The sequence below is a fragment of the Vicugna pacos genome, chromosome 13 (genome assembly GCF_048564905.1).
Source record: "Vicugna pacos chromosome 13, VicPac4, whole genome shotgun sequence".
In the NCBI taxonomy this organism is placed as follows: domain Eukaryota; kingdom Metazoa; phylum Chordata; class Mammalia; order Artiodactyla; family Camelidae; genus Vicugna; species Vicugna pacos.
The window spans coordinates 9,790,325-9,934,503 of NC_132999.1; the positions used below are offsets into that span (position 1 = coordinate 9,790,325).

At 36.2% G+C, this 144,179-nt stretch overlaps 1 protein-coding gene across 1 annotated transcript; it reads left to right on the forward strand.

The window, feature by feature from the left end:
• The first annotated feature begins 2,932 nt into the window (after nt 1-2,932).
• Nucleotides 2,933-119,290, forward strand: ADGRL4 (adhesion G protein-coupled receptor L4). Its single transcript, XM_072974189.1, has 16 exons — nt 2,933-3,091; nt 4,423-4,572; nt 67,336-67,488; nt 74,160-74,309; nt 74,797-74,867; nt 75,682-75,861; nt 75,966-76,149; nt 77,559-77,675; nt 81,270-81,475; nt 86,610-86,783; nt 87,995-88,198; nt 90,990-91,210; nt 91,341-91,407; nt 115,954-116,045; nt 117,387-117,555; nt 117,903-119,290. The coding sequence occupies exons 1-16, from the start codon at nt 3,070-3,072 to the stop codon at nt 117,963-117,965; spliced, it is 2,223 nt and encodes a 740-aa protein (XP_072830290.1). The 5' UTR covers nt 2,933-3,069; the 3' UTR covers nt 117,966-119,290.
• Nucleotides 119,291-144,179: the final 24,889 nt, after the last annotated feature.

Sequence of the window (144,179 nt, forward strand, 5' to 3'; positions counted from 1 at the left end):
ACCCAAGATAGAACTAATCATAGATTTGATAAGATCTCACATCGCAGGATGAATGTGTATACTAGTGTATTAAAACCACAATCAGGTAGGCAGCTTAAAATGATTTAACTTCCATGTGTTATACTCAGGCCAAAATCAAGCTGTAAGTGACTGCTCTATCTTTAAACAATTAGACATGTGTCAGTGGTACCCAAATGAAGATTGTTGATAAAAGTTTAAAGTTCTACCTGTCTTTGAGAATACTTCTTTAAAATATACTTTTCCCCCACAATTAAAATATTTGGGTTGAAAATTCTAAATGTTCCTTTTTCAGTAAAGACAAAAGATCTAAAATTATTCAGTTATTATATTTATTCCTTAAGGCAACAGACTTCAAGTACTAAATTTTTAAGTGATTTTAATTTTTACAAAGAACAATTTTAAAGCTATAAGCATCATAAAGCACTTCCTGCTTTCTTTTGGCTCTCCAGTAGTTTCTTGATAAAATATACACAAATAAATTCTTACTTTTTAGTAAGAACACACAAGCAAAAGGAAAGCTTGAAAAATATTTTAAAATTGTACTTTAGCTCATTTTTGTTAATTTTTAAGCAATGCATAGAGAAAAATAGTTTTTTAATTGGCTGTCTTCTATTATCTGTAGTACAAAAATATAAAGTAAGCATGAGTGGTTGATAGATGGAGTAAACTATTTCATGATAGTGGTTTTAAACATAGGTGCTGTGTTTCAGTTTATAACTTGTCTCAGAAAACAATATATTTCCATATTTATGTCTTTCAGATGATGATTGTACTCAGTGACTTCATAGGATGAGTGTATATGACGACTCTGGAGAAACTAGCTTCCTGTTAATGGAGTCAGGTCATTGGAACACCTTGAATTTTATAATATAAAACTGTGCTTTTAACTTTCTTTCCTTGAAAGCCACTTTTATAAATTGACACATAGTCAGTTACAATGTATCAATTTCTGATACACAGCATAATGTCCCGGTCATGCATATGCATACATATATTCATTTTCATGTTCTAAAAGCCACTCTTCATCGTGTCTTTCCTGTTTTTGTGAATGGTTCCAACCTTCTTCTGCTCACACAACTAGAAAATCTTCACATTCTCCTTGTCTTAAATGCATCCCTCAACCTTAGCAAGTCAACCAGATGTCAATTTTCTTTATCTAATCCTTTCCCCATGCCAATACTCCAATCCTTGTTCAGGCACCTGTGGTCCATTTCCTGGACTATTCTGGCATTCTTGTCTTTGATGTCTCCATAACATCCCTCATACAGACTGCTGCCAGAGTTTTATTCACTGAATCACTGTCTAGCTTTAAAAAAAAAAAAAGGAAAAGGACTCTCAAAAGAAAAGCAATTAGCAACAAAGACCAAAACTTATTTTTCTTGGCATTTAGGACATCTAAATTGCCTTTCCAGACTCCCTGAATAGCAGTCACTGATTACTCATTTTTGCAGCATCCTTCTGAGGGTGGTACCACTGTAGATGGAATAGAGCTGGGAGACTGATAGCACCAACCAACATGGAAGCAAAATACACTGGGTCTAACAGAACCAGTCACTTAGACTAGCTCTGTGACTCTGGGCAAGTCACATAACACCTCTGTTCCTCATTCCCCTCATGTATTGAAAGACCACACTCAGACGCTTTTTGTGGGAATTAAGTTAAGCTAGAAAGTGTCTAGGAAGATGCAGTGGAGAGGCAAGGAGCCATGTCTATACATGAGTACATATATCATTGTGACTTATGTCACTGTGACCAGTTTTAGTTATTGCGCCTGCTAGTTCACAATCATTTTGGCGTCCAAGGGCCACAGCTTGTCCATCTCTGTGAGGGTACTGTCTGTACAAAGTAGATTCTTAGCAGATGTTTACTAAACTAAACAGAATGCATATGAAATATAGCAAAGGCATGCCCAACTGTTTAAAGGTGACATGACTTGTGCCAGTGACAAAAACATCAGTCATTCCTTTCCTTTAAATCAACTTTACTGAGGTATAATTCACATGCAATGAAATGCACTATTTTAAGGGATGAGCTCTGACAAATGCATCATTTAGGGAACAACCACCCCCAACAAGATGGTGCCTATTCCCATGACCCCCCATTTCCCTTAGTGCCTCTCTGCAGTGGGCCCCCTCCGCAACCTCAGACAACCACTGATCCGCTTTCCGTCCTTATGGATCAGCCTTGCCTGCCAGTTATTTCAAAATTTTTACACCAGACTTATTTCTGTGTTTCACCCTGAATGAGCTGTGTCTCTGTAATCAACTCATATACAGTAACATGCAAAAGGAAACCTGCGTGCATTGCAACGGGTGTTCCGGGGAGGGGGTGGTGAGGGGAGCGTAAATTTTAGTTGAAAGTGGAAATCAGCATTTTGTGCTTCACAGTCACGTAGTTCTTGACACTTGGCTTTCTGGTTTGCTGGGTTGTCACTCAGCTGTTTTAGGCACAATCCTAACCTGTAGCAAGATAGTGCAGATCCTTATTCTACAGTCTGGAACCCTGGATCCCAGCAAGATGAGGACTGAACGCTGGAAACGAAGGCCCGTTTGGCGCCAAGCTCCAGTCTACTTCTGGGCCCACAGACCTTTAGGGAGACGTACCAGTGAGTAAGAGAAGGCTGTGTCCTGGAGCTGAGGCTGCAGGAAGGACCCCTAAGGCCTCGGCAGGTCTAGAACCCAGCGGGCACGCTCCGCGGGTCTCTGGCGCGCTGACTGCTGGGCACCGGCCCTGAGGGTCGTGCCCCGACGCCGCGCCTGGGGAGGGGGCGCCATCCCCGCGTCGGGCGCGCGGAGCGCTGGGGACCGCGGCCCGAGGCGGGGATGAGGTCAGCGGGGGCGCGGGGGCCGGGGCCGGACGCGGCCGGCGGACTCCGCGCTCCTCACACGCTCACACAAAAGAGGCCGGAAAGTGTCCGGAGGAAGCGGGTGCGTCACAGGGGACGGAGCCGGAGCCTGGCGCGCCCGCCCCGTCGCACCCCGGGTACCGGCCCGCTCGCCCCGCTGCTCCGCCGCCGCCAGCGCCACCGCCTGCACCGCCGCGCCGCCAATGAGACTCCTCCCGCTCCTAGGTGAGTCCGCGCGCCCCGGGCCCGGGTGCACTCGCAGGGAACGAGAGGTTTCCAAGGTGGCACTCACGTGCCAGGTGGATTTGGCCAAGACGCCAAGCGGCACAGCCCTTCTCAGGATGTTTTCTCCCTGGCCTTTCAACTCTGGAGTTCGCTCTTCAGGGCCCAGGGACTGAGGCCCCTCTTCACTCCTCCTGACAAAGTCCCCGAAGTCTCAGCCTTTGACAAATCTTCTGATCTTCCCCCGAGAAACTGGGGAAATCCAAACCATTAACACTTCTGGGAGGTTTTCTCGCCTTTGAAGGGGACCGCCGCTCAGCCAAGATTTGGGGTTCACTTGAAGTACTATTTCGATGATACTGTACGGAGAGAATAAATCACGGCTTTGAGGCTGAATTAATTCTGGCTTAGACAGTGTGTACAGCCCTATGTGAGGCTGGGATTTAGAATTGAATGTTTAAGAATCATTTGTTACCAGATGGCTGTTTGCAGAATAATAACTGGCATGATTTATAACTGTCCATCCCAAGTGAGCTTGTCTTGAGAAGTCCTAGGACAACAATAAAAAAAAAAATAGAGGAACGTCCTATGCTTTTCCTTATCTTTTCCTACCAGCCCACAAAATACCACTGCCAACTTTGATTTCGATAACTCTGAAATAAAGGCTTGTTCTCTTTTAACGCTGCATATGGCTGGTGGTGTTTGTCTGGTGTTCTGTTTCTGGAAGATCAGTCTTTGACCCATATGTTGAATTGATTGTTTTTCCCCCTAATGGGAGAACATGTGAAAGAAACTTTACTATGGAAAAGGCAGAATTTTAGAAGATCATTAGAACACAGGGAAAAAAAAACATAATTGCATTTATGTTCCTGGATAACATGATCTGTTGCTCTTCATCATGAAATAATAGAGATTTAACTTTGGAAAGACTCCGATACTCAGCTGACCTTGATTTCAGCACAGAATCGTGCCCCAGAGGAAAAATATTCCTTTATAATCATGCAGTGACTATTAAAAGTATTTCATCTCAGAGTGAAGAGGCTAGTTATCCAAGAATGCAGTTTTCTTTATAAAGCCCAGATTGTGTATTACTTTTAGCTCAGTTAAGATTTACTTGGTAAACGATGAGGCTGAAGAAAAGTTAATTTTTTTACTTACTTGCTCTTGTCCTGTTGTTCACCTAAATGCTCCCTGGGGGAAAATTCTCATGATGCGTTTATCAAAATGGAAAGAAAGAAGGATATTAATGTATATGTATATGTAGTCTACTACTCAACAATGGGGGAAGGTTTTTCTTTTTCTTTTTAAAGGGTGTGCTTCTCTATTTTCTTTAGTGGGTTTTTCCACTTTGCTGAATTGTTCCTACACTCAAAACTGTACCAAGACACCCTGTGTCCCAAATGCAAAATGTGAGATACGGAATGGAGCTGAAGGCTGTTACTGCAACATTGGATTTTCAGGAAACGGTGTCACAATCTGTGAAGGTAAACGATCTTTAGCACCTCTTTTGGATTATATTGTAAGACTAAATTCTGATGTGGTGGCTCTTTTTCTTGCCCAAGAAGTGAAGTTGTTTTCCTGTACACTGTTTGATTTCATGCCATTGATAAAAAAGCTTAATTACTAAACAATAAGTCTGAACTCCCCAGGTCAGAATTTATGCTTGACTATTGATTTCTGATGACTCTACATGTATCTTATTTTTGGTAAAGATTGCCTTTGAACCTAAGCTGAAAAACGAGGTTGTAGAGAGCAAGGTCAGTATCTTTAGAGACAAAAGAACAGAGGATTCATGAAGTCCAGGCTATACTGATAGGTGTTGCCCACAGATATCTTCTTTATGTATTGAGTGTCTAAATTTGAGACGATTATTAAGAGATTCAAAGTTTTCTCCTGCATACCCAGCATATATGCCCTGGAGCGAGAGAGAGAGAGAGAGAGAGAGACAGAAAGAAAAGTTTGAAATATATTCTTGTCTGAAAAAGAAGATCCCGTTTATGGAACTTTAGGCTAGAGCCCAGAGCAAAAATGCCCAGAAAATCCCTCCTCAGGTACAATTTAGCCCATCGGCTTGATGAACAGATCACCATCCAGTAATCAAATTTACGTCATTTCTTGTCTGTGGTTTTCATCACCACCACTCCTCTTCTTTCCTAAAGGCTCGCTCAATCTTTCTTTATTCTTGCTTTCATTTTTAGTAGAATCTAGTTTGAAGTAGGTCAACAGAGCAGCATTCTATGCAGGAGAAAGAGAGAAAGAAAAATTCCAAGTTACATAAATTAGTTTTAAAATATAATTAAATGGCAAGTTCACATTAGAACTGTGTGGTATTACACTCCTAAATGTATTTAAGATAACATGGACTTTTTCTAATTAAGCCAGGATATTGTACATTGTTAATATTGCATGTGTTTGCTTATAGCATAAACAAGTTGTGTCTGGTGATTCAATTTGATAGGCTCTTAAAAAAGATTAAATATGCAGTATATAGTAAGACCAGACCTCATCATAATTAGTTTAATGTTTAAAAAATGTGGAGCAAAGCTGCAGTTGCTTAATGGTGCATTAGATCAGGCGTTTCTGCTTGTACATACAGCCGGGATTTGTCATTTACTATTCTACAAGCACTAGAAAATTCCTTCCATAAATAATCTTAGGTCTTTATTGTGTACTTAATTGAACGGCATTACAGCAAGTTGATAGTTGAGTGACCTTCAAAATACTGCATCAGACATATTAGTGTGCTTTTCCACTAATCATTACAAATTGCACCCCAGCACTTCATAAGCAGCATTGCCTTTTTGTTATTTAGATACTTTTCAGCTGTCATGATTACCATCGTAAACATCAATAATTTTTGACAATTTGGACCTTTCGCAGCCAACCAGCTTCTAATCATGTTTTTAATGATTTCTTCTAAAAACACATCTTCCATTATCTGATGCAGTTGTTTTTCCTCCATGCTGTTAAGTCAATAGCCAGCTGAAGGGCAGAAAATATTTTCCGTGGAAAATAAAAATATTTCAAGACCTTTGGCCCTGCAGTTTCTTTTCGCACAGAACATAATTTGAATGGGAATTTTCTTCTGAACTTAAATTCCCTCCTTATTTAAAGAATGTTATATATTCACTTGTTTTAATATTCACTGTCTGAGGTTTCCAATGTCCTCTTAACAGTGTTCAAACCATGGTTTTTATCTTTTTCACCTTTTACTAATTCACTGACAGATTTTTGACACTTTTTTCCAGAAATATATTTAATATTGTTTTGGAATTAAAGCACTGTATTTTCAAATGCTGGATAGTTGAGGTTGTATTTTGGGTTTGAAGAGTCTTGTTGGCTTTTTTCATCTCTAAAGAGATCCTCCACCTTTCTTTATATTTCTCTAAGACTGTTGGTAGGCTATTAAGAAATCACTGGACAGAAGTTTTGTTACAGAGGATGCCTACTTCTTGAGGAAGGAAAGTTGATTTTTTTTTGGCATCATTAACATCATCTTTATCATCTTTATTATCTTCATAAAATCTGGCTCCCTCAAAGGCATGCCAAATAAATGTTATATAATAACCCAACATTGCTAAATGTATTCTGTTCCAAGAGCTAGTTTTGAACAAGTTATTCAGAATTGGGATTGCATGGTCCCCTAGAAACAAGTTTCAATAGCAGTGAATTTATTTCACTTAATTATCTTTTTATTGAACCATATTTATTGAGTACTTTCATCATCGTCATTGCCGTCAGCACTGAATCCAAGATACTAATTAGCATAATGCCTTCATCCATTATTACTCCCATTTTATCTACAAGGAAATAGAGTCTTAAGAAGGTTAGGTGAAATTCTCAGCTGACACAGCAAATGAGTGATGGAGCCAAGACTTGAGCCCAAGTCTGTCTAATTCCAGTGCCTGCATTATTACTCATTCTGTTTGACCCATAAGGCCTCTGCTTAACAAACTCTGCTATGTGCTTGGATTAACATCATAGATAAGAAATTGGCCTTAACATCATAGATAAGAAATTTCTAGTATGTCTGAGGACAGTTACAGAACTGTTTTAATGACTTGATACAGTGTTATAAAAAGTATAAAAAGAGGTAAATTTGAGATGTGCAATCAACTGCAGGGAAGCTTTCCAATTGGAGGTGACATTTAAGCTTAGAATTGAGAATAAATAGGTCTTATCAAGATTCCCACAGTGACAAAGAGAAGTCAGGCAAAAGGAATCAGCAGGGACAAAGACCTAGAAGTTGAACACATGTGTGTTTTTAAGGCACTCCTAAGTATTTCATGCTGGAAATGTATCACAGGGTCCACTAGCTGAGCGATCAGTGGGAATTCAGTCAAGGTGTCCAGGGCATGGACTTTATTCTGTTAACAATGAAAAAAAAAAAAGCTGTTGGCAGGTATTAAGCAGCTGAGTTACACGATACATAGTGTGTGTTACAAAGATGGCCCCGTTAGGTCGCGTAAGAAAGGATTAGCAGGGGTCAGCCCACAAAAGGCCACCTTCCCAACCTATGAAACAAATAGCACTTCCCATTTGTACAGTTCATTATAGTTTATGCTGCTTCTACCCAATATAGTTTTAATTTTCATAACAAGCTTTTGAAATAAAATCTACAGTTGCTGTCTTTTACTCAAAGCACCATCATGACTGGTTATAACCAGCTTTTGCTGGGCTCCATGCTGTCGCCTTTTGAACATAGAGAAGCAGGACTTTGGAAGCTTAAGTGATTTTCCCAGCGTCCCAAGGCTAACGTGGACTCAAGCGCTGGGACCTCAGCCTTCTGCAGATTACCAAAACTGTCAGCATACTACTAGTCACCTGATATATTTAGTGAAGTACATGTTTTTAAACCAGATGGGTAGAACAGTATCATGTGAATAGGAGTTTATTTTTTACCACTGTATTGAGGCATTAATGGAGTTTATTTACACACTCATCTCTATGCTGATAAGTGTATTTTAAGATAGAAAATGGAAAAGTTTGTGTAGAAATTTGGGGGTACAGTCAAAGGCTTTTGAAATTGTTGAAGATATTTAACCATAAAATTTAGGTTATTTTAATTCTTTAGACATACACTGCTATTGCTATTCCTTATGGTTCTCAGTATATTTTTGGTTACCTTCTGGTGCATAATAATTACAAATATAGGAAGTGAAAGATTCCTCCTCCTCCAGGTAATTAGGAAGGTGTTAAAAAAAAAAAGGGAAGGAAAGTTGAAAGGGCTGGAAGAATCTTTGTGCACACCTGGAACACAGTGCTGGCTGATTTGGAATCAGCTGAGCTGTGAGAAGGAGAAGCAGGGCTGGGGGAAGGAGGCTGCGCAGTGCGTGTTGGGTACGAGGATGGGTGGGTGTGAGGAAGTGGTCTCCCAGCTCTCATACAAACTCATTAAGTGGGGCTGTGTTCTTGGACGTGTCGTGGAATCTGAGCAGGTAGGAGGGAAACAATTGGCCCGGGTAAGGTCACGAAGGCTCAGGAAGGATGCAATGGGCTACCTGTACACATGTGCAAAAAGTCTTTCCATAGCACAGGACATGCCTGCTACGAACAGCATCACAAGCACTTCACGGGGAAGCATGTCTGCACTCAGGGAGACATACTGTAGGATTGAAAAGCAGTTTTTCATTATTATCTAATAACCGTACGTGTGCTTGTAAAACTCAACGGGAAGGATACCATCATAAACTAGAGAGCAGCGTGGCGGTGGTAAAGGCAGAGAGAACTGCGTCACGATGGCTTTCCAAGAGTCAGAAAGAAGAAGTCGTCGACGGGTTTATAATGTGGGAAAAATATTAATTAAAATAGTCCACTAGCATGAATCTGCCCAGGCTAAAACTGACGTGCTGAGGACACGTGATTGCTTCCACAATAGTTGTTCTTCAGCAATAAAGAGGATGCGCATGAAAATGGGTGAACCAAGAGTCATCAGAACAGATGCAAAGCATACAGAATGTGTGTGTGTGTCGTACATATACACAGACGTTAACGCAGTAAGATATACTATCTAAACTATGTCCTAATAATAGCTGCCGTTTTAAATATTTAATGAACTGATAATGTCTGTGATAGAAATGTGAACAGAAAAGTTGCTGTTAAGTATTCTTCTTTGTATCACATCTCCACGATATTTCATATTTAATAGTATAGTCACATTTATATGATACGCGTGTGTGTGTTTGTATACCTTTTGACTTTTATGAGGTCATGTTATGTATGTCAATGATTTTTAAAAACATGCATGCCAGAATAACATAAACTAGTGGATATCGCCCACTTCTCACTCAAATAAATATAATTATGAGATAATTCAATTATGACAATGATGCTGTCAGTACTCAAAATTTTATTAGAACTCTCACTTTATATATAATACAATAAATTAAATTATTTACCTGTATGTGTATATTTCCCTGTCCTCAATGGCAGTGAGATTTTGAGAGTGGATTTAATTTTCAGAAACAGCTAAGAGAAACTTTCAGCCAAATCTCATGGGTAAACTGGAAGATTACTTGCCAAAATGGTTTTAAGAAAATAGTGTATGGTTAAAAAGTAATATGAAGTGAAATATTTTGCATTCATAGCCTGGAACAAAGACAATTCAAAAAATTTTGAAATGCTTTGATATTATATATAATAGCGAGATCAGTGGAATAAATGTACTGACTTGTATATTGTTAATTCTCATTCGGATGCTTACGTTCTGTGATTTATTTAAAGATAGGTGTGTTATTTTCATGTGTTCATCTCAAACAGTATCTATTCTTCATGAATGCCATTCCAAAAATATTGTTAGTATCTCTAGCTCTAAAAGTAACAAAGAGACCTAATACATCGTTGAACTAGATTCTAAGTGTATGCCAGCTTATTCAGAAATATATTTATTTTGCAGTTATTAATGAAAATATTTTATAAAATAAACATTACAATGTAGGACAAATATGTCATAAAATGTATCAGTGCATTTTGGGGAACAGACCAAGCATTTTCTTGAATGATAAAACATCATAATTACCTTTAGAAATGATTGAGAAAGAGGCAAAATCATTTACTTATTTTAACAATGGGTGTATATATTTTGTCTCTGTCAGTTTCAAAATTTATTACAGCTTTGAGAATTTAGAAAATGGTACCCTTAATAACTTAGCATGCCAACATTGTGTTTCTGTTACCGATAAAAGATGGTCCATCAGTTTAGCTTTGCATATCCTGGCAAATTAAATAATCTCTTGATCCAAGTTAGTCTATTCATTAGGTGAGACAGTTTGGAACAAAAACAAGGAAAGTTAAAGTTTACAAATTATTTTTAAATTGTACCCGTGTATAACTTCTGTGCAGTTACAAACCCTGAAGGTGGAGTGGCTCAAAACTGCCTCTAAGGAAGCCGTTGTTCACAGAAGCTTCTAAATCTTGTCTTTTTGATTTAAATCTTCAAATGGTATCTTTTGAATATTTTTTTTCATTTCTTATCAGGCATCATCAGCTTTCCTGGTAGTTCATCTGCAACCTCTCTTGTCCTTTTACATTTATTAAATTTTATGTTACTGGAACTTAGGAGTAGAGAATTGAGCAGCAGTTGGGACAAACATTTTCTTTGATTTCTCTCTCTCTCTCTCCCTCCGTCTCTCTCTCTCTCTCCTTCTTTTTCTCTTTCTCTCTCTCTTCTCCTTATTCCAATCCTTGGAAAGAAATGCCTTTTGGTTTTTAAGTAATATTTAAAGAATATTGAAAGATTTGGAAATATATGTTTCAATAACACTGCACACACATCTTCCTTCATATGTAATTTGTTACTAAAATTCTTAAGGAAGCAAATGTTTTTGTAAAACAAACATATTTTTACATATTCCAGAGGAATTTCTTAGGTAAATGAATACTAATACCAAAAAAAATTGATACACAGCTATCTAGAAACACATCAGAGTGAACTCCAATTTTGTTTTTAAAGTGAGGTAATGTTTCCCTGGGACTTCTTGTACTGAATGGAAAATGTAACCAATTTAAGGAATGAGAGTCTAAATTAACTCAAGGCTTCCATTCCAGGATGCATGATTTCTGTGAACTTCATCCAAATAAATAAAATAACCTTTGCCAATTTCAGAAGTCCTTTTCCTTGTACTGGAAATACGACCTCTTTCGTCTGTTGACAAGAAAGGTGACAATACAGAGGACAAACTCAACCACAATAATTAGATGGAACTTCCTCAGAATATTCACTCCTTAAGATTATAGATTCCTGTAACATACAGAAAGAGAAAAATAAAAGAATAAACCATTATAAAAACTTTCTTTAAGCTCACGTTTTAGTTTAAAAAAAAAAGACACAGGGCTTGCTTGTGTCACCTGAGTTTCAGTGATCAGCTTCACAGTTTTAAAACTAAAAACTCCTTGATCTGACTTGACAATGCCATTTTTACAGACTGAGTTTGAGGGATCATTTTTCTAAATCATCCTTCATGTTTATCTCATAGGGCAACTATGAGAATTAATGAAATACAAACTAAGAAATACCTTGAGATTTTAAAGAAAGGTTTAAGATGAACATAGGATTACGGATTTTCCCAAATAGTCTATAATGAAACATGAAAGTATTTATTCATGTAGAAGTCTCATTTATTTTTAATTATTTTTAATCAGTATTTTCTAGATGGATTACTTGCATATTTAGGATCAGAAAAGTAGTATCGGATAACAAATTACACAAAGAATTAAACCAAAATAGTAAAAATAAGCATGGAACTTCTGAGTTCCAATTTCAGTCATCAAAAAGACTTATTCAAAATTCTGTGTTAAATCAGTCTAGATAAAACTTACCATCTGATTTGACATTATTAGAGTCTTGTTTTTTTTTTTTCCCCAAGTGAAGACTATCTTTTTTTGTTTTTACTTCAGGCTAAAACATTAATTCATCATACACATACACAGATATATGCTGCTGATAAAGCATCAATAACAATAAAAATTTGGTATCATTTTTTCTAGGATTAGTTTTCATTTTGCATGCAAAGTAAGCATGGAGTTTCCCCCAGCTTATATTTTCTGTCCAGTCACATCTTTAGGAGCTGCTAGGAAATTTAAATTAAATGAAGATTGCACTCTAGCTGTGGAATTTTCCTACATTTTAGCCCTCTATTGCTTTTTAAGAGAATAATGATATAAAGAAGAACAAAGGAATTGAGGAGTAGAACCTTTAACACAACGAAGTGACTGACTGAGTCTCAATTTTTCTGCTTCGTTTATTATAGCTCTACTGTTTTGTCAGTACGTTAAGATTGCTAACCTTATTTGGCAAAATTGATGGCCTTTCCTCTGTTCTGGGACTGTCAGTGCTCTATAGTCCCAGTTTTAATGGGCATCACATACTTCATAGCCAACTTCCAGTTATTTCGGAAGCAAATTAACCAGTCTTCTGATTATCCGTTTTTCCATTATTTCTCTTCTTTCTTATGTAATCTCTTTAATGCTTAAGTAAGTGACTTCAGATTTACAGCTTACTCACAAGAAAAGAGTAATGTTGATGTTAATTTTCATGCTTTCTGTGAGCTAGACTATTCTAAGCACTTTACATGAGTTTATAAATTTAATCCTCATAACAATTTTGAAGTAAGGGCTAATATTATCCTCAATTAATAGATTAAATAATTTTCCCAGAGAAAACACATTCAGACAATTGCCTCATATGGTCCTCAAACTACTATGTGAGGTTACATCTACAAATAATGAAATTGAATCTCATTAAAATAAAAACGAATTGTGGTTTAACTGCTCCTACCTCTATTTTGCTTTTTTGGCACTACATTATCAAAATAACTGATAAAAAGAAAAAAAATGTGTAGTGTCTATATTTATGATACCTTAGGAATAAGTGCATGAAAACTAAAACTATTTATAAACTTTAATATCTTGATGACATTCTTAGACCAGGAGCAATTGTTTATCTCCTGTTCATCTACCTCCTAAATCCGTGAAGTCAGAGAAGGGCCATGAGAAGTCTATAGATTAAGAATGAATTTCTCAAAGCAAAATCCAGTGCTACAAACAGGGCAGATCAGAATATACAAACAGGGCTTCAGTGAAGACAGTGTCTTTTCCCTGGGGTGGAGATATTCTTTCCCCTTCCTGGAAAGGGAGTGGAAATCTTGGTGACTGGTTGAGACATTATTTTCCTAAGGCTACATAAATTTCCCATTGGTGTTTGCTCCCAAATGAAGCCAAGAAAACACTCTCAAAGGAAACCTTGTCATTTGCCTGTCATCCCTGAAAATTAACGCCACCTTTCTGCCCGCTTGTCACCTATGCTACCTGGAATATTGCCTGAATATTGCTGTGCCCCACCCACACAGGAAACTTGAAGCTTTATTGCACTGAAGAGGTCGTAATTGTCTGGCAGGCAAAATCAGGGCCACACTACCTGTGGTAATCAACATTGTTCTCTAGTTATAAACATGAGGGTCATTTAAGGATAACCAGTCACTGGAGAAAAGCCAAAAATACAGACACAACGATGAATAAATAGAACAACTGGCCTGAAAAAAAAAAGACACTTTTTAGGGAGAGAAGAGAGCTTGAAGGAAAAACTCCAGTTTATACCCTCAAAATGATTCTCAAAAATTTTGTATCCAAACAAACAAAACAAATAGGCTTCTATGTACGAAAGAGCTATCATACCACAAAAAAATACTTTCTTCTTCGGTAGATCCCATAAACTTTGTGCTATTCAGCTCCTTGTACCGTCTTTCTCCTTGTCCTCATCTCCTTTAATAGCAGTAGGAATCAAGACAATAAGCTGGTGAAATTGTCAGTAATGCAAGCCAGGGCTTAAAAATCACCAGAAGATGGAGACTAAAGTCTCTGGTCCTGAGTTTCCTTTCCTACAAAAATGATCACACATACAACAGGGGAGCTACAAATTTCAAATTTATTTACACATCAGTGGACAATACACCTGGACTGAATAAGTCCAGACATACTTCAGTTCATCAGTTCAATATCACCCTCCATTTATAATAATCCAATTTCACCCCCCACCATGATCTTTCCCATTATCCATGCCCAGACCTCTCCCAAATTCCTCCCCTACTTTATCTCAAAGGTGATGTGTTTTCTAACCATAATTGTATAATTTTCCCGTGATTTTTCACATTATAATTTGAGGATAAAGCCCTTGCTTGGTACCCAGGAATAAGTGTGTTGTTTTAAGAACCTCTGTCCCATTTGATTCAACTCAGACTTTGCTTTTGACTCACTTACAACATCTGTGGTTATAATATTGTAATTACCTGCAGTTTCCAACCTATGTTGTTTGTTTCCCCCAAGTGATTTCCTTAATCCGCTAGTTAATAGTCTTTCTTGTTCCTGCAAAACAAATTTATTTTTCTCTTCCAGTAAAATCTATTTATCTTCTAATCTATATTATTCCCAAATTGAGGCAATAATGTGCAATGGAATGACAGAAAAATAATACACAAAGACTGCAGAACTAAAAGGCAAAGGTGGAAAATATGAGAAGAAAATCGAGAAACGGGGACTAAACATGGAGAACCGAATATCCATCTAATAGAAGAAGGATCTGACAAAATGTAGCAGAGAAGATAACAAAAGATATAAAGCCTCTGAGACTAATTCTGGCTTAAAGAAGCAGGGAGGTATATTTTAGAAATCCTGTGATATTACCTCATCATCTTAAAAAGAGAATTTCTACACCAAAATGTTATCTTCCAGGTTTCCATTATTGGATCCCTCTCTTATATCCTTTTATCCCAGTAAGACCCAGCCCCGTGACGTGGAGCCCTCTGGGTGTGCCAAGCCCTAGTAACTGGATTCTCAGGAATAAATTCTAATATTAGTGTGTCAAAGTCTCCAAGCTTGTTATATATATTCTAGTCCTGTTCAAGTGGGATTCTCGCGGCATTGGACTAGGAGCATTATTAATGTCTCTTACAGTTTTAAAATTCTTTGATTCTATTATTGTGAGACATTTATTTGAACTGTAGCCAATTTCCAGATCATCTACTTTTTGGATAGCTAACAGATTTTTGGCTCAGTTGGAAACATGAACGTGAAACTGATCTGGATTTTGGTCTCTTGCCTCTAAACTCAGTGCACTTTCCACTGTGCTATCCTGCTTGACTGATCTCTGGAGCTGGCGGGACCAGTGCGGGTGATGCTTTCATCTGCTTGCATGTGCTCCCTCCTCCCTCCTTCTAACCGTAACGCCGCCATGGTAGTCTTTTCTGCTGAACCAGATGTGACCCCAAAATTCCCCAGGTGGATGTTACAAATCACTAGAGGTTGGAACATAAATAAAACGTATTTTCCACTATTTCCAACAAGAAAACTTGTTTTCTCTGGTGTCTTCTTTGTTTGGAAGGAATTTCTGGACCAGAATTCAGTGAACCCCCCTGTATTACAGTCCTAAAAGTAAGGTATTAAATATAATACAATCAGCAAAGAAGTACAATATCAGAGTCACCTGAATCACTAAAAACCCACAAGAAAGCTATAAAACCTTGATTTTTATATTTGCTCCCCTGTGGGAGAGGTTTAGCACTGTCGTAGGTGACTGAGTGTACTCCCTTTGAATAAAATGGTATGCGTATTCATTTTGTAGGGAGGAGGGTTGTAAGTCATGTAATTTTATAAGCGCCATTTAACAAACAATCTGAATAAAACGCTTTGAAATGGTTCTTGCCCTTGTGTTGCAGTTTCGAAAGAACACTGATGACTGTGAGATGAGCCAGGGATGGTGTGAGTGGACTTGATTAGAGGGGCGGTCTTCTCTGCTGGAGACCTGTGCCCAAATTTCTCCATTCTGAGGATTTCATATTTTTCCAGGCATCAAAATACTTTGTGTCAAATTCAATAAATGGGACAGGATCATCAATTGTGTGTGTGCTCAGGGGAGAAACTGGACACTTTCAATGTTGGAAATACTATAATCTGAGACTCATTGTCTGAGACCCAGTACTCATGTCACTTTCTCAGCAAGACCTTTCGCATTTCTATATGTTAAGGACAATTGTTTGTTTTTTCATGTTGCCATAATTCCTTTTTATTTTTGTATTAATACGCAATATTGGAATAAGTTTTGATGGAGTCTGTCTGCTTTTAATAGCACCTGGGGACTCCCCCAGATGACTGCTGTTTGCGGACAATGACTAATTCTTCTTTTTGACTGTATCCTTGGACACTCCTGAAATTCCTTGGATTGAATCTGTAAAATACAATGGATTGTTTTTGAGTACTTACTCTGGTTGATTGGTACCCCATTCTTATCATTTCTTGCCTGTGCTGAATTTATTAAGACACTGTGGACAGTATTCCTGCTTGAATGGATCCAAGACTATCCATCATAGCCAGATGGAAAAATCTGTATGAATGATCAGTTAGCACCATAATCTTCACGTTGATTTTCTCCAAACTATCTTCATCTTCCTGCTTCATTTTGAGTAATCCACTGGTGCACGACTGAATTTGCATTAACTTATCTACTGCTCTTTTGAACATTTTCGTGGACTAGGAAGCGGTATGTCCTAAGGCAGGGTCATTTGCCATGTGGGCACTAATGTCTTATGATGATCTCCTATTTTTGAAGCACCCACACCCTCATTCATCTTCAGAGTCCCACAAGTCACAGTGACTATGGTGTTTTTCTTCTGCATTTCGTGTAAGAAATATGCCATTTTCACAGAAATCTTAGGAAGTGTGACATTATTGGCATGTAAGAAAATGGTATTCTTACTTCTAATCATATTTGTACTTTGTTCTTTCTTTAATTGCAAAAAAGAATTCGAGTCTATGTGTAATTGAAAATACCTGTCCCACATTTATCATTCTTTGCAGTGAGCTAATCGTTTTTAAATACACCATTACATAGAGCTATATTTATTCTTCAGTTACCTATTTAAGGTAAAGTTTTATTTTTTTTCATTAATGCGTGCAAAGTGAAGGACTGTTAATAAAACAGATTTCATTGTGTTTATTTAAATCAGGCTCTAAATTCATTTAAAGTAGAATAAGTGATCACATGAATGAATTGGGAAGAAATAAAATATTCTTACTCTCTGTGACTTTACTTCATTAGAATTTTAATGCTTCCAATACATTGATTATGAAGAAAATTATGAAGATTATGAAGAAAATACTCTCTCTATCCACAAACATGTTTTGTTTAATCCTTAAAAAATGTGTTTTAACCCTTCCCAGGAGTTAATCACGTCCTTGCTTTAGGAAAGATTCTTCCCATTCTGTTTAGCAGTGCTGAAATCAACCAAAAGAGTACATGTTTAGGAGGATGTGTGAAAAATGCTTTGAAAAACTCTAGTATATTACCTCAGATGATTTCTTCTTCCTGTTTTCTTGAAATGTGATTTTATATCCTATATTTTACCAGCTCTCAAGAAACTGGTCCCAAGAATCTGAATTTACAATAGATTTTGTAGAATCTGTTAGTCAGCTGTATGAGATAATACCACTGTGTAGTGTTTGGTATGCAACATTTGTATAAATGTTTCAAATATTTTGAACCATAAAAACCATAAAACAAATCATATTTGTCTGGCATGAAAATTGTGATTTTCTGAATATTAAAACCTTAAGGCTGTATTAATTGAAATATTTCAGTTCCTTTAACCCTTTCGGTTCACTGCCATTGAGAAAAAAAGGCACCAGGGCTTAAATTACTGTAGTCTCATGGGTAGTTGTGAGTAGGATGATAATAAGGATATTAGGGGAAAAAAATACTCTGTTTAAAGAAATTGGAATATAGAGAAAGAACTCCAGCACCTGAATGGAATAAGTAATGTATTTTATATTCAAGTCAAAGAGTTTCCATTAAAAACTTGGTTATCTTGAGTGTCTTTGGTCAGACAAGCTCAATTCCTACAAGGTCCCTTTACATGGAACTTACTGCAAAAGAATGCTATTTTCCATATTAGCATGATTTCTCCCACAATTTCTGTTCAGGTACTTAATTTATATTATCAAGAACTCCTCATTCGTAGACAGTTTCATGGGTTAGAATTGTTTAAAAGTTCCCAATTAAATTGCTGGAAGGTAGAATGCCAGAACTGTTCAAACCTTGTACGTATTTTAAGGAGGAAATTAACACTTTGGTCCTTTATTTGCCATGGAAAAAGATAATGACGTTCTCTAGAAGATTAGAATCTAACCAAACATTGTAGGCTATATATAGCATACAAAGCCTTGTGCCATTTGTGAAAACACTCTCAGGGAGAACACCCAATGGCTGAGTTTCTGTGCTGTATTTTTTAGGCACACAGATTTAATTTAGAGATTATGGTTTGAAAATAAAATTTACTGTATGAGTGTTTTTGGCTGATAAGAAATTGATTTCGTGACCTTGCTACACATTAATTGAAAGATCTGGCAATGTGTCTTGACGAAGTTTAAGGAACCGCACACACTTGGAAGCATGTCATTCCTTCCTGCTGAACTCGCTAGTTAATCACCTTGTCACCAGGGTAGGGAAGGAAACTACTTTTCACTGCTGTGGGGTCCGCATAATCTCCTTCCATGGCATAGCAAGTAGATTTTACGTGATTGACATTATGTTTAGTTGTTTCACATTAAAAGTGGAACCTTTAAGAGTATATCATTTATAGATTAATATGGTATTTTATATTTTATAATATTTTAAAGGTTCTATTTATCAAATTAAAAATTTAAAAGTGTGTGCACATGGGCCCACATAGACATAAATATTGTTATGTAAATTATTCAATAAATTTTAGAATGCATTTTTATAATAGAATGAAAGTAGCTAAGTTGTCAGCATTCCCTACGTCTTAAATGGTAGCTAATTTTATGGATGGTAACTCAGGTTGTATTTACAGAGGGAAAAAATGAGTTGCAGAGAAGAGTTAAAACAAATTGTGAAATCTGTAAAAATCTTCCCAGAAAACACCAAAATATATAAATGTTTTCCTTGAGATTCTTTGGGTTTACTAACCAGATCAGGTATCTATGCAGTAATTATTCAGAAAAGTGGACACCTCCATTTTACTTCTCTTTTGTGGAGGTAACCTCAGAAATAAAATCTGGGTCATATTTATTTAGAGACATCATGCTGTAGGCCCTCTGCTGATCAAGAACACATCCTGCGTCTTAACGAATTTATAATTAAAAATAGAATTGAAGTCATGTTTAACACTGAGAACTCAAAGTGGGAAGGGAAGGAATGTGCTGCATTTGTGCATTTTTGATAATTAAAGTTGAGATGTACAGACAACTAAATCAATGTTGACAAGATTGAACAGAAGTTAAGGTGGTTTAACACTTGCTTGGTAGTTCTGCATTTGTGGAAAAATGTCGATGTTTTGAAATAAGAGCGTTCTGTCTCCTTTGTGTCAGAAAGGTTCTTATGCCAGGTTTCCTGGTGCCATATGGTGGATAAGTTCTGAAGATAATTTCTGGACCTTTATAAACACAGAAACCGATTGAGAATACTAAAAAAAGTACAGCAAATCTCTGCTGTGTATGCAATGCAGGAAGGCAAGCAGATGCTCGATTACAGTGTTATGTTTGTTCAACGAGTGTGATGTTCACTGCAGCAGTTTCATAACTCAACACCATGTGGAGAAGAACGGTTTTTTAAATGTGTTTTGGACTCTGAATTTCAGTTGATTAGTAGATAAATATGTCCAAAAATTTTCAATAGAGGAATTAGCTGTTGTTTTACAGTCCATAATGTCTTTACAGTTATCTTTTAAGAAATCAGATGGCTGCTTTAAGAATAAAGAAGAATGAAGTTAATCTGAGGTTTTAGATTATAACCCATAATACACTTTCATTATTATGTTGAGGAAAGAAAACCTGTCTTATCAATTATTGGTGATACTTTTTTAAAATTTTTTAAATTGAAGTATAATAGATTTACAATGTTGTGTTAATTTCTGGTGTACAGCATAGTGATTCATTTGTACACACATACTTTTTCATATTCATTGGCAATACAGTTTTATAAAAAGATTCCAGCGATTCATAAATTGTGATCCAAGGACTTAGTACCAATCAATAATGCCTTAATATTTGAAGATCAATTCCTTTATTAATAGGAAAGAAATTATCCTTATAACAATAATTAAAACTGAACGATACACTTAGAAATATGGTACACTTAGGGAGGAGAATTTAAAATAAAATTTTGACCTATGATAAATATTCAAAACTAGAATATCAAGTACAAATAATGAATATAGGGGAGAAGAAGTGACTATTGTTTATTTCAAAGTAGATTTCAGCAAATGAAGCATTACAGTGGAGACCCACTTGGGAACTCTGTGCCTCAACTTTTTAGATTCAGCTACTGCTGACAATTTCAACCGAGACTGATCAAAAGTAGAATTACAGTTCATTGGAAGGGACATGGCTATGGCTGTAGCAGAGCCTCTGAGGAAGCCGGCCCTGGGATGGAATCCTGGTTCTGTCATTTATTAGCTGTCATAGTTGGACCAATTCCTATATGGTGTACACGTAATCAACTTCAAAATATTTTTTAAAGATTAAAAAAGAGAATACGAATATAGCACTTAGCCATGTTACTGGCCATATAGAAAGGCCTCAGTAAGTGAACTGTTATTAATATAAATGTTAATATTCGGTCACTTCCTGCCAAATTGTTTTTGGTAAGCTCATTTTTTTTTCTACTTTTCCAAACCATCCAGAAAGTCAGATTAAGATCATCTAGGCAGCCAGGCTCTGTCAATAAGGTTACACATATAATAACAAAGTACTCCTCTGCTTTTCCCAGACTCCGTGAACAGCCAGCACCTGTGAGCACTTAACCTCACACCTAACATAAGGGTCTATGATGTCTTACTTGTTAATGGTTTATTAATTCTCAACTTATATTTTAGGCTTGCTGTGTCTGAAGGAAAAAAAAATAATGACTTACTTATTAGTAAGCTTTCTTTAAAGAGTGATTTTTGTTAAATTTCCTTTGTACCAGTCACCTGGGTCAGCATGGTAGGAGACTGAATTTAACATAGAAGCCTGTTTAAAAAGAATATTTAGGAACTAATGTCTCCCAAATTGTATATATGTATGCACCAATAAGTAATTTTTTTTTAATGTTTAACATTGAAGACATGATACTTAATGGAGGATATAAAGTACAGTAGTAAACAGATTTTAAAAGTATAAATTATCAGAAAACAGCTTGTTCTAGTCACTATAAATATTTTTCATAACTGATTAACAAACATATAAATATTCATATTTTTTATTGCTTAGAAACATAGGGCTTACACGAAAACTTGAACAAATCTATATATTATGACACTCTAAATATTTTTGTTTGACATAACAAATCTCCTACTGAAATTAGCTATTTAAACATATATGAAGATTGATAAATAAATACACAGAAAAATAGGTAAGTAATGGATATTTCTATATATGAGGTTTTATTTTTTTCATAATTATTATGCAATTTAAAAAGAGATTTCCAGGATACTTTAGTATAAAGTTTATTAGAAGAAAAAGATATATATGTACATATGTTTGTGTGTATATAAATAATAAAGTTGTTATGTGTAATAAGATTACCACATTTATAATAAGATCCAGGTATATAATAATAGGATTAATTTGTCATTGAATAAGGAAAAAAAGTAGGCTAAATACAAATTCAAATGAAAAGTCATCCTTTTGAAACTAAATTTCAACTAAATATATTCTAAAAGTCAAAACCAAACTTCTTAGCACTTGGCGAGTGGTGAAAATTCCTATCAGTCTCTCCTAAGTTTAAATTTCCTCCTCCCTATTTTTTGTAATTATCATTTCAAAATTATTTTCAGGGAGTTAATGGTCAATTGAACTTTTTAAAAATTTCCGCAAATAAAATGTTTAAATCCTCAATATGATAACATTTGTTTGGTTTGTATTACTTTCATTTTGTAATTTGCCAAGAAATTATTAGGTTATATCTTAAATTTCTTTACTTTTTTAAAATTTCTAATGTATTTTTCAACTTTTAATTTGTCAATATTCCTAAATTACAGACACACAAAAATGCTGCAGCTATTAAAAAAATACTTTAAGTCATATGACAAATAATACCTTATCATAAGCTTCAAAGTCTAGTCTTAATTAGCATAGATTGCTTTTTTAACAACAGAGCAATAAGGTTGAATCAGATCTAATGCTTTTTTGTATAATTTACCATTCATTAGTTCATGCATTCACTCACTCAAAAAATACTTGTTGAGCACCTGTAATGTAACAGGTACTTTTTAGGGTTAAATATAACGCCATGAACAAGCATATGTGGCTCTTATGGATTCTAGAAGGACTGAAAACATCAAAAACACAATTACACAAATGATTACTTAATCATCTGAGTGGTCTGAGTGGTCATGAAGACTCATAAGGAGACAATGTTTGAGCTGAGGGCTGAGGTGGGAGGTAGCCTGATGAAGCACGTACCTGAGGATAGATATGGAAGGCAGGAACGATCAGTATATTCACAGTGGAAGCGCTAATGAATGATGAATAAATGCAAATTCTAAGAACAAAAATAAGTTGAAGTGTAGCTGGTCCAGCGCTGTAATTATAGAAGATGTATCTAACACGCTGTGGTCAGTGACCATATTTTGGTGAGATGTGAAGTACACCTCTTAGATTTACAGTCTGAACCATTGGGAGGATGTTGATGCGTTTGATAAGAGAAATCTACATAGAGGGAAGTGATGAGTTCTGTTTTGAACATAGTATGACTGTCATGCTATTCTTATATCTAGGTGGAGACAATTAAGTCTGGAACTTAGAAAAGTCTTGAATAGACAGGAAATTTTTGGAGTCATTAGCAGAATATTGATGTTAATTAATGGAAGCAAATATGATTGCCTAGAGAGACTACATAAGAGAGATCATAGAATGAAAACAAAGAGGAGTTAAGCTCAGGTTCTAAGAGACTAAAATCTTTAATCAGCAGAGAAAGGAAAATTGACATAGGAGGTTCAGAAATGTGGCCTCAAAGGTAGGGAGAACTTGTGTGTTATCATTAAAGATAAGGAAATGCGTATTTCAAGAAAGAGGAAGAGTTAAGTTTCAAATGCTATTGGAAGACCCAGTGAAAATTGAAAAAAGTTTAATAACTATTTTAACAAAGAGTTCGAATAATGACATTAGCAAGAATTACTTGGGTGAAATTTTGGTGACTGAATCCAATCTAGAATGGGTTGAGTCATGGCTGAGAAGCAAAGAAATCATTTTAAGTCGTATGGCTATGAAAGTAAAAGAAAAAGCTGATATGGAAATTGACCAAATGTGAAGGTTGTTGGAAAGAATTGAGTAGAAAAAGAGTAGAAGATGACAGGCAAGAAAGAGTAGCTTCAGTGAAGACAGAAATGGAGGGGATCTCAAGCACAGGAAAAGTCAAGCTAAGTGGGAGTGTAGAACAGAGGGAGATTCTGGCTTCTATTGTGGGCATAGATGCAGGTTTGGCATCCAGAGCATCCTCACGTGTTATTTTGAAGCCTTGAGGGATGGGGGACAAAAGAGGGAGGAAATGTGTCTCATCCAGGAAAATGACAGGAGTCTTGAGATATTGAAAAGGAAAGGATAGCAACAAAGAAATTATCCACATAAAATAACCAAGAAGTATTATGTGCCAGCGTCCAGAGCGGGATGCTAGAAGATCTTTCCAATGATGTCATAATTCCTGACTTCTCCCACAGATGAGCATCATGATTTCTGTCTTAGTTCTGGCTGCTATAAAAAAAAAAATACCGTAGACTGGGTGGCTTAAACAGTAAGCATTTATGTCAAAGTTCTGAAGGCTGGGAAGTTCAGGATCAATGTGTCAGCAGAGCGGATGTCTGGAGAGAACACCCTTCCAGGTTTGCAGATGGCCATTTTTCTTTTGTACCTTCACGTGGTGGAGAGGGAGCGCTCTGGGAACTTTATCCCCTTAGAGGGGCGCTAATCCCATCATGAGAGTTCTACCTTCATGACCTGATTACCTCCCAAAGGCCCCACATCCTAACACCGTCACATTGGCGGATTAGGGATTCAATATTTGAATTTTGAGGGGGCACAGATATTCAATCCATAGCAGTACCCTTTACCAACATTGACTGAACAGTGCCTTGGAATTTTCTCAAGAGTAGTCTATTGATCAATAACTACCAAATAATTAGAATTGACATGGAAATCAAGCCTATTCTAACTAATGATGGTGATTTTTTTTATCCTATGTTCGTGCTATAAATTAGTATTTTTAGACTACACATCTATGTCATTTATTTATAAATTATATTTACAGCACTCAACATTATGTAACACCCCAAAACTGAAATGGGAAAAGGAAAAGATATCAGTTAATGAAGAAATGCTAACATTTTCCTGTGTCTCAGTAGATTATTTTGCACATGCTTTGGGGTGAATTCCCCCCACTGTAATTTGGAGACAACTAGTAATGGCGAGGTCCTCTTTGACAAGTGTCCCATGGTGGCCTGTCTTAAACGATGCATGGAAATTGTAATTCATGTGTTTTCTGTTAGGTATTGATTTATATATTGAGATTTAAAGCTCTTTGTAACAAATGTTCTTGGTAGTGAAAAAAAATCGTCTGAGATTGAAAATTTACTATTAAAAATAGCACTGACAGCTCCTTCCAAAATATCCTTTTTAAATGATATTTTAAATCATGCCATGATTTATCTATTTTTGTTTCATGACACATGTATTAAGATTAAAGTGCCTTCAAAGCATCCTAATGCTACAGAACACCTCCCTTATGGTCAAATTCATTTTTTTAGACTTTCTATCCAATCTCTTTTGCAAAATACACTTTTTCCTGTTTTTGATAATCTTTTGAGGCATGAACATAAATTGTTTACAGTCATTTTGAATAGGACACCAGCTGCTTTTAGTTGTGATGAGTCAACAACTTGGAAAATATTTGAATTTGAGTAGAAATATAGTTTGTATTTGGATTTCAATTGTCTTTGATTAGTTGCAAAATATTATTCCATATCACATCTTTTGAAAGTCTGAATACAAGAAGAAAAAATAACCCACACTGCTTTTTAAAAAATTGACATCTTTGTTGCAGATTTCATTACCGAAAAAGACAATTAGTCATATTTCTGCTATATTGAAACAAATATGAATCATATTTTTTCACATATTGCTTAAGTTGTGCCACTTATGTCTTCCACCAACTAAGAGGATGGTCTTATATATAATTTTTGTTTTTCATCTTCTTTTGCATGGGAAATGAGAGAGAATATGCCTGTCGCCAATCTGGAATTGCCATTGGAGGAAGCATATTATGATAGTATGTTAGTTGTGCAAAACAACTAGAAGGTCAAAATTAAGATACTGTTGTTAGATTTATCAAATAAAGAACCAACTCTAATCTTTTGTTTATAAACATTATTCTTTGTTTTTATAAAAGTGAGATATATATATACTCGTTAAAAAAATTTCAAGCCATTTAAAAGTATAAAGGAGAAAGGAAAACATCACTAAAATCCCCAACCCACCCCCCAAGCCAGCTTTTATGTGTTTAATGAACACTATTCTGGAGACCTTTCTCTAGACACCTCTTAAAGGACATTATAGACAAAGGAAATGATTGATAAAAGATAGATAGGTAAACTATTATTTTACCGAAAGGTGCCGCTCTTATTTTACTAGATTTAACAAAAGAAAACGAATATACAATTACAACTGAAAGTATATAATACACTGTATACCGAAAAATGCTGACGCTTGTTTTACTAGAAATTAACAGAAGAAACTGAAATGAAACTGAAAGAATTGCTGATTGTAGATTTCTATTTTTGACCACCAGAGAAATAAATTTTTAAATAACTGTGGAAATAAAAGAAAAAGTGTAAATAGAATCAGAGTGCTGAGATAAATTTTTTAACCACTCATTTTAGTTTCAAACAGTACCAGGTTGCCTGTTGCTGTAAAAGATGAACTGATTATCATAGTAACACTTTTCCCTTCCCTTCCGTTTTTACCTGGTTTTTGTTGCTTCTCATATTTTTGCTTTATCAAAGCTTACACTACTGATTTTCTGTTCTCCCACAATTTCTACAGAAGTTTAATCTTGCTTTTATGTTTAAAAGCGTTTAGTGCTTCCCTTGAGTAATTGTCACTATTGAGGCTCCATTTCTGGGATTAAAAACACACCTCCTCTAATTAGCTGGATTTCATCACTGAGAATGTTTTTTTCAAGAAGAATTTCTGACCACTATATTCTCTGTTCCTCTGTATATGAAAATGTCTAACAGCTCCTTTTGTACTTGAAAATCTTGCCTAGACGTACTATTTTTAAGTCAGACTGTCTTTTCATTAGAACTTGGTACACCGTTTTTTGTACCTCCTGCAGCTCACTGCTGTCATGCCAAAGATGCCAGCTAGCCTAAATTTTACCTCTCATAGTCGATGTGTCTTTCCTGTTTACATAGCTACAATCAAAATTTAGTCAGACTGTGTGCTGAGAGACATTTTCCTTTTCTATTCGTTTTCCTTTAGTAGTACCCATCATTTTTAGCTTGCGTAATTAACTAAACAAGCCAAAGATAATCATTATCTCTACATAGATTTCAAAATATAATGCCTTAACTGTTTCAACACTTGTCGCTCATTTTTATCTGGCTTGTCATTATAGTCCAATATTTTAGTTTGGTATTTTTTGATCCCTTAAATTAGACATTATTATTTTGAAATAATAGTATAATAATAGAAATATTAAGAGCTATAAGTTGCTCACTTTGTGCCTGGAACTGTTCTAGGATCTTAGCTTCTATTAACTCGTATAAGCCTCAAATACCTGTCTTTCAGATGTGAAAACTAATATAGCGCCAACGATCACACAGCTGACTAATGACTGAATGAGATTTGAAACACAAGCAGCCAGCTCCAGAAAACATGTGCTGAACCGCTTCTCCACTGTCTCTTCGAGTGCACTGCTGATGGAGTGATGTTATTTTAGATCTACCTGGTTATTTATCCATTTCTTTCTCACTTTCCTGTCGTGTTTACCATTCCTTCTTTCTGGGCTCCACATTCTTTGCCCTGAAGTTCATCATTGGTAGCAAATATACAGAGTTTGTTTATTTAAAGGTGCTCGTAATTTTTTATTGAACTTTATTTGAATGTAACATTTTGAGTTAACAGATAAATTTCCCTAAGAACTTTGAAGGTATATGGTACATTACTTTCTAGTCGTCACTGTTCAAAAAAGTCAGTGGTCATTTATCTTTGCAGGTCGTCTATCTTTTCTCTGTAGTTGTACGTATTAATCATCTCAGACTGCTACGACACACCACCACAGACTGGGCGGCTCAAACAACAGAAATTTATTTTCTCACAGTTCTGGAGGCTGGAAGTCTGAGATCAGGGTGCCAGCAGGTCAGGTTTCTGTGAGAGCTCTGTTCCTGGCTAGCAGATTGTCAACCTCTTGCTTTGTCTTCAGACTCACATGGTAGAAAGAGACAGAGGGAGAGGGAGACAGAGAGACAGAAAGAAAGAGAGAGAAGGAGAGATCGCTGATGTCTCTTCTTGCAGGGGACTAATCCCATTGGACCAGGGTCCCACTGCCGTGGCCTCACCCAACCCTAATTACCTTCTAAAACCCTGTCTCCAAATATCATCACATTAGGGGTCAAGGCCTCAACATATGGATTTGGGGGGACACAAACATTGTTTATAACACTGTTTATAAGAGCATCTGTTTATAAGATCGTCTCTGGTGTTTCACAGTGATGTGTCCAGGTTTAGATTTCTTTTTATTTCTCTGGCTTGGAATTTTATTTCCTGTATTTAAACATTCTTATCTTCAATTCTATAACTTTTTCATTTACTAACTGTTAAAATAATGACTCTTCCTCATTTCATCTCATTGGAATTCCAGCCAAATGTTCTCTTTCATTCTTCATGTCTTAGGCCTTTGTTTCATTACCCATCTCTTTGTTGATATATGATACACATTTAACTAAATTTGTCAGATGTAACTGTACATCAACACTTTTTTACAGTTATAGCTAATCTGTTGTGTTGCAATATGCTAAATTATCAACTGCAACCATTTTTTAAATTCTAGAATTTCTACTTGATTCTTTTAAATTCTTTAGAGCCCTTAAAAGAAACATTTTTGTTCCTTTTACATATTTTAAATTTCATCACTTATCACTTTCATGTTTTAAACATAGTTATTTTATGTATTTCAATAATTCCATGTATAAAAGATCCTAAACTTCTTACTGATTGTTCCTGCTGATCCTCAGAAATGGTGAGGTTGTGAATGTGTGTGTGTTGTTTTAGTTGTAGAATTTACTATAGCCAGTCTTTCTGTTTCGGGTCCCTGTGATCCCTGTGTCAAGGATCTTTCTACGAAGGAAGAATATTCATTGGCTTCTTGAAGCTACCATGCCCTCATCACCACCATCTCAGAATCCCTTTCAACTAGTTTGTCAGCTTGGGGTTTCCGTAGTGACAGGCATGTTATTACAGATTCTGAAATGCATCTCTGTCCCCCACATACTGCCTAGGACAAGACAGATCATTGTTTGTGTTCCCTTTTTTCCCTGGTGAAGACCACTGTAAAGTCCATCCTTTTACTAAGTGCAAAGTCCTTTGATGTCTAAGCAGTGACTTTAAGCAGTGGTTTTAGTCTTGGCTTCATCTTGTGTAAGTTCAGCCCTTGTCTCTTCTCCCAGAGACTCCATTGAAAATCATCACCCCAAAAAGTCCTTTGAGGCTTAGCTTTACATCCTAGTTTTTAATCTTCCTCTTCATTTTTGTCTCTGAGGATTTCTCATACTTTCTAATATGCTCAGTTTTGCCTTTAAGAGTATGATTGTTTTACTTGTCGTAGTTTATCTGGTATTTCTAGTGTCTTGTTGGAGAAAGATATTATTTAGTCTTAATATAGTTAGACTAGAAATTCAAAACTTCATAAGTCATCTTATGACTATGAAGAAAGCTAGCCCGAGGCAAAAAGCGTCAGTACTGTGGGTGACAGAGCAGAAAGAGGAAATAACCTTGGTGGCACGGTTGTGCTGCTAAATTCATCAGCCCTGTGTCACTCTACGGCTACACTTTTCCTCTTGTGAGATAATCAATTGCCTTATGATTTAAACCACTTCGAAATGGGTTTTCTTTTATAGTCGGAAGCACCTTACATGACCTATAATCAATTTGTTTGCTTTGATTTCTCAACTCTCCTGACCTGTGTTTTGATTGTAAGGCCACGTTGGTATGAGCTGTTGGCTTACGTTTCTACACAAGAACGTTAAAGCGAGGGGCTGCCAGCTCTAACAAAAAATGACATGCATATTTTGGAATGGTGCTTGCAAATATGGGAACTATAAATGAGATTTTCAAGGTAAATAGCTCTCAAGCTTAGGTTTAGGATTGCAAAACGAATCAGAACATATTCAAAAATATTTAATTAAAATATATCAATGCAAAAAATACATAAAGTTGAAAGAAGGAAATTATGCCATCATTTTCTTAGAAGATCCTGAACTCAGAAGAAAGCAAAATAGACAGGTGAGGCAGATTGCAAAGACTGAAAACAGAGGTAAAAAGTGAAAATCAAAAATGAATTATAATACAAATGGAATATTAAGTGAAAATAGTAAAATTTGTAATTGTATTAAGGACATGAAGTGACAGAGCAGTCATGTAATAATTTAAAAATTCAACTCATTAATTTTTGTTTTATGTTAATTATTGTTTAAACAAAATTCATTAACACAAGAAAGAGATATTTTAATAATTTTTAGCAGCCACTTTTATAAAACCAAGGAAAACTAGGGTTTATTTGTTTCTCTGAGACAATGTTCCTACTCATTTCAGGGCTTTTTTGAGAGTTAAAATGATATTACACGGTTCATATGTTTAAAGATAGTAAAAGCTCACTAATACTACTACAAAAACTGCTGATAGTAACCACTAACATTTACGGAGCACCTGCTTAATTCAGCAACCTTAAATTCATTCATATTATCCTTATCAATCCTATGAGGTAGGTGTTATTATTTTAACCATTTTATGGGGAAAAAGAAATAGTTATAATTTAACTTTTAAACCTGAATCAGTAGAGGGATAAATTGACACAAATTAATTTGAAATATTACAAGGCAATGGGCATGACATAATCATGGCTTCCTTGTAACCAATCTTTGTCTATATTAGTCACTTCATATTAATCCGTTTTACTGTCAACAGGTATTTTTTTATTCTCTCCTCTTTGAAGTTCGCACCATAGTGTGACTGCTTTCAAAGGAAGGGCTTGGTGAGGAGCAGGAGTGAAAGTTAGAAGGCTGTTGTGGAGGGAGGATGATGCTCTCAGCAAAAATCCTGAGAGGTGTCACAAAGATTAGTACAGTTTTGGAAAATGACTATTCAGCCTGAGACAAAAGAAGCACTCGGGCTCCAGTAATAGGCTGCAGTGTACGAGCTGCTTATGTAGAGATTAACCTGCTCTTCTCAGACTTAAATACTGACGGTGCAAGAGGAAAGGGTTTAAATTCTAGCAATAGAAATTTAGGTTACATTTAGGGAGAGATTTTTAGAGTGAAAAGTGTTATGTACTGGAGTACAAAATTGCTGTATCTCCTTTTCTGGAGTTTTTTTTTTTACAGATAGTGTAGCTCTTCATCTTTCTGGATGATTTAAACGTGAGAGATGGACCAAGTGACCACCTCTGGTTCGTTTCTAGCCTTGTAATTCTGTGAGCAGTTCTTCAGAACCGCTCGTAAACTCCATTAGGCTGTAGCTAGTACTCTCAGTGGTAAGCAAGTTCCCGAAGATTTCCTCTAAATTTTCTGGCTTTACTGCATCAACAAAGCTTTAACTCTTCAGTGGCTATAAAATTTTCTGTTTTAAAAATATTAAATAAAATTCTTAATCTTAGAACTCACTCTTTGTCAGTGGAACACTTAAATGGACTTGATTTATAGGCGTCTCCTGGAAACAATGCTATATTGTAAGAAGCAGTGCTTTTTAAAATAAATATTTATTGTGTCTATTCTTATCTGGAAAAGGCGGGAACAAAATGTCCTTACTCTTCAAAAGAAAGGCCAAGTCAAAAAGTCATACAGTAAATAAAAAAATGGAAACTCAAGCACAGCAAGAAGAAAGAAGGGAATGCCTTCCATCTCAGGGGCACGTGCAGGGGCATCAAAGCACATGCAGATGAGAAATTAGCAAGGTTGCTGGAAAAAGATGAAATCTGAATTTTGTCCTAAAATATTAGTATTCTTTGTTAAAATAGTTAAGAAATAATAATTTATCAGAAGCAATGTTTAATGGTTCTGAAAATGAGAGACATGAGTTGTTTTGAACATCTTCAAGTACTTCATAGATCTGGAATGTTGGCGGCAGGGGTGGGATGAAAAGAGAGATACAGCCAAGGGCTGGATCCTCGAGGAACTTCAGTATCAGGCTGTGGGAATGGACTTAAATATCAAGCTACGGAATTTGAAATCAGTTTTGAAAACAAAATCTTTTTAAGTAGTGAGAGGACACGATGACATTTATGTTTTGGGCCCAAAGCTTTCACGACTGTGTGAACGATATTTATTTTTTCAGGTTAGGTTAACCGTTTATAAATTGTCATAAAAGTTTGTTTCTACTTCCTTAGGAAGGCCAGCCATATTTGGAAGATAATTGTGCAGACCCTAGAGAAGTTTGTGGTGTTTTCTTCATTACGTATTTGAAGATATTTTTCATTACATTTTTCCCATACCTGATTCTAAAAATTGCTGCTGTTGCTCATGGTAAATGAAAAGTATTGACAGTCCCAAAATATTAAAATGTAGAGCATTGACCTTAGATTATCAATCTAGTATATGGAATGGAATAGAAAAGTTAGGATAGAGAGGAAAAAATGAAGAATGTCTTTGGCAATTGATTGCATGTTTTCTTCCTGACTCCAAGCTTTCCAGCTTCATAAACCTTGAAAAGTCAACCTCTTTGATTCTAATTTTCTAACAGGTGAAATAGAATTACTAAAATCTAACCCACAGGAATTTGGGGGAGAATCTATTGAAACAACATATGTAAAGCACTTACAGATTTCAGCACCTGGAAAGTACTAGATAAATGTTCCTCTGCTCTTGTGCATATTTGTAAAATACACTAAGGAATTAATTGGCAAAGATTAACACAATCAAAAGGAAGTATATATCATATGTTGAAGAGTAAGGCTATAAAAAAAGCTGATAATAAAAGCAGAAATATCTGACAACAATGGTCTGAGGGTTTACCCAGGAGAGGGATTGAAGCATTGGTTATTGCAGGCAATTTTCTACTTGGAAATTGTAGCTTTTCATCTTCCATGTTCCTGTGGGCGAAGATAGTGCCTTTCACTTTTGCAGTGTCAGCTGTATGTTAGGCAATACATTTTTAATCCAAAAATAGTTGTTTAGGTAAAAGAACCTGTTATGCCAATGGGTAGTCTGTGCTGATCCGTTGTAGAAGGCAAGAAAATTCCCCAGGAGTACCCCAAGCTGCAGAAATCTAGGACCTGATAAGAGGCATAGAGATTCGAGTCAGGATTAGACATCAGAATGGGTACTTTTAAACTTGGAGAGAACTGGAATGCTGATCTGATATGTGATTTAGGGTCTAAGAGCCAAGCGAAAGTCTTACTATTTTGGATGCCAAAGAAGCTGATCCCAAACCTTTTTCACATGGCCAGTGTAACAGAGGATATAGAGCGTGGTGGGGAATGGTTATGGAAATTTATATGGTTGCCAAATTTGGTGGGGAGAATTAGATTAGAAGTGTTTCTTATTTGTTAATTTCTTATTTATTTAATGCATTGCTTTCCTGGTGTAGTAGCTTATATTTCTTTGCTAGTATTTTCTACCACAAATACATGACAGGGGTGACTGTCTACTATTTTGATTGTGTTAATCTCTGCTAATTAATTCCAAGTAGAGGTTATATGTATATTACAAATGTAATCACTATCATAAACAGTCTATAGTTAAATTCTGGGAGTGCCACATGAAGAATAACACTTATTCTCCAAACTATTCCCCAACTCACACGCATGGTACTACTACTATTACATTGCTACTCCTGCTACTACACACACACACACACACTAGCACATGGGTCTGTTTCTGGATTTTCTGTTCTGTTTCACTGGTCTCTCTGTCTGTCCTTACATCAGCACCACTGTAACTTTATATTGTCTCTACTGATAAAGTCATCCTACCTATTTTCTACTCTTCAAGAGTATCTTAGAAATATTGAGCCTTTTGCATTTTTAGAAATCAACTTTGTTGAGCTTTAATTTGCATACAATAATTCACCCTTTTAAATTTATATTTGATGATTTTAATAAATTTATAAAGCCACATACCCAATGCCACAATGAGTGTATAGAATATTTCCATCACTCCAACAAGTTCCCATATTATCCATCATAGTCAGTCTTGTCCCCACCCACAAACCAGGCCTGAGGCAACCACTGAGTGACTTTCTATAACAACAGATCTGATCTATCTCAAATACATGCAATCATAAATATGTTCTTTTTTTGAATATGCCTTCTTTTTCTCAGTATAATGATTTTGAGATTCACTCAAGTAACAGTAGGTTATTTCTTTTTCTTTCTGAGTACTATTTATAATTTATTAATCATTCACTTGATGGACAGTTGGGTTATTATAGTTTGGAACTATTATGAATAAAACTACTATAAAAATTCATATACTAGTCTTAGTGTGGACATTTGTTTACATTTCTCATGAGTAAATGCCTAGAAATTGAATTACTGGTTTATTTGGTAAGTATATGTTTATAAGAACCTGATAAAATGTTTTGCAAAATGACTGAACCATTTTCCTTTCCCATAGATAATGTATGATAGATCTAGTTTTTCCGTATTCTCATCAACATTTTCTATAGTCCATCACTTTAATTTTAGCTTTTCTATTAGATGTATAATGGTAGCCCATTGTGGTTTTAATTTACTTTTCCCAGGTTACCAATGATGTTGAGCATCCTTTTGCATGCTTTCTTGCAATCCCTAGCTTTTAAGTGTCTATTCAAATCTTTTGCCCAATGTTATTGATTTTTTTCCTCTTTGAATTTTGAGAGTTTTTGAAATATATTATGGATTGAGGTCTTTTCTGAGATATATTCTTTGCAGATATTTTCTTTCAATCTATAACTTTACATGATTTTAACAGCGTCTTTCAGAAAGCAGACATTTAGAGTTTTGGTGAACCTTAGTTTATCAATTTAATCGTTTCTTGATTTTACTTTTTGTGCTGTTATCCAAAAACTTTTTTTATAATCCGAGCTATAAAAATTCACCCTAAGTTTTACATTGTGGTCTATTTGGAGTTATATTTTTTATATATGGTATGAGGTAGGGATTAAAGTTTTGTGTGTTTTTACATATAAACTATTCTGTCCTCATTTTCTAAAAAGACTATCCTTTTCAAGAAGACTATTCAGCAAATAGTTTTACTTCTCTCTTTTACTTCCTTTTACTTCTTTTTTTTTTTTTTTTCCAACCTAAATGCCATTTTTTTTCTTTTTCCTGGCTTATTGCACTAGCTAAAACCTCTGGTTCAACGTTGAGTGAAAGTAATGAAAGCACGTAGTCTCATTTTGTTATTTACATTAAAGAAAAGCATCTAGTCTTTCAGCATTAAATCTAATTGTAGTTTTTTTTGTGATGGCCTTTATAAGACTGAAGACGTTTCCTTCAATTTCCAGTTTGCTGAAGCTTAGTTTATCAGGAATAGACTTTGACTTTTGTCAAATGCTTTATCTGCATTAATAGAGATAATCAGATTTCTTTTTCTTTTTTAGTTGATTAATACAGTGAATTATATCAATTGTCTTTCAAAAGTTAAACCATGTTTACACTGCTAGGAAAAACCCAGCTGGTCATGATGTATTATGTTTTCCTTGTACTATTGGATTAAATTTGCTACAATGGTGTTTAGAATTTTTATATCTGTTTTCATAAAGGGTATTAGCATACAGTTTTCTTGAAATGCCTTTATCTGATTTTGGTATCTGGGTGATGGTGGCCTCATAGAATTAATTGGAAAGGATTTTCTTTTCTTGGATTTTTTTGACAAAGTTTGTATAGAATTGGTGTTATCTCTTAAATGTTTGGAATAACTTGTCATTGAAGCCATTTGGGCCTGTAGTTTTCTTTCTGGGAAGACTTTTGATTACAAATTTTATTTCCCCAATATTCAGATTATCTATTTCTTCTTTAGTGAGCTTTGATAGTTTGTGTTCTTTAAGAAATTTTTCCATTTTATCTAAGTCAAGGATTGGCAGATTTTTCCATAAAGATCAGAAAGTAAATATTTTAAACTGCGAAAGACAAAATCAAAGCGTTTATATATGAATCATACTTAAATAATTATTTAACATAATATAAATATATATATAAGTGCTATTGAGTATCCACTTCAGATTATAAAAACCATCCTTAACTCATGGGCCATACAAACAAAACTAAACTAAATTAAAATGAAAACAGACATGAAGTATATTTTTCATCTCAGATATTGAAGATTTTATTTCAAGAATTTAAAAAATATTCTATATCTGTATGTAGTTTTTGAACATATGGGAGAAACTGCTGAAGCCCAACACTATTAAACATTCTGCCCAGTGTCCTGTTTTCCATCTGGCTTTTGGAAATGAAAGTGTTGCTGTGTGAGCAAGGGGTACTGTTCTCTCCTTTCACATGGCTCTGTCTTCACATGCAGCGCTATTCAGTATTTTGCTGAATCCTCAACAGAAACTTCGCAGTTCTTTAGGATTCTCTCTCTCAGCAGCTTTTTTTTTTTTTTTCTTTTTTTCTGTCCTGCAAACTGTAGTCACCTTGGTCTTCTGGCACTATTGGCTCCGTCTGTTTTGCTCAGGGAATTTATCAAGCTGCATCTGAATCATGATCAAGAAGCCCTCAAGGCAGTAATCTTACTTCATTTATTTTTTTTTACTCATCTCACAGCGATTACTGCCTGTTGATATCTGTTGTCCAGTGTTGAAAACCATTTTTTCATATATTTTTCTTGTTTTGCTGTTGTTAATGTTGGTTATTTCTGGCAGGACAGTAATCTCATCTCCGTTATTCATTTCTAGCCCTTTGTGTTTTCGTGTCAATTGAAAAAAAACAGCATAACTAGCTCCACAAAAGCTTGATATTTTTTGGCTGGGATTTTGTTTCAAGATGAATGAATTGAAATATATCCTTTGAAATGATTATTTTGGTAATATTTAGTTAACCAATCTATGAACATGATATATGCCTGCTTTGCAATAATTCTCAATAGTAATTAATGATATTTGTAGTGAGCTTGCAGAATTTTTTAGATTGCTTTCTAGACTTGTGTTACTTTTTTGTATTTTAAATGATATTTTAATTTTATTGCCTATTTCTGTAAAAAATAAATGCAAATTTTTTTATCTTGACTTTTTGTCTAACAAGTTTCCAACTTTTTTTATAATTCTGATAATTCATCAAGTCATCTACTATTTTATTTTTTTCTTCTAATAATTAAACCTTTTATTACTTTGTATTGCCTCACTGTATCTCTAGTAAAATGATTAATAGATGTGGTAAAAGCAGCCATCCTTATCTCATTTCTGTTCTCAAAGGAAAACTTTCTTTTCATCATTAAACTTTGTGTTTATTTTATCCCTTATATTCCTCACTTATGGAAATTTTCATCAGGAATAGGTGTTGAATTTGATAAAGTCCTTATCCTTTATCTATTAAGATGACTCTGCTGTATTTTCTTTATACTACTATTTTGGCAAATTACATTAATTTTCAAATGTTAAACCATCTCTGTATTCTTGGAATAAGTCAAAGTTAGCAGTCATGTATTATCCATTTTTGTATTTTACTGGAATAGATTTGCTGCTATTTTGTTTAGCGTTTTGGCATTATTGTTTATTAATGAGGTTGATCTGTAATTTTACTTTCTCATAATATCCTTATCAGTCTTTTTTAGATTTTTCTGGCTTCTTTGAATTAGTTGGATAGTATTCCATCTTTTTTTGTTCTCTGAAAGAATTTTAAATAGCATTATCTCGTCATATCATCCAGATGGTGCACCATACAGGCCTGGTGTTTTGTTTATCTTTAATTACAGATTTAATTTCTTTAATAGTTAATTTTATATTTCTTTTCCATGCTTATTTTGATTTACAATAACAGAGGTACTATAGACAAGGAGAAAGGACGATCTTTTCAGTAAATGGTGGTGAAACAATTAGATATCCATATGGAAAAATGAAAATCACACCCTCAATTTACATCATGTATAGCAGTTAATTTCAGCTGAATTGTAAACTTTTATGAAATGAAAATCAGAAAACAGCTTGTAGAAGATTAAAAGCAGGTTAAGAAATGAGTTCTTCAACAGGACAAAATAGTAGTAACCATAAAAGTAAATATAAAATGGAATTAGGTTAAAATTAAATATATATTTTTATTTAAATGACATCATTAATAAAAAGGCAACTCATATAGTTGGAGAAAATACATGCAACACATATAATTTATCAATGACGTTTACATTGGATATGTTAAGAACACCTGCAAAATAATAAGAATGAGCAACAGACCTGAATATACATCAGTGAAAGAAGACATCCAAGTGCCCTGTGAGAAAAAGAAAAGATGCCCCTGCATTAATAATCACAGAGATTAAAAGTAAACAAGTCAATACCACATACCCACCAGGATGGGTAAAACTTTAAAAGATTGTCAATATCAAATGTTAGTGAAATTTTTGGACAATGGAAATTCTCATCACTGCTAGTATGAATATAAATTCCTAAAACCACCTTGGAAAACAGTTTGGCATAATCTGTATATTTAAAGATAAGGATAGCTAATAGCCCAGTAATTCTGCTGCCCATGCACCAAAAGACACAAAATTGTTCATGGCTGCAAGATTTCTAATATTTAAACCTGCAAACAGTCCAATTGACCACCATCAGTAAAATGTATAACTCAACTGAGGAGTATCCGAACAATGGAATCATTTTCACCATCATCGTTTCCATATTGCAACTGTCATATTGTTAATTTATCACGGGATATTGATTCTAAGCAATCATTAATGTTTCCCCTATCATAGTTACAACTCAGAAACCATTTGGTCTTATTTATCAGGCAAATCCAGAAACATAGTAGGCAAGAGTTAGGATTGCTTTATAATCACAAAAAGAAAACCACCAGTTTTAATTTTGTGCTAGTGAGAAAAGTTAATTTATTTATTCTTTTTTCTCTCTGTGTAATTGTATTATGTATAATAGGATCTGAAAGACAAAGGCGCAGTGTAGCTCAGTGGTAGAGCCCATGCCTCGCATTAAATTAAGACAAAGGTTTTCACCTGCCCCCTGCAGTCTGTTTGGGAGTTTAATTAGTATTTCTTCACCATATTAAATAGGTTAACTGTGGTAGGCAGAATAATGGGCCACAAAGATATCCATACCCTTATCCTCAAAACTTGTAAATAAGTTATAGTGCATGGCAAGAAAAAATTAAGGTTGCAGATGAAATTAAGTTGCTAATCATGTGAACCTGAAGTTGGGTAATTCCTGGGCGATCTCAGTGGGCCCGATATTATCTCACAGGAGTCCTGAAATGCGAAAGAGGAAGGCAGAAGTGTTGGTGTCAGAATGAAGAGATAGAAGAAAGACTCAGCTGGCCATTTCTGGCTTTGACAGTGGAGGTGGGCCATGAGCCCAAGAAGGCTGGTGGCCTCGTGGAGTCAGAAAAGGCAAAAAGAGATTCTCCATTAGATCTTCCTGAAGGGAACTCAGCACCAGCCACACAGTTTAGCCCAGTGAGACCCATTTTAGACTCCAGTCTCTGAAACGATAAGGCAATAAATCTGTGTTGTTCATTGTCACCAAGTACGCGGTAATTTGTTACAGCAGCAATAGGATATTAATACAGCAAATGAGGGTGTTTCCTTGGGTATAATATTGTGTAAAAGTGAGAAGCGTAGCTGGATGAATTTTCACTCTTTTTAAAAAAGATTTTAGAGTCATATTTCTAAAAGAGACACTATACATTTTTTTAAACCAAATGACACAATTGAGTTGCCAAGAAATACCTGGAAAAGTCGAGGAAAACAGATCATGGTACTCAAATTCACCTGTATCCACAGGGAGACACAACACAGGGTTGTGATTTTTAGCCCCGACTTCGTAGGTAATTATTAAATAGTAATTTAAGATCAGGGTACTTACCCCAAGTGTGTGTGTGTGTGTGTGTGTGTGTGTGTTCAATATACTGTGTAAGCAAAGAAAAGAGTGTATTTGTCTCTAAAAATTATTATCACTATATTTCAATAATTAAATCAAGGTTAAAAGTTCATGAATAACTACTCAAAGATTTTGTCAGTTGCCCTAATCTTAATTTTTTTGTTCAATTAGTCAAAATTCTTCTTGGAGTTGTTGCAAAGGAGAATTATGAAATATGAATGCATATGAGAAAAACAACATAAAACAAAAACCCTTCAGCAGTCATAGGTATGTTAGCACATTTTGCAAGTTGGGAAGGATAACAAGCAGGTGAATTCATCATAAACATTTCAGATGGCAAAAATTTTTTAAAGTGTATCTTATGTTAACATTACATAAATATATTTCCTTCTTTACTTGTTTCCATTGACATGTAACTGTTTTTACTTATGACAGACCTCACATCACTTAGGAGAAATTGATACTTGTTACATTTATTCACATTGCATTTTCAGTATATTGTACTTGCTCATAAAATATCCCTTATTTTAAACTTCAAGTATAGTCACATAAATAGCTTTTAAATCCATCTATGTTTATCTGATACATTTTAAAATATTATTTTTAACAATAAGCAGAACAGTCACTCGGAATCCTTCGTTCTTTTAGAAATGAAGGCAGTCTCTCACTGTATACAGCTAATATATAATACTTACACATATATGAAAGAATTACTTGATATTTGCTTTGTTCCATGGAGCAAAAATAAACTCATTTTAAAAAAGGCATATAAATTAGGTGGTAAAAAAAAGTTCTTGGTTTCACTCTAAGATCTGAACCAAAATTAAAGAACCTGTTTTTAAAAATGCTTTGAAACCATCTCATAAGGAAAGACTAAATCTGGAAGGAAATCAAAGGAATAAAGTGGAGAGGAACAGACATCTAAAAATGCAAATGCTGACAATCTTAGGATGCGACCTGTCTGGCTTCCTTTAAAATCACAGAAATATGTGCTTTGCAAATGAATTCAGTCTGACATTCAAAGCTGAGAGGCTCCCACCTGGTGGGAGCAGGGTCCACTGGCAATCTTGCTCCCCACCCAGACTTCCCACACTGCTGGTGCAGAATGAGTGAGGCAGTAACAACAGATGGAGTGTCGTTGTGGAACAAAAAACATTCGGGGGGAAACATGTGCAGATGTATGTTGGCCGTGAAGCTATGTGAAAGGTCTTACAATCTAAGAAATTAATCAGAAAACAGAACCGTTGTGTAGAATTTGAGAAAAATTTGGCAATAAGAAGATTACATTTGTGAAACCGAATAGGCAATACCATCCCCTCCATCTTTCAAATCATAAATTTTATTTCCCAACATGTTCCTTTTCTAATTCAACAAACTCCTCTCAGTGTGCTAGTTGGAAATGCGTACAGTCCTTACATGATAAAGGTTTGCTATAGGAATGAAATGACTTTTTTTATGTAAGTTCCTCATGCTTTGGACTTTATTCTTTTTAACATATTTATAATTTCCATTTGTTCTACATATGCTCCATTAGGCAATTTATGAGTTAAGAAGATTTACAATGAAGCCTAACTTAATTTACTCTCAGAATTTCCACAGTAACATGTTTCTGTTTACTTTCTTAATGAAGATTTGACTGTAAATGTTAGACCTTAGCATTCCTCCTGATGTAAAATCCAGTCAGACTTTCCATCCTGATGGTATAGTGTGGTGATAAATACATGCTTTACATAACGGAGGTAGGATTCCATAGCCTCTGTAGTGGGCTAAAAATAATTCTTTACTTTCTTACCTATTTACTCAAAAGCTAGTATGCTTTATTATTCACAGTATTTGCACAGCACCTTCAATGTACCAAGTTCTCCCTGAGGACGTTTGATGTTTTGTTTTTGAAGTCTTGATTTTGAAAGCAGTTTTAGGCTCATAGCAAATTGAGAGGAAGATACAGAGATGGCCTGTACACCCCCTGCACCAGTAATGGCACAGCCTCCTCCATCGTCAACACCCCCACCAGAGGGAGACATTTGTTACATTTGAGAATCCTGCATTGACACATCATTATCACCAAAAGTCCATCGCTTGTATTAGAGTTCTATTAGGGTTGTGTGTTCTATGGATTTGAAAAAGTATGTAATGGAAGATATCCACCACTGTATGATCATATAGACCATTTCCATGGCCTTAAAAACCCTCCATGCTCTGCCTAGTCATCCCTCCCTCCCCTCTTTAATGGATTTTCCATCTTTACAACAACGCTACAGTGGACATCATTAATTCTATTTTGCTGATGGGGGAATTAAACTGTGAACAGGTCACATAAGATTCAAATGTTGTTCTGCATGCCTCTTCAGTCTATGTTTTTTTCTCAATCTCATGGTGGTTCTTTTCAAACAGGATTCCAAATAACAGGTTTTTTTTTTTTTTTTGATTGGGGGAGCAGGGAGTCTGTACCATCATCACTGTTAAACTGAAATAAACTTTCTCATAAGAAGAGTTCTTTTGGCACCATGTTCAGTGGAGATAATATAAATCTGGCTTAATATTTTAGAGCATCAGCTCAGCTGTTAGATTTAAAACCCAGCTCTGACACTCCAGTGCTGTGTCTTTCAGCCTGCCACCTGACATCTCTGGGCCTTCAGTAGTTTCTTCTACAGAATGGGGGCAATGTTTTTCAAAGGTTTGTTTAATATTTAAATGACAAGGTCAATTTAACTGCCTAGTACATCGGAAGTGCTCCAACATGATTATATCATTATCATTATATATTTCATTATATAATCGTTATTAGAAGAGAGAGGTGGAAAGGGGTACAGCAGTTTTAATGCTTACAATCTCTTGTTCTCTCTAGCTGTTGATTTTTAGAGTGGATTACTTAAAGGGGGATTCTGGTTATACCTGTTCTTGGTGAATCATTTTATCATTTGCTACAAAACTGTTGAGTTGTAAGATAAGGAAGTGCTCCACTTTTTTCTTCAATTAACACTTTATTGTTTGCGTGTCTGCAGGAATACTATAAAAATTGAAATATTAGCATGTGGCCCCACATTATTTATTTTTAGGTTGGCCTGCAAGTTTTGCCTGCTATAAACAAGAAAGTACAAGGAGTTAGTGCTCCAAATATCTACTTTGTTAGCACAATTAAAATTGAATTGTCAGTTAACATTTCACTTAAATTTTTTCTTATAACCAAGCATTATACAGATTACAGGCTTTTGTGTCATATTCAAGAGTGATTATTTTAAAATTTTTAAAATGTGCACTTTTAGCTTTTACATTAAAAAAAGAATCTCCAAAAATAGATATTTGCATGGTATCGAGGTTCTGTACCGAAACAGTTATAAGCATCAATTAGGCTTCTGTATTATGACTTAGGTAAATTTCTGTTTTTAAAGATTAAAATACTAGGATAAAAGTAGCTTCACAGCTTAGCTTATTCAAGTCCATGTATGGTCACTATCTCCTTTATCGCTGAAAGCAATTCTACAGAAATTTTCAAAGGAGCAATATTAACATCACCACTTTGTAGGTGAGAAAACAAAGAGACACAAAATAGAACTAAGCAGCTGGCCTGAAATACAGCGCCTCGTTGTAACTAAAGGTTTATCCTCCCGATTTAAAGTCGTCCTACTTTTTAACACACCAACAGGCAGACTTGTGTGCTAATTACATGGCTTTTCTCTTCCAAAATATCAGGTATGAGTCATTTAGCCAGAACCAAAGGTCCCATTTTCAGGAAGTCTGTACCACAGAGGCGTTAGGCTGAGCTAACTGCGGCCACGGCCCTCTTTCAGTGGCTTCGAAAGCCGCAACTTTGATACTGTAACAGAATACATCACAGAAGCAGAAAACAGTAATTTTTTGATGAGTTTAACAAAATCTCAACGAATAGATTGGCTTGTTGTCTTTGCCCTGCGTGGAGATAAGGGGGACGAGGACATGCAGATGCTTTCTTTGGCATGCCACATGCCACTTTGCAATTACCCCGTGACAGGGAGCAGTTTTACAGTGATTGATGAAACATGTGAAGGGGGGAGAAAAGGGCTTAATAGAAGAATTTTATTAGGCTTTGAAATGGCATTGCTAACAATAGTCCTGGGGGAAAAGTAAACATGAAAACATTTTAAGTAGACAGTAGGAATGCGACCGAATCCCAGCAGCCTAGACTGTCCTTGCTGTTTTCACTTCCTTTTACATCATATGTGGGGATGTAAACCACTTAATTCTCAGGTTATTGTTGCAACCTTTTCTGCTTTGTACTTTGATCAGAAATAGTGTCTGAAATAAAAATGAGATACCTCCAAGACTTAAGTGGTTTGTCATAAAAGGATGTTATTAAACATAAAAAAAAATGCAGTAGCTGCATAGTCTGAGCTAAAAAGGCACGAGAGTGATAAAGATTTAAATGTACATTATGCAGTGATATCTGGATCACTCTTCTTGAACATTCATTTTCATGTTGAACAAACTTTGGGAATCAGTCTCCTTTGCTCTTAGGTATTCGCATCTCAGGTTATATAATCAGTTTTACTATCCCATATTGGGTCAGATCACTGGTCCAGAAAATAAGGCATCATGTCTTTTCCCAGGGTCTGTACTGTTAGCTAAATCATCTTCCCACAGCTCAGTGTACCTCAGCAGTGGTGTATGGCTGCAGAACTGATGGTGGGAAGCAATTCCTAACTGACCCTTAAGGCAGTTATGTTAGGGCTGGAAGCATGATGTTTGATTACACCCAGTATCATTTTCAATTTAAATAGCTATAAATTGCTCACAACTTCTTTTTTGAATAGCCACAATTTTTTAAATCAATGAACGCTTCTAAGAATTGAAAAAACGTCCATATGTTTATTATATGCCCCATAAAAAAGTGTTTCTTTACATGCTTTAATTATTTCTTGAGGCCTTGATTTTATTACATGTCACTTTATTTTTATCCTTTTTACCAGGAAATCCTGTAAAACAGTCAAGTGACTGATGATCTGAGACCAGCCAGACATAAATGATAAAATAATAATTTTGTGGCATGCTTTAGGATAAAGGCAGATTTATCTTAAAATATAAACAAATGTCATATTTAACCCTGCTAGAATGAAAATTAGGAGTACAAGGTTTATTTTCCACAGTCCCCAAAGTGGGCCTCAAAGATGCAAATCCAATTAGAGCTTGCCGATTCACTAAAGAGACTTCAAAAGGCAGAGAAATACAATCAGAAATACAATCTGGTAGCACCCTGGGATTTTGAATACTCCTAACTGGGCGGGGTGCCTTTAGCTTTTTTTCTGGACTCAGAGGAGTTTGGGGTCAAGTAGGAAAGACAGAAAGGTACACAAAGGAACAAAGAGGGGTTGGAGCAAAGGAAACATGGAACATAAATTCCCTAATGAATTCCAGCCTCCGCATTGCAGTGTGCACACTAGTGTGATTTATACAAATCCCTACTAAGTTCTCAACAGTTTGTCCCTAAAAATTGTATGACATACTCAGATCTGGGTGCAAGCAGCAAGACTCAGGATTGTGGTCTCCTCACTGAACAAGCATTTATTGTGCATCTGCTATGTGCCAGATAGACAGACATGTCTGAGAATTCAAATGTCAATCACTTATGGTCTTTTTCCTTGAGAATCTCACAGTTTAAAATACAGAACGTATTTATCGATAGTTCATCAACATAATAATAAAATATGGAAACCATATTTTAACAATAATAAAATATAAAAACAAGCTTCTATGCACACCATAGTTTCACACATCATTTTTCTAAGAAAAGGTAATCTTCTGTGACCATTTTTCTTAAGTAGACTGGCACCATATTTTGGAATTACTTAAAATGTATTATTTGATTAATTTTATTAGCCACAGGTTTTAAATATGTCCTCATCATTGTTGTTCTTTATTTTGTACATGGTGAGGTATTGGTCAGATTTGAAAGGATACATTATCAGAAAGATGGAAAAAAATCATTGAAATTAAATTTCTGTATTCTTTTCTTTAAAAAAAAGCTATGTATATTATATATACATACATACATAAACATATATACATATATGTATATATATTAGTTATGCAAAATACACAAATGACATTTTTTGAAGAATGTTTGATATGACTTTGGGGAAATAGTTAAAGAAAAAGAGGTCATAGTGACATTTTCAGGATAAAGTTTATGCTTGGATGGAGAAGACAGGGGAGAGAAAGGAATCAAAGATGTCTTCAATATGGGTCTGCAGGAGGACTTATGAAATGATAGTGTGGATAAAAAGAACTTGAAGGGTTTTTTTCAGTTTTTAGTAAAAAGCTAAAAATAGACTTACCTTATGCTCCAGCAATCCCACTCCAAGGCATCTATCTAGAGAAAACTCTAACTGGAAAAGACACCTGCACCCCAATGTTCACAGCAGCACTATTTACAACAGCCAAGACATGGAAGCAACCTAAAGGTCCGTTAATAGATGATTGGATAAAGAAGTGTAGTATGTATACATACATATAATGGAATATTGCTCAACCATAAAAAGAATAAAATAATGCCATTTGCTGCAACATGCTAGACCTGGAGACCGTCATTCTAAGTGAAGCCAGAAAGAGAAAGGAAAAATAACAGATGATGTCACTTATATGTGGAATCTAAAAAAAAAGACACAAATGAATTTGTTTATAAAAGAGAAACAGACTCACAGAAATGAAAAACAAACTTATGGTCACCAGGTGGGGAAGGGGGAAGGAAGGGATAAATTGGGAGTATGAGATTTGCTGATACTAACTACTATATATAAATCAGATAAGCAATAAGTTTATACTGTATAGTGCATGGAACTTTATTCAATATCTTGTAGTAACCTAAGATGGAAAGAATATAAAAACAAATATGTGTATGTGTATGTATGACTGAAATTTTATGCTGGACACCAGAAATTGACACAACATTGTAAACTGACTATACTTCAATTTTTTTTTAAAAAGGGAAAAAATAAACTTGAAAGAGGCAAAATGGCTGTCCTCTTAGAAGAAGGTAATAAATGAAAATGTTCCGTATTTAGTAGGGAGAAATGCTGAGAGAGATTAAGTGGGACTATCTGGTAGCTATTGAATTAAAGTGTAGAGAGAGATCAAAGATAGAAAAAAAAGTGTAGCTATGTCCCCCCGGTAATAGTTGAACACAGAGAGTGAATGTGATCTCTAAGGAGAAGGACAAAGGCGCTAACTAAGGTACTTTACGGATGCGTTAAATGTCGATCGCAGCGTAACCTGAATTCTCGGCTTGCTCTGCCCTTCAAGCCCTGTTCCAGGATGCAGGACTGCTTTCCCACGGAGGAGGGGATGCTTTTTACAGATTGATGCAAAGGCTCCATATGTTCCCCTACTTTCCTGCCCACCAAGCTGTGTCCACCCAGAGGAGACACGTTTTTCTAATACATACAATGGTGTCATCTCAAAGACACACATACACTTACACTAAATGGAATCAAGTGACTTGAGCCATCTGTTCTTGTTCAAACTGTAGTTCATTAGTTAAAAGGCCAAAGTCAATGGAGTGGACCATGAACAGCTTTTTAAAACATACTGAGATAATATAGAATTGACAATATCAAAGCACAATAAATGACAGAAGGGTAAATCATTTTATGAAAAAGTTGTTTCAATGTATTTATGAATATACCCATACATGGGGATATATGCACTTCCTACCATAGGTGACTATATATATAAAAAAAAAAAGTTGGCAAATCTTAACCTAAGAAATACACAGTAAAGTAGAAGAGTTACGACAATATCTCAAATTTTCTAACTCTACATCCTGATCACAGCTGGCTGTGCAAACTATCTATGTGGTCCGGGAGCAAGGATGGTTATGTTAGGTCACTCAGTAAGGGTGTCAGAGCTATAATTATTGTTTCAAGAGCAAGAGATCATTGTCAGATGTATGGTCTGTTCTGAAGGCTTATGGTTGCCAGAAACCTGATTTAAATTAAACCTGATTATGGCATTTGTGTGATCATTTTAAATGCTAGATATTTTTTATAATATGTAATATGTAAAATCGTAAACTGCCATGGATACAGATATAGTTCAGAAAACACCTGGATAACTTTTGTAAAACTTAATTGTTTTAGGAAAGTCATGGTTCAGGCTGATGCTTTTTTAAAAAAAGCCACATTTTTATGTTAGTGAAGTAGTTCATAGGAAGATACGCCTCCAAACAAGCATGTCTCTTAACAGGTGCCAGAGAGATTTCAACTAGGTAGGAAGCAGTGCGGGGTGGGGCTCATCGTTGTGTTTTTCAAGATATTTCCCTTATTAAACTACAGATGCCATCTAATAAAGTTAGCCAATATTCTTCAAAATATTATTTTGAATGGCTGTAGATTAGCAGATAATCCAAAATATGTGTAATGGGAATTGAGTCTTTGGCTTATTCTTGCCATCATAGTACTTTGTGAAAATTCTTGAATTAACTTTTGCCCTATCTTTGACCCTCAGAATTATTACCTGGAAGGGAAATTTCTGGGGGAAAAATGTGGCCATTTTTAGGGCTCTTGATTTAACAGTGTATATAGACCACCTTTAGCAGGATATGTGAGGGCTCTGATTATACAAACTCTGGTTCCATATTCTCTTAAGTCACTATATTTTCTCCTTTATAGTTATGGGAAATTAAAATGTTGAAGTGTTAAAGTAATGAAAAAAGAGTTTAAAAGAATAAAATCAAATGAAATACAAGTTGAATACTATTACTTCTGCAAATTGCTATTAAAAATAAAAACAGTCCAAAACACAGTTCTGACACTTTCCCTCGGAGAAAGAAAAGAATTCAAAGGTCAGAGTGGAGGCAGGCCTGGAGAAAGACATTAGGGAAGAAGTTCATGTGTCTTTGCTCTTACTGCCATATGCCCCAGTCTGGTTTAAAAACTTGTGTAGTAGCAAATAGGAAATACAGTGTCTGATAGTGTCATACCAGCGACAATGGACTGGTAATCACGAAAGAAAAAATCTATAGCTTTAATAAAAATGATCATTTTTAAATATACCTTGCCAATTTTATAGATGATGATTGGCTTTGCCTTGCTATTTTAAGTAGAATGTCTTTATTTATTAGTACAGATAAATAGTTATTTGCAGGGCAGTTATATATTTTTAATTCTTTTGTGAATTATAGACACATTTCTAATGTCAGAAGGCTACAAAATTTCCATTATAATTTCTGATTTCTTCTGTTCTATGCATTATTTAGACGTTTTTGGTTTCTTGCTGTTGTTTTCTAAAACTTTGTGTAATTTTAATTTAAAAATTTGTTAACTCTTTATGCTGTTGATAACTAATTTAATTCACTGTTGTCAGCAATACTATTTTATATTATATATTATAAAAAGTGGAGAAACCTAATTCAGCATGAAAGAATCGAAAAATAGGGAGAAAGGAAATTAGAGTGAGGAATTTGAAAAATGAGTGTTAAAACTCTTGCTTTCCCCAAAATAGTAAGTTGCAAGTTTAGTGCCATTTCTTGCTCAAATACTAACACAATTGTATCTTTAGGAATGGATAATAAAATATGCACGGCTGAGGGAAGCTGGTGTAACCAATGTGGGCATCAGGAAGGGATATCACTCAGGCTTGGAACTCTGTTCTTTGGAGCTTAAAACTGAGTGTTCAGAAAGTTAAGTGAATTTTCAGTGTATGCGCAATGCAACAAAAGCAAGCGAAATCCTAGTTTAGCTAAAAAGAAAACACAAACAAAATTCTGATAGTTTTTGCATTTCAGTGGCATCTGCCATGCCTGAAAGTAGTAAATATAGAGATTATGATCACAAGTTAGGGAAGGCAGCAGATTATCATAACATACATACTGTTGGATACCAAAGGTAATTCCAAATTTACATTAGAATATAATGTGAAAAAGGATTAGAGTCAATTGTATGACACAGTAAAGAAGGTGCTATGTAGTTGTACGGATAAATGTTTAAACTTTCAGTAAGTGTAGGTCGGATATATTTTTTCCCCAAAATATTTTATTACATCAAGGAAGTGTCAAAATTTATGACATCCTAAAAATCAAGGAAACATGATTTCATTAATAATTAAATCAAGCAGGCAGTGATGTGGGTATTTACTTTGATAGTAAATGTACCATCTGTATTTCCTTTGTCCATTGATTTACTTTCAAGGTTGCTTCCATTTAAACGTTGTGTGTTTATTATTAACAAAACATAGCTGGATTTCATCTGTAATGTAACTTAATAAGCCGTGTCTTATAATGAGGAAGTATGAGTCTTTTACAGTTGATCTATTTAATTGATGTTTTCATTCCACTAAAATTATTTCATGTTAGTTATTCTATTGTTTTGAAAACTAAACTGTAAATTTTCAGTCTATTTCCCATTCTTGATACTCACAATCAAATTTGTATTTTTGTACTTTATCAAAATTAGGTCAGAGCACTTCCTTTTGCACTGTGCTTTACCTGCCTCTGTACTTTCTCCTCACCCTGGACAAAGTAAATGTGAGCCCTGTGGACCCTATTATGTCCAGACTGTTTATTAGTCCTTTATTTCAGTAAATATATTATTAAAATCCTAACTATCTTTTATATTGCACATTCATAATCATACAGTCATCTTCCATTTGAATTTACATATTGCAGGGTTCATTGTCTACTATTGTTACACCTACATCTCATCTTCCCATGTTGATATGGCTTCTAAATCCATTATTATTTGATTTGAAAACTGTCTTGAATGTGTCCTTCACACAGAGTGCATGGGTGACCTAGACTCTCGATCCATGTATTTCTACCAGTTTTTCTCCCAGATGAGTGAAAATGTTCTCTGGCTGATTAGAGAATTACGATGCCAATTTTATCTCAGTGACTTACACATGCTACCCAACCCCGTCTCTCAGTTATGTTAGCAAGAATTTATATTATTTGGATCATTTTTCCTATGAAAGTTGGCAAATTTTTTTGCAGCTGAGAGCTTGTTACCAAACCAAGCTTGGGTCTTCTTGCCCGATGTGTGGCAAAAGCCAGTCTCCTGACCAGGTGGTTGTGGTGAAGGGAGGTATAGCATTTACTGCAGGGCACCAAGCAAGGAGAATGGGTGGCTCATGCTCAAAAGACCTGAGCTCTCGAATGGCTTTTAGGCATTTTAAACACAAAGTTAAGGGAGAAGGTCATAGGATGCATGATCCACTTGTGGACCTTCTTCTGTTTGGTTGGTGACGAGGTGACAGGGTGACGTTTTGAGAATCTCAATCATCAGCCTTCTGGTTCTAACCAGTCTGGGGTCTACATGCTTGTGATCAGCCTGAAGCCACCATCTTCCACCAGGTGGGGGTCTTAGTTTCTGGAGACCCACTCAGTGATATGCTTCAGATCATCATCTATACCCCTTCTGGAGGAACTGGGAGTCCTGTGACTCCCTTGTTCTGATCATTAACGTTGGAGTCAGCTCTTCGGAAATTCAGAGAAGGCTTGGCGACTAAAGCCTTTTTTCTACAAACAAGAAATGGGGACATGGAGAGGCTTTTACGACTGGAAAGGCCCCACAGGGTCCTGATTGATTTCAGTCCCCCCTTTCTTTGATGCTCATCTATCCTGAGGAACGAGGGCAGGACAAGAAGGGGATAGAGAGGTTAACTGTAAACTCTGCAGGGGAACTCAGTTTTAAGGGAGCTCGGTTTCAACCTTGTAAGATTTTTCTATTATGGATGTGATTGAATATGTATTACTTTAATGACTAGAAACAAAAAGCATTAAAACTAGTTTCTCAAAAACGATTTCATAACCATCACTCAAGTACCAGAAAGCCTGTATATCAGTATTATTCATTTTTACTATTACAGTTTATAGATACAATGAAATGAAAAAAAAAGCTTCAGAATAATTGGTTTATAATTTGAAATAAATATATGAGGATTTTTATCCTACCATTTGTATCAAATGAACAGGAGAAGTGGCTTCCAGTGTCTAGAGAAATAAGATGGCATATTTTTCTATTCACCTTCTCACACTTGGTTTTCCTGTTTGCTCTAAAATGTGTGTTTTAATCATTCTGACAAAGAAAGGATGAAAAAAATGACAGTAGTATAAAATGAGAATATTTTCCTAAGTGCTACATTTCCCTGGGAAAATAAGTAAATGTCAAAACAGCAACAGAGACTGTTCACACGTTTTTTTTTTTTTCTTGGTTTGTATACCCTTTCCATAATCTGATCCATAGTCAAGGCACACTTTTCCTTTCAGAAGACTTTCAAATGATACTTGTTACTTCAAATTATTTAAAAAACACATTTCCACTAAATACATTTTTTCAAATAATGAATACCCTGCTATGAACACTGTATTCTTGTGTAATCCTACTTCCTTTACCTAGTATTTCGAGGTAAGTTCTAACTTTTTGCATTTGATGTGTCTGAATTTTCTTTACTAAATTGGGCTTATTAATTACATGGTCACGGGAGACATATGTTGACACTATGTGTTTCATAATCAAGAATGATGAAGTAGGAAGTATGTCTTCAGGACTGGATTTGTATTTTTATCTGTATTTTTAATGATTCTGCCTATGTCCATCCGTTTATGTGGAGGGGTGGGTTATGTCTGTATCATACTCATATTCTGGCCCGCACTTAAAGGTTCAGGTGCAGAAGAAATCCCCAGAAGGGAAGAAGGACGTGCTTCTGCGTCTCCCCTTTGGTACCCTTCCTCGTCTTAGATGGCGGTTGGTAATGACGGTTTCAGCATGGAAGCAGTAACTCCATTACTTTTCTTGACTGACTGCACCCATTCTAGTTTCATTGCAGCTCCTCTTTTTTTCTTTCCTTTCTGCTGACCTTTTCCTCCCCTTTACCTCCATGACTATATGTTTACCTTCATATCCCCCCGAAAAATACAAACTACACAGGAAGTTCACAATTGAGGAGGCTCATAAGGATGGTTTTTCTAAGTTCATTAGACAGTACTGGATAAGAGTAGACAATCACCAGTGTTACTGAAAACAAATCAGCCCAGCAGGCTGCCTGGGGGAGAAATAGAAAAAAAAAAAAAAAGCAAGCATCTGCATTGCTCCACCTTTGACTTTGAGGGCCTGTTTCACAAGAAATCACATAATGGTTATAGTCATTTTAGTGTTCACATTTACGGAGCAATGCTGGCAATCATGTCCAGAGGGAAAATGTGTGTTAGAGCAATGCTGCTGGTAAGGTTCTATGGCTTTCAAGTTGTTATAATCAATTTGAACCCAGGCGGTAATATTTCAAGTGCTAGAAAAAGAAAGGGGGATATTTTCTCTTTTGTAATTATTTTTCTCCATCTGTGGTCAATAGATTGAAAAAGTCGAAAACTGACTAAAATCTGGTTCAGACTCTGGAATGCCAGTAACTTATATGGCAGTAAAATTCTACTTTATTATACAGGACATAATACAATTACATGGTTTGTTGCCAAAGATGTGTCATTACTAGGGAACTCAGTATCACTCTTGAATTTGAAGAATTAGATGCTCACTATTTGTGCCTTGTTTAGAAGCACACTTTGTAAAATACACCTCACACTGCAATGCAGAGATATAATTTGGCCTTGTGGAGCCAGGCAGTGTTAAATATAAAAACCATATCCAACAGATTCTTTCTCTAAACTAGCATAATTTAACCCATCTGAGCTTTAGCTCCCTAGTAAGTAAAATGCGAACAATATCAATCATTATGTTACTGCAAAGATTAAATAAAATAAAATGAGCCATCTAGTAGAATGTCTGAAGAATGTTTCCCCTTGTCTTTCAGATTATTAGGTATAAATCATGCTGATCTGGTTTTTAATTTAAGCTCACAATAACTAAATGAGTAACTAACCATCCAACCATAGGAACAAGCTGCCCAGAAATGTATTGAGAGAAGATATTTCTGGCATGTGTACCTGTTTATTATCTTAAAGCCCTGTGTAGTTTCCTGGTAGACTGAACTGAACCATGTGGAAACGCCCATGGAATTTTCTGGTCAACACTGAGAACAAAGACATGGTAAGGGGCTTCCTTAGTCCTTTTCTCTTCTCTCACATCATAACCTCTGGACTTTAACACTCAGTTGGTAGGCAGAGGCAAGCTCGGGTAGACACATACCAAGAACAGAGAGAGAGAGAGAGAGGGAGAGAAAGGAAAAGGAAGGAAGGAAGGAAGGAAGAAGGAAAGAAAGAAGGAAAGAAAGGGAAGAAGAAAGGAAGGAAGGAAGGAAGGTAGGAAGGAAGGAAGGAAAAGAAAGTGTAATGATTCCCAAGGCAAAGTTCATGTAAACTACTGGGATCAAAGCAGGAGGAGTCAGAGAAAAGGTCCATGTAGAGATAAGTGCAAAAGAAGGCAGTGGGTTTGCTCCCTGCACTGGAGCCTAGTAAGTGCCAGGCTCTTACTTATTTTATTTTATTTTATTTTATTTTATTTTATTTTATCTATCTATCTATCTATCTATCTATCTATCTATCTATCTATCTACCTGTCTGTCTATTTTTAATTGAAGTATAGTTGTTTTAAAAAGGTATGTTAATTTCTGGTGTACAGTATGGTGATTCATTTATATGCATGCATGTGTGTATATATATGTATGTGTGTGTGTGTGTATATATATATATATATATATATATATATATATATATATATTCCTTTTCATGTCCTTTTTCATTATAGGCTGTTACAAGATATTGAATATAGTTCCCTGTGCTAAACAGAAGGACTTTGTTGTTAATCTATTTTATATATAATAGTTAGTATCTGCAAATCCAGATCTCCCAGTTTATCCCTCCACCCCTTCTTTCCCCTCTGGCAACCATAAGTTTGTTTACTATGTCTGTGAGTCTGTTTCTGTTTTATAAATAAGTTCATTTGTGTCACTTTTTTTAGATTCCACAGATAAGTTATATCATATGGTATTTTCTTTCTCTTTCTGGCTTACTTCACTTAGAATGACAATCTCCAGTTTCATCCATATTGCTGCAGATGGCAATATTTCATTTTTTATGGCTGAGTAGTATTCCATTGTGTATATATAGCACATCTTTTTTATCCAGTCGTCTGTTGTTGGACATTTAGGTTACATCCATGTCTTGGTTCCTGCAAATAGTGCTGCTATGAACATTGCATGTATCTTGCTTCTGATTCATCTTCTGGAAGAGAATAAGGGAGTCTTGAGCTCCATCTTGTGATTAAATAATTTTTGGCTTCACACTTGACTATCCAACAGTGGTTACTCCCATCCGAATGCTCTAAAGGCACCTCAGTCTCTCCATGTCCCAGTGTGAGCTCACTCTCTTAGCCCCAAAGGAAGCCCCCCTTCTGCTTCCTCTCTCTCCAGCCAACTCACGTCTAGTCACTCTCCAAGTCATAGTAATATTTTAAACATTATTTTATTATGAAAAATTCCAAAGACACAAAAGTAAAGATACTCATATAAAGATATGCTTGTAGTCATTATCCAGATGACACAATTTTCAATTCATGCCTAATGTAGTTTAACTCTATCTGCTTTCCTTTCTCGCCCCAGATCCCTGACTTTTAATACCTCATCATTTCTAAAATATAGCCCAACCCCCTCCTTTCTCCTGGACTCTTGGGTTAGTTATTCATCTCTGACAGGGTGTGGCAAGCCTACCTGGATCTTAGCTCATTTTCCTTGTATTTCAAAAACTTGTTTTGAAAATCAAATATGATCAGTTTTTTTCCACTATATAAAATCTGATGATGACCATCCTCTACCCACTGAATTTAGTCTGAAATTCTTAGCGTCTGGCTAATGCATCCTTTTCTGCAAATAACCTTCACCCTTTTATCTGGAAAACTTGCAGAGGAAACCGTCTCTTCTCTGAGTTACTTCTGTCCTGTTAAATACCTCATGTATTTATTACACACACTCCGTTCTAATCATTTGGGGTTTGTCTGGTTTCCCCCAGCAGCCGTAGATCCTGTATATTACAGGCTGTGTGTATGCCTTTGTTCTTGCAGTGCTCAAGTCTCTGCATTAGACGTGAGCCAGGAAGAATTTTTGCTGCAAGAATGCTAAATCTTCCTCTTTACTAACAGTTTTTGATCATTTTTTTAAAATTTCTCTTCTATTTAACTGTATTATAATGAATTTTTCCAGTAACATCCTAATCTAAATATTTATTTTATAATCCCACAAGACTCTAAATATAGAGTCACAGAGTGTGGGTATACAGTACTGATCATTGATTTAAACAGTGAAAATCAGAGCACAGAAGAACAGGCTCCTGTTCTCCTGCATTATACTCACTCAAAGAAACTTTCTCCTGGAAAATTAATAATTATGAGGCTGGACACTGGAAAGTTTAAGGTGATTGAAATAAGTCACATTTCTATATTACTTCACAAAGGTAATTTCTTGCCCACTTCCGTTATCTTGGGGTAAGAGAAGAGGTTACTTTCAGGTAAGTGGTATTTCATGGAACAAGATTTGAGTGCGACTATTTAGGGAATTCATCCATATTGTATATCTAGTACAGAAGATTGGGAGATAGATAAGGAAATGGTTTTATTTCCAAATTCTTCATAAGGAAGCTAAGAGGTCAAGTGCTCAAAACCATGCAACAGGAAAAGACACAAAAACCATGTCAGTCTTAGTATTTTTCTACCTATTAATGAGTTATCCTAAACTTAGAATATACTGTAGTCAAATGACATATTGGTATATTAATTTATTTTTTGAAACACAGTCAGGTGATATGAAGTGGTTCATTTTCTTGGACTCTGACCAATCCCTCAGACCCAGAGAATTCTTTTTCTCTGTATTTTTGCATATCCTTTTTTTTTTACAGCTATAGACCACAAGGGATTCAATCTTCATCATTCTCTATATTACCAATAACTGATCTGAGAGCACAATTCCTTTTAAAGTTAATATAAACTTCTCCCAGTATGCTGTGGAGGGAGTCAAATTTTGAGGTAAAAATTGAAACTTTTATTTTAATAAGAACTCAATTATATGCCCGTATGTTAACTTGCTTTAGAATGTGAACTCTGACAGCAGGGCACAGAGCCTGACTTTTTGATTAATTTCTACTTATTTCCCAGTATAGATATCTTCACATTTGGGAACTGGGAAACTTCATAAATATTTGAGTAACTGAATGATTGAATCAAACTCAATATGAGTGAAGTCGTTTTCTTTAACTTGATTTAGATGCTTGTGTTCAATTTGTGAGCTGTCCTCGGGTAATTTTGATAAACTAGTATAATTGAGTTTGGATGCAGACATAGACATATATGTTTACTTTCTGGGTATATATGTACATGTAGTCATCTAGAATTGTGGAATACCTCTGAATACAGAATAGATAAATTAATAATTAAATATACACATGTTAATAAAGTATTAATTCTTCAGCATTTTATAGAATGGCCATTCATAATTTCTCCTACTTTATTATCATACTTCCACAAATTTTTACTCAAATACCCATATGCTTTAGTTAGGGGTGACAGGTGCATAGCCAAATGCTAAATCTGGAAAAAAGAAAAGAGTTATTTTAAATATGCTTTTTTAAATTTAAAAAATTTAAATACTCTAAATGAGGTGTGTACTTCCCTATATCATAGCCACGCCACCTTCTGTTGTCTGGCACCTGGTGAAGTCAGACTTCTAGTTACCCACCTGCCGGACCCAAACAAGCTTTTGAGAGCTCAGCCTTTGCACGTACGTGTCTCCAAGCTGTTGGCCTCTAGCAGGAGCTCAAAACTCTTTTCTTGCTGCTCTGCTTTTCTCCTCATCCGAGAATAAATCACATGCTGGGAATGAGAATTTACAAGGGGGACAAGGGATCAGAACTCAAAATGTCAGAGAGGTGCTTATGGTAAAGTGCAAAGAGGTCTGATGCCATAACATGAAAAAATATTAGGTGTGAGGCCTGGCCGAGCTTTGCTCGAGACATTAGAGAAAATGATCTTGCGTCTCACGGACTGACTGGGTTTTCTCATGAACTGTTTTTTCCAAGCAAACCCAAAAGTAGAGATTTGAGTGTGTGCTCAGAGTGAAAGGCACGGTAGGTGCTGCTTGCTTCCTTTGTTTTAGGGACCGGCCTGCCTCTGACACAGGGTCCTACCAGTCTTACTATGAGATAGACCTGAATAGGAAGGCAGCCACGTAGTAATGAAGAGCTCGCATTTGTTGAGCTTGGGACCTCATGGGAACAGTCAAGGCCAGGTCTCAAATATCTGACAGTCTGTTTCCAGAGACCTATCGTAAGTAAATTGTTTCTTTTTTTCCGCATTATAAAGTGAAATAATGCCATTGTATTGAAGTATTGGGTAACTTTTAATAACATGGAATAATTCTTAGTAAAATAAAGCTTACTATAAAGGTATGGTGTAACATAAGCCATGTACAAAAGTGGAGATTCTGCATCCTCCAAGTTATCTTTCAAATGGAGGTGCCTCAAAGGATGAGAGATTATCTTTGTGTAATAACATTGCAAATAAGTTTTCTTTCTTTTTTTAAAGTGCCCTTTCAATAAATTATAATTAATTTATATTATAATTATTATTATTATATATAATTATATAGCATTAAATTATTAGAATTTTTAAAAATGAATTTTGGGGAAACTAATGTGGCTCTTTTTTTGTATTTATTCCCAGATATTTTATTACTTTGGGTGCTATTTTAAAGGGGATTGTTTCTTTGCTTTCTTTTTCTGTTGATTTATCGTTAGTGTAAAGAAAGGCAACTGATTTTTGAACATTAATTTTGTAACCTGCTACCTTGCTGAATTCTTCGATCAGCTCTAGTAGCTTTTTTGTGGACCTTTTAGGGTTTTCGATATATAGTAACATGTCGTCAGCATATAATGACACTTTTACCTCTTCTTTTCCAATTTGGATCCCTTTTATTTCTTTCTCTTGCCTGACTGCTGTGGCTAGGACTTCCAGGAGTATGTTGAATAGGAGTGGTGATAGTGGGCTTCCTTGTCTTGTCCCAGATTTTAGTGGGAAGTTTTTGAGTTTTTCACCGTTGAGTACTGTGCTGGCTGTAGGTTTGTCATATATAGCTTTTATTATGTTGAGATATGTTCCCTCTATACCCACTTTGGCGAGAATTTTTATCATAAATGGGTGTTGAATTTTATCAAATGCTTTTTCTGCATCGATTGAGATGATCATGTGGTTTTTGTCCTTTCTCTTGTTGATGTGATGTATTACATTGATTGATTTGCGTATGTTGAACCACCCTTGTGTCCCTGGGATGAACCCCACTTGGTCATGATGTATAATCTTTTTTATGTGTTGTTGGATTCTATTTGCTAAAGTTTTGGTGAGGATTTTGGCGTCTATGTTCATCAGTGATATTGGCCTATAATTCTCTTTTTTTGTAGTGTCTTTGCCTGGTTTTGGTATCAGGGTGATGGTGGCTTCATAGAATGAGTTTGGGAGTATTCCCTCCTTTTCAATCGTCTGGAAGAGTTTGAGAAGGACTGGTATGAGTTCTTCTTTGTATGTTTGGTAGAATTCCCCGGTGAAGCCGTCCAGTCCTGGACTTTTATTTGTAGGGAGGTTTTTAATTGCTATTTCTATTTCCTTTCTAGTGATCGGATTGTTCAAGTGTTCAGTTTCTTCTTGATTCAGTTTTGGTGGACAGTATGTTTCCAGAAACTTATCCATCTCCTCTAGGTTATCCAGTTTGGTTCCATATAGTTTTTCATAATATTCTCGTATGATATTCTGTATTTCTATTTTGTTTGTTGTAATTTCTCCATTTTCCTTTCTTATTTTGCTAATTTGTTCTCTCTCTTTTTTCTTCTTTGTGAGTTTGGCCAGAGGTTTGTCGATTTTATTTACTTTTTCAAAAAACCAGCTTTTGGTTTGGTTGATTTTTTCTGTGGTCTTGTTAATCTCTATTGTATTTAATTCCTCTCTGATCTTTATTATTTCCTTCCTTCTGCTGCTTTTTGGGGCTTTTTGTTCTTCTTTTTCCAGTTGATTCAGGTGGTGGGTTAACTTGTTTATTTGAGATTGTTCTTCTTTTTTGAGGAAGGCCTATATCGCTATAAACTTCCCTCTTAGCACTGCCTTTGCTGTGTCCCATAGGTTTTGAGTGGTTGTGCTTTCATTATCATTTGTCTCAAGGTATTTTTTAATTTCAGCTTTGATTTCCTCATTGATCCATTGTTTTTTCAATAACATATTGTTTAATCTCCATGCTTTTCTTTTTTTCTCCTTTGTTTCTCTGTTGTTGATTTCCAGTTTCATGGCATTGTGGTCAGTAAAGATGCTTGAGATAATTTCTATCTTCTTAAATTTGTTGAGGTTTCTTTTGTGTCCAAGTACATGATTGATCCTGGAAAATGTTCCATGTGCACTTGAAAAGAATGTATATTCTATTTTTGGGGGATGTAAAGCTCTGAAAATATCCACCAAATCTAGTTTTTCTATTGTAGTATTTAATTTCTCTGTTGCCTTGTTTATTTTCTGTCTGGAAGATCTGTCTAGTGATGTTAATGCAGTGTTAAAATCTCCAACTATGATTGTATTCCCATCAATATCCCCCTTTATCTCTGTTAGTAATTCTTGTATGTACTTAGGTGCTCCTATATTGGGTGCATATATATTAACGAGTGTAATATCTTCATCTTGTATCACTCCTTTAATCATTATAAAATGTCCTTCTTTATCTTTCTTTATGGCCTTTGTTTTAAAGTCTATTTTGTCTGAAATCAGTACTGCAACACCTGCTTTTATGGCTTTTCCATTTGCATGGAATATCCTTTTCCATCCTTTCACTCTCAATCTATATGTGTCCTTCTCCCTAAAGTGGGTCTCTTGTATGCAGCATATTGAAGGTTCTTGCTTTATTATCCACTCTGCCACTCTATGTCTTTTGACTGGAGCATTTAGTCCATTAACATTTACAGTAATTAATGATAGATGTGTGTTTATTGCCATTTTGAACTTATCTTTGCAGTTGAATTGGTATATCCTCTTTGTTCCTTCTTCTTCCTTTTGTGGTTTGGTAATTTTCCTTTGTATTATCATGGATTTTATTTAATTTTTGTGACTCCCTTGTAAATTTTTGACTTGTGGTTACCCTTTTTTGTAAATCTATTAACCTATACCCGTTTTTATTAAACTGATAACATGATCTCAAACCCATTCTACTGTTAAAAAAATTTAAAAAAGAAAGGAAAAAAAATTCTATATTTCCCTGCCTCCCTCTCCCACTCTCAGTGATTTGTATGCCTTCTTTTATAATTTCGTGTTTTCTTTATTTGTAATTCATGAGTTATCACCTTTCCAGTTGTACATTTCTCATTTCTGTAGCATCCAGCTGCTTTTCTATTTAGAATAGCCCTTTCAATATTTCTTTTAGCATGGGTTTAGTGTTGCTAAACTCCTGCAGCTTTTTATTGTCTGTGAAACTCTTTATTTCTCCTTCTATCCTAAAGGATAGCCTTGCTGGATAAAGTATCCTAGGCTGCATCTTTTTTTCATTCAGGGCTTTGAATATATCTTGCCACTCCCTTCTGGCCTGTAGTGTTTGTGTAGAGAAATCAGCTGAGAGCCTTATGGGGGTTCCCTTGTAATTCACTCTTTGCTTTTCTCTTGCTGCCTTTAGAATCATTTCTTTATCCTTGACTCTGGCCATCTTGATTATGATATGTCTTGGTGTGGGTCTATTTGGGTTCTTCCTGTTTGGGACCCTCTGAGCTTCCTGTACTTGTATATCTGATTCCATCTTTAAGTTTGGGAAGTTTTCAGTCATGATTTCTTCAAAAACCTTTTCAATCCCCTTTGATCCTTCTTCCCCTTCTGGGACCCCTATTATGCGAAGATTGGGACGCTTTATATTATCCCATAGGTCCCTTATGCTATTATCATTATTTTTTATTTGCTTATCTTGTAGTTCTTCTGAATGGGTGATTTCTGTTGCCCTGTCTTCTAGATCACTAATTCGTTCCTCTGCATTAACTAGTCGGCTTTGCACAGCTGTTAGATCATTCCTCATCTCTGTCAATGAGTTTTCCCATTTTGCTTGGCTCTTTATAGCTTCAATTTCATTTTGACATATTTTATTTCTCTAAGCACTATCTCTTTTAATTCCTTCAGCAATTTGATCACTCCTTTTTTGAAATCTTGATCTAGTAGGCTATCGATGTCTATTTCATTGAGCTTTCTTTCAGGGGATTCCTCTTGTTCTTTTAATTGGGAAAGGTTTCTCTGCTTCTTCATCTTGCTCATACCTCTCTGGCACTGTGGTTTATGGAGTATCAGTTGTCTATTTTGGATCTTAAGGATTTTATCTATCTAATGCCTATTTAGGAATACAACTTAGGAAAAAAAAAGAAAAAAAGAAAAAAAAGAAAAGAGAGAGAGAGAAAGATTTTTAAAAGAAGGGAGAAAGAGGGTTTGAAAACAGTGTATAATGAATAATAGAAGAGTGGGTTGAAGCAGAGTATTAATCCGGTGGAGACGTCCTTTTAAAACCTTTAAAAAAAAGGGGGGGTGGGGAGATGAATATATGTGTTTGAAGCCTGTTTCTAATCAATAACAGGACTTCAAAACCCAAGAGAAATAGAAATGAATTAAGAAGTAAAAATTAAGAGAGTAATTGAAAATAGAACAGGTAAAAACAGATTAAAAAAAACAAAACAAAAACAAAAACAAAAAACAAAAAAACAAACAAACAAAAAAAAGGGGGTTGTCGGTGTTCTCCTGGAGTCTGTGTGCTTTTAATGTGATGTCCTTCTGTCTTCGTCCTGTTTTGGAAGCTCAGCTTGTTTTCATAGGCCCTCCGTTGGCGCCCTCTTCTGTGCTGCTCCCAGCACCTGTCGGCAAGCAGATCGCGCCTCCTCCTAACACGGGGTCACTGCCCCTCCGGATGCCGCAGACAGATGTTGCAGACTGGCCAGGCAGGAGGGCGGGTCGTGCCCCCTCCCAGCACCTCGGTCAGGGGTTGTGTTCCTGCCCGACAGGCGGGGGGCCGCTCTCCCCCTGCCTGCGCCGCCAGTAGCTCCGCTGTTCTGTGCGGCTGTGCGCTCTGCGCCGGCGCTCCGCCCTGGCCGCGCTCCGCGGGTGGGCTCAGGGAAGACCGAGGGGCAGCCTCGTCCCTGCTCCGAGCCAAGACCCAGCTGCTTGTTTGTCTTTGTGGAGCAAGTTCTCTGGGGGACCAGAATGGAAGGATCCTATCTGCCCAGGGCTGTAGGCCCGTCTCAGTCTGGCCCTTGAGACTGCTAAGCCCTTCGGTGCGGACGCAGGTTTCGCCTCTGCCCCCGCCTGGGTGCTCAGCGCCGGAGAATATGGCGGCTCTGCCTGGGCCCCGCCCCTCTTCCCCTGAAAAGTTTCCGCGGGTTTTCAGAGATGGGGGTGTGCACCCTTCCCCCGAGAGCACATCAACCTTGCTGTTTTATGGAGGGCCCAGGTTGTTCTGCCCTGTGCACCCACAGCCACGGCGCCCAGCCCCTTGCAGTCCCCCGGAGCTGCCTCCGTGCAGCCGCCCCCGTCCTCCGCCCGGCTTGTGCAGCCTGGCCCTGTCCATATTTAAAATGGATATATTCTATCTTTACTAATGGAATCTCTGGACTTTTTATGATCTTACATTATAGATTCTTTACAAATATATTGATTATTTTACATGTGTAAGGATGAGCAATTTAAACTGGTTCCCAGACTTTGGAAGCTCACTTCTACATAGAGAAGAGATAAAACTTTTGTCAGTTATAAAGGGCCTTACATTACATGTTAAAAGCCAAGTAGCTGTTAAGAATTTTAAGCAGAGTTTAACTGGATCAGATTTCTAGTGATGTAAATAATAATAATATTTTTAAATAATAAGATTATCACCCCTCATATAAAGCTTATTACATGCAAGTCACCACACTAAGCATTATCTTGGCATCAACTTCTTTTAATCTTCTTAACATTTTTAGGTTGTCATATGTATTTTCCATTTTACAGTAATCTTCCTATCACAGTGAACAGCACGTAATAAACACTCAATAAATAATAGCTATTATGAATTCTTTTTATAACACAGTATTTAAGAAAAATGAGATCACTTTGACATTCAGAATACCCAAGACTTGAATCGGACTTTGCCACTTATTAACTGTGTGCCTTTGGGCAAGGTTATCCAACTTGACAAATTTCAGTTTCCTTATTTGTAAAGTGGAAATAATGCCTGCCTCACAGGGTTTGCATGAGGACTGAAAATGCAGGTCAGATCATGCGGATGAAGTGCTTAGTGCCTGATTCATTGGGAGCCTTCAGTGAACGGAGATCATCATATTGATCAGACAACCAAGTCAGTCAGGTGTCCCCCAGACACTACAAGGTGGGAAACTCCCCCGTCAGGTGGGAGGGGAAAAGACATCAATTACATTATCTCCTCCTCTGTCCACGACATCTTTTAACGGCTCCATAGTATGTAAAATTACACCTAAAAATGACCATATAAAAATGTGATGCGGTTACACCTCATCTTTCAATGACATCTTTCCTGACCTCTTTCCCAACTGAAGTAAAATGAATGAGTCCACCATTCACCCTTGCTGTCTTCTTTCACGACACCCACACTTCACTGCTCTTCTTTGCTTACATCTCCATCCTCCCTTCAGGATGCTCAGGTTCAGGAAGGCAGAATCAGCGTCATGGTTTTTCTTGTAACCTACATCAGAGACACAATACTAAAATGCCAAAACAAATTTTAAAATATATAAAATAAGTGATTGGCCAAGGAAAGAATTAAAGTTAGTAATGCAATGAATGTGCCTAATTCAAATGATATTTATTGATTTAGGAAATTACAATAACTTGAAAAGTATAATGTTATCTTCCCTTTTGAGTTCCAGTCAATTTATGTAGGCTTACTATTAATCAAAATGATTTTCTTATATTTGGTAAATTCTTCATATATACGGTTTTATTCTATAAGTAACATTATACTGGTGGGAGAATAAGTATGGCAGAGAGCTCTGGCTGTTCAAAATCTCTTCTACTTCCTGGGCACCCAGCTACCCTACAGCCTCCAACCTCCCTTGTAGATAGGTGCGGATATTTGAATGAATGCTAGTAAATAGAATGTGGATACAAGCTATCCGTGTCATTTGTAGCCATAGCTCATAACTCTTGTGCCTTGTTTGACCCCAAATCTTTGCCTGGATGAATACGGACAGTTTGGGAGCCCTATGGGGTGATGGAGCCATTAGATGAAGCAAGCCTGGGTCCCCGAGCCATCATGGAAGAGGTCAAACCATCGACCTAACCCTGGCCTCTGACTAGAGCAGTAAATAATCTTTTATTAAACTGAACCCATTACATACTTGGATATATTTGTAGCAGTTTGCCTATCATAATTAATATAATAAGTCAAAGTGATAAAACATAAATTTTAAAATAAAATTATGGAATAGAATACATAGATTGAATATCTTGAAAGGATAGGATTTTCAAATCAACCTGACCCATCCACAGTAGTCATTTTTGAGAAAAAAGGGGAATTCACCTCCAGTTGTCTGTCAAATGTTAACTTATTCCTGTAATGCTTGAAAATGGCTAAGTGGAAGTAAATTTTAAGTTAAAAATAGATAAAGTTTCTATTTTTCCTTCTGAAATCTCTACCTCAGTATCTTTCTTTCCTTCCCTCAAAATAAACCCATAACTTATTAGATATCATTATGACCTTATATTTTTACTTTTTCAAATGATCCTCACAGAGGCAGCTGGATGTTGTCTGGCACCTGGTGAAGTCAAGAGATGTTAAGAGAATAGGCTTTGGGACCAGACTATCCGGCTCTGTAACTCAGTGCCTGTGTGATCTTGACAAGTTACTTCTCCTCTCTATAGTTGACTTTCCTCTCCAGTCACAGAGGATAACAAGGGTACCTGCTTCCTAGAATTTATGTAAGGATTAAGTGAATTAATATTTATAAACCATTTGGGAAAAATCCCCAACTCTTAGTTATCACTGTATGTGTGCAATAACCTGTGTATAAATTTAATGGTACACAACTCATCCTTTAAAAATAGATTAACCTTGGCTTGAATGCAATGGAGAATAAAAATTCAAGACATTTTCCAAACCTGACTTGTTTTCACAACTACCCCCTATGATTTCTCCCCTGTGCTCCCCAATTAGTCTTCCCTCTACCTTTGTTCTCAAAAAGGGGAAAGGAAATGACCCCAGTTCTTGTCTTACCAAAATATAAGAATTCAGACCAGAGATGGAGTGCTGTGCAGCAAAAGATTTTAGAAGATTTATTAGCAAAGGGAAGGTACACCTCCAAGATGGGAGGCGGGCTGACCCCAGGGAGGAAAAGCCGTGGTCGTCGCTTGCCCTTTCTCTTACACCCTTGCACAGAGGTGGTCTTTTGCTTGATTGACGGCTCTTGCCCCTGGAATGCTTAGCCTTGTTTGGTGCCTTTTGTGCATGTCCTTCCCCATGACGCATGCAGAAAAACTCATGCGGAGCCTAAACCGCAGTGCTAATTATATTACAGTGAGCATTGGGCCATGTCTGGTGCGGTCCTTGTCCGCTCCTGGGCAGGTGCAGCTCTTGGATTCTAACCGGCTTCTTGCTGGCACTCATTTAGAGGAAGTAAAGCCCCTTTACGGTGGAGGCGGGCATAACACCGTCTTCTAGACCATCCTCCCTCTCCTCCAACTATCTGCCCAGTGCACCCACTTATCTAACTGCCTAACAACCTTCAGAAATGTCTCCACAACCCCATGCTTGCATGTGTGCCAGTATTTTGCCTTCCTTTTAGCGACTTTCCTTCTCTATGTCTAGTCAATGGTGTCTGTCCTAGATTAGCCAGTTTGGGTCTGTTGGTTTCTTAAGGCTGTCCTAAAATACTAGCACTAACTCGGGGGCTCGAAACAACACAGATTTATTCTCTCACAGTTTTGGAGGCGAAAACTCTGAAATCCAGGTGTTGGAGGGCCCATTCTCCCTCTGAAGGATCTAGGGAAGAATCTTTGCCTCTGTCTTTCTGGCTTCTAGTGGGTGTTAGCTGTCCTTGGCTTTCCTTGACTCACAGCTGCATCACTTCAGTTTCTGCCTCTCTCTCCACATAGCCTTCTCCTCTGTGGCTCTATGTCTGAATTTCATATTATAAGGACATCCATCATGGGGCCCACCTAATTCTGTATGACCTCATCTCAACTGGGCTGTATCTGCAAAGGTTCTATTTTCCAATAAGTTCACATTCACAGACATTGAGTATTAGGACTTGAATGTACCTTTTTGGGAGACACAGTTCAGCCTACAACAGGATCTAATGTCTCCTCCAGCCTATCACGATCACTTCTGAGAAACACTTATTTTCCATTTCATTTATTTGACAGATAATATAAATCTGCTTTCTGATTTTTTTAAAAAAAGATTTTTGAACCTATATCTTTTCTAATAAATTATATCGTGAGTATAAGGGTAAGGACCATTGATCATGATCTAATTTTTTATATTTGAGTACTTTTTCACAAAGCAATGCGATGCCTATGGTAATGAATAAATCCATTAAAGAATAAATAAAGGGATGCAGACCTAGTAACACAATATTCTTCTGGAGAATAAGTGATTAAAATAAACGGGACGTGATTAGAGCACATCAATTTGTAATCTCTGATGTTTCATTTTTAACTTACGATATACTTTTGACTTATTATAAATAGTATTGTAGGTTCACAAATGAGTATATATTCATTGACATTATAATAATTAAATTATATGTGAAATTTGAAAAATAATATAGATGCAATAGCTATGTTTAGTGTTTTTGAATAGGAGATTCTGTTTTTCTTTGCAACAACAAAGATTTCACATTTAAATAAGAATAAAACAAGTAAGGAATGTGGATTCTTTAGCATTAATTTTTCTTAGAACTAAGCATCACATTACATCAAATTATTTAACAGGCAAAGTTACCAAATATTGATGGAAAACATTAGGAATTCATCTCAATTATATAAAAATAATGTTGTAAATTGGTGTGTCCACAGATGATAATGAGTGTGGAAACTTGACCCAGTCCTGTGGTGAAAATGCCAACTGCACTAACACGGAGGGAAGTTACTATTGTATGTGTGCACCCGGTTTCAGATCCAGCAGTAAACAAGACAAGTTTATCACAAATGATGGAACCGTCTGCGTAGGTAAGTTCAACCATCTACCTTAAAATCTGTACCTACCTCTTCTTGCTTATTACCTCCAGAGATTAAATAATATGCAAATCAAATCCTGTCAATTCTTGATTGTACCACAGTTTTTAAATACTTCCAGGAATTAATTCCTTTAGTTCAATGTTGTATCAGTTACTACAGTATATTTATCCAAGAATGTGAGAAGAAAAGAATTTTTTGATAATATCAAAAGTTTACCCCCCCCCAAATCATTAAGTTATGAAATCTAGCATGGTGACAAGCAACAGAATAAATATTTACACTTTAAAATAATATATTCACTCAAGAAAATTATCATTTGTATCACAAGATGTTGGTGCTTTTATAAATACGCACTCTTAGATGAGCCTTGTGTTTTCCTAGAGAGTGTTCAGACAGGCATTACTTGTGAAAGAATCGTCCTAGTGCTTGCTGAAAATTAGTCACAGTTTAAAATCTACATTAAGTTCTTGTGAACACTGGGTCCTATTTAAAAATTCACCTCAGGTTCATTAAAATGTCCTCTAAAGGGATAATAATTTAGTTTAACCCCTAAGTGAACTGTTACTGTGATTTTGAAGGGAGTATCTAGATTTTTTAAATGTCCATCTATTGTATTTTGGTCATGCATTTGATTTATCAGAGCCTACAGAATTTGGATTACAGTCTGAGCAAAAAAGATTGTTTAGAAATTTCAAAAGATGAATGATTTTCAGAGGCACATTCTGTAGACAAAGACTTTAACACTGAAAGTAAATTATGAATTATCTTAATTATAGTTTCTTAAAACTGTCTAATTTATGAACAACTGGTATAATTAATTAAATGAAATTAATAGGTGAACTGAGGCCCTGAGAGTTTAATTACATAGTCAGGGATAGATATGAGACCAGAACTCAGGCCTGTGTAGGCTTGGACAGAAGCAAGATGCTGCTTCTACTTTCTGTAATTAGATAAACCAGAGATGCCTAAAAGAATCTAGATCACACCAAAGCCTTGGATGAGCTCCTAGAGAGATTCTGATCAATAAGCTAAGGAGAAATTTGGCAATGTTATCGTTAACACACATGGTAAGTTCAGAGATAATGTTCAAATAAAATATTTGAAATGTTTCTATCAAAGGAATTACCCTGCCTTGTGTACTAATGGTTCACAGCATTTTCTCTGCTATGTAAACAAGGTAGACTTTATTCTCATATTATAGCCAAGGGGAGGGGAGGGCTGCCCCAGAGGCACACATTTAGGATGAAGGGCGGAGTCACAGTCTTGAATCTAGAAAGCCACTGTTATTTCCACAGGAGGCTTAAATGCGTGGCCATTTAACTCTCACACCTGGACCTGGATCATGTAAATGCAGTGGATCAAGCTTTGCAAGAACATAGATGATCTAAAATAGGAGAGAATAATGCTATTTCTGTTGAATGAGAATATTATCATTAAGTGTTCACAGCAAAAAATATTTTTTATTGGAATAGAGCATTACAATATATTCAAGAAATAAGAATCTATGAAATTCTGCCCAGAAAACTTATAGTACCTCACGATTCCTTCTTCTCAAGTCTATATGCTTGTCGCCAGTTTTAAATGTTATAAATGTGTGTATATTTTATCTTTACTAGCTAAGTTCTGACTCTATAACCCTATATACTTTACTAGAAAAGTTCCAGTTAATGAAGAAATCTAACCTATAACATCTTAATCACTGGAATTTAATACAATTTTAACTCTGATCTCCATTCCCTCTTGGCTCTAGAAGACATCTGTCTTTTCATCTGATCCTGGTTTCTTTAATACACCTCAATTCACAAAGGGCTGTATTTCTCTGTTTGTGCTCCCTTAAAGTAGAGAATTCCTGTATTAGAAAAAAACTGAATCACAGGCACAGAGCAAACACACACACACACAAAGATGAGTGAAAGCCAACATTGTATGCGGTCGTAATACATTTGTAATGCAAGACCCTTTCTCCCAGTACTCATTTACTATTGAGATACTGTGGAATGGCCCTATGTTTTTGCTAATTCTCTTCTTCACTATTTTAAGTAATCAGTCCACACATAACTTAAATTAAAACCAATACCCAGTATTGAGTCCTTTAGTTCCTACCTGTTTTGTTTGATGGATTATTCAGTGGAAAAAGTCATTTTCTGGAAAACTGTTATTTTTCACCAATTGTGTTGTCCTTAAGATTAAGCTTTTTTGAGAAGCAGAGCATTTTCATTTTTCCCCAGTCCTGTAGTAATTTTCGTTGTGCACTATGATGATCCTCAAGGAATTTGAACAGAGAACCTTAATTCTGCTCCCTTTTTACGTTAGTGTATCACCTTGTAGTGCGTTGCTTCTGCTTTGAAAGTTTAGCTGATCCTGAAATTTGACAGATCTGTTAATTATAGTCATTAGGAACCTCTATAAATACATTATGAAAAACTCCAATTCAGGGCAAGAAATGACCCAAGCAAAATTCTTTATCTTTAGTCTGTATTTAAATACTATTCTCCACAGAGGAGGTAATTGTGTTGCAGAGGCTTTGGGTGAGATTTGGCTTCATGCCTATTTTTCTTCCCCTTGAAATCAGGGTAAGACAGAACTTCAGACGCCCTGTTGCCGGGAGGCCTTATTCTAGATTGTCATTTCACAAGTGGGGAAACTGAGGCATCCAAGAGTAAAGTGACTCTCCCCTAAACCAAATGAGTAGAACCCAAGAACTTCTTCCCAATTTCTGTGTGTGCTTGAGAGCAGTATTTACTACCTGTAATTTTTTTTATGTCCTGTTGCCTTAGGTACTCTGATAAGTACCTATTTTTTCCCTGGCTTTGAATAATATTAACATGCAATTTTGTCTTTGCCAATTACTTCCAGTAATTGAACATTTTATCTTTTCTTTGCAGTCTGTGAGTTAAACAACATTAGAAAATTCAGTTATTGATGAAAATTACAAAAATCAAAACAATCATGTGATCATGTTTTGAAAGATTATGATAAAGCACTGCTGGGTTGGCTCATTTTAGACATGAAAAACAAGCATAACCTGATTAATGAAAAAGTAGCAAATGAATTTTTTGATGTGCGAAACAAGTGAATGCGTGTTACTATGCGCCTGCATTTAGCAAAATCAGGTTATTAGTATTAAGCGGAGTGTTAGGTTGGTAGTGGAAAAAGCGCATCAGTTATTAAATATAGTATGTCAAGTCTAGCCTGACTGAAATAATTATAAAGCAGCAATTTAGCTTTCATTGAGATGGGGGAGGGGGTCCTTTGCTCTGTACAACTCTGGGGAGCATCAGAACATGGCAATGTAATGAGACACTCATTATCCATCTGTTTTCTCCAGACCTACATACTCACAGGGTTCCTCACAGTGTGAGTAGAATCAGGGGACCTGATTTCCAGTTGCAGTATCAAGTACCAGGGATATCCTAGTCACCACGCCAAACACCTTTAAGTACATTTCCTTTAAGTTCTTTCCTATGGAAAAGAACTCTTTTGAATTAAAAGGTATTTTTTATAGTATTACCCAAGGTCACAAAGCTAACGAGTATTAGAGGCATGATTTGAATTAAGGTCCTTGCAGGGCATTTACCTATAGGAAGAAGGATTCATACTGGTCTTTTTAGATCCAATTAGGCCCTGCAAGTGATTGCAAGAGATGTTAGGGTGGATCTTGATGTAAACTGGTAGCCACATTAGTTTTGGCCAAGCCAGTTTCATCCCATTTGGGCATGGGACACTCCTTCAATATTTAATGAATCTCTTTATACTACTAGGTAGCAAGGGGCATCGAGTGATGTGCTGAGGGTAGTGGAAGCTGTTTGATACCCTGACGTAGCCAGCTGTGGGGGTCACACACACCACTACTAGTTAAACGCAGTTAGCTCTACTACAGAGACCCAGAGTAAGAGGAATGTCAAATTCAGTGCACCTCACTTCGACATTTTGGTAACAAGTTAAAGGAACAAAAATATAAACAAGAAAATTATAAACAACTTAGAAAACATTACTTTGATGGGATGATTAAGGTTTGAAAATCATTTCTTTGGTAGGACGATGAGTATTTGAAGTCAGGATGTAAAAATTTACGGAATCCTAACCTTGAATGCCAGTTTCCCAGGGCATGCCCTCGTTATTTCACAAATCAACATTTTGTCACTTGGTGACAAGTTCAGAGGCTGAAGTACCCTAGTGGGTCCAAGGCTGACATGCTGGGAAAGCAAACAGCTGAGTGGGTGCTGGGGGGTTGCTTAAACTAGGACAGAGACCCGAAATGAGCACCACAGGGTGTGGAAGATGCACAGGGGAAAGCTGAAGGGGTCAGCTATGAGCACCACGACTGTGTTCACCTGCGTTCAAAGTGCAGGAGGGAGGATGAAAATTGAGTTTGTCGAACCAAGATTTGTATGATGCTCAGAGACTGGGTTAGAGACAAAGTCCCGAAGAAACATGACACCCTCAAATGAGTTTGAAATTGTGAGAAACCAACACTTCATTTCCAGTTAGCCATAGAAGGCATCTAAAAACATGAGATGTGGGTTAAGAGAACATAGAGTCAGCCCACTACCACTCCCTCCTTTAATTCTGTTCTTTTTTTTTTTTTTTTTGAGTGGCAGTTTCTGAGTATATACATATATAAAATAAGAGGAAAAGCGTGAGGGCGCTAGGGCAGCATTTGTTCCTGTAGAAGTAAGGTATTGGATTGGGTAGTACAGATCATGAATAAATAGATTTGGCAGAAGAACAAGGGGTGTTGGACCTCTTTTTCAGGCCTGTTAATTTCTTTTTCTATCCAGTACCATCACCTTCTTAGTTAATGGAAACTTCTCCAAGAAATGGCAAGAGGCTTACTGTCAGTTCCAGTTTCTGGTCCTATGGGTTTTAATGGTTTGTGTGTGTGTGTGCCCTTATTGCATTTGTAAAATGAGAAATTAGGATCAGCTACATTTCAGATAACTATCTCAAGGACATTTTAATTGGACTTTGATTACTCCCCCTTTTTAATGGCAAATGGTATTGTACCACTCTGTCAGTTTTTAAAAAATCAAATTGTGTATGTAAGATTACAGGTTTGTTCATTAATCTAATATAAATTAGCTCGAAGATGTCAGAACAAGATGTTAGAGTGAGGCCAGGAGCACAAAAATCTTTGCATCGGTTGAAGGTAATGATCTGGACTCTTCATTTCCTTGGAATCATTCCCTATTGGAACTCTGCCTACTGGCAGAGCATTTATACTTTATTTGTAACTTTAAGACATGTTTCAGTGTAGTATGTAAAATTTTAAATTAAAAGTATAAATTATATAAGTTTATGACCTACCACATTTATTGTAGCTTTGATATATAGCTACTGAAAATCTGAGACTTAATCCTGTACACTTTGTTACTTTATCTATGATGGCTGTGTATTAAGAATCATAGTAAAATATAACCTGAACAAAAGCAATAACTTGTGGTAAAATTTTAAGGGAGTTGAATCACACGTTCTGCTACATCTTAAATTTTAGTTTAACTTACATGGAAAAATGAGGCTTTGGAAAGAAAATGGGCCACTCTTTTTTGCCCTCTAGGTTACTCTAAACTGAGTTGTTACAATCAATTTTGATGTAATACTAAGAGACAAAGAATTCCAAATGTATTTTGTAAATTGGATTCTTACTAAATTAGGAAAAAATATTACATCATCAGTGATAGAAATTACTCTAATGACTTTGTCGATGAATCAGGCTCTTCAAAAAACAACTCAAGAGTTGGCCTGTTGTTCAGTGTGGAGATTCCTCAAAAGACTAGGAATAGACTTACCATATGACCCAGGAATCCCACTCCTGGGCTTGTATCCAGAAGGAAATCTACTTCAGGATGACACCTGCACCCCAATGTTCATAGCAGCACTATTTACAATAGCCAAAACATGGAAACAGCCTAAATGTCCATCAACAGGTGACTGGATAAAGAAGAGGTGGTATATTTATACAATGGAATACTACTCAGCCATAAAAACCGACAACATAACGCCATTTGCAGCAACATGGATGCTCCTAGAGAATGTCATTCTAAGTGAAGTAAGCCAGAAAGAGAAAGAAAAATACCATACGAGATCGCTCATATGTGGAATCTAAAAAACAAAAACAAAAACAAACAAACAAACAAAAACAAAGCATAAATACAGGACAGAAATAGACTCATGGACAGGGAATACAGACTTGTGGTTACCAGGGGGGCAGAGGGTGAGAAGGGATAGACTGGGATTTCAAAATTGTAGAATAGATAAACAAGATTACACTGTATAGCACAGGGAAATATACACAAAATGTTTTGATAAATCACAGAGAAAAAAATGTGACAATGAGTGTGTATATGTCCATGAATGACTGAAAAATTGTGCTGAACAGTGGAATTTGACACAACATTGTAAAATGATTATAAGTCAATAAAAAATGTTAAAAAAAAAGAGTTGGCCTGTTGTTAACATTTTCAGGATACTGTCAACGTGGATTGACCAAATCAAAGTTAAAAATATATCTGCACCTAAGTTTGCTCTGTCATCTTCCTAATGATGAGATTTTACTTGCTTTCTTTTAAAATTTGCTATGAAATCAAATCTCTATGTAATACTGGTATCAACAGGGTAATAAAAGCACTAAATAAAAACTTTAATTTTTCACCTATTTCCAGATATAGACGAGTGCAGTGAGTCAGCAGCCTGTGGTGAGCATGCCGTGTGTGAAAATGTGGATGGTGGGTATAACTGCTCCTGCAAAGAAGGTTATCAGACATCCACAGGAAACTCCCAGTTCACACCTAATGATGGCACTTACTGCCAAGGTAAATTATATTGTTAACTTTTATGTTTGATAAAATTTTATGTATTATAAAATATGTACTATCTAGTGAAATATCAAAGAGCTACACCTTCCAAGAAATGTACCAGGAGCCTTTATCATCTATAAAATGAAGTAAGAAAAGGTATTGTTTTATTTAATGGAAGCTGTAGACCACATGCACATGTTTTATGTAATTAAGCATATTCTTTAGGGTAGCTACCAATTTTCTAGATTCCATAAAATATTGTGCATTTTAATGAAGAAAATTAAGTGAATTTTTATTATGAATAAAGTTTTCAGGTAATGAATAATGAAAACAATTTTAAGTAAATGAATTTTCATGAAAAAATAAATGAAAATGAAATTCAAGTGTTAAGAATGTTTTCAATGTTTAAGTAGGTGAGCAGAATTACTGGAATCAATATAATTATCTTAGGAAGCTATTTTTAGAAACCTACTATATAATGTGGTTTTTTTTTTTCCTGCAGAAATTGTGAATGCAGCCTGCCTCTTAGATAATGCCTGTATTGCTGAGAAAACTGGTAAAACTTTAGCAAAAGTGAGTAACGACGTTGAATTAAAAATTTGTTCTGTTTTGACACTTTGGTTTCCGTTAAAATCTCCAATGTCACGTTTTAAAAAGAGTAACAAGCAGTGGATCTTCACATGGAATTGAAACTATGTTCGTTTAGAGATCTAAGTATTTTGTTTCAGTCAGAGAGAGGATTAATTGGAAAATCCCTAAAGTACTGAAGAAGACTTTTACATATTTAACTTATGTTAGTTTTTTACTGTTCAATATACTGAAAGTTAGTTTCAACATGCAAAGAACGTTGATGAATAAAATAGTAGAAACATACTTTGACCCCAAGCCGTTCCCACATGCTAAGAAGACATAGTTGAATGCAACTAGATTTTGTACCTCAAAGTAAATACTATTTCAAGGAGTAAATAAGTAGAACATTCATAAAATTATTGTCCTTTGATTGAAAGTGTGAGTCTCAACATGACTCATTAACAATCCGCTAAAGCAAATTTCCATTTTATCATGTAAAGAATTTTCTCTGGTTGATTAAAATCTAGTTCAAATTAAGTTGTAATTTATTATAACTTTTAAAAGCTCATTTTAAAAATGATCAATTCAAACATGCTATTTATATTTACTCTCTGAAGTAACTTGTATGCTTTTTAGGTCATTGGCTAATCTTCAGGTTTCAGTGTTTCATATTACAGTTTAGGTTTAGTCTGATAACTTACTAATGTATAGGGCAAAAAGGAAAACTCAGAATATATTTAATATACAATGTTTATTCTTGAAAAGATCCAGTGGTACTTTAAACTGGTTTCCTTTTTCTGAACTCATTTTTGTTCAGATTAGACACATCAAAGAACCCATGGCTTTGCTACAAGAGGTCTATAGAAATTCTGTGAAAGATCTTTCACCAGTGGATATAATTACGTATATAGAAGTATTAGCTGAATCATCCTCATTACTGGGTTACACGAACAGCACTAATGCAGCCAAGGACATCCTTTCTAATTCAACTCTTACTGTAAGTATGCTGAGTTTTAACTCACTTATAATTAAGCTTTAAATTTTTCTTTACATCTGTGATTAAAGTAAGATTAAGAGATATACTTATTATTTTTTCAACAGGAGTTTGTAAAAACTGTGAATAATTTTGTTCAGAAGGATACATTTATAGTTTGGGACAAGTTATCTATGAATCATAGAAGAACTCAACTTACAAAACTGATCCATGCTGCTGAACAAGCTACCTTAAGGATCTCTCAGAACTTCCAAAAGAACACTCAGTTTGATACGAATTCAAGTGACGTAGGTAAGAAGTCAAGGTCAATGTCAAAGCAATAGTGTTTTCCAAATAAGCTCTTCTCAAAAGGGAAGGAAAGTATTTCAAATACTGTTAATTAAATTGGCTGGTTTTTTTTAATCAATGCAGAAATGAATGGTGATGCATTTCACAAGGGTGGTATAAATAAAAAGGATGAATTCATAAAATTTGCCTCTTTCCTGTACCCTCTACCTTTTCCTGTTTCTCAACTGTTTGGCATTTAAATGCTCAGAGATTACTCCCTTGTCATTTCATGACTTGGTAGGATCTGCCTGGACTAATGATAGTCCAGACAGATTTCCTAGATATAGGATATTAATTTTTAAGTTAAATTTTTATTGAAGCACACACATACAGAAAAGTGCACTATCAAAAAAGTATAACTTGATGAATTTTCACGAAGTGAACACGCTTGTACAAACAGGACCTCAGAAGCCCCCTCCTGCCTCCTGCCAGCCACGCCCTGCACCCTAAAGGTAATGCCATCCTGACTTTTAACACCGCAGCGTGAGCACCAGTTTTAGTGTCTCTGCAGTGGTCTGCAGAGAGACCACTATTTTATGTACTCATTTCCTACCTTTCTAATGTTGGACCTTGAAGATTTTTTTTCACTTTTACCTTTGAGATCCTTTGGGCATGTATCTTTGTCCTGGAGGTGGTATATCTAAATTTCTCCTTAGGACTCCTTTACCTTTAGATAATATAAAGAAATTAACATAGTCAATTAGAATGTTTCTTGCTATATGAAATCTCATACTTAAAACATTAAGAATCTAGACCAGACTGAGGAGGAAGTCTCTTGAGGAAACAAGGTACACTTTCAGAAATAATCATTGCACACACCTGTATTGTATTTTCTGGATGTCACCCTGCTATGCAGCAGTAAATTTACAAAGATCATTATCTCTTCGAGATTCACCACTTACTCAAAATTAAGGTAGAAAGCATTGTGACCAACACATAGGAGCCTAAATTTCGATGATGTTCCTAAATGAAAAAGGTGAAAATACACGAGGTAAGGAAATTATCACTCAAGAATTTAATTCAATCGTTCTGTATGTAATAAATTATATTGTACATAACATCCTCTCATTACATTGTAGCTGCTTGTCTGCTTTGATAATTATGATTTAAAGCTTCTTTGTATACATACATGTTTTCTTTTAATTCAATAAATATAGAATTAAACCATGAATGCTATAGTGAAATCAAAAAAAAAAAACCTGAATAAGATTTTTAAATACAAATTATAATGTCCAGACATGTTCAGCATATGTTCATTCTACCTGCTGTAATTAAGAAGTTGAAATATAATGATAGGTGAAATTGTCTCTAACTCAATAAATACACTGATGAAACTAATTGCAGAGAATTTGATTTTCGTGGTTCTATTTCAGCTCTCAAAGCTTTCTATTTTGATTCCTATCACATGAAACATACTCATCCCCATATGAACGTGGACGGAGATTACATAAAGATATTTCCAAAGAGAAAAGCTGCATATGATTCAAATGGTAGGACTTTGACAATCTTATATATAATATTTTGACATTTTCCAGTAAATACCTAACATACATTTGATTGCATCATATGTACATAGAACATATGTGGTTTTCTATAGAAAAAAATATTTTATGTTTATATACAGAATTTCCATATTTGTACTTGAGATTTTCATTATGATTTAAATACCTGGGGAGAATTTTAGCTGATGATATTAAGATCCTCTTGTTTCACCTCCAGCTCTGTAACTGTCTAATATTGTTAAGATCCCAGTGGAAATACACAAAGGAACTGTATTTCATTCCTCACCTTGCAGCGGTACATAGATGCTGTAATTTTCGTGGAGTTCTTTTAATATCTCCTCTCCAGTAATCCTTCATAGTCCTCACTGTGAGACTGAATTTGTGCTTGTATGAGGAAGATGAATAGTGATAGTGTTCAAAAAGATAGAAAGTTATTGTTCAGGCTTGGATTTCTCGTCCACTTGTGATTTTCTTAGTCTTTGTACAGTAAACTTAACTGATCTACTGGCAGGATTTCTTGAGAAATGGGATTCAGGAATGCTAGTACTCACAGGTAACTTTATGATTATCTAGCCTAATTTCCTCATTTTTTTGGTACTGAAACTAAGGAGCAAGAAGTCAACAAATGGTACAGGACTAAGACTTAAAGGGAAGGAATTAACAAAGAAATCAGCCCTGAACGGCTTTTCCTTGTCACCTAAACACAGGCAAAGGAGCAGCTGCTATTTTAATTTATCCTTTTATCTGCTCTCTTAGTTCAATGCACTTAGGAAAAAAAAACTCTGCCAATAATACAATTGTTGGTCCCATACAGGTCAAAATATATGACTTAAGGAAAATGTGAATTATAATATTTTCCTAAAGCATGAGTAAGTGGTCATACTAATGAATGAAAACTATATATAATAACACACATATGTCTCTTACAGACATCATTTTATAAAATAGATGTAGTCTTTATTGTTAAAAAGCATGTTGATGCTTATTCTCAGACCATCTTTTAAAAAACTTTTTACGGTGCTAATGTAGGAATTTTTTCTAATCCGTTGATATTATCCTCTCCATTCTTTCTTGCCATTTTTTATTCAAAAGTAAGAAACAGATGGCCATAAAAAGCAAAAATAACTAAGCCATACTGCCATTGAACCCATGGTTCTTACCCTATTACATCATATTCTAATTAACCAAGCGCACATATAATATTTAGGAGCAAATCCAAAGAATGTGTTAAACTGTTGTCTTTTCAAAGACAATCTTGAGTAGTGTTTAGAAGTTGAGAATAAAGACATTGAAAATACTTATCATAGTGACAGATGATGAAATTGTCATGAAATTAATATCTCAAAGAGATCCTGTCTGAGTGTATGGTAGTTTTGTTTCATTTCATAATCATGTATGCAAACTCTGACATTTGAAAGGGACAGTAATATCAGCTCTCAGGAAAGCAGAGGGAGAAAATTTGTTTTCCTCAAGGTTGAATCTTAAAGGGCAAAGCTAAGAAACTGATCAAAACCACTTAATGATGTCTACGTGTGATTATTCACTTATTGGCAAAACCTATTAATAAAAACATGCATTAGTTAAAAGCAGCATAGTGGCATTAGTAGGAAAATAAAGAAGGCACAGATGGGTTTTTAATCTTTTTATAGTCCCTGTCATTAGGGAATGAAACCCTAGTTTACTGAAAGTAGGTACAGATTTGATATGAGAGCTAAACGAAATTTCAGGCCTGAAATTAGTGAGAAATCATGGGAATTAAAAGAAGCTTCCCAAAAAAAAAGATGAGAATGGACAAATATTTGAAACAGTATTCATAAAAATATAAAAGGGGATTTTGAACCTTTCTATGTGACATGAATCTCCTTTTACCAAATGTCAAAAATTGATGTTAAATAAAAATTTTCCTTTAGAAGGGGTAAGAGTGATGAACAGATTTTTAAAATCCATTTTATCTTTTTGGTGCTTCATTTGATTTTGGACAGTTCCCCACTATTACCCCTAAAAACTGGTCGTTGCATGAACTGGTTCATCGACTGGACTAGGTCAAGTTCACTCAAGAGGTTTCCGGGTTCTGCTTCAGGCCCTGGTCTGTTACAGCAAATGCTGGGCTGGTTGTCACCTCCGGGAATTAACAGAATTCACTAGCCCACCCATGTTATACTAACATTATTTCTTTCATGTAAGCTTTCTGGGTTGAAAGTTTAGGAAAATATTCAATGTGCCTGAATTTCAGCAAGGCTCTTAGCAGTGTCTTGTGGGGCTTTTTTAGATTAAGGTAGAGAACATGAATGGTGATGTACTTCTGCAACTTTCAGCTCACATAATCATATCCAAAGAATACTATATATTAGTGTGATATTGTGATGTGAAGGGTTGCAGCTTTGTATCACAGTCCTTTGCTTTTGATGATTATCAACATTTGTATTGATGATTTTGATTCATTTATGCTTTTCAAATTGCTGTAGTCGCAAATTTGAAGGAACAACTGAATAGGATAGAGTTCTTCCTAAGTTCTCCAAGCCTCTAAAGCAAACACATTTCTGTTAATAAGTATGATGATAATCATATTAAGATAGCACCTTAAATTTTACAGAAGACTATGTACTATTTCATTTGGTCTCCACCTTATCCTAGTAAAGAACTAGGTTATGTTAAAGGTAAGAAAGCTCAAGTCTACACAGGGACACCCAAGTAGGAGCAATGACTGAAACCACAACTTTCAATTCCAAGAGTAAATTCCGAATATAAATTCCTCAGTTTACTGTCCATGATTCTCCATGGCAGACAGAGAAGGAATATGACCTAAGTGGCAACAGGAATTTTAAAAAATAATAGATTTCCATGTTGAGCTGTTCACACACTTGATATCAGTGATAATGAGATGCTACAAAAACCAAGGCAGTTTGAGGTCCATTAATACAGGCGTAGTGTCCAGGTGAAGGGGAAAACGGTCACTTGATAATCCAGACTGATGAGGGAGCATTTCCACCTTGGAGTTATGTGCCAACATGCTGTGTTTGGGAAGTGTCAGGCTTGTGAACAAATGGCTGCCTTAAAAGGCTGTAAATTTCCTGAGTTCACGTAACTATATGTCATCGATTTAAACAGCAGACATTTCATTGGGCATGAGTTTAAACTCAGTGGCATCTCACAACTCTTTCGATTCTAAACTTAATGCTGTAAGTCTGTTTTATTTCCCCCCAATATCTTTCTAATTCATATATTTGCACAGCTAAGTAGTAAGTCAAAATCTTATTTTTCAAGTGAATACACTTTGCACCTTGGTTCTTAGTCAGTACTTGGATGTAAATTTATCTAGGACTACTTTCATCCTAAATACAGTTTGTGCCAAGAAGATGTAGTCCACAAGCAGTTTTAGAATCACAGGGATCAGAGCATAGGCTTACCGTGGTTTGATGGTTTAAGCATAAGGATATTATGATCCACATTTCAGTGTCTGCATATTTGTATGACTCCCTTAGAGTAAAAATTTTGTCTGTTCAATTTTTATGTTTATTTTAAAAGCTTAAGTACATTTTTGTTTTATAAGAATTTCACCGAATATACTTATTTAATTGATAGGCAAAGTTGCGGTTGCATTTTTATATTATAAGAGCATTGGCCTTCTGTTTTCATCATCGGACAACTTCTTACTGGAACCTCAGAGTCCTGAGAAAGCCGAAGAGGAAGGAAGAGTCATCTCTTCAGTAATTTCAGCCTCAATTAGCTCAAACCCACCCACATTGTATGAACTTGAAAAAATAACGTTTACATTAAGTCACATAAAGGTAAGTTGCGTTTCTGGTGACTGTTGGTTAAGGCTATGAAACATTTAAAGAAATGAACATTTTTGTGTGACTTCACTTTAATGGTATGTGAGTTCTTGAGTTTAATTCAAAATTAAAATAAAAGAAGAGTAAAGTGGTTTAAACTAATTTTTCGATAAAATAATTTTGTACTTCCAGTGACCTTCAAACTTTCTAATAAGCCAAAGGACGTCACCTATTTGATTCCCTGAAATTAAGCTGTATTTTAGTTTTATTTTTAAGTATATTGCTCATTTTTGGAAGATGTTCATACCTTTAAGGAAGAAGTAATTAAAAAGTATCAAAGAGATAAATGTTACCTATGTAATGACGGAGACGTTTGGTTAATAATTGTCATTTAAAATAATATTTGCAGAGATTTGGGTGCTGCTTAAAATAAAATCATAGAGAAATTTACAATATTTCATAAAGAAATCATCTGAGACTATTTTACTCTTAATATTAGTTTAAATCTTTTTTTAAACCCATGTGTAATAAAACCATATGATTAAAAAACATGATTCAAAATAACCAAGTATTGGGGGTTTTTATAGACCTAAAAATGAGTGGGGAAAATTTAAATTATATTGTTTGCTGCATTTTTACAGCTGATGGTTTCTTGGGCTTTCAATCAAATTTCAGTCCTAGTACATGATGCAAAGTGCCTCAGAAGCTCCGTTTAGAGAACCCTGGAGCTGGGTAATTGTATGTGCATGTTTATGGGGCACAGAGGACTAAAAGATCATACAGTCAGCCCTCTGTAGCCACAGGTTCTGCATCCGTGAACGCAACCTGACACAGATCGAAAACATTGGAGGGAAAAAAAATGCCAAAAAGTTCCAAAAATCAAAACTTGAATTTGCTGCAGGCTCTTTACTTAGCATTAACATTGTATTAATTGTTATAAGCAGTTATAGAGATGGTGTAAAGTATACAGGAGGATGTGCATAGGTTATATGCAAATACTACTGCATTTTACGTAAGGGACTTAAGCATCTGTGGATTTTGGAATGAGCAGGGATCCTAGATCCAACCCCGTGTGGATACCGAGGGACCACTCCATATGCTTACGCACAATCCGAATGTGTTGCTGTAAAGAAAGGCATCTGATGTAGAGAGAAACTAAATGCATAGAAAATGCACATAAATAGTAGTTCAGACCTAAGCATTGGTAGGCATTCTGCTGAGGGGGAAAGAAAGTGTGAACTGTTCTAAGAATGGACCCTAAAGTTAGATATTTTCAGATGCTAAATACAAATGTCCTTTTGACACTAGGTCTCATGGTTTTTCTACAGTTTTTATTAGCTGAACGTTTTGGCAGCTGAAGAGATGCCAAAGGCAGCCCACTTGGTCAATCTCTGACACAACAACAAAACAAAACACACACACACAGCCTTCTCCTTGGTTAATAGAAAGCTTGGTTGTCCTTAATCTTCTCTGTTCAAATCCTTTTCCCATTCAAAGTAACGACCACTCTGAAATTTCACCACTTTTCTCTAACACACCTACCTAATCCATGACTCCCCTTGCTCTAAGAATAAAATTTGATCCCATTTTCTTTCTCTAGGAAAATAGAAGCTGTCTCATTTATCACACCTTCAGTTTCCTGATCCCCTGACAATTTATTTGCAGTTTTACCAACTAGTATATACTGTTTCATTACCTCAGAATAATATTAATCATAGCTTTTATAATAATATTGATAATCATAATAATGATAGCAACCAGGACTTGAATAATGCTTATATGGGACCAGACTTTGTTCTAAATTATTTACTTTTAAAAAATTCATTTAATTCTCACAATAGCCCCATGATGTATGTACTGTTATCTCCATTTTACAGATAAGGATAGTGAGACTCTGAGGAATCAAATTACCCAAAACCCAGGAACTCCTCTAATTTTAAGAGTCTAAAAAAATAGGAATTATCTGTTGACTTCCATTTGCAGAAAATTTGGATTTAGTTTTCCTATACATTTCTTTCCCTGGGAGACACACCCTCCCGCTCCCCCAGCAATCTATTCTCCTGTATTTCATCAATTTTCAATGTGTAATTCACTCCTGAATCAGCAAGCTGAACCATTTTCCTGGTGTTAGTAAATTCCTCTAAATTTATTTATTTAGATTTCTGTTTATCCATTACTAATTTGTCCCCAAACTTTCTGACAGTAAGATAAATCTCCTCAGCAAACATTTAAATACATAAGATTATCAGATGATTTCTACAGACATCCTTTTTCAGCTTCTGTGAACTTGATCCTGTCTGGATGGTCTGCTCTTTGCCTGCTGTACGGCTATCAGCCTGGACATTCCTGCCACCGCATCCTGGACATGCAACTCGCCTCTCTCCAGTGTCAGCTTCAACGTTTCCTTGAGCTACTGTTTTCTTCTTTCGTGGCTTATCTCTGTGTTTTGGTGGCATATTCTCCACTGGCTCTTGAGAAAAGATGCCCAGAAAGTCAACTTTTCGAACTCTCGCATTATCTTGTGAGATAAGTATCTATATTTCTATCTTATCCTCACTAGATAAATTCCATGGGTATAGAGTTATAAATTGAGAATAATTATTTCTTCAGAATTTTCTAGAGCTTGCTCATTGTTTTCTAGTTTCCAAGGTTTACCTGGAGAAGTTGAACACAAGTTGGTATTTTCCTTAGAATCTGCATTCTTTTGCATGTGATCTGTCTCTTTCTGTCTAGAACTTTTGAGAGTATCTTGAGGGAATTTTATTCTCAAGATTCTAATCTAAGATGAACGTTGGTGTGGATCTTTCTTCATTAACTGTCCTAGGCATTATCTGAGTCTCTTCAGTCTGAAAATGTATGGCCTTCGGTTTCAGGGAATTTTTAAAATATTACTTGTGTGTTAATTTCTTCCTCTCTAGTGTCTCTAATCTCTTCTCCTGTTGCTCCTGCTATTTAAATATTAGACTTCTCAGCTGAAACTCTAAGGTTTTTTTCTTTTTAAATTTTCTTCTCCATTTTTAATTTCTTTTCTAACATTTTTTATTTCTACTTTATACTTAATTATAATTGAAAACTCTTATTTTTTGAACTCTGCCTTTGTTTTATGGGTGCAGTATCTCTCTGCGGTATCATTTGCATTTAAAAAAACAAAGAAGAAACTCTTTTCTGCTCCCTACATTGTGTTGCTCCTGATTTTTTTCTCTGTTTGGCTTGTTGGCTTTTGTTCTTTGTCTTCCATGTTAGAGTGTGTGCCCCGGAGGTCTGGTGGTTCCTGATAGGTATTCATATCTAATAAGGAGGAATTTGCAAGAAGTGCATATTCAAGTGGCTTGTGGCAACGGTGTGCTTCCTTAGAGAGTTACATCAGGCTGGTTTCTGACCGTTGCATTGGAAGATCCTAAAAAACAGCACCTAAAAGTCATTTTTCTGGGGCCTTTCAGTTTCCCAGAAACCTTTTAATCTCATGCCTGTAGACAGAGCTTGGATTAGGAGAATGAAGAGAATGTGGTAGGTGATGGTGAGAGCTCAGCGTGTAGACAGACACTCACATAACCCTCTGTTTTTTGAATGATACACTCTAAACTGATTCAAGTTCCCCATTTCTAGAGTCCCTCTGGCTCCTCTAGTTTATGTGGGTTTTTTGGTTTTGGTTTTGGTTTTGGTTTTGGTTTTGGTTTTTTTTAACACACGTGGGATTGGGCATTTTCTTGGCTGTTTAGGGGGAACTAGACGTAGAGTTTTCATTTTCTTCACATAGCTTGACCTATTTGAAAAATTTCTTGACATCTCTCCAATTTTAGCTTAACCACTGTCTTCCCAGACTCACTCCAGTCAAATTCTCCAGAGCTCCAACTGTTGATCCAAGTGTTGGGTTTTGTATACATGCCATTAAAGCAACTGCCTGATTTAAAACAATCTGGGTTTCTATTATCTTTAATAGATGATATCTATTTAATAGATAATATCTTTTTAATAGATAATATCTTTAATAGATAGATTTAAAGATGCTTTATCTTTTCAACTGAGGACCTCTGGCTCCAAGCACAGTGCCTGTCTCATATTTGATACTCAACTAATATTTTCTTTCATGAGTGGTTGTCTGAAGATTTGGGTTTGATTCTGTGTTACTCCACTCGCCAATGGTTATTCTTGAGTATAATTTTAGATATCTCGTGATCTCTTAACACTCAACACAATATGTACCTCATAGGGCTCTTTTCAGGGTGACATTAAATGAAATAGGCAAGAAAGGACCTAGTTAACTACAGATTGTTATAAAATTGTAAATAGTTTTTATTTCTACAAGAAACAAGTATAAGGTGCACCATACTTTATGAATAAATCATTATGAAAACTTACAGTGCATTAGGCATTGTTATGATTAGTTAGTACAAATATATGACAAGGAGGACTCTGCTGTTACTGAACACCCATCCTGTGGTCTACACGATCAGCCCCGTGATATCTGCTCTTATCCTCACTCCTCTGTACCTCACCCCTTGCTTGCACTACACTAGTTTCTCAGTGTTTCTGGAAGATCCTCATTGAATCTCACTTAAGAGCGTTTCCATTTTCCATTCCAGCTGTCTGGAACACTCCGTTCCCAATTCTCCGGGGCTCACTTTCTCACTTCATCGAAGTATTTACTTAAACGTCATCTCCTAGAAAAAGCCTCCTCAGATTACTTTTATTCTCCTTTTCCGAGTTTATCTTTTTTGTTTAATAATTTCTTGTCTCCTCAATAGAATGTAAGGTCAACAGTGCGAACAGTTTCTCTGTTTTGTTCAGTGTTATATTTTTAGCAACCGGATCAATGACTAATGTCTACTGTATACTCCATAAACAAACATTTATTGAAGATAATATGATATGTCATGCACCGTTCTAAATGACATGCATGATCTCAGCTGATAACAATTCTCACAACTCTGTGATGTAGGACTGATAAGCTATAGCACCATCGCAGTATAATCTTCAGTTCTTTCACACAACAGCAGCATTCATTTATTAGCAATGATTTTATGCTTCACTTTTTAGGCAGAGCTTTAATTATATTGATATGCAAAAATGGTATTTTAAATATAACAAAAATGATACCATATGGATAACTTCTTATCTTTCTTCCATCAGTAAAATGTCTCTTTTTCAGACCACAGAGAAGCATAGGAGTCAGTGTGCGTTTTGGAACTACTTGCCTGACACCATGAACGGCAGCTGGTCCTCAGAGGGCTGTGAGCTGACATATTCGAATGAGACCCACACCTCGTGCCGCTGTAATCACCTGACACATTTTGCAATTTTGATGTCTGCTAGTTCTTCCATTGTAAGGCAATTTTCCACTTCATATTTATAAATCTGTCTGTGTTTTGTATGTCATTCATAAGAATAATTAATTTTTATGTTTCCTTTGGGTATAAATAGTATATTTAAATAATTGATAAAACCCCAACAGTATCTTTTTTTAGTCTGTTTTTCTACCTAACTTCTATGACATATCTAGTCTGGATTTTTGGTTATTTTTAGTGTAAGACTTAGCTAGTCTATAATTTCTAGTAGATTGTGTGCTAAATATCTATCCACTGACTCTTAGATTTTAATGCTGCTTTTAATGACCACTTATACATTTTAATGTATCATGGACTTAAAGGGTTTTTGCCTTTGTATCAAAATTCATTAAGAATATTTGATACCTAGCCAATAACTATTAGCACATTTATAATTAATGTCATCTTTTAACAATACAAGATTTTTAAACATGAAAAATCTCTTTAAGGTAAATAGCTTCATAATATATATTTTACATCAGTAATATCTTGCTTTTACATTATATAACGTTTTTACTTCATATCTCTGCATCATAATCTTCATTAGATTACAGGTTTATTTCCATACAGGCTTAGACACCATCAAATATATAAAGTAGTCAAATAAATCTGCCTCACCACAATGTCAGTGATAAAGATGCTATTTTTTTTCTGAATGTTAAGTAAACAAAGATGCTTCTATAGTGTATATAAAACCATTTGTTTAAAATGAAACCAACCTTTCTCATTTCAAGTCTCTCATCTAGACTGTTTTGTTATTCTACGTATGCAGCATTTCTATATATGCAGCATTTCTGATGCCTTTGCTTAATGTGTTTAAATGAATTGCTGCATAGAAATGACTTGTTCTTACCCCTGATAGATTTGTTTTAATTAACCACGTTCACATTACAATAATGAATTTCCTTTCTAATATCAAAACTGTTGATGATAATGTTGTTAAATCATATACTAATATATACTATGGCTAGAAAAGAATCACTAATTACAGAACTGTTAAAGTGCTGTATGATTGATATCAGATTTCTCTGAATATTGAGCATTTTCAAAAGCACAAAATTTTTCTCATCTGAATGCACATTTGTATTTTTACATTTTATGAACATTTTGATTAATGTTTCACCAAAAAAGGAAGCTCATTATATATTATAGTTCCTTTGACAAGCTACTAAGTTACTCTGTTAACAGCTGTATTATTATTTTCCCTTAGGGTATTAAAGATTATAATATTCTTACAAGGATCACTCAGCTGGGAATAATCATTTCACTGATTTGCCTCGCCATGTGCATTTTCACCTTCTGGTTCTTCAGTGAAATTCAAAGCACCAGGACAACAATCCACAAAAATCTCTGTTGTAGCCTGTTCCTTGCTGAACTTGTTTTTCTCATCGGGATCAATACAAACACTAATAAGGTATGTAGATCTCCCTTACTCTCTATTTTTATTCTCTGAATTTTACTGTCCTAAACATGTATGTCATAGAAACCTGAATTATTAAAGGCTTATATGGGGCAAACACACAATATACTTTGTTCTTAAGCCTTTTCTCAGTTTGATAATGCTACCATATCTAAGCCACTTGCTTATCAATTCCCTGAGCCACGATGTCCTTCATAATGATGAACTATGAAAGCCTGGCAGAAAACTAAAGAAATAACCTGTTTTGTTTTGTTTTGTTTGAACATGGGCATTAAACAAAAACAGAGGGAAGAGAGAGAATTGGAAGTAAAATTTATCTTAACACAACAGCCAGAGTTCATTGATTGAAATTTGCACTTTTCTAACCACTAGTCACTGCACTTTTCTAACCATTTTCCACCAGTATTGATCTAGAGCCTTACTGAATAAATAGTTCCCATATCGTGCTGGTCTGGGTCTTCCTAGAAGCAGACGCTAAAGTGGGATAAAACACGCAATAGATTTATTAGGCAAAATGTCTGTGAGAGAAAATAGGAAGGAGAGACTTGGAGAGCCATCAGAGCAAGACGCAGAGCTGACCGTGAGTGAAGGGAAGGAAGGAGAAAGGACGAGTGCAGGAGACTGTGCGCAGCAGTGCAATCCTAGGCAAAGCGCAGCGTGGTTGGCCAGGAGCCCTTTGAGAAGACCCAGAGCCACAGGCAACAGAAACAGGCTCACAGACAGAGGAAACAAACTTATGGTTACCAGGGGAGGGGACTGGAGGTGGGAAGGGACAAATGGGGAGTTCAGGATTTATAGAGACTAACTACTATACAAAAAATAGGTAAACAGCAGGGTCCCACTGTATAGCACAGGGAACTATATTCAATATCTTGCAATAACTTATAATGAAAAAGAATATGAAAAGGAATACACGTATGTGTGTGTATGACTGAAACACTATACTCCACACCAGAAACTGACACAGCATTATAAACTGACTACACTTCAATTAAAAAACAAAACAAAACAAACAGGAAACCAGGAGTGTCTTAGTGATCTCGCAGCGCTCAGGCAATGGCTGGCAGCAGCCCTGGGGAAACAGGAACACATCACTGGCTTTCCTCGCGCAGCAGCTGCAGCTCCCCCTGCAGGCGGAGATGGAGAACGCATCCTCGTGGCGGCAAAACATCCTGTCCTCTCCATTAAATTGCCTCTTACTAGAAATCCTTCAAGTATTGAAACTAACCATCAGCTATCAAGGTTTTCTTCTCAAGCAGATGCCATAAAGCACTTATTGTAAATGGTATACGCTAGACTGTAAACTTCCTATCTGGTTTTATTTTTATTTTTTTGGTTTGTTTTGCAGTGGTATTCATATCTTCTTTCAATTTTATGTACTTCCCACTACCCTCCATCAGTGCCTAATTCCGTCAGCCTTATTCCACCATCATCCTCACCGCAAAACTATTCCTTAGAGTGTTTATTTTCAATTCTGTTACCTATCAAATTCTTCCCATTTTGAAGCCATATTTCAAATCTCACTTCCTCACTAAAGTGGCCCCCAAATTTTAATCATTATTCCCAACCCTATATAATGTTCTCCAATGTATTTTAGTATGTAATCTCATTATGTTGGATTATACTATGTTTTGTTAAATGCAATAGGTATGTAAGTGTTATTATGTTACCTCACCAGTAATACATTGTGTTAGTTCTATGAATGCAGAAGTATGTAACTACTTGTTTTCTGTTGTTTCTCTTTTTTTAATTGTAGTGTAGGTAATTTACAATGTTGTGTTCATTTCTGGCATACAGCATAGTGATTCATTTTATATATATATATATTCATTGTGTATATATATATATATATATATATGAAATTCCTTTTTCATTATAGGCTATTATAAGGTATTTAATATAGTTCTCTGTGCTGTACAGTAGGACCTTGTTTATCTGTTTTACATATAGTAGTTAGTATCTGCAGATCCCAAGCTCCCAACTTATCTCTTCCTACCCCCTTTCCCTTCTGGTAACCAGAAGTTTGTTTTCTATGTCTGTGAGTCTGTCTCTGTTTTGTAAAAAAGTTTATTTGAGTCATTTTTTTTTAGAATCCACATATAAGTGACATCCTATGGTATTTTTCTTTCTCTTTCTAGCTTACTTCACTTAGTCTGATGATCTCCAGGTGCTAACTGCAGTTCTAGGTGTGAAGTCAATCCTAGTAAATAACATTTAACTTCAGTCCATCTCAAATTTATCTGATAATCATATCACTTAAAATGACTCTAAAGTGGATATTTTGGTAAAATATATCATCATTTGTCTGTTTTGTAAATTCAGTGTTTTCACTTAATCGAGCTATTTATTATTTTTTTAGGCATAATATTAACAGTAAGTTTCATGCTTTTTGCATGAATAAAATAAAGAAGAGTAAAAGGATGTCCAAAACAGTAATCAATTCAAATTATAACAGGCGCTAAAATATCGTGGCTTACATGTGACTAATCCACACTTTATTACATAATATAAATGTATTAAAAGTATAAATCTGTGGACAAGAACAGAAACTAGTTCTATCACAGAACTAATGTGAACACAGATGAATGTTTCACATTGATGAAGCACAGTTATTTTAAATCAGGTGCAAGTGGTACATCTTAAAAGACTGACACTTGCCAAGGATATTTTAATGGGATCAAGCATTATATAAAATGGCATAATTGGTGGAGAATGTCAATATTTTATGTTATGATGATGTTAAAGCAAATATTGCTTATGGTTTCTTTCTTTCTTTCGTTTCCAGCTCTTCTGTTCAGTCATTGCCGGGCTGCTGCACTACTTCTTTTTAGCTGCATTTGCGTGGATGTGCATCGAAGGCATCCACCTCTATCTCATTGTCGTAGGAGTCATCTACAACAAAGGGTTTTTGCACAAGAATTTCTATATCTTTGGCTATCTCAGCCCAGCTGTGGTAGTTGGATTTTCAGCATCATTAGGATACAGATATTACGGCACCACCAAAGTGTAAGTTAAGACAATCTCATAAAAATTAGAAATGCAGTTTTGAATATGCTTTGTACATCATCAACAATTTTGCTTTGTTGAAGTACATAGTACATATTTATAGATTTTTTACCTCTTATTTACCTTTCAGATGTTGGCTTAGCACAGAAAACAACTTTATTTGGAGTTTTATAGGACCAGCCTGTCTAATCATTCTTGTACGTATATTTAAAATTGCGGTGAGAATTCAAAAAAGTTATGATTTCAGGGTGCTTAAAATTCTCAGCCATCAGTCATTTACTTGGAGGGGAAAAATAATTTTCAGCATTTTACAGTATATCATTTATTAACATTTTATATATATTGCATCACTTTTGAGAAAAAACATACATATTTTGAATTCAAAACTATTACAATTCATTTGCCCCTCTTGGGAGGATGTATTTTTGCATTACATGTAGGAAAAGCATCTTTCATGTCTCAATAGTATCTCATCATACTCCAGTCCTGAGAGTGTGCCAACCAGCTAATAATCTGGCATTTCAGATGTTTACGTTATTTAATCTTTTATCGATGATCAGGATCTTTGAAGATTAGACTGTCATCTTTCTAGTTTTATCATCCTTATGTACCCTGTCATCATGAAAGTGATTTTAAACTAAATTGCGACATCAGAGACAAGAACCCACAATTTCCCATGAGCAGACAACTCATATATTGATAGCCCTATTTCAGCTGGGAAGAGGGCCTTTTAATTCTTATTGGAAGTAGTTTCAAACCTACAAATTTGGCAGGTGTTACATGTTCTGTTCTAAATAAAGACATTTTTATATGTCTCCAGAGCATTTCTAAGTGCTGTAAGTTTTCAAAGCCATTCTGAATATAATAGTCTGTCAATGAATCTGGGAGGTCTGACAAGATTCTACAATAGAATGAATTGTCAGTGGAGGAGTTGTGACGATATTTTGGACAACTTTGCCCCATATGTTTTGATCGTAAGCTAGCTATCTTTTTGCTTTTTTTTCTCTCTCACTTTTCCCCCATGCATTTTTTATGGCTGTGAGGAAGATGCTAAATGGAGAAAGACTCGTAATGCAAAGGAGAGAATTTTTATCAAGGTTTATATTTTTAATGGTGTGGGTGAAATAAAGTGCATTTAGAGGCTATATTCCCTAATCATCGCAGAAAATTGTTTATAACTCTCACAAGGAATCTAGTAATAAAAAAAGGAAACTCTTGGCAAGGTTTTAGCTAAAACAATTTCAGAGTTAGTTTATTTATAATTCCAAAAATTTCAGCTCCCATGAGAATCCAGACTGAGTGGTGGCCCATTCATATATTTTCATGTGTTGCCCTGATATGAGTATTCAGTGTGACGGCACTGCCTTCACATTCTGACTTTACTGGTTCCCTCTCTACAGAGTGGGCCATCTCTGATACTGTTTTGTACAAGTGAAAGATTAGTGGATCAATGGTTCTTACAGTTTAGATAAAAGTTGTAGGCTAGGAATATCCCAAAAACAGGAAAAACAGGAGCATTTCTCTAAAGTAACAAATGGAAACTGTTCCCTGAAAACACTTTTTTTTACTGTTGCTTCTATATGGGGAAAGATAATTTTGAATTATCTTATAGTAAGCTCAATAGATTTCAGACGGGCTTGTCTAAAAAATGAGTCCCATGACCTTTCCTAGAAATAAACAATGTCCTAGTCTGGAATTAACGAACCAATATATTTTTCATACCATTTCAGTATGATAATCATTCCACTTAACTAGAGGGTCAGGCTACTTAAGAAATGGATAAGGCTCCTTGATTTGACTCTAAAGCTGAATGCTGTTTATCTTTTTCTGTATTTTTAAAAACCGCAGAAATTCTTTGAATAACTATTGAATGGAAGTGAATTCCTTTGCTGTGGTTATCCCTGGTGTTCTGTGCCACTGCTGGCTGTTATTATTATTATTACTACTACTGTTATTATTCAGCTGTATGACACAACTTTAAGTAAAACTTCTCCTGTTGTCCCAGAATAGTATCGAGTTCAAAGGTAGAATAAAAGAAATATTGAGCACCAGACATTTGAAAAAGAGCTGCCAACAGTTTGCGCCTGACACTTCCCGTGGGTCTTACAAAGAGACAGTAGGACCAGCGGTAACTCAGTAAGAGGACTAGGGGTGGGGGCGCTGAGAGGTTAGTGGCTCAGAGCGAGGAGTCTGTGGCCTTTGAGGGAGCGCATTGTTCTCTATGAAAAGCTTTTCTTTAACCTACCAGTGAGAAAGAAACGTCAGTGCGCCCCCATTTCCCTGAAGACGAGCTGTGGAGGAGTACTCCAAAGGGTTTGTAGAGAATGGAATCAGAAACAGTAAGAGTGAAAAACTCTCATTCTGATCCCAGACTGAATGCCAGTGTGGCTGTGGGATTGTCATGTCTCCTTGATGTACAAGAGCAGAGTGGGAGCAGATTTTTGTGACAGCTTGACATGATCCCTGACTTTGGGTCAAATATGAACATAGAGACTAGACTTTCTTTTGGTTAGAGTTTCCTGCAGGCTGCATTTTCTGACAGCATGCAGGTAAAAGAATTACTATGGAATGTGCCTAGGAATAAAATAATGGGGGGGGGCCAAGGGGATACACAAAGGCTTCAGCTATCCTGTAAGCACAGAAAAGTGAGAGAAGGGGAAAAAAGTTGTGGGGCTGCCCGGAAAGTTGTCAGGTCAAATGAAGTTATACACAACAAGAGAATGGGTCGAACAGAGGTGATGCTGAATGGTGGCATGGCTAGCCTTCTCTGAAAAATAGAAGGGGCCACGATGGAAGTGAAATACTATAAACACTAAGAAAATCACATATACCACCAAAGTGGAGGCCGTCACATAAGCCAAGATTACCAGCAGTAAGAACCAGACTAAACCAAAGTGATGTCCTGAGCTCTGTCCATCCACGAGGTGATCAGACCCTTGTAGGCCCCAGCAGCAGAGAAGCTGAGCTTTGTCAATGGAGGAACATATCCTACAACCACCCCTACAGTCAACTACATAGACTCACTGAATTGAAAATCATCATCCTATGTTTGGGAATATTCTGGGAGGTAAAGGTGTCAAGCCGCATCCTTAAGTTCACCATGTTAATTGGGTGGTCTGGACATGATGGGAGAACAAAGGGAATGTAAGAGTTATCCCCTGCCCACTATCGTATCAATAAGGAGAAAGCAAGACAAAACAAATGGCAAAGAACATCATGTAATAATATGAGTGATGCCAGTGAGCTGTAGGAGAGACCAACATGAGCTCAGAGTCATCGCTGTGATGCGGTCTCATTTGCGGGGTGGGGGAAGAAGCAGATTCGGCTCTACATGCATCGGATGTGTGTGTTTGCCCTGTAAGCTTGCCGGGGGCCATTTGAAGAAACACAACGGGCACGGACAAAACAGTTGCCATTGTAAATAAGGCAATACCGGAAATCACAAAATTATCATCATCTGTCTGTTACTCAGAAAATTCAGGAATCATCATTTCATAGATTCATCACTCACTGGTCTAGATGTCATTAACCATTTATCAAATTTTTACTTCCATTTCTCCTCTACTTTCATAGTCAAGCCTTTGCTACCTCTTTTAGTCATTGCTACCCCTTACTAAGATTCTAGTATTAATAACAGCAATAGGAGTTGTTTAAACTTACAGTTTTATTGAGCAGCTACTAATTTTGAAACACACAGCTAATACTTTAACACTCAGTCTCCTTAAAGCAGCCACAGTGTTATGATCTCGTTTTATAGTTAATGAAAAATAGAATTTGATTCAAGATGTTAAGTGATCGAGCCAAGGCACTGAATCTACAAATAAATAATGAAAATAGAACTTGAAACTATTTCTGTCTTAATCTAAAGCTCACCTTTTCATTTTACCTTGCCTCTTCTGCAACTGCCTTCTAATCTATCTGTCTGCCGCCATTCTGCCCCATTTCATTTTAATCTCCCCATAATAAACTGCCTCAAACTCAGCTCACATAATGGGAACTATTAATAAGAAAAATAAGAACATTAATATTAAGCTCTGGTATACTCCTGCACTAAACACTCTCCATGTGTTAACACACTGAATCTGATCTTATAATAACTCAAAAATGGCTGTGAGTGTGTGTGTGTGTGTGATTTATTTTATTTTGAAGTTGGAAAAATCGGGGCATAGAGTGATTACCCAGTTTGCCCAACAGCTAGTAAGTACCTGAGCTGGAACCCATGTCCATGAGGTTGAATCCACGGCCAACCTTCTTAATCCCAGTGCTGACAGTTCCCTTTTGTCTATAGTCCAAATGCCATCCGCTGGTTTATAATGTTCTCAGTATCGAGTTGAACCCTGTCTATTTTCAGCCTTTTATCACACTGCATGTTCTTCTCTAAGAACTTTATCCTCTGCAGGATACTTGCTGTCCCTTGGATATTTTCTTAGTTCTTTGCACTCAACAGTCCTACCACCTTGTGTGAAATTCTACTGCCTGAAATCTTATCCTTAATTGATGCACAACTTCAGGAAAACCTTTCCCGATTTGTAACTAATCTCTGTCTTCATGCTCCTAAAAAATTTTGATTCAAACCTTTATATCATACTTTTCATGCTTAGTTTTTTTCACATGACGATTTTCTGTATTACACTACGCATCCTCCACATCCAAACACCCAAACATAGAGCTATGAGTTTCTTGATGCACTGACCATAGCTTGTTCAATAATCAATGCCCGTGTGCTACATGAATTTAGGGGCCACAGCCCAATAATTGCAAAAGGTTTCTCCACAGAGCGACATTTACACTGTATTCTCCGAGCTTGAGTGAACCCTAGACTCCAAAACTACACAGCCCTCTTTCTGGTCACTCCAGAACACAGAAGACAGTAAGCCCTTAATAGTTTTTCAGTTGATCCATTAATAGAAACCATGGTAATAAATAAGGCAGGAAGAAACACCTGTGATCTTTCTTAAGCTCTATGACTGTCCTGTGTTCTGAATCCCCAACACGGAAAATGAAGGTAATGATACCAGCGCAACACAACAAAGAATACGGTAAAAACAAAAAGAATTTTTTTTTAGAAAGAGCATCTATTCTTTAAAAACTAAAAAAGGAAAATACAAAATTATTTGGAGGGCAATCTTGAGCCTTCTCAGTTTTAGCTGTTGTATTGAAAATTAAATTAAAACACTAATTTTAAAACCGTAATTGGCACACCAAAAATTTATATGCAAGACAATGTATGTTTGGCTAATACAGTGTGTGTATATACACAAACATATATATACATATAAGCGCAGGTCCTAGTTTTTTAAATATTGGTGAAGATACGACAGCATTTGGTTAATTATAGCAAGATATGATTATAATATAAGTGCTTGTTACTTTGTGGAATTTGTTAAAAGTCTCTAGTACACTCTGGTGGAAAAAGTTAACTGAAATGAAACTAAGTGTGAAACAGCTTAAAGAAAAGCAATCGAAATTTAATAGAATAAATAGTATTTATTTTCCAGAATGAAGAAAAGTTGTAATTGAGCCTTCAAATTTAAATAGATAATTAGTGGAGACTTTGTGATGCCTGGCTTTATACGAGGAGTAAGATTGCTTTCACAGCTTTCTCTGAACAAATCTGGACAGACTTGTCCTCCAAAAAGACTCTTTTACAGAACAACTGGCAATGGCTTTAATTCTTACATGGAGTATTCGTATTTCTTCTATAAAGTGAGAACTAGTTCTCGGTAAATGGTATTTGCTTGTTGTTATGAATGGAGCCCTGGGGGGCACGTCTGGCTTGGGGTTATAATAATGCCTTTAAGACAATATGTAAATGAGTACGAACTGAATTAGTTCAGCCCTGGTGGCTTTTTTCTACCCCTAGGTATGTTGTTTCAAAGGAAGATTCCAGCTTTCAACCTACTCTGATAAATGCTAACTGCTTAGGTATTTGAGCAGCAACGTATTCTGCATTGATCAAATGAAAACACTTCCTCAGGTGTTGACTCATTAGCATGAAGGCTGTCTTAGAATTCTGAAGTGTGAGCCAGTGACCCCACTGATGGTATCTATGAAACACTACATTTAGAATGTTGAGATTATAACTGTACATGAAAGGGCCTAGCCATGCTTTTGAAAGATTGAGCTGTACAAGAAAGAGATTTCTAAATCTTTGTAAAAGCAAGCTGCAGACTGCAGATAATTTTCATAATTTATTTCCTCCTCCAATATTTTTCATCTTTAGTGCTGAATTCTTTCAACTAAAACTGTGCAAATGATTAGATTCAAGTACACAAATATAAAGAAGAGTTTGTGAAAATAATTTAACTTTTGAGTAGAAATTGAAGTTTTCCCATAGACATGTTATGTGCCGAAGAATGAAATTTGCTTGACTGAGGCAAATACTGATCAAGCTGTGTCCAAACAAGGCATCTTCTTTTAAAAAAAAAAAAAAGTGAGAACTTTCATTTGGATTTGAATCACAATTCTTATAATTGAGTGCTTCTAGAATGCTACGTTGCTCCCTTCTTTTTCCGTTGCCCAGAATTCCACCCAGTGTTTTGCAGTGGTCTCCTCTAATGGTTCTACGACTACAATCTCTTAACTTCCTTTCTCTGGGAAATCCTTATTAAAACCTTCTCAAAAATGAATTTCTCACATAACCCTTACAAGAAGGACCATATCTATCTAAATATATTTATTACTGTTATTATTATTACATTTTTAATTTCACAAATTTCCCAAGCTTGAAATACAAATATTACAAGGCTATGTAAAGTAAAACGGGAACGTTTCAAAACATACTCATAGTCTCCATGATTGACTACGCTTTTTCTTCATATTTACTTTGTATCATTCTAGACCTCTGCCTGCACACACACGCACATACACACATACACATGCAAATATATGTATCAATGTAAGCAAGGAATTTGATTATAAATTCAAATAACCTGGATTATTTACAACCTGCAGTATATCATATTGATCCTTCCTTGTTAGAATATACAATTCTGCCCTTTTTCGTCATGCCATATTATGAGTATGCTGTAATGTATTTAACCACTTCTTTACTGATGAACATTTGATTGCTGTATTTTCTTATTACAAATAATACTGCACAGAGAATTGTTGTTTCAATACAGTTATGCATATCCACTATATAAAACTGTTAGGAAGTGTTTCTTGGAAGTGTAATGTACAGCACAGGGAATACAGTCAATAACTAATAACTTTGGATGGTGCCTAATATATAAAAATATCAAATCACTGCATTGTACACCTGAAACTAATGTAATATTGTAAGTCGGTCAACCAGACTTCAATTTTTAAAAGTACAAATGCAAGTAAAGGAAGATTTGCAAATTTACAAATTGCCTTCAAAATATTTCCTTCACTTGATACTTCCATCAATAACATATGAGAATGTCTATTTCCTGACATTTTTGCCAACAGTAGACATTTTTATCTACTATGGTGTCTAATGGTTAAATTGAAATATATGAACCAACAGGAAGAATTATAACAGACCAAGGTCTGCCACAGTGGCACCACTGACACTTGGGACCAAATCCTTGTTGTGCAGCCTGTGCTGCGTGGAAGTTTAGCAGCATCTCTGGCTTCTACTCGCCAGATGCCAGCAGTACCACCACCATCATCGCCACCTCGGTGTGACAACCAAAAATGTCTTCAGACGCAACCAAATGTGCCGTGGGGGTGATATTCCCATCTCTCTTGATTGGGAGCAACAGTATACTGTAGACTCGGATATTAAACATCCCTTATAGGAGTGCTTTTGCAGCTTTGTTTAAATAGCATAAATATTTTTTAAAAATAATTAAAATCATGGTTTGGGCATGTCCTTTAGATGACCCCATTGAAGCTGTATTAGAAACACTGTTTATTGTATTTTAAATGTTGTGGATAACAGCATCAACATTTTAACTACGTGCTTTAATTTGTTAGATGCATCTTTTAGTGACCTCTGTGGTTCAGGTCACTTAAATAGTTTAACCTTTTCTTGAGATTATGTATTAAAAAGAATTTCAGGGCCTATAACATTTAGCTACTTTTTTTTCATATTATTCTGACCTTCTGGAAACAGGTAGCTGAAATTAAAAAAAAAAAAGGAAAAGAAAAAATGGAGTTAAAAAAATACTTATCATAAATAATACGTTTGTAGTTTTCAAGGTATCCCCGTACGTGGGAGCTATATTCTTACCGGAAATACCTTCACAAATACTCTCCTTGGGACTCGTACTAGAAAATTTCATAAAAATTGAATAACTTCATAGAAATGAGAGATCAAAAAGTTACTGGGAAAAAAAAAAAACGCTTGGGTCTCTCAAGTCCAATTAGAAATAACCAGTCAAGGTGAAGTTTACCACTGGTATTTTCTTATAAATGCAGCTTTACAGTGAAGGATGTTACATAATGATATGGTGAGAGGGAAGCACCAGGGATGTTATTAGAGCAAGATGGTCATTAGAATTATTATTCACTTTACATCCGTTTAGTCTTTTAATCTTTACAAAACCCTTTTAGCATCATAGCTAATCCTCGCAAAAGCTTCAGTAATACATCAAAATAAAGATAGTAATGGCATTTAGTAAGAGATAATGTTTTACTAAATTTTCACTAGATCTAGTAACTATAATCTTGACTTATCTGTAAATACCTGTGGGGGTTCTGTAATTTATAACTTTTTAAAGACGTGTACTAATTCCTTGAGAAGAACTGGTTACACTAAAGCAAATTATGTACATTCTTATGTAGCTAACAGATGAAATCTTCAAGCCTCTACTCACTAAGAATACATAAAAATCCTCACATTTGGCCAACAGCACACTACATATTCTGATCATTCTTCTGCTTTGATCATCCTCTGAGTGTAACACAGCGTCCTTACCCAAGCTAACCTGCAACAACAGTGAGCCCTTCTTTGAATAAGTCTTTTTTAGCATTTGCTGAGCTCTTGTTCTACACATCTGAAAATATTTACTCTTCCCCATAGGTATTTATCATGTCCCTCTGTCCTCTTCAGTGTTCTCTGCAAAACATAAAATGCTCGTTCTGAGAGAATGGGCTATCTGTGTGGGACTGTCTTGATTTCTGTTTCTCATATAAAAACGGTATGTCTAGTTTCAACGCTTCCCAAGAAAGGAACATTTAAAATTCCTTCTGATGAAAAAAGCATGCCTCCTGATGGTATCTGTTCAAAAAGAGAGCCCAAGTTGTTCAGTGTTAGAGCACAGCCTTTATTCATTAGAGATTAATTCACACTCATTCAGAGCCACCATTTTTTCTGCAGTTTAAATAAGTGGAAATGTTTCTTAAGGCGTGGAGAGCTTAAGCAGTTTACTCTGTATCATCCAGCTACTGAGTGGTAGAGGCAAGCTCATGCTTTCCAAGTCCAAATCCTGCGCTGTTTCAGCACAGCATAGACTTTCATCTTTCCTTGCACAGGATTGAAGGGAGTAGATCTTTGTTGGGTCCATGAAAAACTTGTTCCCATCTCCCAGATTCCACAAATGGTTTCGGGGGGAGTTGTGAGAGACCCAGCAACCATATACCTCCTAAAAATTATTCATAAACTTTCAATTCTTTACTTAGTGTAGATGTCAAAATAAATCACTTTCCATCTTGTTAGAAATGAGGGAAATCTTGCCTACTATAAAAGTCTCTTCCTCCATTTTGTATTGCTGTTTCTGGATATTTGTCAAGCATATCTAACCACTAACCAAAATATCCTTCCTAAAATTCTGACTACATTGGATTAAGGAATACAGACAGTCCGGACGCTGATTGTTCCTTTAACTGTTATGCATCAATAAGCAATTTTCAATGTTCTGTATACTATCTAATTACTCAAATTCTTTTTTCATTTTCTCTCATCAAGAAAAAGCTGAGATGGGAAAGAGCATACAGCTCAGTGGTAGAGGCCTTGTTCTCAATTAGTGTATCAAGCTAACGTGTGTAACAAACAACTCTAAGACAACACATCAGTAAGCTTGAGGTAACATTTTGGAAAAGCAAATCCAAACATCTCTTCACCCCCTCTTTACATCTTTCTTGGCTTTACATTGCTCTTGGGGTCAAGTCTAAAACCTGTATCAAAGCTGGTGATAAGGGTGGTCCATCAGTTTATCATCAAAATTAGAATATTTCTGCAAGTGAAAAGTAGGTAATAAAAATACTTCAAATTGGTTTCATGGTAGGGATAAATCTATAAAGCAGCTCTATTCAGAAATCTATTTTCAAAAGTAATTTTTTTCTACATTTTTTTCTCTTTTTGAAGACCTTTCTCCATTTATAATTACATGACTATTAGTTTAAATGACTGATTAATAACTGATCCATATCTGTCTTATCTTACCCAGGAGACAGTAAACTCTTTGAGAGTAAAACCTTATGGATTTTCTCTCCGTCTGTTATCATTGAGGTTTTCCAGGTAGTAATCATTCAAGTAATACTGTTGGATGAATAAATAAATGATGTACCAAGTACAGCAGTTAGTTAAAAATGTTAATTATTATCCCCAAAGATGTTACCAAGTCCCAGTTCCTACTGCTCACCAAATGATAGGACAAAAATCAAGAGATGAGTTATTGGGACAAGGAATAGTGACTTTTTTCAAAAAGCCAGCAGAACAGACCAAGAAGACGGGGGACTAAAGTCCTAGAGAACCATCTTACCCAAGTCAGAATTTAGTCTCCTTTTATACTAAAAAGAGGAGGGAGTGTGGTTGGTGGTTGCAGACTTCTTGATGTCAGAATCCTTAATCCTTTGCTCTTGCAGCTGTCTACTTAGGTCAGGTCGTGATGTTCCTGTAAACCTCCAATAAGACCAATGCTATTCTCTGTTCTGCAACTTTGTGCCTTTATGTAAATGGAAAAGTGTTACACCCTTATAGGTCAGAGCCTTGAGAATGGGCTCTCCTGTATATTTTCAGCTGGAGGCGACATTCTTTTACAAAGGGTGCAGAACCAGCATGACTAAGCACCGGGAACAGAGCGCAGGGTTAGAGCCAAAGGAACAGATCCACTGTGGAATCAGATTTGCTCTTCCCTGTTAAAAAGGAAATTTAAAGAGACCGTCATCGTCATGAAAATGGGATTCTTTTGAGAGGACTTCTCAGAAGGCATAGCAAGTGAAGCATTCCTTATAACATCACTTTTACTTTATTTCTTTAAACCTTAGAAATGATTGCTATGTCTATCTACCTAGATCTACCTTCTATAGCATGCTTTCACTAGCAATTTTAACATTGGCATTGAATAAAATGAGGTCCCAGCCAAATATTGTTAGAGTTTTTCAAAAGCCATGTATGATTGGTGAAAAGTACATAACACAGGGTCCTTTCTGTGCCCTGGATTTCTGATATGTACATGAGGCTAATGTTACCAAACGATATACAGAGTTACTGTTAGGAAAAAAAAAAAAAAGAAAGAAAAAATTAAAAGGATAAAAACGTCTTTTAAAAGCGGGGACAATCTTAAGTCCCTCTTCTATTTTTGCCTTTTAAATTGGCCATAGCTTTAGATACATCTTTGAATTTAATTGTGTAAGCCTTGTATGAGATGCTAAGTAACAGTCAAATGATTTCTATAGGTTTGTATACATTTTTTAATTGTTAATAACCTCTACCTTCATTTTATACAGCAAGTATATTCAAGGAACATTTTTCCTTACTTATAGCTTAACAAAAGAAATTTCCTCACTCAGTTTTCATTGTCACATTAAATCGAACAATTGCTGTAAATACTCTTCACATATAATTTTTCTCCTTCACCTTTGTTCCTTTTCTACTGTCTTTCTATGGCTTATAACCATCTACAGTTAAAACCAGCCATAAAAATACGCTCATGAAGTTCACTTACACCCACCCAGGTCACTTCCTCCTTCATGTTTATAAATTTCTAGTTCTCCTCACTTTTTAATTCTGCTTGGAGACTAGTAAATTATTCTTTTAAACACTGGAAAAAAATCAGCTATTAAAATATTCCTAACAGAAACATGTTAAAAATATGAAGTGTGATTTTTTAACAATATTTTTAAGATGGTTATATATTGCTGTGGGGTTTTACCATAATAAAATAGAGCAATAATTTAACTATTACCTCAGGGGTTGTGGGAAGATATTTTCCTAATGAAGCAGCATTTTGCCCATTTTTGATTACGACTTTGGTTGTGACCTACCTGTGTGCCCAAGTCTGATTAACAAGTATACGTCATAAAAGCCATGGGTCTGTGATTTCTGTTAGATGCAAAATGTTGCATGCATCTCAAGGTATCCATTCCTAAAACAAAGGAGTGTAACTTCATTCTTCTCCTTTTTTTTTCTTAAGTTATTCCTAGATGGTCATTACATTTTGGTAATTATGTCTCTCAGTTTCAACTGGTATATCTGTACACAAATAATAGATTTCTAATAAGATACCATTTTGCCAAAATCTGCAAGACACAAGATGAAATAAAATATAATTTTTAAAATGTTTAATCAAATTCATGGTTGAATGCTCCTTTGCATAAGCCATTAAGGATACCTGGGTTTGGCGTGTACCACCCTTCATCTTCTTATTCATTCAACAAATGTCTATGGATCATCTTTTGTAAGTCAGACTTTGTGCTATGCCTTGAGAATATATCGGTGAATAAAATAGGAAAAAGTCCTTATCCTTCATGGATCTTGGATTCTAGACCAGAAGTCTGCAATGGCCATAGTCTGTTTTTATAAATAAGTTTCATTGATTCCAATGATAGTCACATTCATTTGTTTGCATATTGCTTAAGGCCATTTAAGTGTCCGTGGTGGGCAGAATTGAGTAATTGTGATAGAGACCATATGGCCCTCAAAATCCAAATTATCTACTTATCTGGCCCTTTACAGAAAAAGTCTGCAGACCCCTGTTCTATATTGGTGACGTAAGAAAGTATAACTATCCTCTCCCATATGCTATCCCAGACTATCAGACTGGATTCATTAAGGATGTGCTTCTTACATTTAAGGTATCAGGTAATTTTATATATGGATTATCCTTTGAAACATAGTTACTCCTCCTTTTTCTATAAAATTCTTAAAGATAGCAAGGATTTTTATCTGGAAATTTCAGTTCTACCCTTGAGGAGTTTTTTTTTTTAACAATAATAGGAAATTGTTTACATGAGCAATAAATAATTGACAAATTATTGAATTATATCTATTTAAGTGTTTATTTTTGCTGGCATTATTTTAAAGCCCTGAAAGTGGAAAAAAATCTTATGTTTTCTACTGAAGACATATTGCCTAAAATAAAGACTGACAGATACAAGTTCTGGTATTTTTAGGTGCTATTTGCAGGTCCCATGAGACTATAACACAAAATGATGCTTGTACAATTGTTGAAAAAAGACATGTTGTATTTATTGCTAGACACTTCAAATTTTCAAGACAGAACATACTTCCAAATGAATTAATAACTCAGTCATAATGAGGTTTGTTATGAACTTATATATTGAGCACTCTTCTAAGTGCTTTACATTAATTATGCATATAATTTAATGCCCACAACAGCCCTATGAGATAAGCACGAAAATATTCATAATTTACAGGCAAGGAAAATGAAATGCAAAGAATCAAATAAGTGTCAGAGCTGGAATTTGAATCCCTGAAGTGTGGCTCTAAAGTCTACTTATTCTACTTATTTTAAAGATCTATCTGGTGCCTTTTTGAAACTATCAAATCATACAAGGCAATGATCTCCAAACTTTTTTGACTAAAGAGCCCATCAGTTAAAAAATATGTACTTCAACAAATGTATGTTTTTATCTTGAAAATCTGTATACATTTACTAGTTTGTTAATATCTTATGCACGTTACATTATACGTCATATATATACATAGTGTACATTAAAAGCATGCTTGAAAATACAGATTTAAAAGATTAAAGATGAACTAACAATATTTAAATGTATTCAATGTGATTCTCACTAAAATATCATTAGTATTTTCTTTTTAAAAATGAAATATGGATTATTATTTTAATACAGCAATCCAAAGTTATAGATCTAACTTCAGTTTAATATTTGGTTTTAATGGTTATCAGAGCTAAACTGTCACAAAGATACATTAAAGCCATAGGTTAGTGCCACTATATAGGAGATACACCACGCTAGGTACTCTGTTCTAAAACTCACTTCTTCACATCTTCAGCAATGTTTTCAAATTGTACTTTCCATTAGTATTACTGAAAAGAATGTACATTTAAATGTATAAAGGGAATACATTTAAGTTTGTGCCGTATTATTTTTCATGCATTATTTCAGTTAACATACTTCATCATGAAAGAACAAAGCTTTTCTCCAATGGCACATGACTTTTTAAAACTCTCACTGGTAAGTAGAAAACTTTAAGAAGACTTCTAAACGTGTATTCTTGACTTTAGAGAAATTATGTGTTGAATTGAGTACGCACGACTTTACATACAATTGAAAACTGTGGCTCTAAATTATCTACTTCAAGTAGTCCTCTTAATATTTTGAATTTTTGAACAACGTATTGTCAAATTTGAATAGATCTTCATGAATTTTAACTTGACTTACTTACACAGACTTGCAAGGTGTCTGGCACGTAGCTCACTCTTAGAGTAGGAAGACTGTCGTCTGTGTCGTTTTCTCCTTTGTGTGTTCCTTTTCAGCATTGACTTTAACCCACAGCACACTTACAGACATTACATCTTACTTCTTCATTTTATTGGGGTCACTTTATTAGAAGTACCTAATGTGCCTTGGAAATCCACCCAGCAGGCGCACATAGGATACACTGCAGTAGCCAAAAGATAACAAAGGGGTGACCCTCTCTACCTTCAGTAAGAATCACTTGTCCCTCTGAATGGCTTCCATCAGAGGTGTGTTTGTGTGATGTGGGCAAAAATGAGGGCACCAGTGTCCTTGGAAAAATATCAGTGAGCATTCCAATATGTTCTTCCTATGCAACTACAGATTTTTTTTGCATTCCACTTATGGCCACCAACGTGAAACCAGTAACCATATTAGAACTCTAAAGGATAGGATAGAAAGCTCTGCTCTTCACCAGCAAAGGAAAAACTATCATTTTCTTAAATCTCTGACCACAGCAAACAGAAAACAGGTGTCTCCATTAGGGAATCACTGGCATTGAACGCTAAATCCTGTTCAGTGTAAACAAGGCCTGCGCCCACCGGCATCTTGACTAAGTTCAGTGAACTCTAATGCCAGATAGCTCACCACATCACTGCTCATGAGTGTTTCACTCTCCTGCTTCTACCATTTCTAACATAAAGTTACTGTTAACTGTTAAAATTTTAAAAGTCTACAGAATTAAATCCTTGAACTGTCAGGTGTGAATTGAATTTCTTTTTACTGATCCTTCATCTGTGTGGTTTGCCAGCTTTGCAACGCTCTTAGGAGCATAAACGTTAAGACGGGTCTCCTGAGGATGCCTCCTGGCTCTCCATCCTAACTGTATCACTTTGGGCCCGTTATTTAGCTTCCCTATGCCTCTGTTGCCATAAATGTGAAATAAATGTAATGATACAGATCTTCCAATGGGGTCACAGCTCGATAAACCCATCCTAAGTTGAAATGCATTTAACACACCTAACCTACCCAACATCATAGCTTAGCCTAGCCTGCCTTAAACAGGCTCAGAACACTGATGTTACCTGCAGTTGCGTAAAATCACCTCACACAAAGCCTGTTTCATAATAAAGTGCGGAAGATCTCATGTAGTTCATTGAAAACTGTACTGAAGGTGAAAAACAGTGGACATTTGGGTACAGACAGTTGTCACTGTGTTGGATGTTTACCCTCATGACTGTGTAGCTGCCTGTGAGCTGCGGCTGCGACCCTGCCCGGCATCACAAGAGTGATGTGCACGCACACTGCTAGCTCGGGAAAAGATCAAAACTCAGAATTGGATGTACCATTCCTACTGAATGCGTATCACTTTCACATCATCATAATGTTGAAAAATAAGTCAAAGTATTGTAAGTCAGGGATCATCTGTAACGATAATATTGAGAGGAATAAGATTGCCTCCCCCATAAAGTTCGTGTGAAGGTTAAATAAATGAATAAATAAAGAAGAGCTGGAATAGTGTCTGGCACGTAGAAAACACTCAGTAAATATTAGTTAGTTTTATTTTTGTTATTGACATGAGGCTCGATTTTATAGACGGTGCTAAGTATGTGAAAAACGCTTTTATTCCAGAACAACCGTTCATCCAGTGTCTGGTAGGAGAGCACTGTAGTCTTCTAAAGTGTAAACCTCAAAAGATTAGTGGAGTATCAGGAATGCTGTTAACATTCCAGAGAAATCTATGAAGAACACTCTTCTCTTATGGTATTTAGATCCTACTTAAATATATTCACTATGTTTTCAGATTGTTTCAGATGCTTAGATATGTTTCAGATTACTCAGTATTTTTTTCGTGTAAGTATAGACTGTACTCCCATTTCTCTGTGTTCTGCTGCCTCCTCAGCCGGGTGTTCGTACCTGCAGCAGAGGAATATCTCTCAGCTCTATCGACATCCCCAAGGATGCTAAATCCTGAGTCTAGGGAATGTTAAACACCACGAGGCTTGTGACGTTAGGAGAAAAATGCTTCCTAAGGGGGTCACGTAGGTGTCTGAAGAGGGAAAAGCTATTCCACTCCACAGTTCTGACAAAAGGTCCACAAGCATGGTGGTATCATAATTTGTGAGTTTTCCTTAAATTTATACTAATGCAATTTCACATCTAAACTTTGGAAATTTTATTTTCAACTATTACTTTTTTAGTAAAAGATTTTTAACAGGTGCCAGCCTGATCCATTGCTTCCTGACCCATCTTCACCATGAAGATACAGGGCTTTCCAGGGGGTGTGGTTCTGCCAGGCCTGGGCATGGTCTTTATTAGGCTCAAACTTTTATGTATGTTTTCAGCCACTGTATACTTTCAGGATATTTTCTTGGTCTCAGCACATACACATAGGTTTAGGTTCCACAATGGTTGCAATATCTGAAAATGTACCCCCTCTTCCTTTGTCTTTTGAAACAGTATGTATCAGCCTATGTCAAGAGGGAAATGTCCCTGGGGTTCTCTACTAAGAAGTCAGTGTCCTTAGATTGTAAAAAGAATCAGCTATGAAGTCACAGTTGTCATACAAACCACAAGAAAGTAGTTAATTTGAATTTCAAATAAACAACAGATTATTTCTAAGTATAAATATGTCCCCAATGTTGTATGGGACAGACTTACACTAAAAAATAATCTGTCGTTTATTTGAAATTCAACTTTAACTGGCATCTTGTATTTTTATTTACCAAGCTAGCAACGCTATTAGAAGGGCCTATAAAGGCAGGTATTATAACAAAAAAAATGTGACAGGTACTTGAAAGTACAAACTGCATGTATGACTTGCTGGAAAGGAAGTCATTTACAAGTTATAACTCGTCTTTGTCTTGATCTTTTTATTTTAGAAACAGAAGCAGAATCCACAGATAATGAATGTTTTTATATAGTTGGCTACTCACCAAATACCTAGAATGTCAATAATAAATACAAATTAGTGATAAATTAGTATTTATTTTTAACTGGATTTTAAAATTTTATTTAAAAAATAAGAAACACTACAATGACAGGGTGTTTCACAGTGAAATCTATCTAGTCAGCAAGAGGAAGCTAATCCAGAGTGGCTTTCACCCTGGATTAGCTCTCTGATGCAGTTGGAACAAAATACTGCAAACTTAGTGGCTTTCAACACCACGGATCTATTAATTTAGTGCGGTAGGTCAGAGGTCTGGGTACTGCGTGTCTCAGCTGGTCCCTCTGCCCAGGGTCTCACTGAAGGCATCAGCCATTCTGGAGGCCGTGGGAGAGAATTTGTTTCTGTGCTTATTCAGATCATTGGCCAAATTCGGTTTCGTGCGATCGGTTTCCTTGCTGACTGTTGGACAGTGGTGAGTCTCAGTTTGCGGAGACCGCCCACACTTCCCGACTCATGGCCAGCTGGCTCTGTCTTCAGTTCCCTCTGACCTCCACTTCTGCCTCCTCTCTCCTGCCTCCGGCTGCATCTCTCTTCTCTCTGCTGAATCCCTTCTGCCTTCCCCTCTGGTTTTTAAGGGCTCACATGTTTGCATTGAGCCCTTATCCAGGATAACTTCCTTGTCCTAAAGTCCATAACCTTAATTCTATCTGTGAACTCCCTTGTGCTGTATGCACAAGTTCTAGACGTCAGGATGTAGACTTTTTTTTGGAGGGGGCATTATTCCACTTACCACACACCCCTATACTATGTCCATATCACTGTCACGGAGGCATGCAAAGAGGTGATTCCAATTAGAAAATAATTTTTTAAAAAAGAAAAAAAGGAAAAAATCAGACAGAAGAGAAAACTCTAAGTACTTAATTCCAATCTAGCTAGTAGACAGTTTTTTTTTTAATTAATAGGTCATCTCTATTTCATTTTAAAGCTTAAATTGAAAAGCACTTAGCCATCTCTGCAGTGGCTAGGGATTGAAAATGAGTTTTGTTTTTTTTTTTTTAAATGGTCTCTTGGTAGGCCAGTAGAAACACAGCTTTTGTCCGTGGCAGAAGCAGGTTTGTCCTGGGCCAGTTAATTTAGAAGTAATAAAACTATTTGAAAGGATATAGTAGTTGTGATTATGACACATTCTTAAATGAACTAGATCCTGCTTGATATATATGAAAAATTTAAGTGTGAGTCTAAAAGTGCTATAAGAGAAAATTTCTCATTCTTTCTGGTGAGATTTGACATCAGCATATAGATGGCTTCATCAATTATTGAGAAAAAGACTAAGAAAGGAAAAATGACTAATCAGGATGCTTTATTTTGAAGTCTGAATTTGAAGCCCTTGGGTTGAACGTACCTGTAGGTCTAAATCTTTCAGAATTAGCTCCCACCCTCTCACCAGCTCATCTATTTAAATTTCTCATTTAAAAAAATAGGCACTTAAAAATTTTAATGCACTCTGTAAAACATCAGAACATGTGTGCCAAACTTCGAAGTAAGCGCGTGTACTAATGAAGTGAAGAAACAGTTTTCTGTATAGATAAGTATCTCTCTCTCTCTTTTTTTTCTTTTTTAGGTATAGTCAGTTACAATGTGTCGGTTTCTGGTATCTCAAGATAAAGCGAGGGAACTGATTTTTAAATTTAAAATATTACTTTTTCTCAAGGGTTAAATTTTCATGACTTTGAATGATTCTTCACAGCTGTTTTCACTCTCTTCAGTTTTCTAACGTGCAGCGATGAATTTCAGAGTTCTTATGTTTGCCATCTAATGTCCTTGTCTTGTTTATTCCTAGAAAAGGTTTAATAAGTTAAAACTGGTTTTTTGGAGGAGGTGGGTATAGCTTAGTGTTAGAAGGCATGCTTAGCATGTAGGAGGTCCTGGGTTCAATCCCCAGTACCTCTATCTAAACAAATAAAATTATTTTTTAAAAATTGAGACAAAAATGATAATGAATGACTTTACTCATTTGAGTCATTAATTAGCCCCTGTGTTTTGTTACACTAACATTAGAGATAAATAATAAGAGAATCAGCACATATAGATAAACACAAATTAGTGAAAGTGTGAATCAATTTAAAGGCATCATTTTCCTAATTAAGGTTAATATAAAAATTTTCATTATATTTTAAAGATTTACTGAAGAATTAAAATATGTTCTCATTGATGTAGCCATTGCTTGTAAGCTCAGTATTTATAGTGTCTTTCCAACTATTTAACCTAAAATATAAATATTTCTCTATCAATTCTCAAAGTCATTACTTCTAGAATAATTGCAAATTATCTCTTAGTATCAGAAATACTTTTTAACTCTTGTTTTGAGCTTTTGTTTTTATAGCATCTCAAGCTGTTCATACTTATTTCATAAAATATTCTTTCCTGAAAGATATTTTTCCATACCATGTAAAATGCATAGCATTTCAACTTAATTTCTACTTCTAAGTAAATAAAGTCATGTGCTTTTAGGTGATACTGATTCTTTGTTTAGGGTTTTTCTTACTCTATTGGAAGTAGAATTTAAATCACATACATCTCTGGATAAAGAAAAAATGCAGGCAGTTTAAAAGGAGTAAATGTAAGTTTTTCTAGTTATCTGAAATTTGCTGAATATTATAATATGCTTTGGATTTGGCTCTGAGATTTGTTAAGGAAAAAAATTATTCTGCCACTTCTTAAAATGGTAAAGAAGGCTTTTATTTAGGACTATTTTGATAGATATCAAAACTATTGAAATAGGGGAGATGCAGCTCAACTCTGAATACAATAAAGGCAGCTGGGGATTTCTGGCAAAGGAACAGGGGATGTGTGGGAGAGGGAGTGGGGCTGGTGGATGGAAAATCACTAAGAGGAGACATCAAGGGTAGGGAGAATTCTTGCTAAACTTTCTTTAACAGCTTTCTTCCTGAATGGCAGGCTGGGGTGATCAGATATCAAGGATGTGAGATGCGGAGTTAGATTAGATATTGAAAGTGATCAGATATGAAGAGTGGGAAGATCCTCTCGCAGCTGACTTAGCAGGATTCTTGCTAAAACTGGACACCGCAAGGATGGCACTGACGCCCAAGGTCGAGGCCTAGAAGAGAAGAGGGCTCACAGGAACCCGACCACAGTTTAGTCGAGGAGCGTTTTTGTCAGTTTCCTAGCGACTAAGGCAAGGGGAGAGCACGTTGATGTAAGAATTTGCATCGTCCAAAGCAGTAAAGAATAGCATCACTCTCTACACTGCCATGGAATTGAACGCAGGTCTGACTTTATCACTCGGGTTTCAGCTTTTCATCAAAGTCCACCGGGAGGCAGTGCGTTGGTAAGGGGCATTTAAACAGAGGTGGTGATGGAGAGAGCCATGGGAATACCCATGGGCCCTGCACATCCAGCGGCCAGAAGGCAGGCTTTGTGTGCTGAGGGAGACCAGAGGAGCCAGTGTGAGTGGAGTGAAGTGATCAAAGCTTAGAGAAGCAGGACTTGCGGGAAGAGGTATATCATTTCAGGCCTGAGAGACTGTTGTGAGATCTTCAGGTTCAACCTGAGATGGGCAGCCACCGGAGGGTTCTGACTAGAGAAATGGTCTGAGTTACATTTTAAAGGGATTGGTCTGACTGTTGTAATGAGAGTAGATTGTAGGAAGGCGAGGATACAAGCAGGAGACCAGTTAGGGGGCTTTTGCGATTGCCCAGGAGGTGGGTGGTGGTGGTGGCCTCTTCCAGGAAAGGCTCTGTGAAGGCGGCAAGTGGTGGTCATATCCCAGATATGGTCTGAAAGTAGAGATGAAGGGTTTGCTGATGAGTAAGCTTGATCTGCTGGAAAATGAGATAACTTTTATGTGTGAAGTAAGAAAGGTTACAGCGAAAGTAGGTTCTTTCGGGGAAGACCGCAGTTTAATTTCTGACATTTTTAACTTAGGAGGCCAATTAGATTTCCAAGTGGTGAAGTCAGATAGGATCTAAGGATACTATTTGGAGCCACGGGGTCTGACCACCCAGGAAGCGAGTGTACATAGATGGGTCCAAGGACTTAGATGCAGACAAATCACTTCTTTTCTCTGTGCTGCCCTCCTTGGGCTCTGCTGGTCACTGAAGATGGGCTTAGAAATCATACGTTAAGGCATCATCGCCTGGGTTCTACTGCTGCTGTGCAAACAGCTGCATGACACGTCCTGAATAGTGTTGCTTTTGACTGTTGACTGCTCACCTCCGTCCTTATACTGTAAGTTCCTTGAGAAAAAGGACTATAGTGCATAAGTGATTCTTAAGCGAAAGAATAAATAAAAAACCTTTGCCTTTCAGAGAAAAGCTAAGTACTATTCATCTCTGTCTATCTACCTCACCTCCTGATCCTCTTCCCTGTGTTTGCTACATCTCAGCCACCACTGTGGTTAATGCCTTAAAGGCACGTCGCATTCTTGACGCTCTCAAGCATCAAGGCTTTTTCTATGTCATTTTCCTTCACAGAAAGCATTTCTCCCTCATTCTCAATCTGCCCAGGCATTGTCATTCATCAGGTCCTGGTTTAAATGCTAAATCTTAAGAGATAGACTTCCAAACCTTCATCCTGATCCACCTTCGTATAATTTCTCCTAACAGTCTAAATTTGTGACTTAAGAGCATTTTTCACAGTTTGTAGAATTATAAGTATTTGTATGATTATTTTTTACTATTTTCTTAATAAGTTTATGAGAACAAAAGACAATATTTTGTTCCTTAATAGGTACCCAGCCCTCACCATTCTACCAGCCACTTAATAGACCCTTTATAAAATGTTTGGAACACATGCAAGTAAAAAATTCCATATATCTCTATTATTGTCAATGAATGCAGATAATACAATCAATGTATTTGTGAGTATTTTTATTATACAAAACCATAACACCTTTTGATAAAAATGCTTTAATCTGTTTTATCTTACAATTGAGAAAATAGAAATTTATGGACAAAGAATTAGTCTCCTGTTCGTCCAGCAGCACCTGGTTTTTATAATAGGTAAACATTTTCCTTTTTAATGCAGAGAAGGTGTACTTTCCAGAACTAGATCACCCATGGAGAATGTTCCATTTCCACTTTTCACTGTTTTAGGATATAATGTAAAAGAGCATTTCTAAAATGTGTGTGCACTTCTGAGAAACCCTAGCAACATGGGTGATTATTTTTTTTTAATTTGTTTTATCAAAAACAGAAGTTTAAGAAACTTTAATATTATAAATCACTAATTTGGAAAAATTATTCATTAGAGAACAATTTTGTAATCATTTAAAGTTATTTTATCTTATGCCACTTCCTTTGTTGAGATGACAAGTTCAGTATAAACACCTTATTAAAAATTTTTTGAAGATTATCAAACCAATAATGTTTTGAGTATATATTTATACTAACCAAATGCTAATACTTTGATTATTTTTAAAAATATACATATGGCAGATACAAACTACTATGTACAGAATAGATAAACAGCAAGGTCCTACCATATAGCACAGGGAACTATATTCAATGGCTTGTAGTTACCTGTAATGAAAAAGAATATGAAAAAGACTATTAAATATATGTGCATAACTGAATCACTGTGCTGTACACTAGAATAAACTAATACACATTGTAAATCAACTATACTTCAACTTTAAAAAGCCTAAGTGTATATATATATATATTTTTTATATTTTATATGTAATTATATAAATTATATAATTTATAATTTTATAAAATTAAATACCATTGTTGTTTCTAAATTTATTTAAAGAAGCTATAAATATAGAAATCTCATAAATACTATGCACCTCGCCTTCATAAGTAGCAAAGGCTACTTACGAAATTAAATACTATTGAATTGTCATTTCAATTAGTTATTTGAGCATAATACAACAGGGTGAAACTGTTGACTGAATCAATTTAAATATATTTTATCTCCTCTCTGCATTTGCTGAAATTTTTTCTTTGTGGGGGGGACTTACTGTAATTAAAATTAAGTAATCATATAATTAGAAGTAATAGACATTTGGAAGCAAGAAGAAGGGACTACATCCATATTCCTCTAAGATTTTCTCTCAAGGACCTCTCCATGGAGACCCAGAAACGTGAAATTACCTGACCCTTTATTTTATACTGCTTTTTATAGTAGTAATTTATAAATTTCATTTTCAGGAACTATATAAAACTCCTTAGTGGATAGAAGGAAAAAAACAGAATTTTTCTGTAAGTTTCTGAAATCCTAGTGTAAGAATTAGCTGAAAATTAAAATACTGCACTTTGCTACAGTTATTACAAAATGGCTTTTGAAAAATCTATTTGGATTAATAAAATATATTCAGTAAAAGATTAACCTGCAAATTATTGCTGTAATTTAATATTTTAAATTACTAGCATGCTTATATTAAAATAGATATACATTTAAAATATGTCCCTCAGTTAATCCTCTGACACTACAAACGTGACTTACAGGTCTCCAAAAATACAAGAAAGGAAAGAAAAGAGGAAATTTTACATAATGCAGTCACTTTAGAAGGGGTAAAAATTCTGCGTGCCCTATTTAGCTCATGTGAGGAAATATAAATAATAGAATGTGTTTTCCAGTAAAAATGTATATGCCTTCACACAAACATGTATTTCATTGGCTAATATTTTGAAAGTTCATGAGGTTAAATCTAGGGAAAGAAAACAACAACATGAATTTTAGAAGGGATAGCCAGTTGAACCAAAGAAGGTATATTCAGACATTTTCTAGCAATAGAGATTGAGCATGTTCTGCTGAGTTTTCTTATTTCCTTTCAGTTTCTCTTCTCCAGTTTAAACTTTCAGAGGGTTGACAGAATTATCACTGCAACTCCTTTTCAAAGAAACAGCACACGATTTAATGAACAAAAATTTGATTTCTCAAGTGTTCATAAAGTTTTTCAAACCAAAATTTATCTTACTATGTATATTAACCGTATTATTGGCAGCAGACGATATTCATCAATCTGTAGAAGTGATCGTAACATCTGAAGAAGTTCTCGAACAGGTGCTTAATACAATCTGGCAAACTGTACTAATTACCATTTGTACCAGCAATTTTCAGTGATTTGTAAAGATCAACCACAGATTTGTTTGTGTAAGTCTACCAGAGGCTTTGTGCTTCTTAATATACATAAAAATGCCATGATTTGCTGGGTTCTATTTATTTGATATCTTTGCTACTTGTTTATTTCCCTTATTTCTATCTAATTTACTATGAAAATTATCTCTTTTTTGAAATTAATTTATTTCCTCAGGTTAATCTCTTGGCATTTGGAGTTATCATATACAAAGTTTTCCGTCACACTGCAGGGTTGAAACCAGAAGTTAGTTGCTATGAGAACATAAGGTAAGTGTTTTTTCAATTGTACTTTCTTTAGTAATTAAAAGCTTTGGTAACTTAAAGTACAAATCATTTTTGGAAGGACAACTTTTCAATGATTTTTTTACGTTTTTCCCCCATCATGTTTTAAATACTTAAGGCAAAATAGCATTTAATATGTTCGATAAGCCTATCATCATCAAAGATTAAACGGTAAGTAAAGCAATCTTTTTAAATATACTCCCCTTCAAAAGAAAAACAAATGATGATTGCATTTGAAGACAAAAGAAGGCCTTAGTGATTTTCTTTTGCACAACAGTTCTCAGAGCTTGGTAACTGTGTTTCTTTCTTGTGATTCCTACTTTGCATACTGCCGTGATTTTTTCCATCACCTCCTCCCTTTAAAGCTGATTTATTGAGACCTTGAAAATTATTTGTTCAGGAAAAATTGAAGTGAGCTGTAGGGAATGTTAGAAACAACTGATTTCAGGTGGTTTGGGAACTCTCCTGGAGCTTGGATACCTGGCACCAGATTTACAGCTGGGATTTAGCAAATGTTTGATCAGTTACTTTCTTTTACTCTTCACCATTCATAGTTACATATAGTTTGCCGGTTTAAATAAGGTTAAGAATGATGCTTTTTCTAAGGTACACTGCTTAAACATCTTCGGCAGTAAAGAATGATTGCACTAAGAATGAATGAGAAAATAATCATTATTTTCAAGGCAGTGTCCTCAGTAAGCAGGATTGAAGATTGTTTTACTGAAACTCACAGGCTATAAGTTGAAAATGTATAAAAGAGACTATGTGCATGTATTTTTTTTTAATTTTTAAGAAATCGCTTTTCTATCATGAATTTATTTTGACGTAACTGTATTGCAAAAACAAAACAAAACAAAAAATTCTTGTTTCGTATCTTCAACATTCTTCTCCACCAAGACTGAAAGGAAACAGAAGCTTCCGTTGATGTCCGGCACATGGTAGCCTTTTCAAGGTTTCTTAGGGAGAATACTTTCTAACAGATAACTGTCTTAACCTTCGGGAGTTACCACAACATTAGATTGGAAATCAAAGCATACACCCTGCAGTACACCAGATGAAAATATCTTAGGATTAAGGAAATTCCTTGCAAAAGACCATATTTTAATAATGATGCCTTGAATTTGGAAGCACATCCAGCCACAGTGCAGCAAGCAGGATACCTCAACCTGTCCCCTGTAACTTGAGCACAATTTGTCAGTTTCAAAACCATGACTGGTCTTTACCAAAGATTCCTCGATTATGCAAAAACTGACTCCCCACATGATTGGAGGAATTTGGGGATGTCCACGTAGATTTTTCAGCTGGATTATTTCACATTGGTTCCAGGTCTTGTGCCAGAGGAGCCCTTGCTCTCCTGTTCCTCCTCGGCACCACCTGGATCTTTGGTGTTCTCCACGTTGTGCATGCGTCCGTGGTGACCGCTTACCTCTTCACTGTCAGCAATGCCTTCCAGGGGATGTTCATCTTCTTATTCCTGTGTGTTTTATCTAGAAAGGTAAGCAATTTGTTATTTTTGTCGACCTCATTGAATATTTTTGTAGCATCAGCTACCAAATTGATAAACATTCTCATAGATTTATTGCATGTACCTTTATTGCCTAAATGCAGTACATTTAATATCAAAATAATCAGAACACCTAGTTGTTCATAGTGCAATATGCTTTTAAAAAACCTGTTAGTAAGGATATAAATATAGCTTATACTCACTGGAGCGTATTCTGACAGGTAGTCAGAAGACAGTAATGATTTAGAAAACCAAATATAACAGTTTAATGTAATTTGAAAGTAACTTGTTGTGATTGCTGCAATTATGTTTAATATTTCTTTCTTTTTTCTTTCTAGATCCAAGAAGAATATTATAGATTGTTCAAAAATGTCCCTTGTTGTTTCGGATGTTTGAGGTAAACAAAGAGAACTATGGATAAAAGTCAAGCTATGGACGGCCGATGTGTAAAAATGACCCAATTATTAATTACTAGATAATCAAATATTTTAAATCAGTTTTTCTGTTTACTGTATAGAAACTGTAGATAATAAGAGATAAAATTATGTACCATATAAGTATAGTAAGCTTACCTACATGACTTAGTTATGTCAAAAGTAGTATTGCAGATATTTGGAAAGTAATTGGTTTCTCAGAGTGATATCACTACGCCCAAGGAAAGATTTTCTTTCTAACACAAAAAATATATACATGTCCTGAAGGAAACCCCTGGCTTGATATTTTTGTGACTCATGTTGCCTTTGAAACCAGTCCCCTATCATCTTGGTAATGAGCTCTGTTACAGAAAGTGGAGCGTAAGAGAACGAAGGAGTGGAATATAAAACAGTAAAAAAGGAAGAGCTGTTACAACAATGAGATGTATTTTGAGCACACTTGTTTTGTAAACTAGATGAGAAATTAAAGGGATAAAATCAAGTACTGAACAAACACATCTTACCATCTTGTGAAATGTTCTGAACTTAAATTTCTACTGAAATGACTCCAACCTGTATTTATGTCCATTCTCTATTCGAATAGTCTAAAAAGGACACAAAACTTTACAAAAGGAAAAACTAAACATTTCTGTTCTGTTTTTAGGTTCACGTTAGAGTGAGGTATATGCTGTTTCTATACTTATTTCACAGATGGTGACTTCAAATGCTTATTCAGTAGTACAGAAATGTGTCAAAATATAATATTGTTCATGCCTGTAAATGTAAAAATAGTGTATATAAACTGAAGCACTGTGTGCTATAACCTTTCAGTGTAGTGAAAAATACTGTATCTCATTAGACTAGGAAATTTGAGTTCTTTTTTTTTAATTTTAGAAATGTTGAGATCACATGGCAATACTCCCTTTTAACTTACTATTTGTAAAAGGGCATTGTAAATATGAAAGTATTCATAAAGTGAATTGCTATTTTTTTTTGTTCAGAAAAAAAACACATTTTAAAATGTTATTTATAGCAAAGAAATCACTAAGAACTGTGGAAACTTTCACGGTGGCTCTTTCCTGACACTTTCCCACTATTAATGTATATCTGCTAAAATGTAAGGCTTCTGTCTTCAAATCTTCTCATTCAAACGCAGAAGCAGTAATTTTATTTCAAAAATATGTAATTGTTCTGCACTAACCTGTAAAAGTATGCCAATATACGAAATGTTGTGATTTTAACTTCATTTCTCCAGCCGTTAAAATGAAGTCTGTCAAATCTTGCTCTAACAAATAAAACATGATCTAAATGAACCTTTCTGCTGCTTGGCTGAGTCATTTTCTCAAGATGAGCTACCTGCCAATGTCTTAAACATTTTTAGAGGATTTGTGATAATAACTTTTGATTAGATCTTCTGATCTCTTATAAGGGAAACCTATGACCTATTATTAGCATTGTCATCATAGGACAGTGTTATAGGTCTACTGGAACTGATATTGGAAAAGTAACCTGGTAAGTCAATGTGTACAAATCATGTGTGATGAGCAGAACAGCGCCCCCTCGCCAGAATGCCCACACCCTAATCCTCAGAACGTATGACTATGTTAGGTTGCATGGAGAGGAGAATTAACCAGCTAACAGCTACTCAGCTAACCTTGACAGGAGGAAATCATCCTGGATAATCCAGAGGGGGCCAATGCAATCAGAAGATTTCTTATAAATGAAAGATGGCGGCGGCAGAAGAGGGAGCCTGTCAAAGTGATGCGCCATGAGGTATCCTCAACCACGCCTTGCTGGCGTTGAAGCTGGAAACAGCCCGCAAGCCAAGGTGTGCAGGCAGCTTCTAGAAGCTGAAAAAAGCAAGGAACTGGATTCTCCCCCAGAGCTTCTAGAAGGGAGTCTGCCCTGCTTGCCGTACCTTTGTTTTAGCCCAGGGAGACCCAATTCCGACTCCTCATCTCTGGAATTGTAAAATAATAAGTGTGTATTATATTAAGACACCAAGTTTGTTGATAATTTATCACAAATTTATTGATAATTGTTTGATAATTTGTCACAGCAACTATAGGGAACTAATACTGCGGAAATATGCGGTGTTAACATCTTCAGAGACAAACAAGTACTCGTAACATTAGGGCAAACACTAGCTCATGCACTTTGTTTTCACCAACCCTCCCCTAGATGTCACTGGATGAGATTGCAGGCCTTCTCGTATCTGCTTACGTCCCCCATTTTCACTTTTGCCCTAAGAGCTTCTTCAGTTATTCTAAACCATTTCTCTTTCCCAGAACTCGCTGTGGTTTTACCGAATCCCCTATTCTGTAATTTTCTCCTTGTGATCATCGTTACTCTGGCAAACACCCGCTTTTCCCTGAGGTATTTTTCTCTGTGAAGCCTTTCTTGGTTCACACAAGGAATTAGTCACTCCCACCACTGTGTCATCCCCCGCTCAGTACTTACCTGTTTAACATTCATCATGTTGTATTGCAACTATTTAGCCCAAGCTTGAGATATTTATTGTACCAAGATTTGCTCTTCCTTAAAGGCAAGTACCTTCTCTTTTCTGCTTCCTGAATCAATGTTACTGCCTTCTGTTTTGTGACCACACAGTTGATGTGATAAGAGAGTCTGGACCCTCTGAACAGTCTTGGCTTTTGCTCTTCTGCTCTAGGTGTTCCACACTGGAGGCCCCTTGGGTGAGCCAGCTTCCCAGGTAAAGCCCTCCATGCTTCTCTCAACCTGCCATGCAGTTAGGCGGAAGAGACAGCCAAAAATGTCAAATTGGTGGCGTGGAGCAGGCAGAGGAATTAGGCTACTAGTGTACGCCTTGAGCTCATAATATAGCTTCAACTCAAGTTTTCCAATGAAAATCTTCTTTGGGGATTTGTAAGGCGCTTGCCAAACTACTGATAAAGTAGTGCTTCATTTTCCATCGGGCTGGTACTCCTCACATGTCACTTCCTCATTTGATTGTGATTGGAGTAAATACCAGGATTTGAGATGCAATCTCCTCAACTCCTAAAATGTATCACAAATTCATTACTAAATATTACTTTACAAACTCTTCTTTCTAAACAGATAAGGATGGGAGAAGGGTTCCAGAATTTCAAGAGATTTAATCAAAGAACTCACTACTTAAAGGATGGCCTTGAACAATGAAAGGACATCAACATGCAAGATAAATACCCTGACTGTGTAAAAACATTGCTATTAACTAGAGACATTATGATCCTCTATTAAAAAATATCTTTTGGTTGATTGATTACACTGTGGTTAGGAAAAATATTTATACACAATGTAACACAATATAGAAAATATATAAGAAAATCTATTAACAAATACTCCACAATCTGCATGCTAGATAAACCAACAAACTATACATTCTTATTTGATGATGGTGTCATTTCTTCAGTCTTATTAAATTCAATGTCCCCCCAAAATTAAACAATGACCCTGTATTTCTTAATTTTCCATATTTTCAAAGTTATTGTACCCATCTTCAATGAGTTAGAAAATATGACTCTTTTCTATGTGTCAAGATTATTCTCTAAACTTTCCAACATGAAATCTTTGAGGAAAGCATGAATTATTGATTAAGTTTGGATCTAGAAAAAGTATCTGTTGTTCAGATTTTTCTTCTACTGAGAATGTCTTCTTCCATACAAGTTCTACCCATCATTCAAAATCCCTGGTATGAAGCCTCTCAGATCAATTTGGTTCTTACTAATTCCCCCAGCCACTACAACTATAGCACTTATAAAGTGCATGAAATAACATAACACTTAACAGGGGTTGTTAACTTATCACGCAGTGTTCAAACTTTAAGATTTTAGATACGGAGGTGAGAGAAATAACCTGGAGATGGCATTTAAAGGAAAAAAAAAAAGATCTCTTCCTGAGAGTTAATACCGATTTCAATTGTTAAATTGCAAGATCTCTTTTAATTCTTACAGTAACATATGCAGTTTTATCCTCATGTTTCAATGTGAAAAGTGCTCAATGTCACACAGCTAGGAAATTGCAAAGTTGGTGTTTAAACTGAAAGCCATAGCTCCTTCTGCTCCTCCGTGGAAACTCTGAGGGATATGCTCAGACTCCCTCAGATAGGAAGTGAAAATCCTGTTTACAGTTATGCTCTTTGGGGGATGGAAGATGGGTGACGTGCTTTATTAACATGTCTCTTCTACATGCATATGCAATTTGAAATGTGTATTTCATATGCTCTAAGGTGAAGTGTTTTTCTCCTTTCCCCTTTGCTTGGCTGCCCTTTCCCCCCACATCTATTTCCATCCCCCATCCCCACTTACACCCTCAACCAGGCAGTTTACCTTAACTACCTGGGATATAGCCTTCCATATTTTTCTTCCTGTTCATTTCATCAGATTCAAATGATTTATACGTGGGATCACATTTTAAAAACATCTCTGTTACCTGCTTTTCTCACGTGGAAAGCTAATGGATTATTTCATTCACTCTTTTTAAGAAACTGAGTAATATCTCATATTGAACCTGGACCATAATTTGCACAGCTGGTATGCAATCTGGACTAATGAAGTAATATATTGGAAGACGTCAATATCTTTCAGGAATAATGCTCTCCATGCCATGTGGCTTAGTTTTATCGTTTAAAATACCAAATGCCAACAGTTTTTTTTTTTTCCATGATGGATGTGGACCTATGTTAATAAGCCAAAGCACTATCGCCTTTTCATTGATACAGAAGTAGCTTGGTATTGCTTGTAACTGTTCAGTGAAAACCATACCCTGAATTTGAAATCCACAAAGCTCCTTGAGCATTTTCATTTAAGTGAAAAGGATTTGAATTACTTACCCCAGATTGAAGGCTTGAGCAAGCATTGAGATCAGTAGGTGATCTGAAAGTACAGAGCAGTTTCTTGGTGTTTAATTCAGATGTTATACGTCATAGGTTTGTATGGTAGTTATGATTAATACAAAATGAGAGGGTTAATTTAGCTGCAATGGATCTCTTCCGGTGCCAATGGACCCATGACTCTAGTCTCAGCCCCCTCACTTTGAGGCATTGTAAATAATAAACTCTATAAAGTATATTACAATTTTATGCACTCAAAAATATGGGAAAAAATAATAGGTTTCTTGCAAAATTGTCCTTAAGAAATGTGGTTTTGTTTCCTATTGGGCTGCAATTTGCCATCTATCAGCATCCAAGGGCCAGGCTGTTCAACCTGAAAATGATTATTTTCTTTCTTTTCCATAATGTATCGGAAGTGGATCTCAAAGAACCTCCAGGATGCAGAGGGGGTTAATTATCCTGGCAGTCAGTTAAGCTCTGCAAGTTTTAGGTGATAAGAACAGAATCCTGTAAAAGACTCCCTGGGACTGCTGCCTGCTGTGAAGAAAGAGCCTTGAGCTGCCACCACTGCAAATATTGTTCAAATTACCTGAAAATTCCCCTGGTTTTCTGCTCGCCGGGCTCCTGGAGAGCGGCCCCCTGTCCAGTGAGGTCATTTATGCTGTCACTTCAGCCCACTCGGCAATCATGACAACTACATCTTTCACTCAGTCAGATGCAGAAGGCTTTTCTGCAGAACTTTTGTGCCCCAAGTGAGAAAGATAATTATTCAAAACAACATGGCTTCTTGTTTCTCGAGTGCCACTCACTCCTCTGCAGAACCACCTAAATGCTCCCTAATCTGATCCTCCCACTCAGATCTATGGCTCAGAGTCTCCTAAAGGAATGTGTAAATAAACAGTCACCTCTCACGTCTTTCACAGGCACTGCGGTGTTGGATCACTCTGCAGTCCAATTGCCTGGGCTAGAAATCCATTTCTACCCCTAGTGAGATATGAGATCTCAGGCCAGTTACAGCCCCATGCCTCAGTTCCACAGTTTCTCAACTAGGAAATGGAGATAACAACAGTACCTACTTCATAATTAAACAAAAGAATATACGGAAGATAATTACCACAGTGCTTAGCAAATAGCCAGTGATATTGAAGTACGAACTATTATTATCACAGCCTGGGTGAGCAGCCATTCACCGTGTGCACCTGCTAGGTGCCAGTGACTGTTACAGGCATGTGGTGGAATTCACTAGTAAAAACCAAATTAATAAAAAAAAAAGACATAAATTTCTTTTTTTAATTTTATTTTTATTGAAGTATAATTGATTTACAACGTAAGTTTCAGGTGTACAGCAATGTGATTCAGTTATACATATATATACACATATATATTTCAGATTCTTTTCCATTATAGCTCATTACAAGAAACTGAATATAGTTCCCTGTGCTGTACAGTAGGTCTTTGTTGTTTATGTGTTCTATATGTAATAGTGTGTGTCTGCACATCAATTTCTTGCATAGGATGAGGGTTTCCATAACATTGATTTATCAGCAAGTTATTTCTGAAACAGGCAAGGAAACAGTAACAATAAAAATCAGTAATGATAAAATCAAATTGTAGGTTTACTTGCTCTGTTTTCTCCACCTCCCAACCTATCTTGCCAATCTCCGCCTTGCCCCATTCAAAACCTCAAATTTCACTGCCATCCATTGTGAAGCCAGTAGAAAGTCAGAGAGAATTTTAAGTGCTTTAACATTGCCAATGTGCTCTTTGGAGTGGGGGTGCAGCCCAAGCCCCTTTACTGCTCTGTACGTGTAAAATCTCTGCCTCTGAGGGGCTAAATGTCCTACAATTGAATTAAAATGGCTTTCCTGTACAAAGGTGCATTGATATATTTTTATTTAAATATAAATATTATTAGCATGTACGTGAACCTGCAAAATATAATCTCTTCTTTAAACAGTACATATGAGCAAAAATAATTTGATGTTCTCAGCTTTCCACATACTCCTATAAAAGACAGAGAAATTCATACTAGCATCATGCAGGTTCCTCATATTCTTTGCTCAGGACAATTTGCAGTCATTTCATTTGCTCTTGCCTAATGTAAAACCACAGAAACCAAGCTCCTTTAAAACACAGTCTTGATTTCTTTAAAGGCAAAAGCCAAAGAGCTATTTTAATACTTGTGGAAAAAAAATAAGAAGGAATTTTCAGTAGAAAGGAAGAAATATTCTTCAATAAATGCATCTTACACATATGTAAAATGTATTTGTTTTTGCCTATTATTTATGTTATTTAAATGTTCAGCATGGTTTCCTGGACAATAAGATGTCTTTGTTGTGATACAAAGGCAATTTATAGTTTCCACATTTAGTAAACAAGATATTGCGAATTTTTGAGATAAACGAGCCAGGAATTCTACTAGTTACTAATTTAAGAATTCAGGCATTTTGTTTTATCTGTCACCCTCACCTGAATATCTCATCATTCTGATAAAGAATGCCTCAGAGATCAGAAACAAGGATCTTTATTCTTCTGTGTGCTCAAGTATAAGACATGTTTAGCACTCTGTGATTTTTTTCCCAAGTAGATTTGCATGCATAGCTTGAATAAGCTGAATAACCCTACACAGCCAAAAATTTTTTTTTTCCTACTTGTTGGGACAAGCAGCATAGGAAGCTCACTCCTGCTCACCAAATCTCTGTTTCCTTGAGACAAAGAATGTAATGTCATTTCTTAGTATCTCCTTGTTTTCTTTATAAATCTCAGAAAAGGTAAGTGGATTAATATATATTTTTGGACTTGAACATGACATGATTTTAGACACAAATCATGATGTATATTCAACCTTCTTACGAAATAAATTTAAGGCACTTTTACCAACATGGGTAAAATAGAAACTAGATATTATAAATACAAAACACGAGAGTCGCGTCAAAAGAGAAATAAGGGTACAGCCATAAAATGGAGGTAAAATATGAATGCTTTATTCGTCCAGGTTCTGTCCTGTTATCTGTTGCTATGTAACGACCCCACTCCAAACCCTAGTGCCTTAGAGAGATGGTTTATTACTGCTTCTCACATTTCTGTTGGCTGATCGGGCACAGTAGGGAAGCTCTCCCCAGGGATTCTCTTGCTGTTGGATAGTCACTGGGGCTACAGCCGTCTGACATCTCAACCGGGACTGCCAGCCACGCACCCATTCATGGTCTCTCCCTATCATCTGGGTTTCGCACATCATGGCTTCTGGGACCCTTGAGAGAGCATTCCCAAAGCAAACATTCCAAGGGGCCCTGGTACAGGCAGAAAGGCTTCATACCACCTGGTCTCTGAAGGCATAAAGCTTACTTCTGCCAAAAGTGGTCACAAAGCCCACCCAGATTTAAGAGGTTGGAAATATAGACCTGCCTTATAATGGAGTGACAAAGTTTCATGCATAAAAGCATATGGAAATGGGAAATTTTACTGAGGTCATTTCAGGTAAATACAATCTGCTGTAAATTTTATGCTCTTGTTAATATCTATGGATCACGCTAATATCCCTTCATCAGACAAAGCAATGAATTCAACAGGACTGTCTCCGGAAGTGTCCTTGAGTATAATCCAATGACGTGATACCAAAGAACAATCCAGTAAAAGCAATAAAAGCCATAAAAGTCCTAAACTGTATGACCCAGGTAAATATTTTTTGCTACTATATCTTAATCCAGAGGTAGATTTAAAAATCCATGTTTACATCAGTATTTTCCATACCATACCCTAGTATTCTAAACATCAGTTTTCTGCTTAAAGTTTATACGGTCCTTTTTGAAAAAATAAAATAATAAGGGCATTTTGTAAGTCAATATTTTTGAAAACTCCTGCATAGTTTACCCATAACCATTGCCCAACTCTCTACCTCTAACTCTGAGTCAGCTTCTCAATCATCTTAATACATCAAATATTTTGAAAATTACTGCTGCTTTAAAAAACACACAAATGAAAATGTTGATCTTAACTTACCGTAGTTTTGCCATACCTTTTTAAAATTCAGAATACTTTTTTTCTCTTTTGGGTGTACCAATAAAAGGCTAAGAAACTTCACGGAACATAGATTGGGAGGTACTGATGTGATATAATACAGAATGTTCACATCCTGCCACTGTCACTCATTCATAATTATTGCCTCTATCAGTTGAGTTGTTCAGCAATATTGACTGGAGTGACATTCTGTTTGAGAATAAACTCTAAGCTATGTACCTGTTAGTTGTGAAATGAAACTCCTTGGCATTCAATTAATCCAGGAATGTAGTTGATAATTCTTCTGTAAAAACAACAACAAAAGAGGACCCAGTAGTTTTATTAAGAAGTAAATCAACAGAATACTTTCCTCAGACAATATAACAAAGGATTGGGTGATTGAGTGCCCAGAGGACTCCATATCTGTAGCATAGTTGGAGTAATTTACTTAAAATTCCCCCTGGTCAATACATTGACAAATGTCAGGCTAAATGAAATTTACAAATACATTGATCTTAATACTAAAGTCAAGGTTATAAATAGAAAATCCAAAGTCAGTGTGAAAAATCTACTAATGTTTTTCTTTCACTCAATAACTTTCAAAACAATTTCAAATTTAGAACATACTTGCAAATATTTAGTTCTCAAAAAAACTATAATTCTAAAATTTAGATGAACACATTTTCTTTTTATGAAATGGCCCATAAATTATTTTGTATTACTCATAACTATTATTCTAAGTTTAACCATTGCATAACTAATAATAGTGTAGTATTTTCTAGATGAATGTGGATTAACTAATATTTAGTAAGTAAATGAATACAAGATCAAGTATATTATATAATCATATCTGTTCTGGCACTGCTCCAGGAAGTGGATACTGTTTACAGAACAGTATTTCTATATAGTACTCTGACTAGAAATAAAGAAGACAAAATACTTAATATCAGAGAAATTAGGAAGAAAGTTTACATAGGTAAGGAATCTATTTCAAAGTTTGATACACTGAGTGGGGCCAAACGATGTCCTATTTTCTCTTCCCATGAAAACCCAAGTCAAAAGGCTATGACCTAAAACAGATTGTATGCTGAGACTAGATTTCATCTCGCCCCAATCCAGTTGTAGAGCTTTCTCAAGACAAGATGACTGATTCAAAAATAATATGGGTGCTACCCACAACATTAAAGAACTTTCGAGAGTCTCTGCTTCACTGCGGCAGTGTACAAAACAGAAAGGGAAGCAATGAAGCTGTGCTGAAGGAAAAATAAATTTATGAATTAGAGAGTGAAATTAAAGAAGTTTTCAAGGAAAGCAGTTTGCAGGGATGCCTTCCCTGAAGCTACACAAAATTGAAAAGGCATCTACCGAATCTGAAAACATTTGCTATGAGATCTTCTTGTCTACCCTTTTAATGGATGATTTGCATGCAACACTTCCAAGCGAGATGACTGAATCAGACATAATCACCCGATAGACTCAGCAGGGGAAGCATGAGATAATAGGGAAAGGGTGAAAAATCCCATGTTCAGAAAGTGATTTTTCTCTGAAACCATCCAGGCAACACAGACTGTGAACACTGTGCACATCATTACGAGGCCATCGCCACAGCTTAACACTTCTCATTGTTAAAGGGAAAACAACGACCACCAAAAAGTTAGCCTGCTTCCTTTAGTCCTCTGTCTCTAACACGCTAACGCTCAAAGTAAATGATCATTGCCTTTGGTAGTGTTACAGGCACTCATACACTAATGTGCTTGAAATGAAGACAGCTGTTTCGGTATTAGGCAAATTTCTTTTTAAGACGTGACATTCCAAAAGTATTGTAAGCTAACGGAAACCAATGAGGAGACCCACCAGTGGCCCCATCACTGAAAAACAGACACACAGAAAACAATGTCATTCCTTTATAAGCAAGGGATAATAGCTAATCTGAAGAATTGTCTTCCTTACTGGAAGAACACAGCCATGAGGGAAGACCATGTGGACATTCTTCTCTTTCCGACAATGCTTAAGAGAAACAACATCCCATAAAGATTAACATATAGTAATAAAGACTTCAACTAAGATGCTTAAGTACAAAAAATGGCCATTTTAACATTTTCTTATTAAAAATTTGTCTTATAAAATACTCAAATACATTGTAATTTGCAGTCTACTTTCTGAAAGAGAAGGAAATACTACAAGTTCTTTAAAAATCTCAAAGTGTGTATTTTTCCAACGCTAGTAAATATTGTCACTATCATATTTAAATTATGTTTCATCTTATTTAAAATCCATGTAATTTTTGTCTTTAGAATGTGATGTGTAGTGAAAAATCATCCAAAGAGAGGTCTGAGTTTTGCCCTCAGTTCCTGGAAGATGATCTCAAGGTCCCTGGAATGTCCTGCCTGATGGGAGTGTCTTTGCTGGCCTAGGGGTTTTGACCACCAGACAGTGTGATTTGGGAGGGAGACTTGGGCCACACCATACTGGTTCTGACCTCCAGGGGAACTGGAAGCTAAACTTGTTAGCTGAGTCTCTGGGAGAGGCTGGAGACTAACGGTCAGCTGTGCAGGAAACACATATTCAAGCATCAGTAAAAACTCTGGGCACCCATGTCTCTGGTGAGCTTCCCTTGCTGGCAATGCTCTGTGTGGACTGTCTCACAGGGTGACCAGCAGGAGGAAAGGCTGCACATAACCCCAGGGGGAGAAGAAAATCAAAAGTTCCGTGTTTGGATCCCTCTTGGACTCTGCAACCCTTCTCTTGGTTGCCTTTAGTTAGCATCCTTCTCTATAACAAAACTTATTCATAAGTATAAGATGTTCCTGAGTCATTTATTCTAGTGAATTATCAAGCCTGTGAGTGATTATGGGGCTCCTGAATTTGTAGTTGTATCAGTCAGGGTTCTCAAGAGAAACAGAATATATATAGATAGATAGATATGATTTTATTGAAGTTTTTCTTTTTCTTTAGGAAACTTCACTGTTTACTCTTAAGGCCTTCAACTGAATGGATTAGATTCATCCACATTTTGAATGTTATTTCCTTTTCTTAAAATAAATTGATCGTAGATATTAACTGCATCTACAAAACACTCTCCCAGCAACATCCATACTAATGTTTGAGTAAATATCTACTATGGCCTAGCCAAGCTGAGACATAAAACTGGCAATCACAGTAGCCAAATGGTCTAAAGTGAAGGCAGTCCTAGGATCCCCTTGAACTTAAGACTGGTGTCTGAAATGAGGGTAGTCTTATGGGGACTGCATATAATTGGTTAAACTCCAAAAATAGACCCACACAAAAATAGTCAGCTGATTTTTGACAAAGGTACAAAGGCAATGTGATGGAGAAAGAACAGTAGTTGCAATAAGTAGTGATGGAAAAATTAAGCACCCATATAAAAATAAACTTATAAACAGACTTTACATTTTATACACACACACCCCCAAAAAAGAAAATACTTGAAAATAGGTCATAGACTTAAATATAAAATGCTAAACTGTGACAATTGTGTAAGAACAGGAAAATAAGTTTGGTGATAAGATTTTACATATTCCAAAAACACAGTTTATGAAAGAAAAATTGATAAGCTGGACTTTTTAAAAATTAAAAACTGATCTGCAAGGACACTGTCAAGAGAGTAAAAAGACAAGCCACACACTGGGAGAAAATATTTGCAAATTAGATATCTGATAAAGTGCTTGCATCAAAAATATGCAAAGAACTCTAAAAGTCAACAATAAAAATTAAACAATACAATTTAAAAATAGGCCAAAGATCGGACTCTACACTAAAGCAGATGTACATATGGAAAATAAGCATATGAAAAGATAGTCACCCAACATCCTTTGTCATTAGAGAAATGCAAATTAAAACAACAATGAGATAGCACCACATGCTGATTAGAGTGGCTAAAATCCAAAAACCTGACAATAGCTACTGCTGACAAGAATGCAGAGCAACAGGAGCGCTCTCTCATTCATTGCTAGTAGGAACCCAAGGCCATCGCTCTAGAAGACAGTTAGGCAGTTTCTTACGAGCTAAACATAGTCTTACCATATGATATAGCCATTGTACTCCTAGATATTTACCCAATGGATTTGAAAATTAATGCCTATACAAACCTACATGTGAATATTATAGAAACTTCATTCATAATCACTGAAAAATGTAAACAACCAAGGTGAATTAATAAACAAATGGTGGGAAATCCACACAGTGAACTGCTACTTGGTGGTTAAAAGTCATGCACCATGAAGCCGTGCAAAGACAGGGATGAATTTCAATGCATATTACTAAATAAAAGAAGCCAATCTGAAAGGACTGTATATTTTATAATTCCATATAAATGACATTCTGGAAAAGTCGAACCTTTAAAGACAGTAAACAGATCAGGGGTTGCCAGGGAGAAGTGAGGAGCTAGCTCTATAGACAGGAGGAATATAGTGCATTTTTTTAGTTCAGTAAAAACCTTTTGTATGATACTGTAGTGGCGGATTGTGTGACACTATGCATTTGTCAAAAAACACAGACAATTACAGCGCAAAAAGTAAATCTTATGCAAATTTTAAAAAATCACTTAGAAAGGTGAGGGATTCCAGGATATAGTGCAGAATGTGACAAGAGACTATAGGTCTTACAAATGTATGATGTAACCTCACGGAAAGGAGGTGAGGAAAGGAGTGCTGAGTGAAGTAACTTTAGAAATGAGACTACAGGACCAAAAGGAAAAAAGAAATGTACATAAGTACTCTATTCTAGCTGATAAAATTGTTTCCCAGTTTTGAGGGGCCTTGGGTTAACAATTCTGAAATCACTATACATGTATACTGGGATTGAATAATTAAGTAAAAATAAGGTGGATGCTGATAGCCAAATTTCTCACTTTGGGAGTGAGAGGTAACGGTTAAGCAGGAGGAGAAGGCTAGAATGATTTAAAAGATAATGCATTAGAGTTGGAGATGTCAGTGTGAACTGCTTAATACAGATACAGATGGTTACACATTCAAATGTGTGTATGTGTCTTCATGTGCAGTCCACATGTTTGTATCCATGAATCGGCAGACAAACATCTATCTAATTGCTCTATCATCTAAGAGAGTCTAAAACAACGATAATCTGATAATCATGAGCCCATCTAACACAGAGATCTGGATTTTGAATACCATTCTCCAGGAAAAGGAACTGGGCTTCTTAAAGAAATGGCTGTTCTAGGGACGAGCAGGAACTATACAAGATGAACCTGGATAATTTTTCAGTGACAGAAAGTAAGGAAGTTCTCAGAACTGTGGGGTCTTTTTAAGTGATGGAAATATATTAAAGTGGCCAATGGAAAGAAATCCCCAATGGCCAAAGCTGGACCCCAGCTGATCTTTGACAGAGGGGTAAGGGCAACATATTGTAGAGAAGTCAGTCTTTCCAAAAATGGTACAGGAACAACTGTTTACCCACAAAAAAAAAAAAAAAAGAATCTACACACAGACCTTTACCTTTCATGAAAATTCAAACTGAACTATGCAAATGTAAAATGCTGAACTATAAACCCCCCAGAAGATAACACAGGAGAAAACCTAGGTGACTCTGGGTATAGTAATGGCTTTTTAGGTAATACCGAAAGCAGGATTCATGAAAGAAATAATTGATAAGTAGACTTCATTAAAATTTAAAATTTCTGCTCTGCAAAAGACAGTATCAAGGGAATAAAAATACAAGACACAGACTTGGGGAAAATATTTGCAAAAGATGTGTCTGATAAAGGACTGTTTTCCAAAGTATACAAAGAACTCCTAAAACTCAGCAATAAGAAAATGAACAACTTGTTTAAAAAATAAGTAAAAGAACTGAACAAACACTTTACCAAAAGACACAGGTGTGGCAAATATGCATATGAAGCTCAACACCATTTGTCATTAGGAAAATGCAACTTAAAACAATAAGACACCACTATTAGAACAGCCAAAATCCAGAACACTGACAACACCAAATGTTGGCAAGGTTATGAAGTAACAGGGACTCTCATTGATTGCTGGCCAGAATGGAAATTAACTCAGCCCCTTTTGATGACAGTTTGTCAGTTTCTTGCAAAACGAAATGTACTCTTACTGGAGCAATCACACTCCCTGGTATTTACTGGAAAGAACTGAAAACATATACCCACACGAAGAGTTGCACAAAAATTTTTATATCAGTTTGATTCATAACTGCTAAAACTTGGAAGCAATCAAGACGTTCTTCAGTAGGTGAATGGATAAACTGTGACACATTCAGACAATGAAATATTATTTAGCACTAAAGAGAAATGAGCTATCGAGCCATGAAAATACATGAAGGAAATTTAAATGCTTCTTACTAAATGAAAGAAGCCAGTCTGATAAGGCTACATATAGTTTGATTCTAATGACATGACATTATGGAAAAGTCAAAACTACAGAGGGAATAAAAAGATCAGTGGCTGCCAGAAGTTAGCAGGAAGAAGGGACAAATATGCAAAAGAAGGAATGAAAGCACAGAAAATTTTTAAGACAGTGAAACTATTCTATATGACGCCGTGACAGTGGATATATTTTGTAATACATTTGTCAAAACTCATAGAATGTGCAACAGCAAAAGTGAACTCTAACTTGAAGTATGGACTTGGAGTGATATTCATGTGTCGATGGAGGTTTATTGTTTGTAACACATGCACCTCTCTGGTGTGTGATGTTGATGGTGGGAGAGGCTGGGCACGTGTAGGGGCAGACGGTGTGTGGGAACTCCCTGCATCTTCTGTTCAGTTTTGCCGTGAACCTGAAACTTTCTTAAAAAGTAAAGTTCATTAAATAAATACTTAGATAAAGCATTCAGTTATAGCAGAAAGAATAAAATAAATATCCATGAGTCCAGACTGATATTAATAAATAATTAAGAAAATAAATGGGAAAGAGTAAGGAAATCTCGCATACAATGGAACTCCAAATAATTCACATAAATATCACCGCTCAAGAATGTGGACCTTAAGTCCCTCACTTATTAATTATGGACTATGCACTGTGAGTTCTTCCAAAGATTACACTATGGAAAAGAAGAAAAAAAGAGAAAGAGTGGAGAAGCCTGCCAAACACTACCTCAGTCTGTTGATCTAGGTCAACGTCTGCAGCGATAAGTCATACTGCTAAACTTACCTCCTAAGTCTTGATAGAATAAAAAATGGCAAGTATTCTCTGTGATCTTTCTCCCCAAAGCCCAGCGTCCCAGTCTAATAATGAGAAAAGCATAGACACATCCCAGGTGAAAGGCATGCTACAAAAATCCTGACCAGTATTCCTCAAAACTGTCCAAGACATCAAAACCATGGAAATCTGAGAAATTATCAGTCCCGGGAGGTAAGGAGACATAACTAACTATAGCGTGGTGTCCTCAATGGAATTCTGGAGCAGAAAAAGGACATTAGATAAAAGCTAAGAAAATCTTAGTTACAGACTTTAGGTAATAATGTATCAGTGTTTATTCATCGATTGTGACAAATATATTGGGTTTGGGGGTATATGGGAACTGTGTATCTTCACAATTTTTCCGTAAATCTAAAATTTTTATTCTAAAATAGAAAAGACTTTTTAAAAAATTTAATACTTTTCAAAATCTTCACCTTAAAATGTAATTCAATTCTCACACCAGAAAGTGAAAATATTTTTGCACGTGGAAAAAGTATGTTTATTTATTCATAAGCTGTACCCACCACCCAGTCTCTCTGTTTACTTTCAAATACACAGCTTTACTTGGTAATGATAAAGTTCTGCTCCATCACTCAAATAACATATGAAAACAGGAGATAACCTCAGTGTTTGGCCTGACATATAACCGAGGAAATTAACACTTACCTAACAGCATGTGTAATTGCCTGCTGTAGCTGACTGATCCCTTTAAGGTCTTGACCCTGACAACAAACACTAAATTAAAATGGTCGCATAGAGCAAGGGGGTCCTGTGGCTCTAGGGCATGGAATCAAAAGACACTGAGCATTTTCTAAGGTCAGAAGAAAGGTGAAGACCCAAGCTGATAGAATGAACAATCCAAAGAAGACAGGCAAGGTGGTTAGAAGAACTTCTTAGGCAATGAGATTTCAAAGGGAAAGGGAAAAAGGAAGTGATAGTGGCTGTGTTGGGGATTCATGATGCAACGTAGAGGCTTTACACAGCGCGCCTTTAGAGTCACCTGCCCTCATACTTGGAGGGCAGTGTCAGTGAACCAACTAGGACAACAGTTTTCTTCTTCTCTAGATTTCTACGCTTGAGACATGAATAGAAATTCTCTTAGTTGAAGTATCAGGTATAACAATTTTGAGAACTGAAAGAATGAAGAGGATGAAGCCCTTAATAGTTAAGTAACCATTAGTGAGAATGGCCCCATGAAATCCTTGGGGAGGGACCCCTGCACCAAGAGGACCATGGTGAGATCAAACTGACCATTCCACTGTTTCTGGCTCTCTTATGGATACCCACTTCCTTCCTTCAGTCTGTTTAAATCCGTTTCTCTGACTCAGCTCATTGACTCCTCATTTCTCACCCTTGGACTTATCATGGTCTACATCTATGATTTGCTACCCCTATACCCATTTCTGGCTCCTTGCCCTACAAAATGAGTCTAGTCTGATCCAATATCCAGTAGTGTTCCCCAAACTTCAGTCTGGGCTGAACCTCTTCCAAGCCTTATACAGAATCCAAGACACCACCCTAGGAGACACATCTTTCAAGGGCTTTGTCCCTGTGGCATGTGCCTCTGAGACAACTGGAACACTCTTCTCTGCTCTTGTGAGTCCTCTGAAAATACACGTTCACCTCAAGAATTCTTTTCATGCGTATACAATTTGATAGTGTACAGAAACACTTCCACATCTGTTCAGTCATCTGATTCTTCCACAAATTCAATGAAATAGTCAAATAACAGTTTCCTGATGTTAAAACTAAGTTCTAGAATTGTGACTTGCTCTAGATCCCATAGCTAGTGACTGGGATTTTGAGTACTAGACCAAAAGTACATTACATCAAGTACAGCACATTCTGTTGGTCTGGTTTGAGAACCATGATTGACAAAACTAGTATAAAAAAATCTAAGTTTACAAATATGCCATATAAAATATCTTTGTTTCCACTGCTATTTTTCAAAACTACATCTCTATACTAACTACTAACACTTGAAATTCCGTCAAAATAAACTTCTTTACCCAGCTGACCCTCACTACCAACTGTAGACATCCTTTGGAATTATTGTGGGGCTTAATCATCTATAGGAAGCAAGAATTTATGATTAACTCCTGATTACAATTGGCCACACAGTTACCCTATTTTTCTTCCACCATTTCGACAAGCTCTTCATGTTTTCTGCCAGACTCTCTAGTCACTGGATGATGGGATTTTTACTCACTCTAAGTCATCTGAAATATGGTTATCGCATTTTGAGTATATAAGTTTCAAGTGGAATGCATTTTAACACCCTCCTATTAGTCCTTATCTAAATCTAAACTTCATAGAAGAGCAATCAAGACCCCAATAAATTGCCCTGCTTTGAAATTCACCTCCACTGCCTTCCATATATTTCAATTAAGTCAGTATCGTATTGTTATCTCAAGTAGGTGCTGATCACTAAACTCTCTGCCCTAGAATCTATTTCACATTTCTCTACATTAATTAATACCCTTCTTTGACTTTAAGATCTCAAAATTCAGCCTTTTTTTTCCACTCTGCAAGAAAATTCATCCTTTTTAAAGCATGCATCTGATTGTCTTTATACTATCAGTTAAATCCCTCTCTGATAATATTGTTTTCAGAATATGTTTTCATCTGGAGTAGTTGCGTTCCAATTGTCAGAGGGGAAATATATTCTCTGTCCTCTGCCCAAACTCACACTGGGCACTTAGAGCACAGAGAATGCTCTAGTTCTTTACTGCTTCATAACAAGCCAGTCAAATCAGTGGTATAAAACAATTGCTTTTTTTTTTTTATTATGCCACCTAATTTTGGGGGCAGAGGTGAGAAATTCCACCAGAATACAGAGGTGTGGCTTATCTTTTCGACTTTACATCTGGAGCCTCCTCCAGAAGCAACACAAATGGCTGGAAGCTGAAAGAATCAGGGCTGTTGGGTACACTTCCAAGACAGTTAATTCAGTTGCATGGCTGGTGCCTGGGCTGGGATGACTCAAAGGCTCAGCTTAGCTAGGAATGCTGATCAAAACACCAACACGTAGCCAAGCCAGTGTGGCTTCTGGGCTCTAAGAAGGAACAGCCCAAGCGCAAGCATTCCGAGAGACCACGGCAGAAGCCGCACTACTGCTTTTAACCTGGCTTCAGAAACCTCGCAGCATCACTTCGTCACTTCTGCCGTGTTCTGTTAGCAACAGTCCAGATTTGGGGAGCAGAGGGAAGCAGTTAGACTTCACGCCTCGATTAGAAAGTGGTCAGATCATATTGAAGAAAACATGTGGGGCAGAATTGTTGCCACCATCTTTGAAAATACAATCTTAAAATTTATCATAAGGCAAAAGTTAATTTTGTTAGGATGAGTGTTCTTTGTCAGGGGGTGTGCTGCGTACTGTGTTGTTTCTAATCTAGGAAATACAGTCTCCACTTTTAGGTTACATTTGTAGACATGTGCTGAATGCGTGGCATCTTTTTTGTTCTGAGAATTCTCCCTTCAATACATGTAATCTTGCAGTGCTGTTACACAGGGTGCCTAGCACACCTTGGCCACTGGAGGTGAAGGGGTCAGAGAGGGAAAGGACACAAACAAAACCCAAAACCAAACTAATCATAAAATCAGACTCTGCAAGTCATTCATCGGAACTGCGTGTCTGGCTGGACCGATCAATCTTTTCTGAAGACAAACATTAGAGAAAGGATACCCATGTCCTCTAGTGTTACTGAGCTGGAAACGTGGAGAACTGTGCCCACTAGCAGCCTCGGCATCCACGTGTGAAAAGCTCATCTGGAGTAGAAAGAATTCAAACTGACACACAAGCAGCAGAGGCAAGCGATGAAGAGAAAGACCTGGTAACGTCATCAGAGCCCTAGATTCTAATGGTCATGAAACTAGATCCACCCTTGACTTCCAGGAGACCCAGGCCAGTAAGTTCCCTTTTTCACTCATGGTGATTTAAACTGAGTTTCCAGTAGTTGTACAGAAAACGCCCTGCTGATCCGAGTAAGGCCCACCATTCTGTCACCTATGTATGAGAATACTTGAAAGAAAATCTTCAATAAGGAATAACGTTCAATAGAGAAAGTTAACGTGAGAAGAAACATATAGAACAACAGAAATTCTCATACAGATAACCAAGGCACAAAATAATAAAGCAACGTTGACTACACAACATGAGTAATGACATCAGTTTGCTCACTTAGAAACTGGTAAGAAAACTTGGCAAGGAAGGGCAAAAGGAAATTTTTTAATTTTTTAAATCAATTAAGTCTGAGTTACCTTTTACTTATTCATGTCACAGAACCACTGTTCATTTTCTGTATACCCAGTAGAAATCTCACCCCACAGCATTTGGTGCTAGAAAAACTAGTATCTGCTTTAGTGCCCTCATTCCTAAGTCTTTTTAATTGCTTGTTGACAAATGATCAGTTGACTTTCATTACTAGGCAAGGTGGTTATAATATTGAACAACAGGTACACATTTCTTTCATACCTCTGTGAGCATTTTGCATTTTCTCAGGGTGCATTGAAGAATACTTTGTATTTTTTAACACTTTTCTTCTTCATTCTAACTTGAGTGACCTTTCAACAAATGTTTAGTGAGGACATACCACATGCCGGCTACCATGTTAAACACTGAAGACACAAAGTTTTGCAGGGTAAATTCCTGTCCTTGTGGCCCACACCATCCAGTCTGGAGGCGGGAGTGATGGACAAGGGTGTTATTTCTGCCTCGGTGAAACTGAGCTCCAGCCCACGTCTTGAATGTCCTTGTTTCCATGCTTTTGTTTAAGCCATTTGCTCCACCTTAAATGACTTTCCCTTCCTGTGTCTCATGTGCTCAGTCCTCTACTTCTTTCAAAGAACTTTCTTTCCAGCTTTTGGACTTGAATCAGATCCAGATTTGTTTTATTTTGTTTTGTTTTTTGAGGTTCATTGGCAAAGAAAGATTCAAAAAAATATCTTTCTGTAGTAAAAAGAATCACTCCTTAATGGGGACTCATTGAAGATAAGTTTTCTGTGGACCAAATGCATGATATTATCTGGATTTTTTATTACCGATCATCACCCTTGTGGCACTCATTTATGGAATTTCCTGTTTAACAATTGCTTATTCTGTTTCACATTGTCTATGCAACAGATATTTGAGCACTGATTATGTGTCTAGAACTGGGCTGGGCACTATGTCACACAAGCACAGTAATATATGGTCCTAACACACAGCAAGACAGGGCCAAGCCAATACCCACACACAGAAGCCAATTAGAGAAGAAAGCAGTGTGTAAAAATCACACCACATAAAGAATCTGAGTAATAAGTCATAGATAACAGGACAGTACTTACAATACTCAAAAAAAAAATGACAAAAAGGGAGCATCACCATGAGACAAAATCCTTGGAGAGGCTGGATAAATGTGTTAGAACATCATTCTCGTGGAATGAATGGGTTGTGGCTAAATGCATAAGGTGTCAAAAGAGGGAAATGAATGAGGTGGATCACATTCATGGAATAAGCATGGTGGTCTAGGGTGTAGAGGTGAGAACAGGCACGGCTCGTGAAAACAATTGAAATAAACTGGTCTAATTATGGCAGCGAGCACACATTGGAGAGGAGTCAGCAGTGACACTGAAAGTTTGGGAAAGGGTCATGTTACCAGGAAAACTAATCAGGAGAAAAGATAGTTCCTAGCACCGGGTACCTAGCCCAGTGATAGAAGAGCTCCCAGTACGAAAGATGACAATCATTATTAGTTAAGCCAATCAGATTGACTACATAAAGGACTGTTCAAAAGAGGGTAAGAGCTAAAAAGAGGAAGCTTCTACATAGGAGCATATCATGATATTACATAGTCAAGAAGGCAGATTAAGAGAGTAAACAATTGCTTCCAATAATCTCCTCGTATGTTAGGTGGTCAGAGCAAAATTCTATTTGGTTTAGGAAGCCTGCTTAACAGATTGGCATCATGAAAGAGATACTTTAGGAATATTTATCAGGCAGCACTGCTGAATCTTGGGGCTAAGTGAGACAGGAGGGAAGGGGGCAGGGCACAGCCATTGAAGGAATGACACAGCAGTTAATGACAGGACAAACTGGTTAGAACCAAGAAGGCAGAAGATTCGATTTCCAGTAGACCTTGAGCCTCATGGCACTCCTACAGGCGCCACGACAGTTCCTAGGCTGACCTTCAAAGGTCAAAAAGTGGATGGGATCCCATTCATGGAAATCCCCCCCTTCCCCAAACCGGTTGGAATAATCCTTCTACTTGTTAGCATATGAAGGTACCGAGCCCGTAAAAAACTAACAGTCCTGTACCTCATAGTTACTCTCTCTCTCTCTCTCTCTCTCTCTCTCTCTCTCTCTCTCTCTCTCTCTCTCTCTCTCTCTCTCTCTCGCATTCTGAGACGGCACGCGCTCTCCATGGAGTGTGTGACTCCCTCAATAAACTTACTTTCACTTTACTATGCCTCACTCGAGATTAGAACCTATTCTCTGGCAACATAAGGAACAGAAAAGCAAAGGAAACTAATACACTGAAGCAAGCTAGTATCGGGAATGTGGGCTTTAGAGGCTTAGGCAATGGAAACGTGCACAGGACAAAGGAGGTGCAAATTGGTGAGAAACTCAACAAAGGTCTGGGTTACTGAGCTGACAACTGTCATCGCTCAATTCTCTAACTGAATTCCATAGATAAATAGATAAATTCTTTGTAGGGAGAATAATAAATAAGGTCTATGTCTAAAATTTTAACAAGAGAGAGAGAGAAGTTTTCTTTGGTTTTCTCCCTTTGGTTTCCTTCCTCCCTTCCTCCTTTCCTTTCTTCCCTTTTTCCCCTTTTTTCTCTTTCTGTAATGTAAAGAATGCATTGGTTGAAACACCAGGTCCCAGTCAGGCAGCCAGGTTAACTTGGATAACTACGTCTATTTGACCTCAGGAAAACAGCAGTTGGCTTATCAGCAGTCAAAGAATGACTTTCTCGAAAACCTCGTGTTTTTTAAAATAATTAAGTCACAATGGACAGCAACAAGAAAAATGATGAACTGTATCACCCACAGTAATATTTAGCTTCTAAAAACAGGCAACCACAGCACTGGCTTAAAATCTGAAGGGTAGCTTGGGGGCCTGTGCCGTTCTGTTCTCAGTTCTGAATTTTCCGATCTGTGCGCCTTGTGGCAGAGCGACTACCAGGCAAACCCCCTGTGGCTCTGCTGGGCTGTAACCCAGCTCATTGCAGCTGGTTTTGTGCTTAGCATGGTTACCGGGGAGCACTGGAGGAAAGGAAAAATACATGGCAGTCGTTCTCAAATTTTAGTGTGGTGAGAATCGTTAGGAGGCTTGTTACAATAATAAAAGCAGATTTCTAAGCCCATCCCTAGAGATTCTGATTCAGTAAGTCTGGGGTGGGGCCGAGAAGTCTGCATTTTATTAAACACTCCCTGGGTGATTCTGTTGCAGGCAGTCCATGGACAACGCTTTGTGGAACTGATTTGTGGAAATAATGAGCCCAGTGCTCCGCCCAGCACGTCCTCGCAGCAGGCAGTGCCTCTCCCATTATGTCAAGGAGCCCGTCCTATTAAGGTGATTTGTTTATATTTTGTCTCACTAGAGTGTGAGCTTCTTGAGGGCCTGTCTTGGTCAATGAATTTTATGTCCCCAGTGCCTGGAACAGGGAGTTTAATGAAAGATAACCTAAAGTTGAAGCCACAAGTGCAAACAGAATGCTTCTCAATGACTGAAAGAGATAAAAGAATACTACAATTTAATTAGAATTCAGTTTGCCAAGTTTTTCCCCTATTAAAATGTACTGTCCCGAATCATAGCTAGGCTATGTCCCAAGCCACTCTGACTTGGGGGGGGGACTGTTCCTTCTCTTCCAATCTGTTACAAAACTGAATCACCACCTTCTGAGATAAACTTACCTTTCTATCCACAGTAATTTTTTTTTTTAAATGAGCAACTGACTGATTTTGAGCTAACTTTGCTACCTAAGTTCATGGTCAGTGGCATAGGATTTGTTCAGAAATAGATGCAAACCTAAAGCAGAACTGCTCAGTAATGCCAAGGACTTTTTTTTTCAAGTGTAGCTAGTGTAATGTATTTTTCCCTTTTTTATAACCATTCATTCATTTATTCATCCAGTAAAATCATGTCACTTCTCTGTCCAAATACCAAATACGGACAATGAGCCTCAAGTCTCTTGGTGAACTGGCCCCTCTTCTTCCTGCCTCTGAGCTCATTCACCTCAGCTCCTCTCTAACTTCCCTCCTCGCTCCACTCAGCCGCAGTAGTGATCACTCTCCAGTCAAGCTCCAGCCTCAGGGCCTTTGCACTGGCTGTATTCCCTGCCCCGATACTCTCTCCACCCCTGCCCCCACGTTCACATGGTTCACCCCCTCACCTTCAAGTCTTCATGGGGAACTAGCAGCTGCCTACCTGGAGAGCATTCCGTCTCCTTGTCCCTTGCTCTGCTTCCTTGTCATTTTGTAGAATTTATCACCTTTGAACAGTACAAATGTTGCTTTTATAATTTATTTTTCAAATTGAAGTATAATCAATTTACAATGTTGTGTCAGTTTCTGGTGTACAGCATAATGTTTTAGTCATACATATACTTACATATATTCCTTTTCATATTCTTTTTCATTTTAGGTTACTATAAGATATTGAATATAGTTCCCTGTGCTACACAGTATAAGCTTGTTGTCATAATTTACTTTTAGATTATAAAATTTACTTTTAGATTATAGTTTATTTTTATATTTTATAATTTACTTTTATAATTATCATTTGTTTTATTCCTCTAAACCTTCATCTCATGTGAGCTGCGCAAAAGCAAGGATCTTTGATGCATTTTAAGTGTCTGGAATAGCGCTTGGCACACAATAATTCAATAATTTAATTTGTCCAACCAATATTTGAATGTTTCCATGTGCCAGTTAAGCAAACAGATCAAGTCTCTATTCCCACGGAAATCACATAATAGTGGGGAATACAAATAACAGCCAATAAATGTAGAACACCAAGTGTCGATAAAATGCTTTGAAGAAAATAGAGCATGAAAAGGGAGAAGAGCAGGGTAATTTAGAAAGGGCGGTCAGGTCTTTGAGATGGTCTTTAAGTAGAGTCCTGAAGGAATAAAGAGAATGAAGATATAAAGACTCTGAAGCCACGTGTCCAGGGCTTGAATCTGGCTGGGCTATTGATTCACCGTGTGACACTGAGTGGGATACATTGCCATGAGTTAGTTTACCTCTTCTGTATAAATGGGGATAAAAGCAATATCTTTCTCAGCAGTTTGATTATTAATTTATACATAAATCCATACAATAGTGCCTGAGTATAATAAATACTCTATAACCGGCTATTACCATTGCTATTTGGGGGTGAAGTCCAGTGGAGGACTTGCAATGGTAGCATGCTTGGCAGATCCAAGGAACAGCCAGGAGACTCAGCATGGCTGGTTGGAGGAGCCAAGGGCCTAGAGGAAGGGAAGAAGATTTGAGAAGAGAAATACCTATGGACCAAATCACTGGTCTGTACTCATGAAGGTGACAAGGAAGAGCCCAAGAAGTCCAACCGTGTTCCCACTGAAGGGGTAGAGGGAGGCATTCTTCTGGAGGAGACGACACATTTTACACACTGATGAAAGTAGGGATGAGAAGGCTGCAGAAAATGGATTTGATGACACTTGAATTGCCAGGGTCCCCAGAGATAGTTTAGTTTCTCTTTTACCAAGAGTCTCTGATCCTCTTCCCCTTTGGGAAGCACCTCAGAACCCTTCCAAGAGGTCCACGTTTCCTATTTCAGTGGGATGAGAGTGTCGCTTCAGCTTGCCTGAGCTGGGCTTCTGTCATCTGCAATGAGTGGGGTCTGGAACAGGACACCCCCAGCTGCCATATGAAATAGGTGCTACTGTCATTACACTTATTTTAAAAGCAAGACAAAAGTGCAAAGAGTATAAAAAATTTCCAAAGTCATAGATCTACTTAGTGGATTAACAGAGGATTGAAATCACAATGGCCTCATTTCTTTGTAGTTCTCTTAAGGATCTATTTGCATGGGGGTTAAGGATGTAGATGCTATGCCAGACTGCCTGGGTTCTTATCTTAGGTTTTCACTTAAAATGCTGCTTTGCCTTAAATAATTTCCTCATTTACAAAACTAAGCTGACAATAATGCACATCTTAGTGGGTTCTTGCAATGTTAAAAGTGTAAACAAA

What these genes read in the sequence shown, in the direction of transcription:
- ADGRL4 (XM_072974189.1), top strand. Translation starts at nt 3,070, where the DNA reads ATGAGACTCCTCCCGCTCCTAG. An exon ending in CGGTGTCACAATCTGTGAAG is followed by an intron (nt 4,573 to 67,335) that starts GTAAACGATCTT and finishes GTGTGTCCACAG; the next exon opens with ATGATAATGAGTGTGGAAAC. An exon ending in AGCTGCATATGATTCAAATG is followed by an intron (nt 77,676 to 81,269) that starts GTAGGACTTTGA and finishes TTTAATTGATAG; the next exon opens with GCAAAGTTGCGGTTGCATTT.